The 106,684-nt window shown below is 35.9% G+C and overlaps 10 protein-coding genes, 1 long non-coding RNA gene and 1 pseudogene across 32 annotated transcripts; 7 read left to right on the forward strand and 5 right to left on the reverse strand.

Annotated features, from left to right (window-relative positions):
- The first annotated feature begins 6,877 nt into the window (after positions 1-6,877).
- Positions 6,878-8,193, forward strand: LOC149382824 (uncharacterized). Its single transcript, XM_089628833.1, has 3 exons — positions 6,878-7,501; positions 7,736-7,826; positions 7,871-8,193. The coding sequence occupies exons 1-3, from the start codon at positions 6,878-6,880 to the stop codon at positions 8,191-8,193; spliced, it is 1,038 nt and encodes a 345-aa protein (XP_089484959.1).
- Positions 8,194-15,994: 7,801 nt separating this feature from the next.
- LOC149382825 (serine carboxypeptidase-like 40) lies at positions 15,995-25,055 on the reverse strand. The gene is made up of 5 exons (XM_089628837.1): positions 25,050-25,055; positions 19,386-19,758; positions 18,136-18,243; positions 17,751-18,025; positions 15,995-17,376 (listed from the first exon to the last, which is right to left on the reverse strand). Exons 1-5 carry the CDS (start codon positions 25,053-25,055, stop codon positions 17,350-17,352), a joined length of 789 nt encoding a protein of 262 aa, XP_089484963.1. The 3' UTR covers positions 15,995-17,349.
- A 3,786-nt stretch (positions 25,056-28,841) lies between these two features.
- On the forward strand, positions 28,842-38,922 carry LOC149382826 (putative disease resistance RPP13-like protein 1). 21 transcript variants are annotated; one of them, XM_089628608.1, is made up of 20 exons: positions 28,842-29,039; positions 29,470-29,544; positions 29,669-32,864; positions 32,998-33,084; positions 33,571-33,806; positions 33,918-33,983; positions 34,519-34,670; positions 34,868-35,030; positions 35,136-35,301; positions 35,527-36,089; positions 36,185-36,230; positions 36,719-36,864; positions 36,971-37,052; positions 37,133-37,240; positions 37,433-37,569; positions 37,701-37,786; positions 38,143-38,229; positions 38,326-38,443; positions 38,560-38,612; positions 38,686-38,922. In XM_089628608.1, exon 3 carries the CDS (start codon positions 29,704-29,706, stop codon positions 32,857-32,859), a length of 3,156 nt encoding a protein of 1,051 aa, XP_089484734.1. In that variant the 5' UTR covers positions 28,842-29,039; positions 29,470-29,544; positions 29,669-29,703; the 3' UTR covers positions 32,860-32,864; positions 32,998-33,084; positions 33,571-33,806; positions 33,918-33,983; positions 34,519-34,670; positions 34,868-35,030; positions 35,136-35,301; positions 35,527-36,089; positions 36,185-36,230; positions 36,719-36,864; positions 36,971-37,052; positions 37,133-37,240; positions 37,433-37,569; positions 37,701-37,786; positions 38,143-38,229; positions 38,326-38,443; positions 38,560-38,612; positions 38,686-38,922. The 21 variants fall into 21 exon arrangements, with proteins under 21 accessions (XP_089484734.1, XP_089484736.1, XP_089484732.1 ...); XM_089628610.1 differs by having other exon boundaries at positions 37,149-37,240; XM_089628606.1 differs by having other exon boundaries at positions 37,136-37,240; positions 38,686-38,921.
- Positions 38,923-39,464: 542 nt separating this feature from the next.
- LOC149382827 (uncharacterized) lies at positions 39,465-40,935 on the reverse strand. Its single transcript, XM_089628838.1, has 4 exons — positions 40,760-40,935; positions 40,526-40,667; positions 40,321-40,428; positions 39,465-39,473 (listed from the first exon to the last, which is right to left on the reverse strand). The coding sequence occupies exons 1-4, from the start codon at positions 40,933-40,935 to the stop codon at positions 39,465-39,467; spliced, it is 435 nt and encodes a 144-aa protein (XP_089484964.1).
- Positions 40,936-45,049: 4,114 nt separating this feature from the next.
- Positions 45,050-49,935, forward strand: LOC149382828 (putative disease resistance RPP13-like protein 1). Its single transcript, XM_089628614.1, has 5 exons — positions 45,050-45,345; positions 45,778-45,852; positions 45,976-49,171; positions 49,305-49,391; positions 49,878-49,935. The coding sequence occupies exon 3, from the start codon at positions 46,011-46,013 to the stop codon at positions 49,164-49,166; it is 3,156 nt and encodes a 1,051-aa protein (XP_089484740.1). The 5' UTR covers positions 45,050-45,345; positions 45,778-45,852; positions 45,976-46,010; the 3' UTR covers positions 49,167-49,171; positions 49,305-49,391; positions 49,878-49,935.
- A 21-nt stretch (positions 49,936-49,956) lies between these two features.
- Positions 49,957-52,945, forward strand: LOC149382829 (uncharacterized). 2 transcript variants are annotated; one of them, XM_089628615.1, is made up of 8 exons: positions 49,957-50,132; positions 50,669-50,820; positions 51,018-51,155; positions 51,396-51,526; positions 51,623-51,740; positions 51,827-51,911; positions 51,985-52,076; positions 52,211-52,945. In XM_089628615.1, the coding sequence occupies exons 5-8, from the start codon at positions 51,690-51,692 to the stop codon at positions 52,346-52,348; spliced, it is 366 nt and encodes a 121-aa protein (XP_089484741.1). In that variant the 5' UTR covers positions 49,957-50,132; positions 50,669-50,820; positions 51,018-51,155; positions 51,396-51,526; positions 51,623-51,689; the 3' UTR covers positions 52,349-52,945. The 2 variants fall into 2 exon arrangements, with proteins under 2 accessions (XP_089484741.1, XP_089484742.1); XM_089628616.1 differs by lacking the exons at positions 49,957-50,132; positions 50,669-50,820 and having other exon boundaries at positions 51,060-51,155; positions 52,198-52,934.
- Positions 52,946-55,843: 2,898 nt separating this feature from the next.
- On the forward strand, positions 55,844-58,041 carry LOC149382830 (uncharacterized). The gene is made up of 4 exons (XM_089628839.1): positions 55,844-56,011; positions 56,234-57,349; positions 57,584-57,725; positions 57,776-58,041. The coding sequence occupies exons 1-4, from the start codon at positions 55,844-55,846 to the stop codon at positions 58,039-58,041; spliced, it is 1,692 nt and encodes a 563-aa protein (XP_089484965.1).
- A 13,706-nt stretch (positions 58,042-71,747) lies between these two features.
- On the reverse strand, positions 71,748-75,809 carry SMT1 (sterol methyltransferase 1). The gene is made up of 14 exons (XM_089628812.1): positions 75,672-75,809; positions 75,378-75,491; positions 74,224-74,290; positions 73,946-74,019; positions 73,785-73,869; positions 73,618-73,673; positions 73,477-73,531; positions 73,300-73,347; positions 73,123-73,206; positions 72,919-73,035; positions 72,742-72,825; positions 72,523-72,648; positions 72,180-72,277; positions 71,748-72,081 (listed from the first exon to the last, which is right to left on the reverse strand). The coding sequence occupies exons 2-14, from the start codon at positions 75,458-75,460 to the stop codon at positions 72,030-72,032; spliced, it is 1,029 nt and encodes a 342-aa protein (XP_089484938.1). The 5' UTR covers positions 75,461-75,491; positions 75,672-75,809; the 3' UTR covers positions 71,748-72,029.
- Positions 75,810-79,312: 3,503 nt separating this feature from the next.
- LOC149382832 (secreted RxLR effector protein 161 pseudogene) lies at positions 79,313-80,010 on the reverse strand (annotated as a pseudogene).
- A 3,544-nt stretch (positions 80,011-83,554) lies between these two features.
- On the forward strand, positions 83,555-84,451 carry LOC149382833 (uncharacterized). Its single transcript, XR_016301699.1, has 3 exons — positions 83,555-83,611; positions 83,698-83,754; positions 84,386-84,451. It is a non-coding gene; the product is annotated as an uncharacterized LOC149382833 (long non-coding RNA).
- Positions 84,452-95,994: 11,543 nt separating this feature from the next.
- RLF (reduced lateral root formation) lies at positions 95,995-97,857 on the forward strand. Its single transcript, XM_089628435.1, has 5 exons — positions 95,995-96,188; positions 96,295-96,637; positions 97,100-97,234; positions 97,353-97,403; positions 97,524-97,857. Exons 1-5 carry the CDS (start codon positions 96,156-96,158, stop codon positions 97,607-97,609), a joined length of 648 nt encoding a protein of 215 aa, XP_089484561.1. The 5' UTR covers positions 95,995-96,155; the 3' UTR covers positions 97,610-97,857.
- A 91-nt stretch (positions 97,858-97,948) lies between these two features.
- On the reverse strand, positions 97,949-100,713 carry LOC149382835 (DNA-directed RNA polymerase subunit beta (Protein of unknown function, DUF642)). The gene is made up of 4 exons (XM_089628434.1): positions 100,547-100,713; positions 99,565-99,773; positions 99,186-99,474; positions 97,949-98,781 (listed from the first exon to the last, which is right to left on the reverse strand). The coding sequence occupies exons 1-4, from the start codon at positions 100,665-100,667 to the stop codon at positions 98,258-98,260; spliced, it is 1,143 nt and encodes a 380-aa protein (XP_089484560.1). The 5' UTR covers positions 100,668-100,713; the 3' UTR covers positions 97,949-98,257.
- Positions 100,714-106,684: the final 5,971 nt, after the last annotated feature.

The following is a 106,684-nucleotide window of genomic DNA, read 5'->3' on the forward strand; positions in this document are numbered from 1 at the left end:
TACAATTGTCGACTTTAGACGGATTGGCTACGAGAATGATTCATTTATTTTGGCTTCGCAAGCAAGTCAAGTGTTTTATGTTTCGGATCCAGCAAATCCTGAGTTATCGTTAGTGGTTCATATGAAAGCGAGAAACGGTAACGAAGAAGAAGACGAAGACATGTCTAGCATTCCTCCGTTCACATCAGGATTACCGCCAATTGATCAAGAGGTGGATGATTTTAATGATGACGATGTTTCACATCTACTTCGTAAGGATATAGATCCTATTTTTGTTTGATATTGAACATTTAGATAATGTATTTTCATTTTGGATTTTATGTTATTCTCCTGTGGACAACGTTATTTTTCATTCAAAATTTCTCTATACAATGTCATTTACATTTCTCCAACATCGCCGCGGCTGAGTACAACTCTCGCTGTGGCAGGATAATCTCGCCGCGGCGATATACAAATCCTGCCGCGGCGAGGGACCTTCTACAACGCTTAAACAAGCGTTGTAGAAACCTCGCCGCGGCAACGTATATTCCATGCCGCGGCGAGGTCATTACGCCGCGGCGGGAATATCAACTCGCCGCGGCGAGACAAGTTTTTAAAAAACACAGACTCTCGGTATAAAAAAATCAAACTCTCGTCGCGGCGAAATACAAATCCTGCCGCGGCGAGGACCCTTCTACAACGCTTAAACAAGGGTTGTAGAAACCTCGCCGCGGCGACGTATATTCCATGCCGCGGCGAGGTCATTACGCCGCGACGGGAATATCAACTCGCCGCGGCGAGGTGATGTTCTCAAATATGAAGGCTCTCGGTAAGTTTATCATTCAAATAAAAAAATCCATCACACATTCAGATTTCACAATTTTTAAATATTAATCAAGTCTCAAACACACATTAACTAAAACACGAGTCTTAAACATAAACAAACCATGCGAGTCTTAATTTAAATTTAAAATGAAGCTTAAACAAACCAAACGAGTCTTAAATTTAAAATTTAAAGTTGGTGTTGTTGGTTTAGTCGTCATTCGGTGGTGGTGGTGGTGGTGGTGAGTGCGCCGGATATTGAGGAGGTGTCATATGCGGTGGCCACTGTGGTGGTGGGTACGGATAATCGGAGTATTGAGGATATGGAGGAAATAACACCTGGTTCTCTTGGTTGATGTCCCACCGAGAGTAGAGATCGTTCAGTTGGTTGATGTGAGAGGCGCCATACTCCGCTTGTTGGTGCATGTACTGTTGCGTGTGTTGGAACCCGCCGACGAGATAGTTGGAGCATTGAGCTATGTAGTCGATGGTGGCGGGGTCGACTACCGGAGGTGCTGGTAAGAACAATCGAGGCTCGTTGACTGGTGGTCCCTCTTCCCCTTCCTCCTCCTCTTCCTCCGCTTCCTCCTCTTGTGGTTCCTCCCTAATCTTGTAGCGATCGATGATGTTATTCGTAATAGGCCCCATAGGACCCTTGATCGTATCCATTTTCGAGCGTCCTACCCCCGCATTTGTACAAAGGCCGGTAATGATCGACGGATATGGCAAACCGTGTCGTTCATTAGTATAGTCTAGACTCTTCATCCAATTGTAGATGAATCGATCGACGTTGATAGAATGACCTTTTATGATGCAGAACAACACCTGGATACGACCCTCGTCAAGAGTGGTGAAGTGCTTGATCGGATAGAGGCGAGCGCAAACAAAGTAAATCCAAGCTTTAGCAATCCTGGTGAGTTGGTCACGCTTGAGTACCATTTTCCCTTTTTCAAGGACCCAATCCTCTCCTGGAATGCACAGCAACCTCGCCATCTCCTCGTGGCTGCAATTTCTCAACCATTGCCGATAGCCTTCATTCTCGAAAGGCACATCTGGGGTCCCAAGCAAATCGTTGATCGCTTCGACGCTCACATCGACCTGTCTACCTCGGACCGTCACAACATCTCCATTGTGATCTGGTAAGTTTGCGTAGAATTCGTACACGAAGTTTAAGTTCGTCTCGAACTCGGGAACGGCACAATACTTCACCCAGTCATGACCAAGAATACTGTTGCGGATTGACACTCCTATCTCGGTGTTAGAGCTCACATTGAATCCCCGCTCAGGGATCACACTGCGCGACGAGATTTTGTAGTAACGATCCTCCGCGGCCTTGCTGGTGAAGATACTCGTGTTATAATCTGCTTCAGGGGACGATTGACGAGCTCGCTTACTTTTACTTTTACTAGGACCTTTGGAAGTGCTCGGAGCCGTGGCGCCCGCCGGATTTTTTGTTCGAACCATTTTTCACCTTCACAAAGCATAATCATAAAAAATTCAATCTCGACATCTACAATCAACATAACCATTTTAAATACTAACAATGTCACAACAATCACAAATTCTATATCAATTCCAACTTCATTTAAACATAAATTCTAACTCTAATTCATTCTAACACAAATTCTAACACAAATTCTAACGTCTCAAATTCATTCTAACACAAATTCTAACTCAAATTCATTCTAACACAAATTCTAACTCAAATTCATTCATAATAATATAAAAAACCCTAATTTTGTTGAATCAATAACCACCTTAAATCAATAACCCTAATTTTGTTAAATCAATAACCACAACATGCAACTCGGGGAAATAACATGAAATCCATATTCAAAAACCCGAAATCCATATCAATAACACGAAATTAAATCAATAACCACCTTAAAAACTTAGAAAATCATACCTTTAAAAAGAGAGTGAGAGGCGGTGAGAGAGAGAGATGCGCGAGAGAGTTGGGCGGCGAGGACGTGACGAGCGAGAATGGCGGCGAGGATGTGGCGAGCGAGAATGGCGGCGAGGACAAGGCGACGGCGAGAAATCGGGGCGGCGAGGGAATTTGGAAGAGAAAATGAAGACAGACTCGGCCGAAATAGTTTGTCTCGCGTTTGTATTTTAAGGAGAATGAGAAAAAAAACTGAAAATGGGTTTATATAGTGAAAACCTAAAAACCTCGCCGCGGCGAGAATATGTCTTCGCCGCGGTGAGAAGATCCTACAACGGATATGGTAACCGTTGTAGGATCCTCTCGCCGCGGCGGGAGTCCTTCATCGCCGCGGCGAGGAAGTTTCATAAAAAACTGCTAGGCCACGGTATCCTTCTCGCCGCGGTGGAGTATATTTCCAGCCGCGGCGACATAGTCTCGCCGCGGCGAGAGATGACCATCGCCGCGGCGACTCTATTCTACAACGCTTATAAAGAGCGTTGTAGAATGCTTCGCCGCGGCGAGGTGTAAATCGTGCTGCGGCGAGGTCCATCCTTCTACAACGCTTTGAACTTGCGTTGTAGAAAGTTTTCGCCGCGGCGAAAATCACATGGTGCCGCGGCGACGGTTCTACAACGGATTGTGTTAACGTTGTGAGAAATCTGAAATTTAAGTTCTTCTACAACGCTTTACAAGAGTGTTGTAGAATCACCCAGATTCTACAACGCTTATCCAAAAGCGTTGTAGAAACACCTGGATTCTACAACGCTTAGTCATAAGCGTTGTAGAAACACTAAGTTTCTACAACGCTTATGTTAAGCGTTGTAGAATCCCTAGTTTCTACAACGCTTATGTTAAGCGTTGTAGAAAGTCCGTTGTAGAATCTCATATTTGTAGTAGTGTGGCAAGAATTAAAATCATAATCCATAGATAATATAAATAAAATAACAGAAAATTAGAAAAATAGCTAACTTAAATGTTTGACATTGCTAAATAATCAACGTTTAGTAAATCTTAAGTAGATAGTCGTAAATAATGACGTGACCTAATATATAAAGATAACTATTTATCTAAGATTTATGTATATAAATACATGAAAATGACTATTTACCTAAAATTTATAAAACGTTGACTATTTAGTAATATCAAACGTTTAAGTTGACTATTTTCTTAATGGAACCACGTATAATGATCTTCAATTAATTGGCGTAAATAGCTTTAAAACAAAGTCAATGAACAAAAGTTATGGTTATTATTTAGCCAATTTCAGCCGTACATATATACAAGGTGGACGCACGTGTATTATATATATAAAGATGAAGATTTGGATATCGATTAACTGTAGTCTATACAAATACAATAGACATTTTCCATTATAATTAATGAAATATAATTCTTTTTCTTTATCCTTTAAACGTTATTGTTTATTTTATCATCCTTTAATAAATAATATAACAAATTTAAACGTTACATCAAGAATAACTTTTAAGCGTATACATATATAATACATACGTGTGTAGTATTACTAATATATATCGTATTCATTAAATAAATAAAGGGACATTTCCAATTTCCTACTTTTTCTAAAAATTTACCAAACTAGGACTAGTAAAAAAAATCCTACCCTAAGTCAAATGAGAGATAACAAAATTCTACATATTATACCCTAAAACTAATTACCAATCTATCTCTTCTTTTTCTTTTTCTTTCTCTTTTTCCCCGCTCAGCCCATCTCTCGCCCTAATTTTTTTCGCAGCTCACATCTCGGTGGTTGATCTCTCTCTCAGTCCAGCAAAGCTTCCCTTCTCTCTCGAAATCACATCTCGGTGGTGGATCTCTTTCTCTCGCAGTCCAGCCCAGCTTCCCTTCTCGCTCCGAGTGTTCAATTTTTCTGTCAGTCCAATTAATCATCTATCTTCCTCTCGGAATCATCGTTGTTGTGGATATCTCTCTCTCTCTCTCTCTCTCTCTCTCAGTCCAGCTTCCCTTCTCGATCGGAGTCATCGCTGCCATAACAGCTTCGTCGCTGTATCCTCTGAATCTGCAAACCTCTGTTCCCATGGGTCTCCGGCCGAGAATATGCAAACTTTGAGTCGCGGCTAAGTCCGTCAAGGGCACAGTCCAGTGATCAGGTCTGTAGCAGATTTATGGTGAACGAAACGTATAATTGATTTGTGTGTTTCTTTATTAGTGACATGTTAGGTAATTAGTGGGGAGACTATACATGTTTACGATTTAGTGTGTCGTGGTAGGTGATTAGTGAAATCATAGTATATTAGTGACATGTACATGTAGTTACTTGTTTTAAGTTTATTGACATGTTTCTTGATTAGTGACACTGTCATGTACCAGTAGTTAATTGTTTTAGGTTTAGTGACATGTTTGTTGATTAGTGACATCATTATATATTAGTAACATGTACAAGAATGAATTATTTGAAGATGTAATGACATGTAAGTTTATTAGTGACATGTACAAGAAACTATTTGAAGATGCAGTGACATGTAAGTTGATTAGTGATATATACTTAAGTCAATGATTTGAAGATTTAGGGACATGTTACCTAATTAGTGAAATATGCATGTATTAGTGATATGTAGCGATTACTGACATGTTAAACGGTAGTGACATGTCGTGTCTGAGATTTTTGATGTGCAGTTATGAAAGGAGATATTTTTACGTTCGTCAAGCATAGCGGTGTATGGCTCAGAGACGACTATTACCAAGCCGGTGTTACACATGCATTGCTCATACCGCCGACGATAAACTACGAAGATATTATGAAATTATTGTTTGCGGGTTCGGAGGGGAAGTTGAATCCAGAAATACATAGGTTGAATGTTAAATACGAAACTGAAGGAGCGGTAAAACCTGTAACGATTGACTCTGACATGAGTTTGGCTTGTTATTTGCACATTCGGAAACAGAAATCGGATACAAGGAAATTCTCCCTGGTTTTGGATATTTTACCGTTGGGCGAAGAAAAGACACTGCGTGTGTGGTTCAACTCCGAACACAGTCGAGAGTGGTTGTGCAAAAGCTGAACCTGCAGAAGTCCCAACTCCACAAGACAGAGGTGCAAAAGTCCCACCTCCACAAGAATGAGTTGCAGTCGAACCAACTCGAGAAGACCAACTTCTAGAAGACTCCACTCCAGCCTTACATGAGATGGGTAATGAGCGCGGCAGCGATGAAGGTGATGAATCGGGTTAGAGCATTTACTCTGGTGAATCGGGTGCGTCTTCTGAAGCGCATGGGTTAACAACGAGTATGGATGAAGGATCTGTCGAAGTGGTTGGTATCGATTCCCCAAAAACTGTTTATAAAGGAGGAATGTACGCGAACAAAAAAGCATTGCAAATGCATTTGAGCTTGTTTGCGATTCAAAATCATTTCAGTTACAAGACCAGAAGCTCTACTAGAACGTATATCCATGTGGTTTGTCGCGATCCTACGTGCACTTGGGCTGTTCGGGCAGTTAGGATGAGGAACACGAGAATATTTCAGATTCAGAGGTGATTAATTCTGCCACTTACAAACTTGGTTTTTTTATGATTATTTTTATTTATCTGTATGTATGAAGTATGTAGTCAGTAGGGACAAGTTTAGTTATATGCAAAGTGGTTTAAGAAGTAAGTAGTGACGTATTTATTGATTTAGCCGTTGAAATATGTCATAACATCTGATCTTTTCATATTCGACTCTGTTCATACATGTTCGACGGAGTTCAGAAATGGAACGCACCCTCAGGCCACCTGTACTTTGATAGGGACTTTTATGAAGGACAAATACAGAGATCCCACATTGTCTCCGTATAGGCCGAGAGACATCATTGCTCATATGCAGAAGAATTATGGGGTGGACGTGAAGTATAAAAAAGCTTGGAGAAGCAAAGAAAAGGCGTTGGAGTTGTTATACGGCACCGAGAAAGAATCTTTCGGTAATTTACCTTCTTTGAAGTTTATGATAGAGGAAACTAATCCAGGTTCTTCCCTCGACATTGTGACCACTGTACGAGCCCGGTATTTCAAAAACCTTTTCATGTCTCTTAGCGCATGGAAACGAGGATGGAAGTGGTGTCGTCCTGTCATTATCGTTGATGGTACGTTTTTGAAGAATTATTTTAAATGTACTCTCTTTTCGGCCTGCGCGATGGACGCAAACGAGCAGATCTTCCCCCTAGCATTCGATGTTGGAGATTCGGAGACCACATCTGGGTGGGTTTACTTCTTGACGAAGTTAAGAGAGGCGATCGGGGAGAGGGAACATCAAGTCATCGTGTCCGACAGGAACAAAGGAATAAAACGCGTCGTCGAAAAGGTATTTACTCACTCGGAGCACGGATACTGCATGTTCCATCTACTGCAAAATGTGAGAAATAAGTTTAAAGAATTGACGAAACAAGCGAAGTGGAAATTTTTCGGTGCTGCAAATTCGTACACGGTCGTTGAGTGGGAAAAGTTTATGGTTATGCTCGATGAGGAGAACCCAGCAATCCGAGCCTATCTTCTGGATATCGGTCCGGCCAAGTGGGCGCGCTCTCATTTCAGCGAGAAAAGGTACTATATTATGACATCGAACAATGTCGAGTCTCTTAACGCATTACTTCTTAAAGCTAGGGAGTTCCCAATATCGAAGATCGTCGATTTCTTGAAGGAGAGAATGACAAAATGGTTTTTTGAACGGAGGCAACGTGCCACTGAAACCGCAACGCATCTTTCTGTTAAGGCACACCTCAAATTAGTCGGTTACATCGCGGAAGCTTCTGGAATGCAGGTACTAATTCAGTAAACCACATGTCGTTAGTCTTTGATATAAGTATTTATTTAGTAACATGATCGACTTTAATGACATGTTACCTTTGTAGTGACATGTTACCTTATTAGTAACATGTTAACTTATTAGTGACATGCGACCTTTTTAGTGACATGTTACATTTTGTAGTGACATGCTGCCTACTGCACTAATGACAAGGTTAGTGACAGGTTATCAAATTCGTTGTTTGTACAGGTAGATCCATCCTCTGTATATGAATTCGAGGTCATTGACAAATTTGGAAAAGCATGGGCTGTCAACTTATACCATAAGACATGCACATGTCGTGTGTTTCAAGTTGACAATTTCATATGCCCCATGGGATTGCAGCTTATCGGCATCAAAATTTTGTTGTTGAAGATTATATTTTGACGTACTATACAGCAGAAAACTGGGTATCTGCTTACGTAGCTGTAATTCATCCATACGACAACAAAGAGACATGGCAAATCCTGGAAGAAGTGAAGCGACTCATTGTTGAAGCACCAAGATGTTACAAGCGACATGCTGGCAGACCTAAGAAGACCAGGACGCCATCTGAAGGGGAAGAGGACGTGGCTACTGGAAGAAAATGTAGTCGGTGTCGTGGAGTAGGACACAATCGCGTCACATGTCGAAACCCGATCCCGTTGAAAGTCCGATGTGCATTATAAAACTCAATCCCATATCTTTGAATCAAGACATTGATTATTCATTTTTTTCCTCAGACATATTTATCACCATAATTTGTAAGAAGCAGGTTGATGTCCATAGTGACATGTATGCGTCTGTAGTGACACACATGTCACTATTGTTGTTGGGACTTTTAGTGACTCATTTACGCATTCAATAATATCATTAGTGACATATTACATTGATTTGACTTGTAGTGACATTGTTGGTTGGTAGCGTTAGAACTTTGTAGTGGTTGACGGCATTTAATATTATGGGTAGGTAACTACATCTCTGCATCTATAAGTGACTAGTTATTTGCGGTTTTAGTGACATGAAGATGTCGTTAATGACATGTTATGTTCATAGTGACATCTTGTCGTCGCTAGTGACACCCTTGTCACTAGCTTTGGGATTTTTATTGGCTCATATAGGCGTTGACTTTTATTGGATTTTTTAACTTTTTGGAATTTAACCTCATAATTTAATAAACATTTTGTTGGTTGGTGGCATTTACAACTTTGTAGTGGTTGGCGGCATTTAATATTATGGATAGGTAACTACATGTCTGCGTCTATAAGTGAGTAGTTATGTGTACTTTACTGATATGTTGATGTCTGTAGTGAAATGTTTATGTCCATAGTGACCGATTTACGTCTGTAGTGACATCTTGATGTCCACCAACCAACCTACCAGCCAACCAACCAATTCCGTCAATTAATTTGTTTGGGTAGTAGTGGTGGTTGTATTGTATTTATCACATTAGAGGACATTTAAGTGGTCATAATTTCGGTAGATAGCAATTAATAAATTCCCATAAAACATGTTTAAAAACACGTGCAGGGATTGTGTAAACGTTTTCACACATCAATGGATATCAACAAGGCAAGCGGTTCGAAGGTCGACGACGAGAAACACACCGACGCGGAACTCCCTGAGGCACAACTCACCGACTTTCAAATCAGCGAGGCTGAATACAAATGGTATTTGGATACTTATGATGACAGTGGAACAGGTCCAATTTACTGTGTCGAATCTGTGTTGAAAGAAGTTTATGGGGATGACTGTGAGGACCTCTTGAAGCAAAAGGGAGATTTTATGGAAGTCGTGCCCAATGAGAAAATAGTGTTTATGTTGAAAAGACAGAGAGCGGATATCCTCTACAACAGGAGGATTTACAATAAATGATCTTTTTCTGTTAATGTATGTGTACTACGTACTTTTGTTTTCCTTTCATTTCCTTCCATGCAAGTTGTTATGTATTCATTAGTGATTTGTAAGTTATTTTAGTGACATGTTTCTAGCCATAGTGACGTGTTCGTGACCGTAGTAGTGACATGAAAAACATTTAGTGACAAGTTGTCCCGCTGCCTACATTTAAGTTGGTAGGTGAAATAAATTAAGTGAAATTTAAGTCTATTGTTGGCATTTAATCCAAGTAGTTGGAGTTGGTGGAAGTTAATATCTCGGATTTTGTGGTTGGGTTCAAAATTTAATCCAAGTAGTTGGACTTGGTGAAATTTAATCTAAGAGCTTTAAATTCTAACAACTCATGTTTATGGGGGAATTAAATAGTCACTAAAATTAGTCCATATGTAAATAAATACCAGTAAAAATCAGTAATAATCCACAATACGCATTACCTAAAGATAGAACGTCGAATGGATGCTAATGAAGAGAAAAAAGAAGGGTAACCCCGAAGAGGCTGCTTCTAGCTCGGACCTCCAGACCCCTAGTAATGAACTCTCTCCCCGTTTGATTGTGGAATCCTTCTTGAAAGAGACTTTCGGCGAAAACTGGTACGCGTATTTGAAAGCAAGTAGAGCTATTGTGTCCGACCCTAAGACTGAGGAGAGTGTGATTGTCCCAAAGAAGGAACCATGAAATAACTGGACGTAGTTATTTGTACTGTTCGTTTGTAGCGTTCTTATGTACTATGTCATCAATTAATTATTATCGTATAAATGTCACTATTTCTATAATCAAGTCAATATAGATGCTAAAATGTCTATAGGCATTATGATGTCACTTATATCACAAACATTTCACTGTACACATCTCACCATAGATGTCAACATGCCACTAAATTTACCAACATATCACTACGGGTAACGACTGTCACTAGTGATACAATCATGTCACTAAATGAGCCAATAGCAGTCCCAACACTAGTGACAAAGGTGTCAGTACAGACGAACACATGTTACTATGGATATCAACATGTCACTAGCTACATCAACATGTCACTAGCTACATCAACATGTCACTCCTATCAAGAAGTAACTAATGTTGGAAATAAACACTAATAGTCATGGAACTAATACATGGATTGTGTCACTAATGATAACACCTGATGTCTATAATATTTTTGTAACACCTGATGTCTATAATATTTTCGTGGTGACATATCTTTGTAGTGACATGTTTCTAGTCATAGTGACGTGTTTGTAACACGAGTAGTGACATGAAAAACATTTAGTTACAAGTTGTCATGATGTCTACATTTAAGGTGGTAGGTAGAATAAATTAAGTGAAACTTAAATCTATTGTTGGCATTTAATCCAAGTAGTTGGAGTTGGTGGAATTTAATATCTCGTATTTGGTGGTTGGGTACTAACTTCAAAAATGAAAGAAGAAGAATAAGAAAACCAAAGAAAACAAAACAAACAAACAAAATATCTTACTCCAAAAATGGAACCTAAAGAAAAAGCTCTCATTCCACCATTAACTTCCCCCAAAAATCCCGACCACAATAACGAAGGCTTAACAGATTTAGTGGTTAACCGTTCGAGTGAGAGGCCAATTTTAATTGGGAAATCGTGCTTCGAGAATTGCTAGGCCATAACTGGGAGACTAATTTGAAAGCCACCGGAGCTCTTCTGAAAGTACCAACTACGGGAGAGATAAATTTTGTTCAAAACTCTGCCATTTCGCGAGAATTGTTTGGCGATAAGCCCAATATTCTCAATATCTCATGAATACGTACGTAACTGTTTTTCACTACCTATCTGTAATGAATGTTTTTTTTTATAATCTGTATTTATGTGTAATTAGTGACATATTGATGTCACTACGTCTCTGTCTAATTAGTGTCATGTTCAAGTTGAATCTGTCATTAGTGACATGTTAATGTCACCACTTCCCTGTAATTAGTGACATGTTAGACTCAATTCAGATGTATCTAGTGACTAGTTATAATCAACTCCGATGTAACTAGTGACATGTTATAATCAATCCTGTTGTAAGTAGTGACATATTAGAATCAATCCAGATGTAACTACTGACGTTTTCTGGTAACTACTAATAACAACATGTTCTAAAAAATGATAGAAGAAAACCAATACAACTCCATATGAAAGAAGAAAACCAAAATGAAAGAAAAAAAACAATTCCAACTCCATCTTACTAGTCACCGGTACTCATTCATCGACCTCGGACTCGCAATTGTAACTAAATAAATACAACTTATCACTGAAATTTCAACTTCTTAAACCATTTAACTACTTACATAAATGTAACTAAACTAGGGATGTGATATAACTACAACTAGTCACTACAACTTGTCACTACAATTTCTGAAACCGAAGCAATTCTTTTTTTTTTCTTTCCAACTTCTTAAAACAACTTATCCAGAATCGAGAAATTCCACTAAACCAGGGTGTGATATAAATACAACTTCTCACTGAAATTCTTAAACCATGTAACTACTGACATAAATGTAACTAAACCAGGGAAGTGATATAACTACACTTTGTCACTACAACTATAAAATGTAACTACACTCATAAATAAAGCCTGTGATCAAACAACAGATCAAAAACAAAGAAACTGAAGCCATTCTTTTTTTTTTCTTTCCAACTTCTTCAAACAACTTATCCACAATCCAGAAATTCCACTAACCAGGGTGTGATATATATACAACTTCTCACTGAAATTCTTAAACCATGTAACTACTGACATAAATGTAACTAAACCAGGGAAGTGATATAACTACAACTTCTCACTACAACTGTAAAATGTAACTACACTAAAGCCTATAAAGCATGTGATCAAACAACAGATCAAAAACAAAGAAACTGTAGCAATTCTTTTTTTTCCTTTTTCTCTCCAACTTCTTCAAACAACTTATCCAGAATCCAGAAAATCAACTAAACCAAGGTGTGATATAAATACAACTTCTCACTGAAATTTCGACTACTTAAACCATGTAAATACTGACATAAATGTAACTAAATCAGGGATGTGATATAACTACAACTTCTCACTACAACTGTAAAATGTAACTACACTAAAGCCTGTTACCAAATAACAGCTTTCACACATAAAAACTTAATTGAAGCAGTAATTTATTTTCAACTTCTTAAACAATGTAACTACAGACATAAGTGTCACTAAACAAGGGTGTGATTTGACTACAACTTGTCACTAAATTCGTCACTGTAACTACACGTCTCACTAAAGCCTGTAAAATGTAACTAACCAAACCATTCTATCCAGATTTAGTTACATCTTCGTCACTACTACTTTGGTAACTAACTAATACTTGACAATAAATATTAAACATGCAACTACAATCTGAAATCTTTCGACATTTAGTTACACCTTTGTAACTAAATCTCTGTCATGTAATGCAAACTTCTGCTTACCATTTCAACTGCATCTTCATCGATTTTCTCACTTTGCTTCAGCCGTTTGGCAGGTGATTTCTTTGGCGATGGAGCAGATTTCCGCTTCTTTGACAGTGACAATTTCGCTGACACACTCCCACCCTTCTTTGGTAAAGGTGGTGTCTTGTTGGGGGACGATCGACTTGAACGACGGAGTGATGAATTTGGGTTCATGGTATCGGTCTTCCCCGACGAAGACATTTTGGAAAAGTGGGTTGCGATGAAAAATGGGTTTTTGGGTATGGGTTCTGGGTAGCGGTTTAGGCAAATGGGTTTTTGGGTATCGCCCTTAGCACGGTTGGGTTCTGGGTAGCGATTTAGGAGGAGGGGCGTGGGATGGTTACTATTGTTGGAGGGGCGTGGGGGGGCGGTTTAGGTTGTTTGAGGGAAAGAAGAGGGAATGTGGGACGGTTAGGGTGGACGTGGGAGAGAAAGAGGGAACGGAGAGAGAGAGACCTGAAATTAAAAAAAAACTATGGGAGGGAGAGTAAGAGGGAACGGCCGAGAGAAGTGAAATGAAAAAAAAAATACACAAACAGGGAATGGACGAGAGAGGGAGAGGGAGACCTTAAATGAAAAAAAAAGAAGTTAATATATGGATTATATAAAAAGGGGTATAATAGTATTAGCACATTTAGGGAATCATAGAGGACTCCTAGTTTGGTAAATTTTTGAAAAAAGTAGGAAATTGGAAATGGCCCTTAATTTTGTCCTACTCTAGGCAAATCTTCTAAACCTTAGTCTTTAGTCCTTAAACAAACCTAACAACAAATGAAGAGTCAAATACAGATTTGCATGAACAAACTCTTCATGGTTTGCTTAAAACAACATATTCACAATCTAAGGATCAAATGGCTATTGATCTTAGTATGATTGTTAGGAAAACCTATGATGTCTATTATGAGACATAGAGAGTTGGAGACTCTATAGTTCTTCCTAGGTATCTTCTGAAGATACTGAATTGACCAGTGCACTTCTAGAGACAGTATAAGAACAAACCATTTAACCTATTTTGTCTCAAAGTCACTATGTATAAATTGCATCATGCTTACCTCAATCCTGAAATGACACATGTCATTTCATAGCTTACGTACTCTCATTTGAGAAAGTCAGAGTTCTAGATTCACTATGTGATATAGACAAGACCTATTGATGAAGTACTAAGTTATGAAAATGTCATGAACAACTTTGTGAAGATCTCATAGATATGAAATTCATGTACAAGATTGCTGAAATGCAATGTATATCACCTCATGCTTTGTTCTTTGGTATGTGAATAAATGAACTGGCCAGTGTCCAAATTGAGTCATGACTTTTTTGGATGAATCAATGTGACTTGTTAGCTCCTCGTTAATACATTGTTTCTAACTTATTCACAAGTGACAAATGAGTTGAGGAAATAACAACTAGAAGGGTAAAATGGTAATTTTATAAATCTCATCTAGTTGATGATATTCATGAAGGGTAAACATAGATAATATTCAATATATCCACTCATCACAATTAAGTAGAATTTTTTAGTAGAAAATATATTCATTTGAACCGAGAAATTTTCATTGTCAACTCTTTAGTGGAGTCAGTTGACATTAAGCTAGAACTTGGAAAATGTTTGTGAACTTTTGTGTCCAAGCATGCTAGCTCAAGCTTTGTTCATTTGGATTCATGAGGTCACTACCACAAGTCATTAGAGTAGGATTTGTTAAACTAGTAGCTAAAAGTCAAAACAAGTTCAAGTGTTGGACTAGACGAATTTTACGAAAATTGTCTAAAGGGTAATTTTGTCCATAAGAACATAAGATGGTATAATTGTCAAAATAAGATTTTGGACATTGTTATATGATGACAATGTGATTGATCCACACGGCCAACATTGAGAATTGAGCCTTGAGGATTGAATTTCATTTTATGGAATTTTATGTGAAAATTCTACAAGGGCTTTTCTTGTATTGTCATGAACAAAAAAAAGAAACATCTAGAAGCTTGTTCTAGATGCTCAAAACCATGGCCATCATCAAAGAATATAGGAAATTATTTTGTGCATTGATGTATGAAGATACTTGCCAAAAGGAAAAAAAAGGAAACAAATTTATAGCACCATGCTATTGTGTTGGACGACCAAGCGTTGAAAAAAGGGAAATAAATTTCCAACCAATTGTAGATATATATATATATATATATATATATATATATATATATATATATATATGTCTACAGTTATTGTAATTGTAGACATATAGGTCTACAACTTCAGTTGTTTTAGACATATAACTCTACAACTTCAGTTGTTGTAGACGTATTAGTCTACAAGAGCTGAAGGTGTAGACCTATATGTCTACAATTACAATCATTGTAGACATATATATATATATCTACAATTGGTATAATTGTAGATATACATATTTACAAATATTCTCATTGTAGACATTTAATTTTTTCATACAAGATAATAACAAAATCAGATATGTGTTTTGCCTATGCAGGAATGTCATAAATATATATATTTTTGAAGCACCGTGGTACATGGATCGGACCCACTGTATACGTCGAGGAGGAAATTCGGGTATTATGGTGCCATCTTCGGTGAACTACCCTAGTCTGATGCAGATGTTGTTCGCGGAGCTTGGCTTTTCCCCATCAACTCACAGAATCGTTTTGAAGTACTTGATTGATGGTGCATGTAAACCTGTTGAGATTAAAGATAACGGTCAATTGAAAGCTTATTTGTATTTGAGGAAAACGATTCCTGACGTTGGAAGATTTCATATGATTTTGAAAATATCTGAAGAGCCGCGGGAAGGGCATGAGGCAGCAATGGAGAGCCTAGCTTCTCCAGAATTTAGATAAACTCCTAACACGGTTGAGCCAACACAAGGACTGGATGACATGAATACTTTCTACGAGCCAACGCAAGAACGTAGAGAGTTTCATCCTCCATGTGGAGAGTCCCCTCCTCAACCACATAGACAGACTCCTCCTACTCCGCCTCCTCCACGTAGAGAGTCCCCTCATTCCGCTCTTCCTCCTCGTCTACTTTCCCATTCCGCTCCTCCTCTTCCTCATCCAAGTAGCGATGAGCAAGTGCTGGATATCAATTCCCATGTGACACTCCAGCTTCATAGATTATACGCTAGCAAATTGGTCTTGCAAAAACAATTGTAATTGAATTATACTCATGAGTTTGCATGCCATAAACAAACATTGTACGTTTCGGACAAAGTATTCGTCTAAAGAATGTCTCCATGTAGTTTGTCCGGGAGAGCATTGTAAATGGAGTGTTCGAGCAATTAGAATTTTTTAGGATTAAAAGGTAATTATTAGTTTTTCATAATACAATAATTGTTAGTTTACATGTCTACAAACTACAACAACTGTAGACATGCAAGTCTACAGTTGACATAAATTATAGACTTGCAAGTCTATAATTGACAACAATTATAGATATTATAAGTACACAGTTACTCCAACTGTAGACGTCTATATCTATAATTGATGTTAATTGTAGACTTATAAATCTACAGTTTATGACAGTTTTTATTACAATTATACATATAAATCGAAAGTAATTCTCAATTCTGAATTTTCTTATTCAGGTTTGAGAGTGAACATATTTTTCCTATAAATGAAAGACAAGGATATCATCCTCAAACCACATCCGAAGTAGTGAGAGAGGTTGTGAAGCACAAGTGCATAGATCCTTCAATCTTGACTCCAAGACATGAGCATTAGTTTTCCACCGCCGCATAAGTGGTAGGGTGATTTCTGAGACTTTTTGACAAAGCTTCAGACTAGTCAGCAAAGGTAGGCACTCATAGGCCCATACTTGAAGCGGGTAGACAAAACCCGAGAAGTTGATTTTCTGCTTTGACTCGACCTTGGAGGCCATCTTCAGAACATACTTCCGCGCATGTCCGTGGAAGACATTCCAAGCCACGATCCCCAATTGATGGTTGTTGAATTGATCCAAGTCCTCCACAAGCACTGCCCAAGACATGTTTTGGATCGGGGTGTGAGCTGGAGCGGTGAGGAGAATGTTTGTGAGAAAGTGAAGCAGTAACAACTTCACTCGCTTTGAGTGTTCTCCCAAGACTTGCTTTTATTGAGCATCGACGTCAACATCCTGCGATTCTTCACAACGCCTCCAAGGAAGATTTCCTTGTACAAACTACCGTCCACATCGGTTGAATAATCACAGTGATTGTAATCATCAATGTAGCGAAGACCAGTAATCTCAACGAACTGCTTTGCTGTAAAAGCTCTTGGTTCCCTACCAATCACTATGTAGAGCGCGTCATCTGAATCGACCCCATCAAAATCACCCACCCTCATCATTAGGCGATTAATAATCTTAGATGATTTGGTGATTTTTGGATGATCAAGGAATTGGCCGAAACATGACGCGCTAAACAGCTCCTTCTCCTCAGGAGACATGGCCATGGTCTCCTCAAACTTGTCCAATGCGCCGAAGAAGCTGAAATTATGGTCCACAATCTCTTATTCGGGGACAAATCTCACAAATCCCTGCATATGTCAAGAAAAAAACATGAAACTCTACACAAACAATCCTCATATCACCAGAATTATATTTATACAAATAGTCCTCATACAAAAAACAGTCTACAATTTCTGGAATTGTAGACATTTATGTCTACAATTCTTGTGACTGTAGCCATTTATGTCTACAGTTCATATAAATGGTTACATTCACAAGAATTGTAGACATAAAAGTAGACATATAAATCCAAGTAGAGACTTATGAGTTTGTACTTACCTAAGAAAATTCATAACTACCTCACATGGGAATGGGATACTAACTAGCTAGCTAGCCCCACTGAAACGTGACAATTTTTTTTTATCATTTTTTATTATATAAAATAAAAATATACAATACTTACTAGAATTCCTTTGAGGTTGACTATTGTCTTGTTGGCTCTCTTGTTGTGGTGGAGAATCGTGTGTGCAAGTTGAGGCACATAATGGCCTGCATAGCTCTCACCGGATATGTAGAAATCCCTATTTTTATACTCTGGAAATCTCTCCAACCATTTCACAATAAATATGTAATTATCCTCAGCTGTTCTTCCATCGCCACTGGTTTTATAATCTGATGAAGTGTTTGAGTATGAAAATCCAACCCCAGCTGGGGACTCCAAGAACAACACATTTGCAGCTATAACAAAAAATATAAAAAAAAAAAAAATTAATTTAATTTAATTAATTAAAGTAGGAAATAAAAATTATAGGTTAAAATTTAGTCATTTATAATTAAATAATAATTACCGAAATTCCACGAGTATTTGTTCGTATAGAGCGATTTTCCGTCGCTGTGGACGCGGAACGGACCCAATTCTTGCATTGCTCCGTAGGCCAGAGATGAACAACCAGGTCCTGATAAAAAAAAAACATATCATCATAAAATAATAATAATAATAATGGAATTTTTATGTAACAAAATAATGTGAAGTCACGCATACAAATGTGGGTGAGCTAAAGCTGGAATATTGTTGGGGATGTCTAACCTTATGGGCGTGTATAATAAACTACATGTTTTTTTATGTCTATCATTTATCTTTTCAATTTTTTTAAATTATTTCGCGTTCTCTGGTTTTTTTTTATTTATGTTACTGGTAAATTGGTAATAAACAAAGATAATATAATAATAATAATAATGCAGCAGTTACAAAGTGCACGCCAAAAAAATCCTCAAAGGGAGAGAAATTTGGGATTTGAATCCGCAAAAGTTGTTGGTACTTTATGATGCATGTTTATTTTATAATGGTAATTAGCAATGAGATCGCTCTATATACTAATCAATGACCTACAAATTATCCGTAGTTTGAAAAAAGTATATATTTTATTTATAATGAAAAAGTACTGTACTATACTAATATAGTTGACGCGGTAGATTAATGATGTATCATGAAATTCATACAATGTTGTGAAAGAAAAGCAAACTAAATCAAATCCAAATTCCATTTGTTTTAGTACCCCACTGAAAGCAGAAGAAAATTATATATTTAATAATTAAATTGCATGCCATCACCATCCATTGGCCACCGTCATATAAATGTGTATATATATTGAATTTCTTCCTAACTTTACAAAACTATATATTAAATAAATACATACATAAAATACATCTCGCGAACACAACACAAGAAAATGACTACGGGGTGTGTGAGTGAAGGGGAAAAAAAAGACGAAGATAACAATCTAGCTAATATTTTCAAGAATTTATTCTTTGAAACAATAATGTATTTTATATTACTACATTTTTATTACTTTTTTTTTTACAAAAATTACATTCTCTCGTCTCATATATAAACAAATTGTCCCCACATTCTCTCTAACTACGCAACAAAAAACAAATGCCAACAAAATACACCACACAGAAATACAAAAAATAATTGAAAAATTATTATAATTTGAAATGAGATTCATCATAATCGCAATACTGACTAGAAACATGTGTATTTCAAAACATATTATAAATAAATAAATAAAATGAATGAAAAATAAATAAATAGTACCTCCATTAAGCCAAAGAAGAAGAGGCAAAGACTGAGGATTATACTGAGCCTCGGTGAAATAATAATACATCGAACGACCTGCCGTTTTGTCGACAGTGACGTAACCGCCGTATTGAGAGAACCTCACCAAAGGCTGACCTGGCAATCTCCCAATCCTGTCGCTCTCCTTCGTACCGTCGTTTATCTCTTTCCCCGCGAGAATCGAGTCAACGTCGCCGTTGACCCGGTCGGATTTCGAGGCGTCGAAGAGGGTCGTATCGACTCCGGCGACGCGCTTAGAGTTTGCCTTCGTGAGGTGGAAAAGAGAGTTCTCTTGTTGCCTCTTGCCATGGATTTGACTGGTCAAAAGAGAGAGAACAGTGACGAGGAGAAACTAGGTGGAAGAGAGCGTTCTCTTTACAGTGCTATTACTTTGCTACGACGTAACATTTTTTTTTTTTTTGCAGAAGAATGAAATGAAGAGAAGAAGAGAAATGGGTTTGGTTTTTGATTGGTTGTAAGTTTTTGTTTATTTGGTAGAGGGTTGGTTTGGTTATATATGCGTGAGATTTTTTTTTTTTTTTTTTTTTGTAGAATTAATATTTTAAGTGAAAGTAGTTTTTTTTTATAAAATAATAATAATTTGTTGGGTATTGAGGTAGTTTTTGTTTATTTTCTACAACTTAGTTGTCACCAATCATGTTATGCCATGCCATGTGATGTGAGTTTGCTTTTAGGATAAGTATTTATAAATAAATAAATAAATAAAAGGAGTTCATGTATATATATGGTACTAAACCATGGTAAAATTACTATCAAAAGTAAAATATTATTTTGGAAATATCAAAATTAGTCCGATTACCGTGCAGGTCAAATCTGTACAACCCCGTGGAGTTTGGAAGTTTGTTATAAAGCGAAAATAGTTCTTAATTAATATAGACGGATCTACAACTTAATTAATTCAGTTATTTCATTCTTATCGAGTATAGATTGAAAAAGAATCCCACTTGCTTAAGTTGGAAAGTTCTATCCTTTCTAAAATTTCAACAGGTTGTTCTTCATTTTGTTATTTTTAAAATTTTTAATTCAGTTATATTTTTAAATAGGTATGGTCAATTAACTTAAGACAATTTTAAAAAAATGAATATTAACATTAATTACTGAAGTGAGTTGGTATTTTTTTTCTTTCTTTTTTACATGGGGTGAGTTGGTATTGAATTAGTTGTGACGTGCCTAATTGGAGAGAGAGAGAGAGAGAGAGAGAGAGAGAGAGAGAGAGAGAGAGAGAGAGGTGAAATCAGTTTGGGTGAAATTGATGAGAATTTTGTAAATTTAGAAATGGATATCTGAATTATTAGAAAAGAATCAACGACAAGAAAGTAACATGCTAACGTATTTGCTAAAGTTACGTACTTGATTTGGATGGAAATCAGATTTTGGAAATCGATTAGTTATTTGTTATCTTTTTCCTACTTTGAAGGAATTGTTACCAAAGTGAATTTATTTAAAGAATATTGTGTAGTCATAACTCATAATTGATTCACCTATAGTTTACGCACAAAAAAAAATACGATTCACCTATATATTTCCCTTGATACCCATACATGTCATCACATAAAAAGAATATCCATTTTATTTTATATATGGACTTTTCACATAAATATACTTATATGCAATAAATTGAGGTTAATGAAAAAAGGTAAAATTTCATAACTAACTTAAAACATGGGTCATTTTTCATATTTCACTCATATTTTCAAAACATTTCACTAGTAATCGTTTCTTTTTTTCGGACAAAAATACTCTTATGTTTCATTCAAATAATATGTAACGCTACATATTGTCGATTACGTCTAGCTAGGACACCTTTTGATCCGTGCCCAAAGAAAATAATCATATCTTAGGTCTATGATGTAAATCCAAATAATGAAATAAAAAATCACACTTATCCAACATTCGGTCGTATAGAAGTCAGATCTCATATATTATTAAAACATAAAAACAAGAGAAAAATAAATAAAATAAAAATAAAATACACATATCCATTGTCAATCAACAGTGAAGACAATGGTGGCGATGACTACGACTATGAACAGCAAAGAACAATCACGAAGAGAACAATCACAAAGAGTCTAGAAGCTCATGTTGATGACAAACTCAACAATATCCGATGAAGACACGAAGAAACAAAAAACATTTTCTACATTTAAAAAAATATGAATTTTTTTGAATTTCATCGTAAATTATCTAATTCATTTAATTAATTGTAATACATCGTAATTCATTGAATTCAAATTATAAAAACAAAAATTAATTAAGGAGAAACACAACACTAAAAGGCGTTGGTGTTACCCTTAAATGTATTCATCTCATGACATCCGAATAAATCATGAAATTTAATATGTTCTCCAATAAAATTAAGGATGTATAAAATAATCCAAAAATATGAAGGAATAGAAACATATGAGTACGAAATATGAATGTAGTTATTAAATGTTTTAAGTGGAAATGAGCATAAGATGTGAGAAATTTAGATAGGTAAAATATATTGAGAATAAAAAAAGAGTTGCAAACTCATATATATAGAGATTTGCAACTAATTAGGTCACTTTAAATATGTGATTTTAGATCTAGCCTACGTTTGACAATTTTTAGGCATATAGCCAAATGGCTTATGTGACAATAATTGAGGTCTGATTTGCCCTTATTTATTAACAAATTAGTCACTTTCTCTCTCCTATTTTTTTCAAATAATTTTTTTGCATTAAAACTTCAAAAATTTGTATCTCTCTCATACAAACTCGAAATCGAGTGATTTCAGATCCTACGAATTCGTGGCGTTGAAATCTTCAAAAATAGACCCATTGTGTTTGATGAAAATTTACGTTTAATGCATCATATTTACGTTTCCATTTATTTTTTTTATAATTTCAAAAAATTTCAGTTATTTCCATATTTAAGGTAGTAACGTGATTTTTCTACATCTATGGTATTAAACATGATTTTTCATCAAACACAATGGATGTATTTTTGAAGATCTCAGCGTCACGTATCCGTAAGATTTGGAATCACTCAATTTCGAGTTCATATGAGATAGATATGATTTTTTTGAAGTTTTTATGTAAAAAAAAAAGTGTAGGAAAAAAGTAGGAGAGAGAAAATTACGAATTTGTTAATAAATAAAGGCAAATCAGAATTTATTATTGCCACATAAACCTGTTGATTATTTCTCTAAAAATTGTGAAACGTATGCTAAAAACAAATTTCATAGTTTCATTTTGGCTATTTTGCTACACTGCCATATATAAAATAAAATAAAAAATTCACAAGTGCGATGGAAAAATGGCCTCAACTAGTAGCAATTTTGACCAAAATACTAGTAATTATGTTTTTGGACATTTTTACTAGTAACTATAGACTTATATATCTACAATTGTTGTTAATTGTAGACTTGTAAGTTTACACTTTATTACAACTATATATTTTTATGTTTACAGTTACTAGTATAAGTGTCCTAAAATATAGTTGTTACCATTTTTGTCTAAATTATCAAAATTATTATAGTTGAGACCATTTTCCTAGTGTGACGGTGTGAATTCTATTGATGGACGGCGCTGCAAATAATAGTTGGAGTGATATATTATATTCTCTGAATAATAGTTCCACATTTTAAAGATAATGAATAAATAATTAAATAATAATTATAATGTGTAACAAAGTTAAGGCGAATATATATTAATTATAGATAGCAGAGTGGTCCTCCCTAACACATAAAAGAGTCATTTTTACCTTTATTTTTTAATATCACATAGAATCAAGGGGAATCAACTTAGAAAGCATAATACAAGCATTTACAGTCTCTCTCTCTCTCTCTCTCTCTCTCTCTCTCTCTCTCACTGTTGTGGAATGTCATTTTATACTTCACAATTTGAGCACATCAATTTCACCCACGAAATAGTTGCTTTGCTATTTTGCTGTAAACCATTTTTTTTATATTGGATGTTACTTTCGATCAAGAAAACCACTACTTTGATCATTGAAAAGGTGAGAATGACTTTAGTGAACTTTGGCAACAACAACAAAAAAAAAAAAAAGTTAAAATATAGGGGGGGACCTAATTGGGAAAAAAAATGCAGAGCTTTTTGGACTTGATTTGGGAATTGTGGTGACATTAGGCTGTAACAATGGGTTTCTTTGTCTGATTCAGTTAGATAGTGGTTATATGGAATATATAATTAACTTTTTATATGACTCATTGCATTCAAATATGCATGTTTCTCTTATTTATGATGAGGTGGCTGTCTTCTGATAATGAGTCTGATAACAATATAGTGGTATAATTGGAATATTGGAATGTTGGAATGTTGTCATGATAAATTGGCTATTTTTTTGGTATGGATGATATTATTTTAGCTTATTTTCGTGTATTTGTTGTACATCCTTGTCATTATTTTGTATTTATCGTTGTTGTCTGTGTATTATTATCATCTTCTTAATAATTTTTTTTTGGGTAAAAAATATATGATGTTTATTTATTTGTTTTTCATATTCAATATTTATGCTTTACAATCTTCGTGTTCTCATTATGAAATATTATGCATTTGATAAAGTTGAAAGAGATAAGTTTGGTAAAGAAAATAAACTAAAATTTACAAAAATAAAGTTAGTAGTTTATAAATTAACAAAAATTAACACACATTAACTATGAACTGTTTCCATTCTACCGAACTAAAAATTCAAAAAAACTTAAGAAAAATTCAAAAAATACATCAACAGATATAGAACATAATCATCTCAAAAACCCAGGAAAAAAAATGCAATATGAGATTAAAAAATTTTGGTTTATTGTAAAAAAAATTAGACTAATAATTGTTTTCCACTTTTACATGTCTGATTCTATGTTTATTGATATAATCAATTTTTATTTTATTTTCTATATTATATTTGCAGATTACGTTTCATTACTGCATTCCAAATATTTCAAATTTCAATCTCAAGCACCTATTATAGATTTCTTAATTCACGAAGTTGACTTTTTTAAATGGGTTGGTTGAAACGTTGGCTAGTGTTTAGTTTTTCTTATTTAAACCACATAAGGGTATATTCGATATTTCATAGTCGTAAATTTCAGTAAATGGCTAGATTACAAAATTTACCAAACGTGGGCTAGATCTTAAAAACCACGTTTCAAAATGGCTACGTTGCTAGTTTGCCCAAAATTAAATTCTTTAAAATAAATTGAACAATGAGGTTGGTTAATCTTTTCAAATAATATATACCGCTAAATATTGTCGATTACATCTAGGAGACCTTTTGATCCGTGCCCAAAGAAAATAATCATATCTTAGATCTATGATGTAAATCCAAATAATGAAATTAAAAATCACACTTATCAAAGATTCGGTCGTATAGAAGTCAGATATCATATATTATTAAAATATAAAAACAAGAGAAAATAAATAAAATAAAAATAAAATTACACATATCCATTGTCAATCAATCAACAGTGAAGACAATGGTGGCGATGACTACGACTATGAACACCAAAGAACAATCACGAAGAGTCCAGAAGCTCATGTTGATGACAAACTCGACAATATCCGATGAAGGCATGAAGAAATAAAATAAGTATTCATTTAAAAAATATTAATTTCATAAGAGAATGGAGTTATAAAAACAGCACACATCCATTTTGCATACCTGAACTCGACAACATGGCCTGCGATCTCCGCAAGTTCAAAGCATTTAGTCTTGTTGCTTTTTTTTTTTAAGAGCGATGCGGCTATTTTGTCATTTTAAAGTTTGGATTTGAAAGAATAGCCCAACTTTATAAAATTGAGGAAAAATAACCCAAAATTTTAAAACCTCCAAAATTACCCTCACATCGCTAAGCACTCCAAAGAAAATCGCACTTGCCTTCCTCCCAGAGAAGACTTTGCAAACGAATACGATTTCGCTTTCGATGCTTCAGTTCGCCGCCGAGGTCAAGCTCTCCGACGCCAAAATTCTAGACGGAGTTACAAAAGGAGGCGATGATTGTTTGGAGTTTCGGTCGGACTGTGGTGGCTTTTGACAGATCGGAAGAGGTTTTTGCCAACGGAGGGTTTCACCTTCGTGGCGTCAATGCGAAGCTTATGATTTGTTGCTGCCGTCGACATCGATCTCTGTCGTCGATCTCCGATGTGGTAGCCACAATTTGGGAATTGAGGTCGGAGAGAGGGATTTCTAGGGTTAGACGGTCTCTAGATCACCATCGGAGATTGAAAGTCGGCATCACCACTGCCATCAGTATCTTCTTCTTCTTCTTCTTTTTTTCTTTTTTCTGGTTCATCGAAAAATGGATTAAATTTTTTGAAAGCATGAGGCGCGCTTAAATTTTTTGAATTTAATTGGTATACAGAAAGTGGAGTGGATTGAAATTTTGGACTCTTAAATTAATTATTTTCAAAATAATTAAGGGTATATTAATATGTTTACATTATAAGTGGTTAAAACGCACTAATTTATGAAATTTTGACTATTTTGCTAAACACTTAATTTGAATGGGATACTTTGTACCAAAAAAAAAAAAATCTTTTTTTAAATTATCTAAGGACGTCTTAACATAGTTATCATCATACGTTGACTTTGATATATAAAATTAGATAACTATGAATGAAAAAAAAAATGATATTATTTGAAAATATGTATTATATATATGGAACCTCGTAACGCTGGCTTTCAGTTTCGTATGAGTGAATTAGTAGGTTAGTAAACAAATTTATACATCTTTGAAGCAATCTTTGGTGTTCAAAATCAGAGAAAGGTACATGAAAATCGTGTAAAAAGGCCACTTTGGAATCTTATTAGTTACTCTATGAATACTGTCATATCATACTTTGATTCTACATCTTTTGTGAAATAGAGAAACCTTGATCTGTGTAAGTGATAGAAATGGTTGAGTTGGTTGGAGGAGCGTTGCTTTATTCTTTTCTACAAGTTTGGAATCTCATCTTTCATTCAACTCTCGTGTTACAACTTTGCTCACTATTTACAACTGTCGTGTTTTTTTTTTGTTTTTTTTTTTTATTTTGTTACAGAATTCAAGAAATCATCTTCTGTGGAACAACGTAGTCTCCTTGTGAGTTTGTTTGTTTTTTTTTGTTTTTTTTTTTTTTCTATATATTGTATATAGTTCTATAATTCTTTTATTTTTATTTTTATTGTTATGGTAGTTTGCTAATTAAAGGCAACTTTGGACTAAAATTAATCAGTCTATAATTACGAACTTACCTTTTTTTTTAGGAAAGTATTGTCTTATTTTGATTCTATACCTTTTGTAATATAGTGAAATCTTGATATGTGGAAGTGATAGAAATGGCTTGGTTGGAGGAGCGTTGCTTTCTTCTTTTCTACAAGTATTGTTTGGAATCTCTGTTTACAACTTTTATTTAAAATAAGGATAAATTAGGTGAAAATTAGAAAATGAGATATATATGAAAGGTAAAGGTATTCATGGAATTATCATCATCATCTAACGGTGTATTTGCGTAACTATTTCTATAATATTTATAATCAAACCACTACTACAAATTAACATATTGCGTACAGAAGGGTATTAGGTGCGACATGTCGCACCTAATAGTTATTGTATTTTTAACCATGTGTATATCTATCTATTCTATAAAGAACCCTTTGTCTTCGTGCATCTTTTTTGCTTTCACACTGGGCTCATACAATAACCAACCTACGCTTTTCCACCGTGGAATTTTTTTTTTTTTTTTTAATTCCATATGTGAATGAAGATAATTAGAACCTCGTCTTTGGCAAGGTTCGACTTCCCGGGGGTTCAGACCGTGTTCCGGTCGGGATCCCGTGAACCGGAGGGGACCGGGACGGGACTTGTAGAAACTGGTCCCGTGAACCAAACCCGGTCGAATCCCGGTCCAACCGGACCGGAATCCCCGGACCGGGTGCCGTTTTTTTTTAAATAATTTGTTAACCCTCATCTCCTGAAGAAGAAATCAGTGCATCCCGTCCATATCGGATCCCGTTTTGTCTCTTCATCATTTGCTCAAATCCCGGCCAGATCCCGCGAATTCCTTCATATCTGGTCTGCGTCCCGCCGGATCCCGCCCAGCCGAAACCATTTTTGTCCAGATCCCGGGGAACCCGAGAGGTATCATCCGAGTTTTTCATTTTTTAGGATTTTTTTTCAATTTTTACTTATAAATTGATGATTATTGTGATGAAATTGTTAAATTTTAATTAATTTCGAGATTAGTTGATTGTCATGATGAAGTTGAATTAAAATGTTGATTACAATTAATTTGATGATTATTGTGGTGGTTATGTTGATTTTTGTCATATGAATTGATGATTATTGTGATGATATTGTAGAATTTTAATTAATTTCGAGATTATTTGATTATTGTCATGATGATGGTCTTGAAATGTTGAATTAATCTTCATTAGATTATGAATTGATGATTATTGTCATGATTAAGTTGAATTACTTGAAATGTTGATTAAAATGAATTTGATAATTATTGTGATGGTTATATTGAATTGAAATTAATTTGATGATTGTTATGGTGATTTGTGAATATGTGGAATTGAAATGATTATGATTATGATTATGATTATGAAGTATGGCGTCCGACCCGGCATACAAGTATTGCGAGCCCGTCGAAGGATGACCGAATGCAAGCAAATGCAAATTTTGCGGGTACATCATTAGCGGTGGTGGAATCACTCGTGTGAAAAATCACTTGGCAAACATAGAGAAGACAAAAAGTGTGAAGATGTGCGACAAGGTTCCTCATGAAGTACAGGAGGAAATGCAAGAGTTACTCTACGTACGCTCTCAAAAGAAGAAGGAACGTGAGAGTTTGTGTGAGTCTATGCCAGCTGACCTTCAAAAAAGTCTAGGGGACTCTGACGAAGAAATAGACGAAGGTCCCGGTGAATCTTCGGGGTCCTCTGATCCAAGAAGATCGCACTCCGGGATCAAGAGGTTGGCCAAAGCCGTCGACCGATCTTCATTCACGAGTGACGAGACATTCAAGGCACTCCACGTATAATTAATTACTAAATAGTTTGCTTTATATTTTGTCGTACGTGTTGTAATCAAGGTTTGACTTTATGGTACTTTATGTTGAATTTTATCTTGGTTTGAACTTTGTGTTTTATATTTTGTCGTACGTGTTGTAATCAAAGTAATTTAGTTTTGCAGAATATGAAAACTTTGAAAACTATTTTTATTATTTTAAAATATTGGTCTGAATATCTCTCGGGTTCCTACATTTTTATCGGGTTCCTCTCCGGTAAACGGTTTCCTACCGGTACCGGTTTCCTTTTTTTGTCTGAATCCCCCTCGGGTTCCTCTCCGGTAAGCGGTATCCCCTAAAATTGAGGTCCCGGTACGGTAACGGTACGGCGATCCTTGATCTTTGATCTTTGGATCTCTACATATGACAGTGACAGCACACCCCAATGAATTATAGTTTCCGCGTGAAAGGGAAAAAAGACAAAAAAGCAAAGAAAAATCAACGCTCATAATTTCCAATAGCCTGCTGTTATTGACTACATCAACTGCGATACTTTGCTCACAATTTCACTACTCTAATATTTTTGTGTGCGTTTGGAGAATTCAACAAATCATCTTCTGCAGAACAAGAACAACGTCATCTTCTTGTAAGTTTTTTGTTTTTGTTTTTTTATAGTTCTATAAATTTGTATTTATTGCTATGCTAGGTCGTTAAAAGTGCAACTTTGGAATCAAATTAGTTACTTTGATTCAGAGACTAAACTAAAAACCGAGTTGAGGAGGCTAAAATAAAGTTTTTTTTTAGATGATGTGCAGTAATAGAGTAATAATTTTTTGCTTTCCCAGTGCCCACTAGCTATATGATAAGACGCCCATGAACATTTGTTTCCTTGTGATAGGAAAAGTAAAAAAAAAAAAAAAAAGAGCCAACGCTTCTAATATTGATAATCAAACCCCCATGCAACGCTATACTTTGATTCTTTACATATTGCTATAGAAACTTGTTAAGAAGACAACTTTGGATTCAAAGTAATTACTGAATGCATACTGTCTTACTTTAATTCTATATTTGGTTAGGTGTCAAATAGAGCAACCCTTTATCTTTTGGCGAGATCAAGAAATCATCTTCTACAGAGGAACGTTGTTTTCCTGGTTAGTTTTTTTTTTATTATTTTTATTTTTTAATTGGCTACGATAAATTGTGGGGAAGCAACAGTATAACTGGATTAATTACTTTTCGAATGGTCTTACTCTAACTCTATATCATTTTTGGTAGATAAGAGAGGATCTTAACCTGTGTAAGTGATAGAGATGGCTGATCTGCTGGTTGGAGGAGCTTTTCTCTCTGCTTTTCTTCAAGTTTTGTTCGACAGGTTGGCTCCGAAAGAGATCCCCAAATTGTTCCATGGAAAGAAACCGGTTGTTGATGTCTTAGGTGATCTGAGGAACGTCTTGAGGTCAGTGACAAAGCTGGTCGACGATGCAGAGGAGAAGTTGATCACAGACAAGAATATCGGGGAGTGGTTGGATGAGCTCAAAGACATGGTCTATCGCGCTGATGACTTGGTTGCTACCATCGCCAGCGAAGCACAGAGGCTTGAGCTGGAACCTCATCAACCTTCAAGTTCCAGTATCCTAACTGATTTGTTCGGTACTACTGGATTTGATGATATGGTCAAGAAAGAAGCTATCGAGATCCGTGATAGTATCAAGTATCTTTTAGACCAAAAGGATGGTCTTGGTCTGCGAGAAGGTTTTGGCGAAATACCTCCCTCTCAAAGGCCACCCATTCTGTTGGCTGAAGAATCTAGCATTTACGGAAGGAAAGGTGACAAAGAGGCTATCATTGACTTGTTGCTCTCCAGCGATGATAGTGAGGAAAAATTATCTATCATTCCGATTGTCGGGATGGGTGGTATCGGCAAAACTACCATTGCCCAGCTCGTTTATAACAATAATAAGGTCAAGGATCATTTTGATCTTAGAGCGTGGGTGACAATATCAGATGATTTTGGCGTCTCTAAGATTACAAAGCTAATCTTGGAAAAGGTCACGTCACAAAATTGTCAATCTGATGAGCCGTTTGAGATTCAACAGAAGTTGAAAGATTCCTTGAGAGGGAAGAAATTTCTCCTGGTTCTCGATGACGTTTGGAATGAGGATTATCTTCTCTGGGACGGTTTGAGGAGCTCTTTCGAATCTGGAGCGGAAGGAAGTAAGATCATTGTGACAACACGAAGCAAAAAAGTTGCCTCTCTTATGGCAATTGGAAAAACTACTATGTATCAGTTAGCTGATTTGTCGGCCGAAGAGTCTTGGCTGTTGTTTTCACGGCATGCTTTTATAAACAACGAAGACGCTCATGCACATCAAGATTTGCAAGCGATTGGAAGAGAGATCGTGAAGAAGTGCAAAGGTCTTCCCTTAGCTATAAAATCTCTTGGCGGTCTATTACGATCCGAACGAAATCCAAGGAAATGGGAAAACATACTCAAAAGTGATGCGTGGAATAAGTTGTATAGTGAAGAAAAGAACATCCTTCCCGCTTTATGGTTGAGTTATCGCCGCATGCCAACACATCTAAAACGCTGTTTCTCTTATTGCGCCATGTTTCCGAAAGACTACGAGTTTGAGAGAGGCACAATAATCTTGTTGTGGATGGCTGAAGGATTTTTGGAGAGTGATGAGAAAGCTATGACGATGGAGGAAGTTGGAGAAGACTACTTTGAAGATCTTGTATCGAGGTCGTTGTTTCAGAAGTCAAGTAGTCAAGATAACTCGATTTTCCTCATGCACGACCTTGTTCACGATTTGGCCATGTTTGTATCCCGTGGATTTTGTTTCAGGCTGGATGAGAGCGATGACTTGCATAGCATTCCAAGGCATACTCGTCATTTATCATATAGCAAGAAGTTTAAAGATTTTGAGCGTATATGTGATACCAAGTCTTGGCGCACATTTATTATATCAGAAAAATTATTTCACGGTTTATACTCGCCTCCCGAATCCTCCATTTGGACATCAGGAAGATGCTTAAGAGTTCTTGGTTTACGTGGTTCAGAAATCAGATCAATCTCTTGTTCAATCAATGATTTGATACATTTGAGGTACTTGGACTTGTCCTACTCTAATATTACAGAATTACCTGCTTCAATATGTAGTTTGTACAACTTGCAAACCTTACTACTGTCGAAGTGTAGTAATCTTACAGCGTTGCCCAAAAACATGGAAAGGCTTGTCAATTTGCGGCATCTGGATATTTTTGGAACATCTATAGAAGAAATGAACTTCCAAGTAAAAAATATGAAGTCTTTGCTGACGTTGAGTAAAATAGTTGTTGGCGATGGAGAAGATACAGGGGTTAATATGAAAGAAGTGAAACAACTTCAACCTTTCGTGGGAAGACTTGAAATTTTGGGTATTGAAAATGTGGGTGATGCAAATGAGGCTTTGGAGCCTGATTTGAAGAATAAGAAGCGCATTACGGATCTGACTTTGGGATGGAGTGAAGAATCTGCCGACGATGCAAATAGTTCGCAGAGAGAGAGACAAATATTGGAATCACTTCGGCCTCATACAAACGTGAGTATTCTCATAATCGAGTATTACAGAGGCACGACATTTCCAGATTGGGTGGGACACGATTCATTTTCCAACATCATAGAGATCAAGCTACAGAGTTGTAAAAGCTGTTTCATTTTGCCTCCGCTGGGACAATTGCCATGCCTCAAAGAGCTTGAAATATCTGGGTTTGATAGCGTGGTGAGTGTGGGTGATGAGTTGTACGGTGGCAGCAGTACTAGTGGCACCTCTTTCAGATCCTTAGAGACATTAATAATACGGTATATGCCACAGTGGAAGGAGTGGTCATTTGGTGGAGATGGCACACTAGTTTTCCCCAGGCTGACGAAACTAGTGTTATGGGGATGTCCAGAGTTGAAGATGAGCTTACCAAACACGTCGGATGCTTGTCATGTACACCCCGACTCTCTCTCTAAACTAGAACTTCTTTACATAGGGTATTGCGAAAAGCTTTTGGAGTGTGATCTACGCAGACTCCCATCATTGAAAGACTTGTTCATCAGTGGTTGGGAAGGGGATTCGTTTCCTGGTGATGGAATATTGCTCCCCATCACTCTGGTTATGATTCAGATCGGGAGTAGTGGGAATCTGTTGGCCCTAAACGGCGAGGCCTTTCAACAACTCACAAACCTTAAGGAGTTGACCATTAAGGGGTGCCCTCTGCTTCAGTGTTTGCCCGAACAAGGCTTGCCCGCTTCTCTCTCTGTTTTAAGAATCGTGGGATGCCCTCAGCCTCAGTGTTTGCCCGAACAAGGCTTGCCCGCTTCTCTCTCTGTTTTAAGAATCGATGGATGCCATCCATTGTTGAAGCAACGGTGTGAGAAAGATAAAGGCCAAGATTGGCATAAGATTGCCCACATCCCTGGAGTCTTTATTGATACATAAAAAAGGTAAACTATTCTTTTATTATTATTTTTTGAATTTTTCTGATAAATTATGTGCATGCTACTCTTACTACTACTGACGCTCCCTTACCATTTCAATTTTTATTAAACTCAAGTGTTGGTTATGATTCGTACACAGACTTCGTTGTCCCTTTGCATAGTGTTATGGTTCTTGAGGTCAACCTTCGAGCACGTGATGTCGACGATCCTCATCATTAACGATAAGGTTTGTGCAATTGATTTTGAACTCTTATTATTAAATTTGACGTGCTTGGTCTGGGAATTGAAGGATGGGAATGGTAAAATGTTAGATTTGCGAGCATAAGAACTGTGTTTATAAATTGGGTATCTTTCTGTATATAGTGATTATTTTAATTGGACTCGTCAATTGACGTTTTTGGAATCAAGTATGGGTTGGTTTTACAGTTTACTTGAGTATTTTTTTTTATTGAATTGATTGATTTGGGTTTTGAAGTGAAGGATTGACATTAAAGAAACATTTGTGTAAGACCATTTTGAACATAGATATTTATTTTACAAGGAAATTTTCGAATTAATTTGTAAGTATAGTGAACTATTAGGCGTGGACAGAAGAAAAGAAACTTATGGTTTTGTATGGTGTTTTCTCTTAGTTAGAAATCGTTGAAGGGAAGTAAATATATCTACATATCGTAATGAAAGTGCTGATGTTGTTTTCTTTGTGAACAAGCAGTTTCGCGAGAATGGGTATGCAAAAAAAAAAAAAAAGCTTTTTAACTATCTGGGTCATTTTTAATCATCCCCGATTCGATCGCGCTTCAGAAAGACCGCAAGGTGTTCGACGATATGCCGCGCAGGAAAACCGACTCTTTTGCCACTCCCATCCGAGCCGTGTCTGAGTCAGACATTTCGATGAAGGTTACAATTTCGAGTTGGGCCTCTTTTTTCGAATTGGCCTGGCCGAGCTGGGTAAACTATTCTTGTATTATTATTTTTTTTTAATTTTTATGATAAATTATGTGCATGCTACTTACTATTAATACTGACGCCTCCCTTACCATTTAAATTTTGTTCGTAAAGAGGTCAACCAGTACTTGGAGAACGTTCGAGCACGTGGTGTCGATGATTCTCATGATTAACGATAAGGTTTGTGGAATCGATTTTGAATTATTATTATTAAATTTGACATGCTTGGTCTGGGAATTGAAGGACGGGAATGGTAAAATGCTAGGTTTGAGAACTTAAGAACTGGATTTACTATTACGACTACTCTGATTTTATTATTTATTGGGTACTTCTGTATACAGTGATTTTTAGAATTGGACTCGTCAATTGACGTTTTTGGAATCAAGTATGGGTTGGGGTTTTACTTCAGTGTTTCTTTTGTGGAATTGCTTGATTTTGGTTTTGAAGTTCAGGCTCCATATAAAGCTGAGAAACTAAATGAGTGTGGAATTGATTTGAATTGTGATTCTCGAATTTGAAGTGCTTGATCTAGGAATTGAAGGACTGGGATCGTAAAACGTTAGGTTTGAGAGCTTAAGAATTGGGTCTATTGTTATGACCATTGTGCTTTTACTTGGGTTTCTTTTGTTAAGACTTATTTTTGAATTGGACTTGGCAATTGACATTTTTGAAATTGTTTGTCTTGCGGAATTGATTGATTTTGGTTTTTTTGAAGCTTTGCGTCTTAAGATGTGGCTCAGTCTTCAATCGTTGGGTCTGTGGAAATCAAGTCAATCGAGGACGGTGTTTGCAAAACAAAGCTCTTTTGATACCATTGAAGCAACGGTGTGAGAAAGATAAATGGCAAGCTAAATCATTTAGTGACAGGTAAAAGTATTCCTTTTTCTTTTTGCATTCTCTGATAAGATTTGTACATGGTATTATTACCACATTCATCATGTATATGTACTGGCGCATCCTTTTTTCCATTTTCTATATATTTTACTGCTAATTTTTTTATAATAATTTATTTTAAGTAGATGTTTTACAAAAAAATGTGTGCTTGATTGGTTGGCTATTTGTAGATACTCAGTGCATGGCCTCAGACTCACCAACTATTAATTTTAATATCTGCCTCAGCAAGAAATTATTAGTCAAGGAGGCCGTAATTCAAGTCAAGGAATTAATGTTGAATATATCATTTGATCATTTGGAGCAAGAATGGTGTAATTTGACTACTATTCATAGGTGAGGACAAGCATTCAAATATCTCAACAATTTAATGACTTGGTATCTAAATGGAAAATATATTTTCTATTCTATTGTTCACTGTTTGTCTATGGTGATAATCAGGTAGTTGGATCCAATACTTGTTGATTGAAGAAAGCTATCAAGATTGAAACTTTTGTGCAGATATTGAAACAAGATAATTAATTGTGTACGGATTGTAATCATAATGTCTCAAGCTTCACGGAATGCCATGTCCGCGTGGACGTGATCCTATACCGAGCTCTATTAGGTACGTGAACTTCTAATATGTTAGCTCAGAAAATTACTAAAAAAAGCTCTTAAAATTGATAAGAGTTTAATCCTTCAAATATGCTTGAATTAGTGAAGTTTTTGAGAAATCTAATGGAAGAGTTTTTTAAGGTAGTTTTCTCATTTTGAATTATTAGATGGTAATAATTTCTTTAGTGTGTGTGTGTGTGTGTGTGTATAATGAATGAATTTATACTGTTTCTAGACATGAAAAAGGGAAACTCTTTGCGCAACTGGTTGACTTGCTGCAATTTTATGAAGGTTTCGAAATCAACGATCATGCTGGGACACAGTTGACTGATGATGAGGTGTTACAGTCTCATTATGATCACATGCAATCTTTCCAATTACTTGCTTTTAAGAATCCGTAAGAATGCAATTTCCAGTTGAAGTTATGGTATCATTTTTTGAGAAGCAACAATCTCAAAAAGAATCCGTAAATGCACTTCCACTCTATCCAAATGAACTAATTATGTGGGACGAAAGCGTTGTACCTAGCATCAATTACTCCGGAGAAGGTTGTCTAGCGCTTCCAAAACTCAACTTACAGTTCTTAACTCTTCATGATTATCTTCTCAGAAATTTCAACCTATTTCGTCTTGAATCGACGTACGAGATTCGGGAAGATATTCAAGAAGCCGTTCCTCATCTTCTTGCCTGTATCAACAACGAGGGAGACCATTGTTGAAGCAACGGTGTGAGAAAGATAAAGGCCAAGATTGGCATAAGATTGCACATCCCTGAAATCAAAGTTCAATCTGATTAAAGGTAAATTATTAAATGCCTTAACATCTGATTAAATGCCTTAACATTTAATTTTTTTTTTTATTAAACACTAATGACTAACGATAAGATATTCGCAGTATATGGAGAGCCCTCGTGCCCATGATTCTCTTGACTAAATATAAGGTTTGTGGAATCGATTTGAATTGTGATTCTCGAATTTGGAGTGTTTGCTCTAGGAATTGAAGGACTGCGATAGTAAAACGTTAGGTTTAAGAGCTTAGAAACTGGGTTTACTGTTACGACCATTGTACTTTTACCTAGGTTTCTTTTGTAAAGACTGATTTTTGAATTGGACTCGGCAATTGAAATTTTCGAAATTGTTTCTCTTGCGGAATTCATTGATTTTGGTTTTCTGAAGTTCAGGTTCTGTAGTTGCTGAGAAACTAGCATAATGTTTTAGGTTGTGAAGTGGCGGATCAAAATTTGAAAATCATTTGAGTGTACGACCATTTAGATCATAGATCTTTATTTTACAAGGAACTTTTTTGAATTGTGAGTAAAGTGAATTATTAAGACAGAAGAAAAGAAACTTATGGTGTTTTGTATGGTTTTCTATGAGTTAGAAATCATTAGAGGGAAGTGCTGATTTTGTTTTCTTTGTGAACAAGCAGTTTTGTGAGAATGGGTATGCTTTCCCACCATTGTTGCAAAAAATAAGGTCTTTTGTATCGTAATATCTGGCTCATCTTCAACATGTGCTTAGTTTCTCCGACCCGATTGCGATCGCTTTTCTGACAGGTTTAAGTACTAATCAAAGGTGAGGAAAATCATTCAAATATCTCATCTTGAATGATGTGTTCTAAATGGAAAATATATTTTCTCCTTTTTAATTCCATTGTCCACTCTTTATCTTTGGCGATCAGGTAGTTGGATCCAAAACTTGTTGATTGAAGAAAGCTGTTGAGAGTGAAACTTTTCATCCGAATATTGCAAGAAAATAATTGTGTACGTGGACTACCCTCGTGGATTTGTAATTAATCATAATGTCTAGTGCTTCAGAGAATGCCATCAACTTAATTCTGAAGCAGGTCATTTACCCAGCTCTATGCTGACGCGGCAATAATGGAATCATAGTTCTAATCATTCTCTCGGGCCCGGAAATATATTGCTTCAACCGTCATTATTCTTTGAAGGTGAAATGACATTTTATTTTGCTTTTTGTTTTTCTGATAAAAATATGTACATGGTATTATTACTACATTGATTTTACATTAATGCTGTGGTCCTTGACTCACCGTGTCCTTTTTATTCATTGCTGCGATCTCTTCTCAAATTACTGTCTTATTTTTAAAGAATTGTCTTCTTTGATGGTTAGCTATTTGTAGGAACAGACATGGTAATGATTGTGTACGGCTTCATTATGGTCAGAGACTGTCATCAAGTTGACGCTCAGCACTGTCGTTTTATATGGTCTATTCTATGAACATTTACATACCATAGCCTTTGCTCTTTTGGATCACAGGTAAAGTACATTGGCTTATTTAAAACAAGTTGTAACTCGAGACTCTGAGCATACTAAAGGAGGGAAAAACAGTTAAACGGTTAAGCCTGTTAACCGCGAGTTTTTAATTTTTATTTTTATTTTTTATAAAGCATCACGGTTAACTCAGAAGAACTAGAAGAAAGAAAGCTGTCGAGTTTCATGCCCGGCGTTGCTGCAATGGCACCAAGATGATTGTGTATGCCTTCTTCTTCTTTTTTTTAATTTTTGTTTTCATGGCCGATGAACATATATACATGACTCTGAACACATAGTGTATTAAACTTATTTGTATTGTTACTTGCCTCAAGAATCCCTGCTCACATCAAGAACGAACTTAAGAATGTTTTTTCTTATATTGATATACAGAAATATTTTTATTTCAAGGAAACTCAAATTCAGCTGAGATTTTCATATGTGTGTGGTATTTGAACTCTTTATCTTTCTCTTGGATGAAATATGAGCTTGAATTTGTACAACTTACATATCTTGTTATTGTCCTTGTGTTAAAATTTCTCTTTTGGGCTTCTAATCATTCTGTATTTTATGCAAAAGATCTCTCCAAAGGAGGCAGTTCAATGACTCTTCATCCATCTGTGCTTCACACTCCTCTCACTGGCTCACAAAATCCACTCTCCAAAGGTGCAAATATATCAATTTAAGTAACTCATTCGTATCACATCTGGCATGTCCTAGAGATCTTCATTTCGGCTTTGTGTTTAAACGGGTAATTTGCAGAGGATTTGTAAGATTTGCCAACTAATCAGAAGTGGTTGAGAGGTTTTGGACACAAGAGAATGAAGATATGTGCCGATTGAAGTTTGGACAAATGGTAATGAGGTTCAACATTGTGAAGGTACTGTGTGTTAAATGTCTTAAATGGTAATAAACAGATCTAGTTGATATTTCAGCTTCAACTAAAGAAACAATATTTTTTTGGATGCTGATTGTGTACGGCTTAATCCTGTCAAGATTGCCACGTGGATGTTGTCATCAGTGGTTACGATATGACAGAGCTCTATGGGGTATGTAGGCTTTGTGTATTCTTGCTGATTTAGATAATTCCATTCACTCTTACATATCTCTGGTCATGATCAGTAACGTCACTCAGTTGGAGCCAGAAGCGGATCGGAACGGAACTGATGGAAGAAAGCTGTCGAGATTCAAACTTCCGGATCTCTTGCATAATAGGAGAGTACAACCCACGCAAGAAGCAAATTAACAGGGAAGAGCAAATTAAGAGGAAGAGCAAGAGAGAGTCGTTGTGTTGTTGTTTATTTTTCATACGATTGTCGTTTTGTTACCCATTTATGTATCATCACCGTTCATATCCAAATTAACAGCCTCTGGTAGTGACGGAAAGACAAATATTTGACATTAGGTATTTTTACCGCAACTTTTAAACTTTAGGTATATATCCACAAAAACCCGTAAACATATGGTATTTATGCCGCCATTTACTCTAAAAAGAATATCCATTTTATTTTATATATGGACTTTTCACATAAATATACTTATATGCAATAAATTTAGGTTAATGAAAGAATGAAAATTTTCATAACTAACTTAAAACATGCGTCATTTTTCATATTTCACTCATATTTTCAAAATATTTCATTAGTAATCGTTTCTCTTTTTTCGGACAAAAATACTCTCATGTTTCAGAAATTTAATCAACAATTATTGAAATCTGATCACCAATTATTGAAATCTGATCAACAATTATTGAAATTTAGTTAACTATTATTGAATTTGGTTAACTGTTATTAAAATCTTGTCAATAGTTATTAAAATATGGTCAACAACTATTAAAATATGATTAATTGGTATTAAAATCTGGTCAACTACTATTGAAATCTGGTTAACTGTTATTAAAATCAGGTTAACTGTAATTGAAAACGGTTATTCGTGAAAATTAGAGAGTTCATTGGCTAATTTTGAAAAAAATTACGAAAAACGGTTACTTTCAACTATTTCCACATGAGAAAATTAAATTCTTTAAAATAAATTGAACAATGAGGTTGGTTAATGTTTTCAAATAATATATACCGCTAAATATTGTCGATTACATCTAGGAGACCTTTTGATCCGTGCCCAAAGAAAATAATCATATCTTAGATCTATGATGTAAATCCAAATAATGAAATTAAAAATCACACTTATCAAAGATTCGGTCGTATAGAAGTCAGATATCATATATTATTAAAATATAAAAACAAGAGAAAATAAATAAAATAAAAATAAAATTACACATATCCATTGTCAATCAATCAACAGTGAAGACAATGGTGGCGATGACTACGACTATGAACACCAAAGAACAATCACGAAGAGTCCAGAAGCTCATGTTGATGACAAACTCGACAATATCCGATGAAGGCATGAAGAAATAAAATAAGTATTCATTTAAAAAATATTAATTTTTTTGAATTTCATCGTAAGTTATCTAATTCATTCAATTAATTGTAATACATCGTAATTCATTGAATTCAAATTATATAAAAAAAAAAATTAATTAAGGAGAAACGCAACACTAAAAGGCGTTGGTGTTACCCTTAAATGTATTCATCTCATGATATCCGAATAATTCTGATGAAATTTAGTATGTTCTCCAATAAAATTAAGGATGTATAAAATAATCCAAATATATGAGATGACAAAGATTGGTATCACATAGCAAGTGATGCAACAAAGCAACATGTATGAATAAGCAACTAGAATGTGTATACACACGTTCTGGATAACACGACAACCATACATTTGAAGGCTTAGGGTCAGAACATGCCCAGTGAGTTGCTCAGCCAGTTCTCTTGTTTGCGATGCAGTTCCATGCTCAAAAAACTAAGTCAATGTAACTTGTCAGTATCTAAGATAAGTCGATATCAGATAGTTTGCATTGTTCCACGTGCCTTTTTGTGCTAGAGATAAATAAAAGTACCTTCTGAATCACATAATTACCAAAAACATGAGTCATTAGCGACAGGCCCTGAGGCATAATTTCATTAAAGACCATGTTCTTCTCCTCAAGAGTGGCGGTTTCAAGTTTCTGCTGAATAAAGCGACTCCCGTACTGATCCGCACTGTATCATAACATTGATTTTAGAACCGGAAAACATGTCAAATAACATAAGAGAATGGAGTTATAGAAACAGCACACATCCATTTTGCATACCTGAACTCGACAACATGGCCTGCGATCTCCGCAAGTTCAAAGCATTTAGTCTTGTTGCTTTTGAACTCGTCAAGTAAAGAGGACGGAAAGATTTCGTCCAACTTTCCACCAGCTTCCGAGTGCCAGCCTCCCATCAGACCCGATATGTTCCGATTCATGCTGCTAGACTTGCCCATGTACGGAGACCCGATAAGCTTTTTGGAGCCCGTACATGTAAGCGTTTCCCATTCCTTCACGCTCCATCATCGGCGTACTCGTTCGTCCTCAAGTACTGAAGATATAACGGGTCCATCAGAGGGACCTGATTTCCGAGCCTGCCCGCGTTTTGCAGTTCGGCCGCCACTGCCAGCATGCTCATTTGGTGCTCATCTGGCTTAATCCTGTCAAGATTGCCACGTGGATTTTGTCATCAGTGGTTACGATATGACAGAGCTCTATGGAACCTCGTAACACTGGCTTTCAGTTTCGTATGAGTGAATTAGTAGGTTAGTAAACAAATTTATACATCTTTGAAGCAATCTTTGGTGTTCAAAATCAGAGAAAGGTACATGAAAATCGTGTAAAAAGGCCACTTTGGAATCTTATTAGTTACTCTATGAATACTGTCATATCATACTTTGATTCTACATCTTTTGTGAAATAGAGAAACCTTGATCTGTGTAAGTGATAGAAATGGTTGAGTTGGTTGGAGGAGCGTTGCTTTATTCTTTTCTACAAGTTTGGAATCTCATCTTTCATTCAACTCTCGTGTTACAACTTTGCTCACTATTTACAACTGTCGTGTTTTTTTTTTTTGTTTTTTTTTTCTTTTGTTACAGAATTCAAGAAATCATCTTCTGTGGAACAACGTAGTCTCCTTGTGAGTTTGTTTGTTTGTTTGTTTTTTTTTTTTTTTTTTCTATATATTGTATATAGTTCTATAATTCTTTTATTTTTATTTTTATTGTTATGGTAGTTTGCTAATTAAAGGCAACTTTGGACTAAAATTAATCAGTCTATAATTACGAACTTACCTTTTTTTTTTAGGAAAGTATTGTCTTATTTTGATTCTATACCTTTTGTAATATAGTGAAATCTTGATATGTGGAAGTGATAGAAATGGCTTGGTTGGAGGAGCGTTGCTTTCTTCTTTTCTACAAGTCTTGTTTGGAATCTCTGTTTACAACTTTTATTTAAAATAAGGATAAATTAGGTGAAAATTAGAAAATGAGATATATATGAAAGGTAAGGTATTCATGGAATTATCATCATCATCTAACGGTGTATTTGCGTAACTATTTCTATAATATTTATAATCAAACCACTACTACAAATTAACATATTGGGTACAGAATGGTATTAGGTGCGACATGTCGCACCTAATAGTTATTGTATTTTTAACCATGTGTATATCTATCTATTCTATAAAGAACCCTTTGTCTTCGTGCATCTTTTTTGCTTTCACACTGGGCTCATACAATAACCAACCTACGCTTTTCCACCGTGGAATTTTTTTTTTAATTCCATATGTGAATGAAGATAATTGGAACCTCGTCTTTGGCAAGGTTCGACTTCCCGGGGGTTCCGGCCGTGTTCCGGTCGGGATCCCGTGAACCGGAGGGGACCGGGACGGGACTTGTAGAAACCGGTCCCGTGAACCAAACCCGGTCGAACCGGACTGGAATCCCCGGACCGGGTGCCGTTTTTTTTTTTTTAAATAATTTGTTAACCCTCATCTCCCGAAGAAGAAATCAGTGCATCCCGTCCCGATCGGATCCTGTTTTGTCTCTTCATCATTTGCTCAAATCCCGACCAGATCCCGCGAATTCTTTCATATCTGGTCTGCGTCCCGCCGGATCCCGCCCAGCCGAAGCCATTTTTGTCCAGATCCCGGGGAACCCGAGAGGTATCATCCGAGTTTTTCATTTTTTAGGATTTTTTTTCAATTTTTTCTTATAAATTGATGATTATTGTGATGATATTGTTGAATTTTAATTAATTTCGAGATTAGTTGATTGTCATGATGAAGTTGAATTAAAATGTTGATTACAATTAATTTGATGATTATTGTGGTGGTTATGTTGATTTTTGTCATATGAATTGATGATTATTGTGATGATATTGTAGAATTTTAATTAATTTCGAGATTATTTGATTATTGTCATGATGATGGTCTTGAAATGTTGAATCAATCTTCATTAGATTATGAATTGATGATTATTGTCATGATTAAGTTGAATTACTTGAAATGTTGATTAAAATGAATTTGATAATTATTGTGATGGTTATATTGAATTGAAATTAATTTGATGATTGTTATGGTGATTTGTGAATATGTGGAATTGAAATGATTATGATTATGAAGTATGGCGTCCGACCCGGCATACAAGTATTGCGAGCCCGTCGAAGGATGACCGAATGCAAGCAAATGCAAATTTTGCGGGTACATCATTAGCGGTGTGGAATCACTCGTGTGAAAAATCACTTGGCGAACATAGAGAAGACAAAAAGTGTGAAGATGTGCGACAAGGTTTCTCATGAAGTACAGGAGGAAATGCAAGAGTTACTCTACGTACGCTCTCAAAAGAAGAAGGAACGTGAGAGTTTGTGTGAGTCTATGCGAGCTGACCTTCAAAAAAGTCCAGGGGACTCTGACGAAGAAATAGACGAAGGTCCCGGTGGATCTTCGGGGTCCTCTGATCCAAGAAGATCGCACTCCGGGATCAAGAGGTTGGCCAAAGCCGTCGACCGATTCTTCATTCACGAGTGACGAGACATTCAAGGCACTCCACGTATAATTAATTACTAATTAGTTTGCTTTATATTTTGTCGTACGTGTTGTAATCAAGGTTTGACTTTATGGTACTTTATGTTGAATTTTATCTTGGTTTGAACTTTGTGTTTTATATTTTGTCGTACGTGTTGTAATCAAAGTAATTTAGTTTTGCAAAATATGAAAACTTTGAAAACTATTTTTATTATTTTAAAATATTGGTCTGAATATCCCTCGGGTTCCTACATTTAGACCACACGAACATGAAGGAGGAGGTCGTCGACGCTCGGTACCACCTCCTATATTTCCTGAAACGCGCGGCTTCCGACGTGTTGACGAACTGCAATCACTCGACTCCATCGTGATTGTATCAACTGTTATTTAATTCTGAAAGAATAGAATAAAAAACATCAACAACATGGTAAAATTCTTATTTCCAGTTCGTGACACTAGTGTCACGAAGTGAATCCAGTTCGTGACACCCTGGAAAAATGGGAAGTGTCATGAACTGGATTCACTTCGTGACACCCTGGGGTTGAGGGTAATTGGGGAAAAAATATTTTCTCTCATCTACCATAAGTACTACTTTTGTCAAATTTTTCATTTTGGGCTATATTTGATAAGGGACATTGCAATGGTATTATTTGTGTCAATTCCCCAATTTTCTATAGCCTTTTGTTGACCTCATCACTTACCATACTTTGCTCACAATTCACTACTCTTGTATTTTATTTTATTGTGTGTTTTGGACTTCGGAGAACTCAACGAAAACGTCGACCTGTAAGTTTATTTTATATATTTGAGGTCTCTTTATATTTTATATAGTTCTATAATTTTTATATATTTATTGCTGTGCTAGTTTGTTAAATAAAGGCAACTCTGGAACTAGTTACTCTATAAATACTGTCATACTTTGACAATAGAGAAACCTTGATCTATTATCGGTTAGACATGGCTGAGTTGGTTGGAGAAGCGTTGCTTTCTTCTTTTCTACAAGTCTTGTTTGGAATCTCTGTTTACAACTTTTATTTAAAATAAGGATAAATTAGCTGAAAATTAGAAAATGAGATATATATGAAAGGTAAGGTATTCATGGAATTATCATCATCTAACGGTGTATTTGTGTAACTATTTCTATAATATTTATAATCAAACCTCTCATGTGAAACCGTGTATGTCTGCAATCATGCTTTCTTTAATAAATAAACAAATAAAAAGAGAATGAAAATAATTGGTATCTCATAAATCTTTCTCTCACAGTCCCGCTAATTGGTAGAAGGAAAAGAAAAGAAAATAAAAAATAGCAAATAGGAATCAACGGTCGTTCAAACTACGACATTCTTTAGTCTTTGTTAACCTTGCAAATAGCAAATATTGACGTCCGCACATTGTTTAATACTCACTTTGACTTGCCAGTATTTTTAACCATTGTGTATATCTATCTATTCTATACACAACCTTTGTCTTCGTGCATCTTTTTTGCTTTCACACTGGCTCATACAATAACCAACCTACGCTTTTCCACCGTGGAATTTTTTTTTTTTTTTTAATTCCATATGTGAATGAAGATAATTGGAAGGAACCTCATCTTTGAATCCCTACATATGACAGTGACAGCACACCCCAATGAATTATAGTTTCCGCGTGAAAGGGAAAAAAGACAAAAAAGCAAAGAAAAATCAACGCTCATAACTCTTCCAAACCAATAGCCTGTTGTTATTGACTACATCAACTGCGATACTTTGCTCACAATTTCACTACTCTAATATTTTTGTGTGCGTTTGGAGAATTCAACAAATCATCTTCTGCAGAACAAGAACAACGTCATCTTCTTGTAAGTTTTTTGTTTTTGTTTTTTTATAGTTCTATAAATTTGTATTTATTGCTATGCTAGGTTGTTAAAAGTGCAACTTTGGAATCAAATTAGATACTTTGATTCAGAGACTAAACTAAAAACCGAGTTGAGGAGGCTAAAATAAAGTTTTTTTTAGATGATGTGCAGTAATAGAGTAATAATTTTTTGCTTTCCCAGTGCCCACTAGCTATATGATAAGACGCCCATGAACATTTGTTTCCTTGTGATAGGAAAAGTAAAAAAAAAAAAAAAAAAGAGAGTCAACGCTTCTAATATTGATAATCAAACCCCCATGCAACGCTATACTTTGATTCTTTACATATTGCTATAGAAACTTGTTAAGAAGACAACTTTGGAATCAAAGTAATTACTGAATGCATACTGTCTTACTTTAATTCTATATTTGGTTAGGTGTAAAATAGAGCAACCCTTTATCTTTTGGCGAGATCAAGAAATCATCTTCTACAGAGGAACGTTGTTTTCCTGGTTAGTTTTTTTTTATTATTTTTATTTTTTAATTGGCTACGATAAATTGTGGGGAAGCAACAGTATAACTGGATTAATTACTTTTCGAATGGTCTTACTCTAACTATATATCATTTTTGGTAGATAAGAGAGGATCTTAACCTGTGTAAGTGATAGAGATGGCTGATCTGCTGGTTGGAGGAGCTTTTCTCTCTGCTTTTCTTCAAGTTTTGTTCGACAGGTTGGCTCCGAAAGAGATCCCCAAATTGTTCCATGGAAAGAAACCGGTTGTTGATGTCTTAGGTGATTTGAGGAACGTCTTGAGGTCAGTGACAAAGCTGGTCGACGATGCAGAGGAGAAGTTGATCACAGACAAGAATATCGGGGAGTGGTTGGATGAGCTCAAAGACATGGTCTATCGCGCTGATGACTTGGTTGCTACCATCGCCAGCGAAGCACAGAGGCTTGAGCTGGAACCTCATCAACCTTCAAGTTCCAGTATCCTAACTGATTTGTTCGGTACTACTGGATTTGATGATATGGTCAAGAAAGAAGCTATCGAGATCCGTGATAGTATCAAGTATCTTTTAGACCAAAAGGATGGTCTTGGTCTGCGAGAAGGTTTTGGCGAAATACCTCCCTCTCAAAGGCCACCCATTCTGTTGGCTGAAGAATCTAGCATTTACGGAAGGAAAGGTGACAAAGAGGCTATCATTGACTTGTTGCTCTCCAGCGATGATAGTGAGGAAAAATTATCTATCATTCCGATTGTCGGGATGGGTGGTATCGGCAAAACTACCATTGCCCAGCTCGTTTATAACAATAATAAGGTCAAGGATCATTTTGATCTTAGAGCGTGGGTGACAATATCAGATGATTTTGGCGTCTCTAAGATTACAAAGCTAATCTTGGAAAAGGTCACGTCACAAAATTGTCAATCTGAAGAGCCGTTTGAGATTCAACAGAAGTTGAAAGATTCCTTGAGAGGGAAGAAATTTCTCCTGGTTCTCGATGACGTTTGGAATGAGGATTATCTTCTCTGGGACGGTTTGAGGAGCTCTTTCGAATCTGGAGCGGAAGGAAGTAAGATCATTGTGACAACACGAAGCAAAAAAGTTGCCTCTCTTATGGCAATTGGAAAAACTACTATGTATCAGTTAGCTGATTTGTCGGCCGAAGAGTCTTGGCTGTTGTTTTCACGGCATGCTTTTATAAACAACGAAGACGCTCATGCACATCAAGATTTGCAAGCGATTGGAAGAGAGATCGTGAAGAAGTGCAAAGGTCTTCCCTTAGCTATAAAATCTCTTGGCGGTCTATTACGATCCGAACGAAATCCAAGGAAATGGGAAAACATACTCAAAAGTGATGCGTGGAATAAGTTGTATAGTGAAGAAAAGAACATCCTTCCCGCTTTATGGTTGAGTTATCGCCGCATGCCAACACATCTAAAACGCTGTTTCTCTTATTGCGCCATGTTTCCGAAAGACTACGAGTTTGAGAGAGGCACAATAATCTTGTTGTGGATGGCTGAAGGATTTTTGGAGAGTGATGAGAAAGCTATGACGATGGAGGAAGTTGGAGAAGACTACTTTGAAGATCTTGTATCGAGGTCATTGTTTCAGAAGTCAAGTAGTCAAGATAACTCGATTTTCCTCATGCACGACCTTGTTCACGATTTGGCCATGTTTGTATCCCGTGGATTTTGTTTCAGGCTGGACGAGAGCAATGACTTGCATAGCATTCCAAGGCACACTCGTCATTTATCATATAGCGAGAAGTGTGAAGATTTAAAGAGTATATGTGAAACCAAGTATTGGCGCACATTTATTAGATCAGAAAATATATTTTACGGTTCTTGCTCGCCTCCCGGATCCTCCTTTTGGACATCAGGAAGATGCTTAAGAGTTCTTGGTTTACATGGTTCAAAAATCAGATCAATCTCTTGTTCAATTAATGATTTGATACATTTGAGGTACTTGGACTTATCCTACTCTAATATTACAGAATTACCTGCTTCAATATGTAGTTTGTACAACTTGCAAACCTTATTGTTGTCGGAGTGTCATAATCTTACAGCGTTGCCCAAAAACATGGAAAGGCTTGTCAATTTGCGGCACCTGGATATTTTTGGAACACCTGTAAGAGAAATGAACTTCCAAGTAAAAAATATGAAGTCTTTGCTGACGTTGAGTAAAATAGTTGTTGGCGATGGAGAAGATACAGGGGTTAATATGAAAGAAGTGAAACAACTTCAACCTTTCGTGGGAAGACTTGAAATTTTGGGTATTGAAAATGTGGGTGATGCAAATGAGGCTTTGGAGCCTGATTTGAAGAATAAGAAGCGCATTACGGATCTGACTTTGGGATGGAGTGAAGAATCTGCCGACGATGCAAATAGTTCGCAGAGAGAGAGACAAATATTGGAATCACTTCGGCCTCATACAAACGTGAGTATTCTCATAATCGAGTATTACAGAGGCACGACATTTCCAGATTGGGTGGGACACGATTCATTTTCCAACATCATAGAGATCAAGCTACAGAGTTGTAAAAGCTGTTTCATTTTGCCTCCGCTGGGACAATTGCCATGCCTCAAAGAGCTTGAAATATCTGGGTTTGATAGCGTGGTGAGTGTGGGTGATGAGTTGTACGGTGGCAGCAGTACTAGTGGCACCTCTTTCAGATCCTTAGAGACATTAATAATACGGTATATGCCACAGTGGAAGGAGTGGTCATTTGGTGGAGATGGCACACTAGTTTTCCCCAGGCTGACGAAACTAGTGTTATGGGGATGTCCAGAGTTGAAGATGAGCTTACCAAACACGTCGGATGCTTGTCATGTACACCCCGACTCTCTCTCTAAACTAGAACTTCTTTACATAGGGTATTGCGAAAAGCTTTTGGAGTGTGATCTACGCAGACTCCCATCATTGAAAGACTTGTTCATCAGTGGTTGGGAAGGGGATTCGTTTCCTGGTGATGGAATATTGCTCCCCATCACTCTGGTTATGATTCAGATCGGGAGTAGTGGGAATCTGTTGGCCCTAAACGGCGAGGCCTTTCAACAACTCACAAACCTTAAGGAGTTGACCATTAAGGGGTGCCCTCTGCTTCAGTGTTTGCCCGAACAAGGCTTGCCCGCTTCTCTCTCTGTTTTAAGAATCGTGGGATGCCCTCAGCCTCAGTGTTTGCCCGAACAAGGCTTGCCCGCTTCTCTCTCTGTTTTAAGAATCGATGGATGCCATCCATTGTTGAAGCAACGGTGTGAGAAAGATAAAGGCCAAGATTGGCATAAGATTGCCCACATCCCTGGAGTCTTTATTGATACATAAAAAAGGTAAACTATTCTTTTATTATTATTTTTTGAATTTTTCTGATAAATTATGTGCATGCTACTCTTACTACTACTGACGCTCCCTTACCATTTCAATTTTTATTAAACTCAAGTGTTGGTTATGATTCGTACACAGACTTCGTTGTCCCTTTGCATAGTGTTATGGTTCTTGAGGTCAACCTTCGAGCACGTGATGTCGACGATCCTCATCATTAACGATAAGGTTTGTGCAATTGATTTTGAACTCTTATTATTAAATTTGACGTGCTTGGTCTGGGAATTGAAGGATGGGAATGGTAAAATGTTAGATTTGCGAGCATAAGAACTGGGTTTATTAATTGGGTATCTTTCTGTATATAGTGATTATTTTAATTGGACTCGTCAATTGACGTTTTTGGAATCAAGTATGGGTTGGTTTTACAGTTTACTTGAGTATTTTTTTTTATTGAATTGATTGATTTGGGTTTTGAAGTGAAGGATTGACATTAAAGAAACATTTGTGTAAGACCATTTTGAACATAGATATTTATTTTACAAGGAAATTTTCGAATTAATTTGTAAGTATAGTGAACTATTAGGCGTGGACAGAAGAAAAGAAACTTATGGTTTTGTATGGTGTTTTCTCTTAGTTAGAAATCGTTGAAGGGAAGTAAATATATCTACATATCGTAATGAAAGTGCTGATGTTGTTTTCTTTGTGAACAAGCAGTTTCGCGAGAATGGGTATGCAAAAAAAAAAAAAAAAAGAAGCTTTTTAACTATCTGGGTCATCTTTAATCATCCCTGATTCGATCGCGCTTCAGAAAGACCGCAAGGTGTTCGACGATATGCCGTGCAGGAAAACCGACTCTTTTGCCACTCCCATCCGAGCCGTGTCTGAGTCAGACATTTCGTAAAGAGGTCAACCAGTACTTGAAGAACGTTCGAGCACGTGGTGTCGATGATTCTCATGATTAACGATAAGGTTTGTGGAATCGATTTTGAATTGTTATTATTAAATTTGACATGCTTGGTCTGGGAATTGAAGGACGGGAATGGTAAAATGCTAGGTTTGAGAACTTAAGAACTGGATTTACTATTACGACTACTCTGATTTTATTATTTATTGGGTATCTTCTGTATACAGTGATTTTTAGAATTGGACTCGTCAATTGACGTTTTTGGAATCAAGTATGGGTTGGGGTTTTACTTCAGTGTTTCTTTTGTGGAATTGCTTGATTTTGGTTTTGAAGTTCAGGCTCCATATAAAGCTGAGAAACTAAATGAGTGTGGAATTGATTTGAATTGTGATTCTCGAATTTGAAGTGCTTGATCTAGGAATTGAAGGACTGGGATCGTAAAACGTTAGGTTTGAGAGCTTAAGAATTGGGTTTATTGTTATGACCATTGTGCTTTTACTTGGGTTTCTTTTGTTAAGACTTATTTTTGAATTGGACTTGGCAATTGACATTTTTGAAATTGTTTGTCTTGCGGAATTGATTGATTTTGGTTTTTTTGAAGCTTTGCGTCTTAAGATGTGGCTCAGTCTTCAATCGTTGGGTCTGTGGAAATCAAGTCAATCGAGGACGGTGTTTGCAAAACAAAGCTCTTTTGATACCATTGAAGCAACGGTGTGAGAAAGATAAATGGCAAGCTAAATCATTTAGTGACAGGTAAAAGTATTCCTTTTTCTTTTTACATTCTCTGATAAGATATGTACATGGTATTATTACCACATTCATCATGTATATGTACTGGCGCATCCTTTTTTCCATTTTCTATATATTTTACTGCTAATTTTTTTATAATAATTTATTTTAAGTAGATGTTTTTCAAAAAAATGTGTTCTTGATTGGTTGGCTATTTGTAGATACTGTTTCTATGCCATGCAGATACTGGATTGTGAGGTTTAAACGGATATGGATCTGTAAACACTAATGACTAACGATAAGATATTCGCAGTATATGGAGAGCCCTCGTGCCCATGATTCTCTTGACTAAATATAAGGTTTGTGGAATCGATTTAAATTGTGATTCTCGAATTTGGAGTTTTTGCTCTAGGAATTGAAGGACTGCGATAGTAAAACGTTAGGTTTAAGAGCTTAGAAATTGGGTTTACTGTTACGACCATTGTACTTTTACCTAGGTTTCTTTTGTAAAGACTGATTTTTGAATTGGACTCGGCAATTGAAATTTTCGAAATTGTTTCTCTTGCGGAATTAATTGATTTTAGTTTTCTGAAGTTCAGGTTCTGTAGTTGCTGAGAAACTAGCATAATGTTTTATGCAAAAGATCTCTCCATAGGAGGCAATTCAATGACTCTTCATCCATCTGTGCTTCACACTTCTCTCATTGGCTCACAAAATCCACTCTCCAAAGGTGCAAATATATCAATTTAAGTAACTCATTCGTATCACATCTGGCATGTCCTAGAGATCTTCATTTCGGCTTTGTGTTTAAACGGGTAATTTGCAGAGGATTTGTAAGATTTGCCAACTAATCAGAAGTGGTTGAGAGGTTTTGGACACAAGAGAATGAAGATATGTGCCGATTGTGGTTTGGACAAATGGTAATGAGGTTCAACATTGTGAAGGTACTGTGTGTTAAATGTCTTAAATGGTAATAAACAGATCTAGTTGATATTTCAGCTTCAACTGTAAAGAAACAATTTTTTTTTAGATGCTGATTGTGTACGGCTTAATCCTGTCAAGATTGCCACGTGGATGTTGTCATCAGTGGTTACGATATGACAGAGCTCTATCGGGTATGTAGGCTTTGTGTATTCTTGCTGATATAGTTAATTCCATTCACTCTTACATATCTCTGGTCATGATCAGTAACGTCACTCAGTTGGAGCCAGAAGCGGATCGGAACGGAACTGATGGAAGAAAGCTGTCGAGATTCAAACTTCCGGATCTCTTGGATAATGGTGAGTGTTTGTGCATTCTTGCTGATATAGTTTATTAGAATACATTATAATCTCACATTAAACTTGCATTTTCTGCTCCTTTTAATCCCATGCACTCTTATGTATCTTTGGTCATGATCAGCAACATCATTCAGTTGGAGCCAAAAGTGGATGGGAACGGAACCGATGAATACGTTCTCTGTCAAATCTATGGCCGCAGATCTTTCCAAATCTTCAGCTCGGATGCCCTGATTCTGTCGATGCGCTGTTATTACAGACTCATATTCATCTGAGTTTTCACGGCAAGGTTTGGAGTATGAGCGGGATGGTCGATAATATCAATCATTGTGTTGCTTTATGGTTATTGTTATTTTTGTTGCTTTATGGTTTAGAGTACTTTGTAATCCCTTTTTACCAGTGTGAGGGTGTTTTTGGCTGTCGATTGTTTGGTTTGGGGTTTTGGGGTGGCGTGTCCATTTAGCGTTTGCTCCGTTCCCTTTTTGCCTACCTCGCAGTCTGGTTTCTTAATTCTTTACTTGCCTCGAGAATTATTTCACATCAAGAGATACTTGAGAATGTTTTTTTTAAGGATATCTTTTATAAAAAAAAAAAAAAAAAATCTCAAGCTCAGCTGAAATTTTGATATATCTGAGGTAGTTGAATTGGTTATCATACTCTTTAGAAGGTTTTTGTGGTTGCAATTGTGGACGACTTGTTCGAAAAATGCCCTCTCTCTTCATCCCACTTTCGAGCTTCTGATTTTATTTGTCTGCAAAGCTGATATAAAACTGAATTTGTTGAGCAAGATTGATATACCATAATGTGTGGATTTAATGGGTTACAAAAGTGACTGTTTTTTTGTAATTCTGAGATAGAGGCAAATAGAGCAGAGGACAAAATCAGCAATACGCATTGACTCTATTATCATTATAAAGGAAAATTGTCTCATTTTAATATCTGGCTCATCTCCAATTATTGGTGATTGCTCTCGATGCATTCATACTAACGATGCAGGCAGATATTTAAGTCAAACTGATTTGTTTTCTATTCATTTTTCTGATAAAAATATGTACAGGGTATAATTATGTATGTTACATTAATTTCTCTCCTTGTTTCATTGTGTCATTTTTTTTGTGTACACAATACTGAATAGACATAGAAGATGATAGCGATGCTGATCCAACAACTTCATGGTATCACAGTTCTGATTTCTCAGGAAAATAACATAGAAACCCGGAGATGCTTCTGTATTTGCGAATAATCTCACATTCAGCCTACATATTCTCTCCTCTTTCATTCCACTCTTATATATCAGTAACATCATTTGGTTGGAGCCAAAAAAAGTGCATAAGAACGGAATCGATGAAAAAACGCTGTCGATATTCAAACTTCCACGCCGATTTCGCGACAATATTATTGTGTGCGCGAAATCATTGTATAAAGGTGGGCGAGAAGAAATTGGAGACCGGCGAGAAGGCTTTCATTCACATATTCTATGAACAAAGTAGATAGTCGTAAATAATGACGTGACCTAATATATAAAGATAACTATTTATCTAAGATTTATGTATATAAATACATGAAAATGACTATTTACCTAAAATTTATAAAACGTTGACTATTTAGTAATATCAAACGTTTAAGTTGACTATTTTCTTAATGGAGCCACGTATAATGATCTTCAATTAATTGGCGTAAATAGCTTTAAAACAAAGTCAATGAACAAAAGTTATGGTTATTATTTAGCCAATTTCAGCCGTACATATATACAAGGTGGACGCACGTGTATTATATATATAAAGATGAAGATTTGGATATCGATTAACTGTAGTCTATACAAATACAATAGACATTTTCCATTATAATTAATGAAATATAATTCTTTTTCTTTATCCTTTAAACGTTATTGTTTATTTTATCATCCTTTAATAAATAATATAACAAATTTAAACGTTACATCAAGAATAACTTTTAAGCGTATACATATATAATACATACGTGTGTAGTATTACTAATATATATCGTATTCATTAAATAAATAAAGGGACATTTCCTTATCTAAGACTAAATTAAGGGACATTTCCAATTTCCTACTTTTTCTAAAAATTTACCAAACTAGGACTAGTAAAAAAAATCCTACCCTAAGTCAAATGAGAGATAACAAAATTCTACATATTATACCCTAAAACTAATTACCAATCTATCTCTTCTTTTTCTTTTTCTTTCTCTTTTTCCCCGCTCAGCCCATCTCTCGCCCTAATTTTTTTCGCAGCTCACATCTCGGTGGTTGATCTCTCTCTCAGTCCAGCAAAGCTTCCCTTCTCTCTCGGAATCACATCTCGATGGTGGATCTCTTTCTCTCGCAGTCTAGCCCAGCTTCCCTTCTCGCTCCGAGTGTTCGATTTTTCTGTCAGTCCAAGTAATCATCTATCTTCCTCTCGGAATCATCGTTGTTGTGGATATCTCTCTCTCTCTTTCTCTCTCTCTCTCAGTCCAGTTTCCCTTCTCGATCGGAGTCATCGCTGCCATAACAGCTTCGTCGCTGTATCCTCTGAATCTGCAAACCTCTGTTCCCATGGGTCTCCGGCCGAGAATATGCAAACTTTGAGTCGTCGGCTAAGTCCGTCAAGGGCACAGTCCAGTGATCAGGTCTGTAGCAGATTTATGGTGAACGAAACGTATAATTGATTTGTGTGTTTCTTTATTAGTGACATGTTAGGTAATTAGTGGGGAGACTATACATGTTTACGATTTAGTGTGTCGTGGTAGGTGATTAGTGAAATCATAGTATATTAGTGACATGTACATGTAGTTACTTGTTTTAAGTTTATTGACATGTTTCTTGATTAGTGACATTGTCATGTACCAGTAGTTAATTGTTTTAGGTTTAGTGACATGTTTGTTGATTAGTGACATCATTATATATTAGTAACATGTACAAGAATGAATTATTTGAAGATGTAATGACATGTAAGTTTATTAGTGACATGTACAAGAAACTATTTGAAGATGCAGTGACATGTAAGTTGATTAGTGATATATACTTAAGTCAATGATTTGAAGATTTAGGGACATGTTACCTAATTAGTGAAATATGCACGTATTAGTGATATGTAGCGATTACTGACATGTTAAACGGTAGTGACATGTCGTGTCTGAGATTTTTGATGTGAAGTTTTGAAAGGAGATATTTTTACGTTCGTCAAGCATAGCGGTGTATGGCTCAGAGACGACTATTACCAAGCCGGTGTTACACATGCATTGCTCATACCGCCGACGATAAACTACGAAGATATTATGAAATTATTGTTTGCGGGTTCAGAGGGGAAGTTGAATCCAGAAATACATAGGTTGAATGTTAAATACGAAACTGAAGGAGCGGTAAAACCTGTAACGATTGACTCTGACATGAGTTTGGCTTGTTATTTGCACATTCGGAAACAGAAATCGGATACAAGGAAATTCTCCCTGGTTTTGGATATTTTACCGTTGGGCGAAGAAAATGACACTGCGTGTGTGGTTCAACTCCGAACACAGTCGAGAGTGGTTGTGCAAAAGCTGAACCTGCAGAAGTCCCAACTCCACAAGACAGAGGTGCAGAAGTCCCACCTCCACAAGAACGAGTTGCAGTCGAACCAACTCGAGAAGACCAACTTCTAGAAGACTCCACTCCAGCCTTACATGAGATGGGTAATGAGCGCGGCAGCGATGAAGGTGATGAATCGGGTTAGAGCATTTATTCTGGTGAATCGGGTGCGTCTTCTGAAGCGCATGGGTTAACAACGAGTATGGATGAAGGATCCGTCGAAGTGGTTGGTATCGATTCCCCAAAAACTGTTTATAAAGGAGGAATGTACGCGAACAAAAAAGCATTGCAAATGCATTTGAACTTGTTTGCGATTCAAAATCATTTCAGTTACAAGACCAGAAGCTCTACTAGAATGTATATCCATGTGGTTTGTCGCGATCCTACGTGCACTTGGGCTGTTCGGGAAGTTAGGATGAGGAACACGAGAATATTTCAGATTCAGAGGTGATTAATTCTGCCACTTACAAACTTGGTTTTTTTATGATTATTTTTATTTATCTGTATGTATGAAGTATGTAGTCAGTAGGGACAAGTTTAGTTATATGCAAAGTGGTTTAAGAAGTAAGTAGTGACGTATTTATTGATTTAGCCGTTGAAATATGTCATAACATCTGATCTTTTCATATTCGACTCTGTTCATACATGTTCGACGGAGTTCAGAAATGGAACGCACCCTCATGCCACCTGTACTTTGATAGGGACTTTTATGAAGGACAAATATAGAGATCCCACATTGTCTCCGTATAGGCCGAGAGACATCATGGCTCATATGCAGAAGAATTATGGGGTGGACGTGAAGTATAAAAAAGCTTGGAGAAGCAAAGAAAAGGCGTTGGAGTTGTTATACGGCACCGAGAAAGAATCTTTCGGTAATTTACCTTCTTTGAAGTTTATGATAGAGGAAACTAATCCAGGTTCTTCCATCGACATTGTGACCACTGTACGAGCCCGGTATTTCAAAAACCTTTTCATGTCTCTTAGCGCATGGAAACGAGGATGGAAGTGGTGTCGTCCTGTCATTATCGTTGACGGTACGTTTTTGAAGAATTATTTTAAAGGTACTCTCTTTTCGGCCTGCGCGATGGACGCAAACGAGCAGATCTTCCCCCTAGCATTCGATGTTGGAGATTCGGAGACCACATCTGGGTGGGTTTACTTCTTGACGAAGTTAAGAGAGGCGATCGGGGAGAGGGAACATCAAGTCATCGTGTCCGACAGGAACAAAGGAATAAAACGCGTCATCGAAAAGGTATTTACTCACTTGGAGCACGGATACTGCATGTTCCATCTACTGCAAAATGTGAGAAATAAGTTTAAAGAATTGACGAAACAAGCGAAGTGGAAATTTTTCGGTGCTGCAAATTCGTACACGGTCGTTGAGTGGAAAAAGTTTATGGTTATGCTCGATGAGGAGAACCCAGCAATCCGAGCCTATCTTCTGGATGTCGGTCCGGCCAAGTGGGTGCGCTCTCATTTCAGTGAGAAAAGGTACTATATTATGACATCGAACAATGTCGAGTCTCTTAACGCATTACTTCTTAAAGCTAGGGAGTTCCCAATATCGAAGATCGTCGATTTCTTGAGGGAGAGAATGATAAAATGGTTTTTTGAACGGAGGCAACGTGCCACTGAAACCGTAACGCATCTTTCTGTTAAGGCACACCTCAAATTAGTCGGTTACATCGCGGAAGCTTCTGGAATGCAGGTACTAATTCAGTAAACCACATGTCGTTAGTCTTTGATATAAGTATTTATTTAGTAACATGATCGACTTTAATGACATGTTACCTTTGTAGTGACATGTTACCTTATTAGTAACATGTTAACTTATTAGTGACATGCGACCTTTTTAGTGACATGTTACATTTTGTAGTGACATGCTGCCTACTGCACTAATGACAAGGTTAGTGACAGGTTATCAAATTCGTTGTTTGTACAGGTAAATCCATCCTCTGTATATGAATTCGAGGTCATTGAAAAATTTGGAAAAGCATGGGCTGTCAACTTATACCACAAGACATGCACATGTCGGGTGTTTCAAGTTGACAATTTCATATGCCCCATGGGATTGCAGCTTATCGGTATCAAAATTTTGTTGTTGAAGATTATATTTCGACGTACTATACAACAGAAAACTGGGTATCTGCTTACGTAGCTGTAATTCATCCATACGACAACAAAGAGACATGGCAAATCCTGGAAGAAGTGAAGCGAATCATTGTTGAAGCACCAAGATGTTACAAGCGATATGCTGGCAGACCTAAGAAGACCAGGATGCCATCTGAAGGGGAAGGGGACGTGGCTACTGGAAGAAAATGTAGTCGGTGTCGTGGAGTAGGACACAATCGTGTCACATGTCGAAACCCGATCCCGTTGAAAGTCCGATGTGCATTATAAAACTCAATCCCATATCTTTGAATCAAGACATTGATTATTCATTTTTTTCCTCAGACATATTTATCACCATAATTTGTAAGAAGCAGGTTGATGTCCATAGTGACATGTATGCGTCTGTAGTGACACACATGTCACTATTGTTGTTGGTGTTGTCAATGATGCCCACAAGAAGAGTTGTAGTCTTTATTTTGTACATTTGATGTAATAGAGTCTCATGAAGACTCTTGCTTGTAATTGTCTATCTATTCATTAATAAAGTTGAAACGTTCATTCTTTCTTTCTTTGTTTGAAGCTTTATGATAAAACCTTAGTCTTTTAGTCCATAAACAAACTTAACAACTTACGAAGAGACAAATGTAGATTTGCATGAACAAACTCTTCGTAGTTTGCTTAAAACGATATATTCGCAATCTTAGGGTCAAAGGACTATTGACCTCAGTATGATTGTTAGAAGAATCTATGATGTCTGGTTATGAGGCATTGAGAGTTGGGGACTCTATAGTTCTTCTAGGTATCTTCCGAAGGTACTGAATTGACCAGTGCACTTCTAGAGACAAGATAAGAACAAACCATTTAATCTCTTATGTCTCGAAGTCACTATGTATGAATTGCATCATGCTTACCTTAATCCTGAAATGAGACATGCCATTTCACACCTTAGTATTCTCATTTGAGAAAGTCAAAGTTCGGACTCACTATGTGATTCCGAACAAGGCCTATTGGTGAAGTACTAAGTTGTGAGTATGTCATGAGTAACTTTGTGAAGTTCTCATAGATATGGAATTCATGTACAAGATTGCTGAAATGCAATGTATGTCACCTCATGCTTTGTTCCTTGGAGTGTGAATAAATGAACTGGCCAGTGTCCAAATTGAGTCCTGACTCTTTTGGATGAAACAATGTGACTTGTTAGCTCCTCGTCAATACATTGTTTCTAACTTATTCACAAGCGATAAAGGAGTTGAGGAAATAACAGCTAGAAGGGTAAAATGATAATTTAGTAAATCCCGACTAGCTGATGACATTCATGAAGGGTAAACATAGATAATATTCAGTGGATCCGCTCATTACAATTAGGTGAATTCTTGAGTAGAAAATAAATTCATTTGAACCGAGAGATTTTCAGTGTCAGCTCTTTAGTGGAGTCAGTTGGCATTAAGCTAAACTTGGAAAAGGTTTGTGAACTTTTGAGTCCAAGTGTTTAGCTCAAGCTTTGTTCATTTGGGTCCATGAGGTCACTGTCACGAATCACATCGATAGGAATAGTTAAACTGGAAGCTAAGTCAAAACAAGAACGAAAATAGTCAAAAAGGTATTTTTGTCTTTTGAGACAAAGGATGAAATGAATGTCAACAAATTTTTTGACAAGTTCATTTGATGACTTAATGTCACTCGGCCATAACTTGATTATTGGGCCTTGTGAATTAATTTCATTTCGTAAGAATTTTATTGAAAATTCTTAATGGGCTTTTCTCATGTTGTCATGAACAAATGAAGAAGCTTCTAGAAGCTCCTTCTAGATGAGAGATGGGCGCCCAAAATACCCAAGAGAAAGAGAATATTTTGTGCATAAATGTATCAAGATACTTGCCAAAAGAAAAAGAGGAAACAAATTTGCATATGGATGCACATGGGAATCGGCCAAGCAAGGAATGGAACAAAAAGGGAAACAAATCCAAGGGCTTCTAGAAGCCTATTTGGCCGAGTGACTCTAAGGGAAGGAGAGCAATATTTGCTCATGAATATGTGATATTTAATGAAAGAGGAAACTACCTTATTGAAGGTAAAACCTCCCCTATAAATAGAGGCCTCATTCCCTTCATTCCACTCATTCAACATAAGTTAGAGATTGAGAGACTCTCTCTCTAGACATTGTTGGCCGAACTCCTCTCTCTCTCTCTCTTTCTAGTTTATTTTCGATTTTTCTTGTTTTGGCACCTAGGTCATCACTCGACCTAGTGTTTAGCTCTGCGACTTCGAGACTCGTTCTTAAGTCGTAGTGTTTAAAAGTGCCCACTCACTGATTCCTTCTTTTCGAGTGATTTAGTGATAGAAACTTTCGTGGTTGCTCGAGGTGCCGAGGAAAGGAAGAGAGACGTGCTGCGAGGGGAGACGAGCGTTGCAAACTTTCCACAAGCTTCTTCAAAGTTCAAGCTTCAAGAAAGGTTAGTAAACTTCTAGCTCATATTGGTTTTTAATTACATGTACTTGCACTTATCTATGTTAGTAAAAACTGTTTTACTTGTAAAAGAAAATTTTTAAAATTCCGCCGCTTACCGAAGCGTTAATTATTTTCTCAAACCCTAGATCGATTCCAACAGTTGGGACTTTTAGTGACTCATTTACGCATTCAATAATATCATTAGTGACATATTACATTGATTTGACTTGTAGTGACATTGTTGGTTGGTAGCGTTAGAACTTTATAGTGGTTGACGGCATTTAATATTATGGGTAGATAACTATATCTCTGCATCTATAAGTGACTAGTTATTTGCGGTTTTAGTGACATGAAGATGTCGTTAATGACATGTTTATGTTCATAGTGACATCTTGTCGTCGCTAGTGACACCTTTGTCACTAGCTTTGGGATTTTTATTGGCTCATATAGGCGTTGACTTTTATTGGCTTTTTTAAATTTTTGGAATTTAACCTCATAATTTAATAAACATTTTGTTGGTTGGTGGCATTTACAACTTTGTAGTGGTTGGCGGCATTTAATATTATGGATAGGTAACTACATGTCTGCGTCTATAAGTGAGTAGTTATGTGTACTTTACTGATATGTTGATGTCTGTAGTGAAACGTTTATGTCCATAGTGACCGATTTACGTCTGTAGTGATATCTTGATGTCCACCAACCAACCTACCAGCCAACCAACCAATTCCGTCAATTAATTTGTTTGGGTAGTAGTGGTGGTTGTATTGTATTTATCACATTAGAGGACATTTAAGTGGTCATAATTTCGGTAGATAGCAATTAATAAATTCTCATAAAACATGTTTAAAAACACGTGCAGGGATTGTGTAAACGTTTTCACACATCAATGGATATCAACAAGGCAAGCGGTTCGAAGGTCGACGACGAGAAACACACCGACGCGGAACTCCCTGAGGCACAACTCACCGACTTTCAAATCAGCGAGGCTGAATACAAATGGTATTTGGATACTTATGATGACAGTGGAACAGGTCCAATTTACTGTGTCGAAATTTGTGTTGAAAGAAGTTTATGGAGATGATTGTGAGGACCTCTTGAAGCAAAAGGGAGATTTTATGGAAGTCGTGCCCAATGAGAAAATAGTGTTTATGTTGAAAAGACAGAGAGCGGATATCCTCTACAACAGGAGGATTTACAATAAATGATCTTTTTCTGTTAATGTATGTGTACTACGTACTTTTGTTTTCCTTTCATTTCCTTCCATGCAAGTTGTTATGTATTCATTAGTGATTTGTAAGTTATTGTAGTGACATGTTTCTAGCCATAGTGACGTGTTCGTGACAGTAGTAGTGACATGAAAAACATTTAGTGACAAGTTGTCCCGCTACCTACATTTAAGTTGGTAGGTGAAATAAATTAAGTGAAATTTAAGTCTATTGTTGGCATTTAATCCAAGTAGTTGGAGTTGGTGGAAGTTAATATCTCGGATTTTGTGGTTGGGTTCAAAATTTAATCCAAGTAGTTGGAGTTGGTGAAATTTAATCTAAGAGTTTTAAATTCTAACAACTCATGTTTATGGGGGAATTAAATAGTCACTAAAATTAGTACATATGTAAATAAATACCAGTAAAAATCAGTAATAATCCACAATACGCATTACCTAAAGATATAACGTCGAATGGATGCTAATGAAGAGAAAAAAGAAGGGTAACCCCGAAGAGGCTGCTTCTAGCTCGGACCTCCAGTCCCCTAGTAATGAATTTTCTCCCCGTTTGATTGTGGAATCCTTCTTGAAAGAGACTTTCGGCGAAAACTGGTACGCGTATTTGAAAGCAAGTAGAGCTATTGTGTCCGACCCTAAGACTGAGGAGAGTGTGATTGTCCCAAAGAAGGAACCATGAAATAACTGGACGTAGTTATTTGTACTGTTCGTTTGTAGCGTTCTTATGTACTATGTAATCAATTAATTATTATCGTATAAATGTCACTATTTCTATAATCAAGTCAATATAGATGCTAAAATGTCTATAGGCGTTATGATGTCACTTATATCACAAACATTTCACTGTACACATCTCACCATAGATGTCAACATGCCACTAAATTTACCAACATATCACTACGGGTAACGACTGTCACTAGTGATACAATCATGTCACTAAATGAGCCAATAGCAGTCCCAACACTAGTGACAAAGGTGTCAGTACAGACGAACACATGTTACTATGGATATCAACATGTCACTAGCTACATCAACATGTCACTCCTATCAAGAAGTAACTAATGTTGGAAATAAACACTAATAGTCATGGAACTAATACATGGATTGTGTCACTAATGATAACACCTGATGTCTATAATATTTTTGTTACACCTGATGTCTATAATATTTTCGTGGTGACATATCTTTGTAGTGACATGTTTCTAGTCATAGTGACGTGTTTGTAACACGAGTAGTGACATGAAAAACATTTAGTTACAAGTTGTCCTGATGTCTACATTTAAGGTGGTAGGTAGAATAAATTAAGTGAAACTTAAATCTATTGTTGGCATTTAATCCAAGTAGTTGGAGTTGGTGGAATTTAATATCTCGTATTTGGTGGTTGGGTACTAACTTCAAAAATGAAAGAAGAAGAATAAGAAAACCAAAGAAAACAAAACAAACAAACAAAATATCTTACTCCAAAAATGGAACCTAAAGAAAAAGCTCTCATTCCACCATTAACTTCCCCCAAAAATCCCGACCACAATAACGAAGGCTTAACAGATTTAGTGGTCAACCGTTCGAGTGAGAGGCCAATTTTAATTGGGAAATCGTGCTTCGAGAATTGCTAGGCCATAACTGGGAGACTAATTTGAAAGCCACCGGAGCTCTTCTGAAAGTACCAACTACGGGAGAGATAAATTTTGTTCAAAACTCTGCCATTTCGCGAGAATTGTTTGGCGATAAGCCCAATATTCTCAATATCTCATGAATACGTACGTAACTGTTTTTCACTACCTATCTGTAATGAATGTTTTTTTTTATAATCTGTATTTATGTGTAATTAGTGACATATTGATGTCACTACGTCTCTGTCTAATTAGTGTCATGTTCAAGTTGAATCTGTCATTAGTGACATGTTAATGTCACCACTTCCCTGTAATTAGTGACATGTTAGACTCAATTCAGATGTATCTAGTGACTAGTTATAATCAACTCCGATGTAACTAGAGACATGTTATAATCAATCATGTTGTAACTAGTGACATATTAGATCAATCCAGATGTAACTACTGACGTTTTCTGGTAAGTACTAATAACAACATGTTCTAAAAAATGATAGAAGAAAACCAATACAACTCCATATGAAAGAAGAAAACCAAAATGAAAGAAGAAAAACGATTCCAACTCCATCTTACTAGTTACCGGTACTCATTCATCGACCTCGGACTCGCAATTGTAACTAAATAAATACAACTTATCACTGAAATTTCAACTTCTTAAACCATTTAACTACTTACATAAATGTAACTAAACCAGGGATGTGATATAACTACAACTAGTCACTACAACTTGTCACTACAATTTCTGAAACCGAAGCAATTCTTTTTTTTTTCTTTCCAACTTCTTAAAACAACTTATCCAGAATCGAGAAATTCCACTAAACCAGGGTGTGATATAAATACAACTTCTCACTGAAATTCTTAAACCATGTAACTATTGACATAAATGTAACTAAACCAGGGAAGTGATATAACTACACTTTGTCACTACAACTATAAAATGTAACTACACTCATAAATAAAGCCTGTGATCAAACAACAGATCAAAAATAAAGAAACTGAAGCCATTCTTTTTTTTTCTTTCCAACTTCTTCAAACAACTTATCCAGAATCCAGAAAATCAACTAAACCAAGGTGTGATATAAATACAACTTCTCACTGAAATTTCGACTACTTAAACCATGTAAATACTGACATAAATGTAACTAAATCAGGGATGTGATATAACTACAACTTCTCACTACAACTGTAAAATGTAACTACACTAAATCCTGTTACCAAATAACAGCTTTCACACATAAAAACTTAACTGAAGCAGTAATTTATTTTCAACTTCTTAAACAATGTAACTACAGACATAAGTGTCACTAAACAAGGGTGTGATTTGACTACAACTTGTCACTAAATTCGTCACTGTAACTACACGTCTCACTAAAGCCTGTAAAATGTAACTACACCAAACCATTCTATCCAGATTTAGTTACATCTTCGTCACTACTACTTTGGTAACTAACTAATACTTGACAATAAATATTAAACATGCAACTACAATCTGAAATCTTTCGACATTTAGTTACACCTTTGTAACTAAATCTCTGTCATGTAATGCAAACTTCTGTTTACCATTTCAACTGCATCTTCATCGATTTTCTCACTTTGCTTCAGCCGTTTGGCAGGTGATTTCTTTGGCGATGGAGCAGATTTCCGCTTCTTTGACAGTGACAATTTCACTGACACATTCCCACCCTTCTTTGGTAAAAGTGGTGTCTTGTTGGGGGACGATCGACTTGAACGACGGAGTGATGAATTTGGGTTCATGGTATCGGTCTTCCCCGACGAAGAGATTTTGGAAAAGTGGGTTGCGATGAAAAAGGGGTTTTTGGGTATGGGTTCTGGGTAGCGGTTTAGGCAAATGGGTTTTTGGGTATCGCCCTTAGCACGGTTGGGTTCTGGGTAGCGATTTAGGAGGAGGGGCGTGGGACGATTACTATTGTTGGAGGGGCGTGGGGGGCGGTTTAGGTTATTGGAGGGAAAGAACAGGGAATGTGGGACAGTTAGGGTGGACGTGGGAGAGAAAGAGGGAACGGAGAGAGAGATACCTGAAATTAAAAAAAAAACTGTGGGAGGGAGAGTAAGAGGGAACGGCCGAGAGAAGTGAAATGAAAAAAAAAATACACAAACAGGGAATGGACGAGAGAGGGAGAGGGAGACCTTAAATGAAAAAAAAGAAGAAGAAGTTAATATATGGATTATATAAAAAGGGGTATAATAGTATTAGCACATTTAGGGAATCATAGAGGACTCCTAGTTTGGTAAATTTTTGAAAAAAGTAGGAAATTGAAAATGGCCCTTAATTTTGTCCTACTCTAGGCAAATCTTCTAAACCTTAGTCTTTAGTCCTTAAACAAACCTAACAACAAATGAAGAGTCAAATACAGATTTGCATGAACAAACTCTTCATGGTTTGCTTAAAACAACATATTCACAATCTAAGGATCAAATGGCTATTGATCTTAGTATGATTGTTAGGAAAACCTATGATGTCTATTATGAGACATAGAGAGTTGGAGACTCTATAGTTATTCCTAGGTATCTTCTGAAGATACTGAATTGACCAGTGCACTTCTAGAGACAGTATAAGAACAAACCATTTAACCTATTTTGTCTCAAAGTCAGTATGTATAAATTGCATCATGCTTATCTCAATCCTGAAATGACACATGTCATTTCATAGCTTACATACTCTCATTTGAGAAAGTCAGAGTTCTAGATTCACTATGAGATATAGACAAGACCTATTGATGAAGTACTAAGTTATGAAAATGTCATGAACAACTTTGTGAAGATCTCATAGATACGAAATTCATGTACAAGATTGCTGAAATGCAATGTATATCACCTCATGCTTTGTTCTTTGGTATGTGAATAAATGAACTGGCCAGTGTCCAAATTGAGTCATGACTTTTTTGGATGAATCAGTGTGACTTGTTAGCTCCTCGTTAATACATTGTTTCTAACTTATTCACAAGTGACAAATGAGTTGAGGAAATAACAACTAGAAGGGTAAAATGGTAATTTTATAAATCTCATCTAGTTGATGATATTCATGAAGGGTAAACATAGATAATATTTAATATATCCACTCATCACAATTAAGTATAATTTTTTAGTAGAAAATATATTCATTTGAACCGAGAAATTTTCATTGTCAATTGTTTAGTGGAGTCAGTTGACATTAAGCTAGAACTTGGAAAATGTTTGTGAACTTTTGTGTCCAAGCATGCTAGCTCAAGCTTTGTTCATTTGGATTCATGAGGTCACTACCACAAGTCATTAGAGTAGGATTTGTTAAACTAGTAGCTAAAAGTCAAAACAAGTTCAAGTGTTGGACTAAACGAATTTTACGAAAATTGTCTAAAGGGTAATTTTGTCCATAAGAACATAAGATGGTATAATTGTCAAAATAAGATTTTGGACATTGTTATATGATGACAATGTGATTGATCCACACGGCCAACATTGAGAATTGAGCCTTGAGGATTGAATTTCATTTTATGGAATTTTATGTGAAAATTCTACAAGGGCTTTTCTTGTATTGTCATGAACAAAAAAAGAAACATCTAGAAGCTTGTTCTAGATGCTCAAAACCATGGCCATCATCAAAGAATAGAGGAAATTATTTTGTGCATTGATGTATGAAGATACTTGCCAAAAGGAAAAAAAAAAAGGAAACAAATTTATAGCACCATGCTATTGTGTTGGACGACCAAGAGTTGAAAAAAGGGAAATAAATTTCCAACCAATTGTAGATATATATATATGTCTACAGTTATTGTAATTGTAGACATATAGGTCTACAACTTCAGTTGTTCTAGACATATAACTCTACAACTTCAGTTGTTGTAGACGTATTAGTCTACAACAGCTGAAGGTGTAGACCTATATGTCTACAATTACAATCATTGTAGACATATATATATATATATATATATATATATATATATATATATATATATATATCTACAATTGGTATAATTGTAGATATACATATTTACAAATATTCTTATTGTAGACATTTAATTTTTATTCATACAAGATAATAACAAAATCAGATATGTGTTTTGCCTATGCAGGAATGTCATAAATATATATATTTCTGAAGCACCGTGGTACATGGATCGGACCCACAGTATACGTCGAGGAGGAAATTTGGGTATTATGGTGTCGTCTTCGGTGAACTACCCTAGTCTGATGCAGATGTTGTTCGCGGAGCTTGGCTTTTCCCCATCAACTCACAGAATCGTTTTGAAGTACTTGATTGATGGTGCATGTAAACCTGTTGAGATTAAAGATAACGGTCAATTGAAAGCTTATTTGTATTTGAGGAAAATGATTCCTGACGTTGGAAGATTTCATATGATTTTGAAAATATCTGAAGAGCCGCGGGAAGGGCATGAGGCAGCAATGGAGAGCCTAGCTTCTCCAGAATTTAGATAAACTCCTAACACGATTGAGCCAACACAAGGACTGGATGACATGAATACTTTCTACGAGCCAACGCAAGAACATAGAGAGTTTCATCCTCCATGTGGAGAGTCCTCTCCTCAACCACATAGATAGACTCCTCCTACTCCGCCTCCTCCACGTAGAGAGTCCCCTCATTCCGCTCTTCCTCCTCCTCTACTTTCCCATTCCGCTCCTCCTCTTCCTCATCCAAGTAGCGATGAGCAAGTGCTGGATATCAATTCCCATGTGACACTCCAGCTTCATAGATTATACGCTAGCAAATTGGTCTTGCAAAAACAATTGTAATTGAATTATACTCATGAGTTTGCATGCCATAAACAAACATTGTACGTTTCGGACAAAGTATTCGTCTAAAGAATATCTCCATGTAGTTTGTCCGGGAGAGCATTGTAAATGGAGTGTTCGAGCAATTAGAATTTTTTAGGATTAAAAGATAATTATTAGTTTTTCATAATACAATAATTGTTAGTTTACATGTCTACAAACTACAACAACTGTAGACATGCAAGTCTACAGTTGACATAAATTATAGACTTGCAAGTCTATAATTGACAACAATTATAGATATTATAAGTACACAGTTACTCCAACTGTAGACGTCTATATCTATAATTGATGTTAATTGTAGACTTATAAATCTACAGTTTATGACAGTTTTTATTACAATTATACATATAAATCGAAAGTAATTCTCAATTCTGAATTTTCTTATTCAGGTTTGAGAGTGAACATATTTTTCCTATAAATGAAAGACAAGGATATCATCCTCAAACCACATCCGAAGTAGTGGGAGAGGTTGTGAAGCACAAGTGCATAGATCCTTCAATGTTGACTCCAAGACATGAGCATTAGTTTTCCACCGCCGCATAAGTGGTAGGGTGATTTCTGAGACTTTTTGACAAAGCTTCAGACTAGTCAGCAAAGGTAGGCACTCATAGGCCCATACTTGAAGCGGGTAGACAAAACCCGAGAAGTTGATTTTCTGCTTTGACTCGACCTTGGAGGCCATCTTCAGAACATACTTCCGCGCATGTCCGTGGAAGACATTCCAAGCCACGATCCCCAATTGATGGTTGTTGAATTGATCCAAGTCCTCCACAAGCACTGCCCAAGACATGTTTTGGATCGGGGTGTGAGCTGGAGCGGTGAGGAGAATGTTTGTGAGAAAGTGAAGCAGTAACAACTTCACTCGCTTTTGAGTGTTCTCCCAAGACTTGCTTTTATTGAGCATCGATGTCAACATCCTGCGATTCTTCACAACGCCTCCAAGGAAGATTTCCTTGTACAAACTACCGTCCACATCGGTTGAATAATCACAGTGATTGTAATCATCAATGTAGCGAAGACCAGCAATCTCAACGAACTGCTTTGCTGTAAAAGCTCTTGGTTCCCTACCAATCACTATGTAGAGCGCGTCATCTGAATCGACCCCATCAAAATCACCCACCCTCATCATTAGGCGATTAATAATCTTAGATGATTTGGTGATTTTTGGATGATCAAGGAATTGGCCGAAACATGACGCGCTAAACAGCTCCTTCTCCTCAGGAGACATGGCCATGGTCTCCTCAAACTTGTCCAATGCGCCGAAGAAGCTGAAATTATGGTCCACAATCTCTTCTTCGGGGACAAATCTCACAAATCCCTGCATATGTCAAGAAAAAAACATGAAACTCTACACAAACAATCCTCATATCACCAGAATTATATTTATACAAATAGTCCTCATACAAAAAACAGTCTACAATTTCTGGAATTGTAGACTTTTATGTCTACAATTCTTGTGACTGTAGCCATTTATGTCTACAGTTCATATAAATGGTTACATTCACAAGAATTGTAGACATAAAAGTCTACAATTCCAGAAATTGTAGATGTCGAAAAAAAGTCTAAACAACAAAATGGTGTGAAATTGTAGACATAAACATCTACAATTCTAGTGACTATAGCTATAAATGTCTACAATTACAGAAATTATAAGCTATTAAGTCTTCAAAACACAGAAAATGTAGATCAAAGAATTCTACAATCACATAAATAATAACCCAAACTCAGCTTTGCATGCCATCAAAAAGTTACCCAAAATGCTCAAAGTGAAAAAATGTACCTCATTTACAGTTGCTTTTCATTTTCGGAGTTCAAATGGCGATATCTTATCTGAAATTTGACGCCGGCGATTCAATGACTGGTTTTGGTTTCTTCACTCGACGAGACATTGTTGGCTTCTTGGCGAGAGACTTCTTCGCTGGAGAAAGGCTTTTCTTCAGCGGCGTCGGACCTTTCTTCGTCGTCATCGGACTCTTCCGAACTGGCGCGCGTTTTTTTACCGTCATTTTCTGCGATTTAGGGTTTATAAAAAGGTGATTTGTAGAGACTTGAATGAATAATGAAGATTAGCAACGAACCTGAGATATTTAGGAGAGATTAGCAACAAACCTAGCGATTTCAGCGACGTGGGTGAGGGTTTCCGGCGATTTCGGCGACGTGGGTGAGGGTTTTAGAGAGAGGAGAGAGAGCGAACCAAGGAGATGAAAATGGGTTTCATTTAGGTTTTGAAATATTAACTGACACTATTCTTTAATGGGGGTGTTTTAAACAAAAAAGTCAATGGAAAATATGTACTTGCTCACTTAAGCAACCACTAAAAGTGTCCAAAACAATAAACTCTATATTTTGATCCAAATCATTGAAATGAGTAGTAGATCCGACCATTTCCCAATAAAAAAAAGAGTCATAGTGCGATGGAAAATGGCCTCAACTAGTAGCAATTTTAATAATTTTGACCAAAATATTAGTAATTATGTTTTTGGACACTTTTACTGGTAACTGTAGACTTATATATCTACAATTGTTGTTAATTGTAGACTTGTAAGTCTACAATTTAAGTCTATAATTTTTTACAATTGTATACTTTTATGTTTACAGTCACCAATAATGTCCAATAATATAATTGATATTATTTTGATCCAAATTATGAAAATTGCTATTAGTTGAGGTCGTTTCCCTAGTGCGACGGTGCGAATTCTATTGAAGGACGGCGCTGTAAATAATAGTTGGAGTGATATATTATATTCTCTGAATAATAGTTCCAAATTTTAAAGATAATGAACAAATAATTAAATAATTATTATAATGTGTAACAAAGTTAATGATTCGAATAAATCTTAAATATAGATAGCAGAGTGGTCCTCCTAACACATAAATAGTCATTTTTACCTTTATTTTTAAATATCACATAGAATCAACTTAGAAAGAATAATACAAGCATTTACAGTCTCTCCCTCTCACTGTTGTGGAATGTCATTTTATATTCCACAATTTGAGCACATCAATTTCACCCACGAAATAGTTGCTTTGCTATTTTGCTGTAAACCATTTTTTTTTTTTTGTATTGGATGTTACTTTCAATCAAGAAAACTACTACTTTGATAATTGAAAAGGTGAGAATGACTTTAGTGAACTTTGGCAACAAAAAAATAGTTAAAATATAGGGGGGGACCTAATTGGGAAAAAAAACGCAGAGCTTTTTGGACTTGATTTGGGAATTGTGGTGACATTAGGCTGCAACAATGGGTTTCTTTGTCTGATTCAGTTAGATAATGGTTATATGGAATATATAATTAACCTTTTATATGACTCATTGTCAAATTGTCAAATATGCATGTTTCTCTTATTTATGATGAGGTGGCTGTCTTCTGATAATGAGCCTGATAACAATATAAAAGGTTATCAGACAAAACTTTTTTTAATTTTCAGACAAAAGTAATGAAACTATTATAAACAGTAAAAAAAAACGTGAAATAAAATTAACAAGAGCAAGAAAAAATCCCGTAAAAATGAAATGTTTGTGATATTTAAAAAATCAACATCTTCAAATGATATACTAAGAAGAGTCCATTAAATATATATAATCACGTTTACACTTCGAAATTACTATTTAGCCAACGTTTAGTAAATATTCGGTAAATAACCATATCCACGTATTTACACATTTAAATTTATGTAAATATCTCATCATTTTATTGCAACGAAAAGGCAAATTAGCAATGTCACGTCATGGCTATTTACCAAACGTTAACTATTTAGTAATCTCAGACATCTGAACTGACTAGTTACCTAGATTTTTGTATTAAGAATGATGTATTAATGTAATTTGCTCTTTATTTATTTTTATTTTTTTTACACAATTGACAAAGTTGAACGGTAAGCAAACTTACTCTGCTGAACCCAAAGCAACTTGGGGTTGTGCGTATGACCCAAAAAAGGACACGTCTCTATTAGAAGATGAAAATTGGCAAATGCTTGATACATTGACGACCAATGTTGTTTTGTGAAGCATAAGGTTGAACATTGTTTGGCAAGCAGATATCAAAACTAAATAAACACTCATCAATAGATAAAGCTTTCAACAAAGACCGAGACTAGTAAAACCTATTATTACATTAAACACCCTTAAACCAGACTCGTTTTCTTCGAAACATAATCCTAAGCGCACACACACACACTCGTCCACCAACGGTCGAATCTCAACTCTCTAAAGTGGCTTCCGGGCCAAGAAGAAGTACATCGGCGTGAAGATCTCTTTCCTGAAAGCAATAAAAACAGTTCGAAGCAAAAACGTAAGGATGATTGTTTATGCGTTGGTTTGTTCGTATGAGGTTCAACATGGAAGATGACCACTTACTTTCCACCTTCTACGAGCCCTTCCGCGGCTTGCTCTAAAAAGTTTTGAACTCTCTGGCTTCCCTTTGGAGCTAGCCCGATTGTTTCGAGGACTTTCACCTTTAAAAACCAAAAAAGGAAATGTAATGATTTATTTTTATTTTTAACAGATTTTATTAAAATTCAATTCAATTGCCCAAAATTAGCAGGAAAAAAAAAATTAAAAGCCCTTTTAATAGGTATAAAAACTTGATGAAAATTTCGGATAATGGTTATAACATATATTAACCGAAATTTTTAACCTTTATCTAGAGCTAATCCAGTGCATACTAGGTAAGAAGAGTGAATTTTGAGACGGAACGTACCATGTTTTTGGTGATGAAACGACCAACGGCAGTTAGACGGAAGCTAGTGAGAGAGAAGTGGCTTTTGTCCAAAGGTAGGTACCAAGGAACAGGCGAGTCTGCTGCGAGATCTTTCTCCCAAATCACCTTTACACACGAAGCTCAAAAGAAAATTATCAGAGAGATCAAAGAGATGAGAGGAGATAATATTCAGCCTCGAATATGATGTTCGTTATTTACCTCAAACCCTGCTTGCTTTAGAGCTTCGAGGCATTTCCCTGTCAACCTGATGTCTGGGAGGCCATCTCCGATCTCAACCTCTGCCTATACACATCGAATCCAATTCTTAAATAAATTAGATAAATTGAGAAAGAAAAGGAAAAAAAAGATGAACAATGAGCATCGAACGATTCTTACTTTGATCTTTTGATGTTCTTGGTTATTGGGGTCGAACGCGTCAGTCATGCACCACTCATATGCAGCGAAATACTGACCGGGCTTCAAAACTCTGAAGATCTCTTTGTAGCATCCGTACTGACCACGTGAAGAAACAAAAGTAAATAAACTCATAAAAAAATTGAATAGAAAGCATTGTTAAGAGAAAGAGAACAAGAAAAATACTGCATCGGGTGCGTGGCAAGTAGCTTCGATGGCATACACTGCGTCGAACGAATTCTCGGGAAACGGCATTTTCATGAAGTCGGCCTGCAAAATTGAGCATATCCCTTTTAGTCTTAAAAAAAATCTCAAAGACGTCTTCACAGAATATATTGAAATCGAAAAGCGAATATCACCAACCTTGACAAAGCCACAGGTCTTGTCCACCCCTGCAACTTTGTTCAATTCCTGCGAGAGAAAATTGACGCTTGTAAATCGAACCACTTTTGAAACTTATAAACTGAGCACATTGATAATCATATTTCTAGAAAAAAAAAAAAAAAAAAGTAATAGTCTACATTGAAAAACAGAACACACCTTTCCTCTTGATATCTGATACTCATTGTTGTTCAACCCCGTAACTGAAGCTGAGCTGCAAAAAACGAAAGAACACGTATAACTTCAGGAGCTTGAACTTAAACTGAAATAACTAAAATAAATAGAAGATAATGTGTTCACCTGAATCGGGCGATTTCTCTTAGCGGACCCCCAATTCCACACCCCACATCTAACACCTAACAAACGCGCAAAAGGTTAATTTACGAGAACCACAACACAAGGTAAACCTTTCTTCTTATTCTTCTTCTTCTTCAATATTTGAGCGTTCTGTGCCAAAGGGAACAAACCTTCTGTCCAGGCTTCAGTGCTAGTTGTAAGGCGAGAAAATGTTCGTGCCGCTTAATGCTCTCTTTCAGAGTCTCTCCTTTCCATCTGCACAAAGAAATCGTTACAGCTTATATTTAATGTATGGCTGAATAAAAAAAAATTAAAAAAAAAAAATCAATACCTGTGGGCAAAATGGAAGGACTCTCCCCAGCCAAATTCATAGAAGCTGGTAACAAGATCATAGTATTTGTTGACCTGGAAATTAAACGGGAATTAGCAACGTTACTACTATGCATACCCTTTACCTCGATCCAAGTATTATTACTCATCATAGGAGCGTGATAATTTGAGATCTGTATCAGTTAATTAACCCATCTTCTTTTGAATGCTTGACGGAGCTAGTCAATCTATCGGTCCTTTTTACTTCTTTTTTACTTGTTGCGAAAGCTAATGGCTTACCATGTCTGTGTAATTGGCTTTTCGCTCCTCCTCTTCACCTCCGTAACAGACATGATACTTCTCATATCTGACCCAACATAAAAAAATGTCAGGTAGCTTATAACAACCATGAGTCAGTTTATGGTAGTAAGAAATTACTTACTTAGGAAATAAAAAATCAAAATAAGATGTGGTCAAATCCCATTTAAAATTCTGATCAAGCTCCAATCTTTTTCAATACATCACACAAAATTGACCACCCCATACAAACATATTAATGATGCTTATTTAATTAAATACCATGCTTCGCCTAATTCTGCATAAAAGAGCCGGCAAAGCTACTCTACATAGGCACATAATTTTCAACTCTTAGCATTATTAATGTTGCCAAGATACAACCAACCTAATACTACTTTAGGAAATATTAATAATAATAATAAAGAACTTGGATCTATAATTAACCCATGAAGAAAATTGTAAGGCCTGGAAAAATTCAGGCCAGATCTGGATCCTGGAAGTAAAAAAGTCATAGCTTTTACAACTTTGCATGTACAGCTTTTGAGGGATGGCCAACTAGTTGAAAACTCTGACAAGGGACCAAATTCTCACTCTTTATTTATTTCTCTGTATATTTTGTGGTCTCAAAGAAAAAAAGTCTTGTTTTATTTGTCTTTAATTCTCAGACTGTACAATAAGATCCACATCACACAGTGTAGAAGCATTCATTGTTTATATACAAGACACATAATAAAACATATATATATATAATATATAATATATACACATACAATCCAACATCAAATGCCGTGACACCACATATCAGATTCCTCTAAACATTACAAATTTCCTCCAAAAATTGACAAGAGTGTTAATGACTGATTACTGTTGATTTTGAATCTTCATGCATGATTAGAAGAGCCAAACTCGGTAACTCTATTAGCTTCACTGACTTAACTATTACTGATTAAACCACACAAATTAAGAGGCTGAGATAGAAACGAAACTTGATTAGTGAAATTAGTTTGACTTAGGCCTTGATTTTCGTAATTAACCCCAATATCTGGCTTTGTTGGTGTGAACAAGCAATCGCAACTTCAAAAACTGGCAATGACTCGGAATTTCGCAGATTGTGAAATAGGAATCGCAAGAAGAAAGGTTTCAGAGAGAGGATTTACTGTTCAACGGCGGAGAGAACTTCGGTCTTCTCGATCTTTCCGCCGAGGCCTGACGCGAGATCCATTGCTCCGGCTTTCGACATTTCTCTCTCTCTCTCTCTCTCAAATGAAGATCTGTAAATCAACAAAACAAACAGATATTTGAATTTTAGCCTTAAACAATTATGAAGAGATGGGAGTAGAATATAAAAAAAAAAATTAACAAAAGCCACTTTTGCATGCGATCGTTGTCTGTGTATATGTAATATGTATGTATACATTCACGTATATACGCATGAAAGAGAGGGTATTTACATTCAAGTGTAGGATCTGAGAGAAGTTTCAGATGAGAAAGCCGTGAAAAGAAAACAGAGATTTTTTTTTATGAATACAAGTTGTTTATATATATACGAGTGGGAGGCAAATGAGGGAAAGGAAAAGTCTTAATTTATTATGATTTTTCTTTGAAACTTTTGTTTTGGGGCTGTTTACTTAAATTAAGTATTTTCCAACCCATTTAGTTTGGATTATTTCGTTTTTGTTTATTATTAAAAATTGAATTGTTTGTTGCTTATTTTCTTCCAACTCCTCGCGGTCAGTGGCCAGCGGCGGAGATAAAATTCATAATTAGGGAGCAATTTTATATAATAAAAAAAATATTCTAATTTTATAAGTAGTGTGTAAAGAAAAAGATAAGAGAGGGCATATTTAAAAAAAATCATATAATTTTTAACCACTTTAAATATATACAATGATTTATTTGAGCTTGAGAATGTAGTTTTTAGAGTTTGAAAATGATATATCGTAGTTTCAAACATAATTTGAGCAACTCATATAAAAATATGAAATATATATAATCAGATAAATTCTAAAGTTTTATTCCTTAAATACTGAAAAAATGTAAATAAAGATTCATTTCCATTACTTTCAGAGCTTCTCTAATTAAAAATAGTTGTTGCTAAAGTTTTGTGGACTGGAAGGCTTTTAGAATGTTCTAAGTATGTGTCGTTCTAATATAAAAATAAAAAATAAATAAATTTAAAAAAAAAACATTTACAATCATAGTCGTTGCTTTTTTTTAATAAATTTTTAACTTACTAAGTCATCCTAAATATCACGTTTTGAAATATAGTTAACCTTTGAAAACTTATTAAAAAATAGTCAAACAGATGAGTGACACTTGAATAAATCGACCAAATTTTCCATAGTCTTTTCAGCTTTTTTTTGTGCTACAGTGATTCGTCACTTTCTCATACAGTTTTTTTTTCCTTATCAAAACATCAAAAATCCATATCTTCCTCATACGAACTCGAAATTGAGTGATTCCAAATCTTACGAATTCGTAGCGAGGAGAGCTTCAAAAATAGACCCATTATGTTGGATGAATTATCTTATCTACTACTGTAGAATTGCACCAGAGTTCACCATTGATACATTAATTATCATTAATTGTCGATTTTTTGAATTATTTAATTTTTTTTGTTAATTATTTCATGTTTAATATAAGGATATTTAAGTCAAATATAATTGTCATTGGCTATTTTCCTAAACGTTTGCAAATGTTGGCTATATCTCAATTTTATAATTTAATTTTGGTTACAAATCTACAATGCTCATTTTTTTAACACATATTATGTTTTATGCTATGGGCCCAACGGATGGCTCTCGATATGGGATATGTATTCTTTCTTCTCTGTTTATTTACCGCTTATGTCGAATTCGTCGTTTGCTATATGTTCTTTACACTTTGTAGTGTTCGATTGAAGATCAAAGTTGACGTCATTTTCACCACTCCGATATCATATCCGTCGTGCGAATCATAGTCAATTGAACCCGTTTTAAACAAAGGATTTATATTTAATTGTTTTTTTTAATGTTTTTCTTGTTTTTTATTTTTCAATAATTCAAAGTTAGACCTGATTTTCGTATATTCGCATCTTTGATCATAGTGGTTTTACTTACATTATCTATATTTGAATCTCATGCTTGTTTTTTTTTCTTTGTGTTGATATCGAAATATGTAAAATAGAAAATAAGGAGTTTTTTTTTTCATGTTGTAGTTGTAATTGTGTTTAAGATCCACTCTTCAACTTTTATAAGGAGATTTGAATATACATTGAGCTTAAGCATTTTTTGTTCTTAACATAATTGTTGATGTGTGTAGAGTTTTAGAGAGGTTTGTGTCATTTTAAGTGCTACAATCAAATTTTTTATAAAATTTTGCTAATGAACTAAGTTATTACATATAACGAAAGCAGAAAAAATAATAAAAATAAAATGATTACACAAAACAAAAAAAATGTATTCAACAATAATGTAGGAGCTATGGAGATTGAGGGCATACTTTTGAAGAATGTACATGAGACGACGATGTCTTTAACCGTATGATAATAAATTGATTTGTCTTAATATGTGTAATTTATTCTAAAAGAATCACATAATTATGGACATTTAAGAAATTTGTTTCTTATATGAATTTTTTTAATTTTTTTATAATATGTGTTAATTTTTAAGTAAAAACAATTTTCTTTATTTATTTAAAAAAAATGATTTTAGTATAACGGTTTTAGAAACAAGCTAGCTATATATGCTAGTTAAAAATTAGTCAATTTTGTCAGTCAAACTCAGACCAAATAAACAAAAATAAATATTTACAATAGGGTAAATTTACACTAAAAAATCATAGCTACAATAATTAAAAAAAAAATTAAATAGACGATACTCCTATTTTTATTTATTTTTTAATAATTGATCATTAGACGAATATTTGTGAAATGCTAACAGACAAGATGTATATCACATCAAATCAAAAACGTCAAAACCTTTTGAGAAATTTTCCATAAACAAATAATAAAACATTGTCCAGAACTCCAGAAGATTAGGCAGATGGGCAGATGTTAAAATCTTAATAAAGCAAAATAATAATAAACAAATCAATTCAAAAGAGAATCCAACAGAGACAGCGAATATGATAGCATTCGTGATGGCTGTCGCCACGTCAACTCTCCACACACGTGGGGGGTCCTTTATCCACGTGGCTGTCTACTTTTTCTACTTTGTTAATATCCCTTTTATTTTTCTTTTTTGTATTTGTTAATTGTATTTGTATCCCCGACCCAAACTCATAAGAAGAGAAGAGAGAATATTCGATTTTATATTCAATTACTTTAGGCTCCTCATCTCCTCTCATGCACATGCATGATTCATTAACAAATATTTTTTTGGTGAGTAATAATAATATATAGTTCCCATTGGAACCTCACGTGAAGCGTGATACTTTTTCGGTCTTTACCATTGTTGTAATTTTGTCCTAATTTCTATGCAATCAAACGCGATATTTGGCTTTAACAAAGATCAGACACAAGACAAACACAAAAGAAATTGCAGAAAGTAAAAGACACAACCAATTTTCCCTTGCTTCGATCAGAAAGATCTACGTGCACGTTGAGCTCCGTGGGAGGCGCTCAGTCTGTACTATCTTGTCGTCGATTACACCCTCAGCCTCACAAATCTCGTTCTCACAGTACAATACACTCTCTCACTAAAGATTCTTTTACCAGCTTCTCACAAGGAAACACGATCAAGAAGATCGCTCAGAATACAAACACTCAGAGAGAAAAGAGAAGAAGAGAAAACCCTAGGCAACACAAAATGAATGTAATGAATCGTACAAGGGTTTTCTGAGCTCTTTATATAGCACAAAAGCTGAGATCCGGTGAGACCGTAGGATGAAGCCTGATCGTGTGGTTCCGAGTGCGTGATACTTCAATGTCGTATAGTTCAAACGACAGAGCACCAACTTCACCCGACGTCCAACTCGATCTGCTTGTTGGGCCTACCAATTGGGCTTCGGCGAACAAAGATTGCTGGGCTTCCAAATCCAACAAACTCCACCTGAAGCACAGCAAGCTTCAACTCATCGAGACCTTCAGTACAGACTGGCATCTTCTACCACTTCATAGCTCAGTACCTGCATAACAAATTACTCAACAAACAATAAGTCTAAGCAGTGCTTAAACTTAGTGTTAGTAACAATCTTAGTACCCATGTCAGAAGGATTATCTTCAATATTGATCTTCAACAATTTCACAACACCATTTGATATTAAGTCCCTGATGAAATGGAACTTAACATCTATATGCTTAGTTCTTTCATGGTACACTGGGTTCTTGCTCAAATGAATCGCACTTTGGCTATCTGAATACACCACAGCATTCTCACCAATAAGCTTGGCTTCTTTCAATAAGCCTTGTAACCACACAGCCTCTTTAAAGGCATCACAGATAGCAATATATTCAGATTCTGTAGTAGATAAAGCAACAATAGATTGTAGGTTAGACTTCCAAGAAACACAATTCCTGCCTAACGTAAAACAGAAAGCAGTAGTTGATTTTCTACAATCTCTGTCACCACCATAATCAGCATCTACAAAACCAGCTAAGTCAAAACCAGGAGATCTTTTAGCATAGCACAAACCAACATCAATAGTACTGCTAACATAAGCAATCACCCATTTCAAAGCATTCCAATGATCAATACCAGGATTAGACATAAATCTACTAAGCAGAGATATAGCAAAACATAAGTCAGGCCTAGTACTAATCATAGCATACATAAGAGAACCAATGGCATTTGCATAAGGTACATCTTGCATTTTCACAATCTCATACCTAGAAACAGGACACTGGGACTTACTAAGAAGAAAATGAGGTGCAAGAGGCATACAAACAGGTTTACATTGCAAGCTACCAAACTTTGAAACAAGTTTTTCAAGATAAGGTTTTTGATGCAATTTCAGAAAACATTTATCTCTATTTCTAGCAATAATCATTCCTAGAATTTTTCTAGCATGGCCAAGATCTTTCATGTCAAACACAGAGTTTAAATCACATTTTAGCTTATCAATCTTGGCAACAGACTTGCTAATCAAGAGCATATCATCAACATACAACAGAATATAAACAGGATTATCATCAAGAGAAGTAAAGTAAAAACAGCTGTCAAACTCACTTCTAATGAAACCAACACTACTACATAAAGCACATTAGAAGACATGGAATTTAAGACGTTCTCTAAAATGCACGACTTTAATAATCTAAATTTCTGTTTGGATTTTCAAGTCATTTAAAAAACGTCTCAAATAAACTTTTGAAGTCAATAAAATAATGTCTTCAAAAGATATATAAAAAATATTTTGAGTCATTTAAAAAATGACTTGAAATGCGTATATATTTTAAAGAGGTTTAAAGAATGACTTAATAATTTATTTGAAGTTATTTATTAAATGACTTAATAAATTAAATCATATCATTTAAGTCATTCAATAAACGTCTTGTAATATATATAGAAATAATTTTAAAATTATTTTTATATATTATTTTTTAATTTATTTGTACTTTCCACGTAGACAAATAAATCTCATGTGGCAATGAAAAATAATTCCACATGATATCAGTAAGCTGTTACATATAAACACAAGGTCAAAATTAGTAAAAGCAAAGCTTTGATTCATAGCAATTGTATCCATTCTAAAAGCTGTTTCGTAATATATGTAGCTTTACTTTTAAAAACGACAGTTTTTCTTAAACACACATCATATCATGTCGTTGTAACAAAAAAAACAATTCTCCTCCAATCTCTCACTCATCACGATGAACGCCGATGAATCCCCATCACCACGAACGTCAATTTCTCGCTCCAATCGAGAACAAGACGAAGCCGAGGATTTTATTGTCCACCACCAATTCGCCCTTCATGACCCTCACGCCCTTGAAAAGAAAGAAGAATAAGAAAGAAAGAAAGATTTGACCTAATCCCCCCCCAAAAAAACCCAAATTTGAGGCTAGGAGATGGAATTGGAGATGTAGCTGAAGCTGGTGACGAAAGCGCCGTCGGAGAGAGAGCACATGTTCGACAAGGTGGTGACGCAAGCGATGTGGGGAAGCTGAACAGGCTGGTGATACCGAAGCAGTACGCGGAGAAGCACTTCCCTTTGGACTCGCTTCCGCTACTCCTACTGGAACAGCTCCCAGAGATACGTCTTGACCAAAGGCTGGTCCCGCTTCGTCAAGGACAAGAAGCTCGACGCCGGCGACGTCGTCTCCTTCCAACGCTCCCTCCCTGACAACCACCTCTTCATCGACTGCCGCCGCCGTCCCCCCCCCCCCCCCCCCCCCTCCCCCTCTTCCCCTTCTCCGGCAGGTGGGGCCCCCTTCTCCGGCAGGTAGGGCCCCCCTCCTCCGCCCCCCTCCCCCACCATACTCGCTACCGCCTTCTCCCTACCACCACCACCCCTACAGGCACGCCTACGCCCCCCCGACTCCTCACCCGGGCCACGTCTTTTACCTTCCCCCCCTAGGCCGTCGTCTTCGATTCCGTGCCCGTGCCGCCGCAGCACCATCTTCCCAAGGCCACTGCCAAGCGGCTGAGGCTCTTTGGGGTCAATATGTCTTGACTGCGGCGGAACCAGGGGCCCTCGGTGCAGACTCTGCTATTTCTTCTATGTATGCCCTGTGTGATCTGTATTACTTGTTTTTTTTTTTTGTGCAGCAAATTAATGACCATCCGATGGTGATCCAGGCGAGGCAATTTCCTGTCAGGATTGGGCGGTCGGGATGGTGATCCGATGGAATCCTCTAGGTGCTCGACAAAATGTCTAAGACAAAAAACAGCGTTTCTTATAGACTAAGAGGTTTGTTTCCTAAAAAACAGAATTGTATTTTTATCCCCTGCCAATTTGACACTTTTTTTTTATTCAATCATACCCTTATGTCTTCAACAAAAATATTCACAGACCTGCAAATCCATTTTCCAATCTCTGTTTAAGAAACCAGGGCAGGAGTAACTAGGTTTGATTGAGCAAACGTAATAGAAGAGTAAAGAGGTAAACTTATTCTTCTGATGCATTTGAAGTTGATCACCTTTTATTTTATTTACTCTGATGAAAACGATTTAAATAGAAGATTACAATTCGGACGTGTTATTAATATACCTACGTAAGTCAGTTTCCTTTTTTTATTTAAAAAAAAAAAAAAAAAAAAAAGTCAGTTTCCTTTTTTTTCTCTGAAGATGGTTTTGTAGGACGTTCCATTTTTTTTATTAACGTAATTAGTTTCCTTTAGATCTCATATATATATTCAATTTTTTTTATTATTAGTCTTTCAGAAAATAGAGAAAAAATGGGAAACCTAATTTTTTTTGTTCTGAAACAGTTTTCCACGTTCTCTGCCTTCACTATGCCCCCGTCCTTCACGATTTTTTTCAGTCCTTCCCATTGTTCGTCGAGTACGTGCATACACTATTTCTCTTTGGCCGACATTTGCTGATTCTAGCGGTTAGTATATATCTATACTTTACGGTTCCTGGCTGGTTTTTTTTTTTTAATCTTCTGTATTTGACTCTGTGATGAATCAGTCTTTGTTTCTGGCTTTTTCTTTTATCTTATGTGGTCGTATATGTGTGCCCACTAATTTCAGACTTGGTGCCAAATTGTTTAATGTGGACTGATTAAAGTTCTTTCGCATATAGTTGACTCATTTGAGTATCGCTTTTATTATTTTGTCCATGTTCCTCTTTTATTATTTTGTTCTTTAACCCTCTGCGTAGGGGACAGTTTTCTTTTGGAGATTGTCGGGTCTGTAATGTTCTTTCTTCGGCTAAGACGATTTTCTCAATAAAAGACCCGAGTTTCTTTTAAAAGAACAAGTGGGTTAGGACTCTGTTTGTCTCCGAAAGCTCCTTCTCCAACCGAGGTTTCAGATGGGTCATCAGCAGATGTACAACCTGGTTTATTTGGAACCATTACAAAGAGAATAGTTGACTCTTCGAAGAGTACAGTGAAGGCTGTTTCTCAGAACAAAAGACGGTATATCAGGTATGGCTATAGTTACATTTTTTTTCTTGCTATTAGCCACTTTACTGGTTTGTATCTTGAATACATTAATGATTCACATATAGAAAAAAGTCTATTGACTATCTAGCTATATATATTTCCAATTAGTGTTGCATGATCGTGAATTACTTATCAAAGCACTATTATTTTGTATAAAAACTAAATACAAATCAATGATGGTGATGTCAAGTCTGTCTCCTTTTCCATTTTATTATATATCCTCAGTAGTTGCACATTTGTAAAAAAAAATTACCAACTTCGTATGTATGTATATACATGTAATATATTATATGCGACTTTTGAAATTATTGCTATGGGCTTCCCTGCTGGGAATATGAGTTCTGGGTTTTTTGGATATGTTGAGGTTAGCATGAAAAGATCCTTCTTCTCCTTTTGTATGTTTAGTTTTTTACCCTTTTGTAATATATAAAATTGAAATGTGCTGTGCAGGGGTTTTACAGAAATCACATGGAAGAAGTCATTAAATTTTTTGAAACTCATCACAAGGTAATAGCTCCTTTTTGTTGTTATCATATTAATGAAAAACATATGTCTTTCAAGATCCCTGTGAAATGGAAGAAGTCGTTAAATTTTTTTAAACTCATCATATGGTAATAGTTCCTTTTTGTTGATATCATATTAATGGAAAACATATGACTTTCAAGATGCCTGTGAAATGGGGTGTGCTTTTTATATCTTACTAATCAGTCTTTTTTGTTCAAAGGTTTCTTGTGATTATTGCTGATGATATATTTCATGTTTAGTCTTTCAATCATAATCACCCTTTTCTTTTTCCCATCATAATTTATTTATTTATGGTCTATGAGCCCCCATACACCAGCCTTGCTTAAGAATTAATTCATCACAGATGATATGTTGCCTATAGTTTTGCACATGTCATCTCTGTGTCCGAATGTCTAAGGAAATACTGAACTGTCAAACTTCTCTTGTACTTGCTTAGTGAATTAGCTGGTTCAATCTACTAGAAAATTTTAGAGAATGTGAAATCGGATCACAAAATTCCATTGTTTATCATTTGTGTCAACATGGTTAACTTAAATAATATTTTTTGTGCCAAATCTGTAAAGAATTTGTTCTGTACATTGCTGCATCCTTAACTTGCTTTTGACACGTACAGGGGAAGTATAAAGTGTACAATCTTTGCTCGGAGAGGCTGTACGATGCATCATTGTTTGACGGAAAGGTGAGTTGGCTGATGATAGGCTTTTAAGTTAGGATTTCTCAACTTAAGTCCGGCTTTATTGTTAAGCTCCAGTAGCTATTGAAATGACTTGAGGGATAACAATTTAAAAGGCTGATTCTGTTTGGAATGTCCATGAGAAAGTCATAATGATGAATCTGATACATATTATACATTAGTATTGCAATATGCTATTGAAATATACCTCTAGCTTTACGGAAAAAATAGCAACAGTTCAATCGTAAGCCTTTATTTAGTCACGTTAAAGGCTGAATCTTTATGAAAGTTAGAGCTTAATGCAGTATATCACACAGCTAATTATATAACTGTTTTTCTTTACTTTAGAAAATGTCATGACAAGAATTGCTATCTGGAAAACCTCTTATAATATATATATTACTAGGTGTTAGTGAAAAGTCATAATGAGCATTACACTTACCATTATATGTAGTTTTCCACTTCATATTACAAACGATAATGCTTTTTTAACCACCAAATCTATCATACTTGATGACACACCTGTTCATAAATGCCACATGTCAGCATCAACTTCCTTCATTACAAATTAACTTTCTCCCACTCTTGTAATATGTTTGCAAGTTTTTTAACATATTTTTTGCTTTCATTTTAGTGTCCAAGACAACCGTCGACTTTGAATGTGGCTTTTATGTACTGAGATTCATGCATGACCTTATAACTGGACGTGACTTTTACACTGTTGTTGATTCACATGTAAGTGTATATGTGTGTATATATATATATTAAGCTGCACTTAGGCACATATTCTGCACTTCAGTGCACTACCAGGTATATTTGAGTGCTAGTCTATCTCATAGGTACCGTTAAAAAATGTGATTTCTTTCATACAGGTTTCTACCATAAAATAAAAATGAAATTAGCTAGTTTCTACCAGGTTTCTAATAGTTATACAATAAGATTGCCAATAATCTTCCCTTTTTCAGTTATATATTTGGTTTGTATGTATTATTATTGATATAATCTTTCCTGACCTCTTGTTGTTATTTTGAAAATGTAGTTTGATAAAAGATCATTATATACGGCTGCTGAAATCAACGAAGTTCGAGCTATTTGGGCGGAATGTGTAATTGAAGGATTACAACTTAAAGTCTAACTAGAAGTTATGCAAGAAAAATGAATGCAGCTTCTTCCCAAGGCATGCTCTTTTTTACACTATTTCCATTTGAATCCAATACTATAGTTGTTTTTGTTGTCACTACATTTATGCTGTATTGCATTATTGCACTTTGGATTAATATATTGGCATTTTGGATTGTTGATGCCCATTTGAGACTATAAATGAATTTTTTTTTTTTTTTGTTATGCTATTTGTAATTATAGGTAAGGTATTGAAAATATTATGAAAATATGATCAGGTATTAAATATATTATGAAAATATTTAAATTTCTCAAAATTAATAAATTGGCGCATCCACGTCAGCATCCCAAAGTGACTAATAAAAACGTCTTCTAAATTGCACCCATTTAAAAATAACGACTTCTTTATTAAAAAAAAAATAATAATAACGTCTTCTTAATATAATTCCACGTCAGCGATATGCAATTAAGACATAAAAAAAATGTCTTGAAAATGAGTACATGTCAGCAACATTGATTATGTCAGCGTTTATTACATCGTTTTTTTAAAGAATTATAAAGACCCTTATAAAACGTCTTCATAACTTGTCCACGTCATCTTTTATTGATGACGTTGAACCATTTCAAGTCGTTTTATAAAGAGATTTAAGTCATTTTTTAAAATTCTACAAAGACATATAAAAAATGTCTTTAAAGACCCCTCCACGTCAGCATTTCTTTGTCTACGTGGACACTTTTCTAAGTCATTCTATTCAAATATTAAGTCATTTTTTTAGATGATTTGAAGACATTTGAAAAACGTCTAAAAAACTATAGACTTTTTAAGTCACTCACCTAGAGGTCGTTTTCTGGTACGACTCGGAATGTATTTTAAGTCACCATTTTGATGTCTTAAAATGTGCTTTATGTAGTAGTGCAATACTTATCACAAAAGCATCAAACCTTTTATACCATTGTCGAGGGCTCTGTTTTAAACCGTACAGGGATTTCTTCAATAGACAGACATGTTGTGGAAGGGTTTTGTCAACAAACCCTTCTGGCTGTCTCATGTAGATTTTTTCTTCCAGTTCACCATGTAAGAAAGCAGTTTTCACGTCTAGTTGTTCAAGTTCAAGATTCTGATAAGCTACAAGGGCTAGCATTATCCGAATGGTTTTGAACTTAACAACTGGTGAAAAAATCTCAGTGAAATCTATACCCTCACGTTGGGTATAGCCTTTTGCCACAAGTCTGGCCTTGTACCTTGGAGGATCAGTATCAGACAATCCTTCTTTGATCTTGAACAACCACTTGCATTCCACCAGTTTATGTTTTTCTGGTTTTTCAACCAGTTCCCAGGTTGCATTTATTTTCAGAGATAGCATTTCATCAACCATGGCAGCATGCCATTTTTCAGAGTCTTTGGACTCCATAGCATCAATGTATGAAACTGATTCAGAACTTTGGACCTCATAGGCAGCAACAAGAGCAGTAAACACTAGGTCTGCATAGGAGTATCTAGTAGGTGGTCTAATGTCTCTCCTAACTCTATCTCTAGTCAGCTGATAATCTACTAGAGCCTCTTGAGTTGACCTTTCAGGGTGTTCATCAAGATCAGAGTGCTCAGGTTGTAAATCTGGCTCCTGATCATGTTGATCATCCATCTGGTCATTCTCAAGGGGCTGGTTATCAGTAGGGACAGGTTCAGGGTCAACAGTCTCCACCTGGATTAAGGTGTGGTCTTGTTCAGGAGGTTCATTTCTGGCTGTTTGGTCAACTGAGTTTTCAGGTTGGCTTTTGCAAGGGAAGGTTGTTTCATCAAAGATCACATCTCTACTTATGATAATTTTCACTCCCCTAGAGGTTCTATCCCATAGTCTGTACCCCTTTGTACCAGACTGGTGTTGGTATCCTAAGAAAACACACTTAAGGGATCTAGGGTCTAGTTTTCCCTCCCTATTGTGGGCATAGGCAGCACAACCAAAAATTCTAAAGTGGCTTAGGTCAGGGGTTCTATCACTCCACACTTGCATGGGACACTTAGAGTCTAGGGATCTGTTTGGGCTCCTATTAACTAGGTAGGTGGCTGTGCTCAGTGCTTCTCCCCATAAGGCCTTGGGAAGGCCAGAGGTGATCAGAAGTCCCCTAACCTTCTCAAGCAAAGTTCTGTTCATACGTTCTGCAACTCCATTTTGTTGTGGAGTTTTTCTGACAGTTTTGTGTCTTTGGATCCCATGATCCTTGCAATAATTGTCAAACTCCATGTTGCAGAATTCGAGGCCATTGTCAGTTCTGAGAGTCTTAAGGGACTTACTCAACTTATTTTCCTCAAGAGTTTTCCACTCTTTGAACTTACCAAAGGCTTCATCCTTTGTTTTGAGTAAGAAGGTCCAAACTCTTCTGGAAAAATCATCAACAATACATAGGAAATATTTGTTGCCACCGTGGGTCTCATGACCCTCAGGGCCCCACAAGTCAGCATGAACATATTCTAAATTTGCTTTGGACAAGTGAGTACATGAATCAAACTTCAGCCTGTGTTGTTTGGCCATTACACAGGGCTCACAGAATGACAGTTCAGCGATGATGTCCTTACCAAACATTCCCTGCTTGCTTAGAGAATTCAGACCATTTTGACTTATGTGGCCAAGCCTTAAGTGCCACTTCTGGGTATCTGAAAGGTTAGTGGTAACAACAGAAACAGTAGAGGTAATAGCATTGCAGCAATAACCATTCAAGATATACAAACCAGATACCTTAGTCCCAGATAGAACTTGTCTACCATTCTTGCGCACAACCATCTTACCATTCTCAGCACCATAACTGTAACCAAGATCATCTAACACACCCAAAGATACAAGATTCCTTTTGAGACCAGGGATGTATCTCACCTTGGTCAAGGTAACGGTTTTCCCTTTATCAAGCCTTAGGTTCACAGATCCAACACCAAGAACCGCACAGGTGTTGTCATTTCCCATAAGAACAGTCTCATTTGAAACAGGTAAAAGATTATCAAACCAAGTCTTGTTAGGGCTCATATGGAAAGAACAACCAGAATCCAGAATCCAGCAATCGCTACAGGATTTTGTAGTAACATTCAAAACTTCAGAGACTTCAACATTTTTAGAAGATGAAGCTATGTTGGTTTCTGGATTTGACTGTTTGTTCTTTTCAAGCCACTTATAACAATTCTTTCTAAGGTGACCAGTTTTATTACAGTGATAACATTTTCTTGTTTCAGTATTGTTATCTTTTGCCTTATTCTTGTTCTTTTTGTTCTTATCATTTCCAGAACCAGATTTGCTGTTCTTTACAAACAGGTTAGCACCAGACTTGTTCTTTTGGTTCTTTAACTCTAACTCCCTAGTTCTCAAAGCAGAACAGAACAGATCATAAGAGGGTACAGTGCCGGTATACTGAAAGGCATCTTTCACAACCTGATAATTCTCAGGTATAGAGTTCATCAATATCATAACCACGCTGGAATCGTCTAACGCATGATCTGTTCCTTGAAGCATAAGAGTGAGCTTAAGGAACTCATCAAGGTTTTCATCGACATATTTTGTGGGGTCCATTTTGAAAGCGAAAAGAGAAGCTTTCAAATAAGAAAGATTGGGTGCAGATTGATTCGAGAAAAGAGTTTCGAGTTTACCCCATACCTTCAACGGGGTAGAGCACCCATACACCTTCCTGATCACACCGTCGGAGAGGTTCAATATGAGGAGATTGTAAGCCTCCTCATCGATCTCGCCTTTTCTCTTCTTTTGGTCCTCAGACCACTTCTCTTCTTTTGGTTCCAGAGCAATAGCCACCTTGTGATGAGATAGCAGTGCACGAATCTTGGTACTCCACACTGAGAAGTTAGTTTTCCCATCATAGGCTGCGACTTCTATGCGTCCTGCTCCCATCTTCCTGAAACACGCAGGGAGACAAAGAAACAATCTCAAAGTAAGAGTTTCTTAAAGATAATGAACAGAGAAAGCCAGTAAATCAAAGATTGCAGAAAACCCTAAAGACTGAAAAGAAATTAGGGTTAGGGCAAGGATCTTTAAGAAAGCAAGGCTCTGATACCACTGTTGTAATTTTACCCTAATTTCTATGCAACCAAACGCGATATTTGGCTTTAACAAAGATCAGACACAAGACAAACACAAAAGAAATTGCAGAAAGTAAAAGACACAACCAATTTTTCCGTGCTTCGATCAGAAAGATCTACGTGCACGTTGAGCTCCGTGGGAGGCGCTCAGTCTGTACTATCTTGTCGTCGATTACACCCTCAGCCTCACAAATCTCGTTCTCACAGTACAATACACTCTCTCACTAAAGATTCTTTTACCAGCTTCTCACAAGGAAACACGATCAAGAAGATCGCTCAGAATACAAACACTCAGAGAGAAAAGAGAAGAAGAGAAAACCCTAGGCAACACAAAATGAATGTAATGAATCGTACAAGGGTTTTCTGAGCTCTTTATATAGCACAAAAGCTGAGATCCGGTGAGACCGTAGGATGAAGCCTGATCGTGTGGTTCCGAGTGCGTGATACTTCAATGTCGTCTAGTTCAAACGACAGAGCACCAACTTCACCCGACGTCCAACTCGATCTGCTTGTTGGGCCTACCAATTGGGCTTCGGCGAACAAAGATTGCTGGGCTTCCAAATCCAACAGCCATCAAATTATACATAGTAAGGTAGATATATTGTTGTAATTATTATTATTGTATTTATAGCATGGTTTTGCGATTAACTTAAGAGGACCACGGAGGTTTTTCTCTTAAAAAATAAATAAAACTAATAGATGCATATATATTTAGCTGGAATTGAAACACATCGTATGTCATTATGTGAACTCCATTCTCTCGTTACATCGTAGACTTTAAAAAAATGCTATTAAATTAAAGATTCAAATACTGTTGTTACAGGTTCGAAACTCAAATTTTATTGATATTCATTGGTAAGCCAAAAAAATACTATAAAATACGGAAAAATAATAAATTGTGTCGTTGAAGATACTATTATTGAGGAGGAACACCATCAAATACCGTATTTATCGAGAATAATTTAGCGAACAAATATTTTTTTAAGTCGTACATAAAATAGGATAAAAAAAATCTATAATATCTTCATTACATTACAAACCAAATAACGTACTTCAACAAAAATGACTAGCAATCAAATGAATACTCAGTAGAAATCCATCGGGTAACAGTCATACAATTATCATACCAACTCGAGAGATGAGCATATGAAATGAAGTACATGTTCAAATGATAGTCGTACTCTCATTGAGTTCACCAACAGAGAAAGAATACTGGGGATAACTTGGTTGCAGCTGGACTCTGGAGACGATGCTGATAGTACTTGTCGTTGTAAGCGGAAGATCCTTCGTAATACGTAAATGAAGAGTACACCGAACCTTGAGGAGCAACTCCTACCGATCCAAGTTGGTGGACAACTCATAAACATCATTGCAACCCATAACTTGAATAAACAAAAAGGCAGGGTGAAGACGGTCATCGTCATAATCCGAGGTTGGTATGTATCCAACCCAGCCTCGACCACCTCTGCCACTATAGTAACCTCCACCACTATAGGATGTAGGATTTCATAACATATATTGGATATCTAATATATTAAGCAACGTATCTTGGATATCTAATATATAAAGCAAATAAATGTTATGACAAATCTCATATTTATGGTCCATTAAATCCCATAATCTCAGCCACGAATTAATGCCGGTAATAGCTCTCAATTCCGTTTCTCTTTGATGGAAAGAGAATGGTTATAAATTGAGAGAGTGAGTTTCGGTCCATATGCCTATAGTCTCATACATAAAATATACAACATCTAGTTCGAGATTATCAAGGTTTAGAAGAGCAAGATTCCGTTCGTGTGTTCATTGGGACGTCACTGCCGTCGTTCCGAGTCGCCGTTAAAGCTCCGACGATATTCCAATAACAATGGTCGGAGGTAAACGCTTGATCCTTTTTGCTTCCGCTTTTGGGTTCATGTTTCTAATCATAAATGTTCGGATTAGAGACTATCAAATCTTACATCGGAATCTTAACCTCCACCACCACCATAGGAACCACGATCACCACCTTCACTCCCTCATCCATCGTCAGATCCGCCTGATCCACTTCCACCTCCACCTATGTCGAACCAGTGCCGGGACCTGATTGCATCTAAACCTCCCATTTTGTCCGAGCAGTTTCTTGTCGTGACCTCTTCCTCACTGCTCGTAGTTGAGCATCGTAATCAACCTCATCGTCCGAGTCGTCAATGAAAACAGTTTTATTTATCATCTTGTAGTAAAGCTCGCACATCCTCCCTTCGTTTCTTCTTTTCGACGATACCAGGCAGTAAAGCTCCCATCTTTTCTTTCAATTCAAGTGGGACTTTATCACGAAATTTCACACTCTTCGTCATGATTACATTTGCCAGGTGGTTTTTCACTCTGATGATGCCGCCGCCTCTAAGATTATGATCACAAAAATGACAACGGTGCACATTGAGTTTTACAGCAACGGGCGTACAATACTTCCTAGCTGGATCAGGGGCGTCCGTCTTTAAACCTACAAATTAAGAAATTAACGTAACAATTAACATAATTACATGAAATTAATTATATATGAACATTCGTTTGAACTTAATCATTTAAACCTAACAAGAAATAAATAAAAAAACACTCAATTTCATAAAATCTAACTTTATTTTCGGATATAACAAAAATTACACTGGTGCACATTGAGTTTTACAGCAACTGACGTAAAGTACTTCTAGCTGGATCGGGGGCGTCATTCTTTAAACCTACAAATTAAGAAATTAACGTAACAATTAACGTAATTACATGAAATTAATTATACATAAACATTCGTTTGAACTTAATCATTAAAACCTAACAATAAATAAAATAAAATAAAACACTCAATTTCATCAAATCTAACTTTATTTTCGGATCTAACAAAAAAATTGATTTTTTTTTACACATACTCAGAATAAACACAATAATGAAATTAGAAAATACGAATTGAACTTAACTATCAAAACCTAACAATAAATTTCCAAAAAAAAACACTAAATTTCATCAAATCTACCCTTAGTTTCGGATCCAACCAAAAAATTGAAAACAATTCAACACAAACTCAATAATAAAGTTAGAAACGAATAATTTGAAGCTAATCATCAAAAATCAACAAGAAGTTTCATGGAAAACAATCAAAATCATTAGATTTTAGTAACTGACGAGCGCCTTGCGGATCGGAGTGAGCTTTTGCCTAACGAGCGCCTAAAAAAAGATGCGTAAAGATGCGCCTCGAGAGATGAGCATATGAAATGAAGTACGTGTTCAAATGATATTCGTACTCCCATTGAGTTCACCAACAGAGAAACAATACTGGGGATAACCTGGATGCGACTGGACTCTGGAGACAATGCTGATAGTACTTGTTGTCGTAAGCGGAAGATATTTCGTAATACGTAAATGAAGAGTACACCGGACCTTGAGGAGCAAGTCTCCCTGATCCAAAGTTTGTGGACAACTCATCAACGTCATTGCTAGATATAAATAAAATGGCATCATTCATAGCTCCGTAGTGATCGCGCCTGTAACTTGAATAAAAAAAGGCAGGGTGAAGACGGTCATAGTCATAATCCGAGGTTGGTATGTATCCAACTCGCCTCAACCACCTCTACCACTATAGTAATCTCCACCACCACCATAGGAACCACGATCACCACCTTCACTCCTTCATCCATCGTCGGACCCGCCTGATCCACTTCCACCTCCCCCTATGCCGAACCAATGTCGCGACCCGATTGCATCTAAACCTCCCATTTTGTTCGAGCCGTTTCTTGTCGTGACTTCTTCCTCACTGCTCGTAGTTGGGTATCATAATCAACCTCATCATCCGAGTCGTCAATGGAAACAATTTTATTTATCATCTTTCAGTAAAGCTCACACATCTTCCCTTCGTTTCTTCTTTTCGACGATACCAAGCAGTAAAGCTCGCATCTCCTCTTTTAATTCAAGTGGGACTTTATCACAAAATTTCACACTCTTCGTTGTGTCCATATTTGCCAGGTGGTTTTTCACACTGGTGATGCCGCCGCCTCCAATAATATGATCACAAAAATTACAACGGTGCACATTGAGTTTTACGGCAACATGCGTACAATACTTCCTAGCTGGATCGGGGGCTTCATTCTTTAAACCTACAAATTAAGAAATTAACGAAACAATTAACATAATTACATGACACTAATTATACATAAACATTCGTTTGAACTTAATCATTAAAACCTAACAAGAAATAAAAAAAAATAAAAAAAAAACACTCAATTTCATCAAATCTAACTTTATTTTCGGATCTAAAAAAAATGAAATTTGTTTGAAACATACTCATATTAAACACAATAATGAAGTTAGAAACTACGAATTTGAACTTAATCATCAAAACCTAACAAGAAATTTCCAAAAAAAAAAACACTAAATTTCATTAAATCTACCCTTATTTTCAGATCCAACCAAAAAACTGGAAACAATTCGACACAAACTCAGATTAAACACAATAATAAAGTTAGAAACGAATAATTTGAAAATTATCATAAAAAATAACAAGAAATTTTATGAAAAACAATCAAAATCATTAGATTTTAGTAAATCGACGAGATTTGACCAAATACCTAAAACCACGCAAAGTTTCCGGCGAATTGGAGTGAGCTTTTGTATGACGAGCGCCTGAAAAAATACGCGTGAAGATGCAACGTCTGAGCCGCATGATTTTTAGGGTTTTTTTACGTCAATTCTAAAATTTTGAGCGAGGATTCCTGGTTTTATACCCCAATCCGATTTTTCAAATAATAAAAAAAAAACAACTGAACCATACCAGAATTCTCAAACCGTGTTCCGGGTTGGTTCCCGTCCGGGCTCTTTCGAAATCCAAGACAAACTCCGATTTTGTGAGTTCCGGTGCCAAGACTCTAAAAAAATGAATTCCGGTTTGATTTCCATCCGGAATTCTCGGAATTTCAAACCATGTGTTAAATATGATTTTTTTTATATAATTTCTTCAGTTTATATTCATTTCCATTTTGTACTACTAATTATTTATTTGAATTTTTCTCTTTAACTTCGATCCTAAAATAGACGTGCTTTAAATAAACCGAAAATGTATTAAAAGTTTTAAAAGAAGTTGACCATAAATTAATTCAAATGTAAAAGAGTAATAGTAAAAACAATTATATTATGAGACTGTTTGATATGAAGCATAATATATATATAAACTAGACAAAAAAGAATAATTTGTGCAACATAATATATATAAAAAAAAAAGCAAATTTGTGCTAAATAATTTGACCAGAATAAAATTATAATAAAATTTAAAACAAAAGTATCACATGATCCGCCAATATTTAATGTTTCGACATTATCATCTTTTTCATAAACCTGGTGATTGATGAAGCGGGATTCGCTTCACTTGTCAAGAGGTCGAAATTGTAATTTCTATTCTATTTAGATTTAATGGTAGAAAAAAATAACGGGTCTCGAATCTCGTCAATGGATTCAAGTTCACATAATTGAGAGATAGAATAAGTGAACAAAAGTAATGCTCGGAGCTTTATTGATAACGTGAAAAGAATACAACAAGTGTATATGAAAAGACAAGGGGGGCGTGAAAGGAACTATTGAGAGTTTGTTCAATAAAAAAAATATATCTAAAAATGCTTGAGGGATCGATCGTGTCTATGATTTTTGGAGATTGCTGATTTATTTATAATCGTTCTTGCATCCTACGTTCTCCGTGTTCTTTGGTGGCCACGTCTTTACATATTTGTGATATATGTCGTATCTCATGTTGGTTTTCTCAAGCATTATGTATCCGATGTCAATTTTAAAACTACATGTCGTTTACATATTTGTGCTATATGTCGTATCTCATGTTGTTTTTCTCAAGCATTATATACCCAGTGTCGTTTTATAACAACGTCATTTTCATAACTACATATCGTTTTTATAATTACCTGTCGTTTACATATTTATATGTCGTATCCTATTTTGATCCTTTTCGGACAAAGCAAAAAAAAAAAAAAAAAAAAAAAAGAGCTTATTGATTTGTTGTTGACCAATCAACAAGTTCATCGATTCGCAGAGCTAATTCAGTTGCGTAATTGTTGAATAAGCTTTTCCAAGATTAATGAGGATTAGAAGCAAAATGGAATTTTACTTGTGAAGTAATTCATTTTCCGAGTAATCACAAAGGGAAAAGAAGCAAAAAAAAAAAAAAAAAAAAAAAAATTGAGTATTTAACTTCGGGATTCTCCGATCACGCCATTTCCGTCGAAAATTCTCTGCCTTAAAGCTCAAGGTCCGATTCCTCCAATTTTCGACTCTGATTCATTGATTTGACTCTCTTTGCTTTACATAGTCGCCATTTAAGATATTAGGTCATGTTGTTTCTTTTCTTTGATATGGAATCGAGTATTGAGCGTCTGATATTTTGTCCGTGTGAATCACTTATGATATGTTCCTTCCTTTTTTTTTTCTCTGATATGAAAAATAGGAACAGAAATCCTCTCTGATATATTACAATCTGTGAGCTGTCATTCTGCGATGGACAACGACGACGATTTCACATTTTGCAAGGCAATTTTTTTTTCTTTTTCGCATTCGTCCATGAATATAAATTGAGTTTTTTTTTTTTTTTTTTTAATCGAATATCGCTGTTCCTGATATACGGTCGCTTGTTCAGGTCGATCCCGAGGCAAATAAGCTGACGGAAGATATGGACGGAATAAACATCAAGAGCAAAGAAGAAGAAGAAGAAGAAGAAGGTTCTAGTAGTAGCAATCAGAGCGGTGGTTTTCTTTGGAAAGGGAATTCGGTGACGGCGAAGAAGAACACGGTCGGGTCTTTATCGTTCAACGTTATCGACACGTCTTCGGTCGAACAGAAACCGAGTCAGAGCCTGAAAGTTTCCGGCGATGTCGGGCCGGTCAAGAAGCCCGCTCCGGCTCGGGCCAAGGTTCCTTTCGAGAAAGGCTATAGCCAAGTTGACTGGCTAAAGCTTACTCGAACCCATCCCGATCTTGCAGGTACAAATGATATATGTATATATATACACAATGGAAATTTGATTGTTTGTTATTGCTGTCATATCTCTTTGTTGTGGAATTAGTTTCTTTGTGACACGCTCAAACAAGTTTGCTAGGACAATTGTTTATGAGAAACTATGTATACCTGGGATATTAGCGGTAATAGAATATAATTAGTAGAAAAGTTTGGGGTCGATGTAAGGGAGATTAAGAGGAAAATGGTATGAAAACAGTCGGAAAAAGTATTTTGTAAGGAAGAAATTCCGATCTGGAGAGCACAGGCCTCTCGAATGTCCGATATCATTTCCTTTCGTTTATATTCAAATTTATACGATTATCTCGTGGTGTATCAATACACCTATACCAGTGGCTGGAATATGTTTATATAAACATCTAATTTAAAGTCGTAAGTCTTATGAGAAGTAGTAATGGTTGAGCTTTACGTGGTGTTTTTGATTCCAGATTTGAAGGGAGAGTCGAATAAGAGACTTATTCCGATGAGCGAAGTCAAACAGCACAACAAAGAAGGTTCGGTGTGGACTGTTTTGAAAGGCCGGGTCTACAATTTGACTCCGTATATGAGATTCCACCCCGGAGGTATGTGAAAACGATGAATCAAATTATATCCTTGCCGTCGTTTATACCTACAGAACCGAGGTTTTTTTTTTTTTTTTGTTCCTATCTTTCTAGTGATGTTAAAGCTGTGTTGATTCAGGTGTGGATATACTTAAGAAGGCTGTGGGAAGAGACTGTACAGCTCTATTCAGTATCCTTCTCCGGATATTTAGTTGATTTTTTTTTTATCCTCTCTAGTAAATTATATGGTACTTGAAGGATCTTTCCAGATTATAGTTTGAATTATTTTGTGATCCTGAGGTGATTTCAGATAAATACCATGCTTGGGTAAATGCTGAATTTTTGCTGGAGAAGTGCCTTGTTGGACTCTTAGACGATAGTCAAGCGAAGAAGTAATCCGATGCAATGCTTGTTAGAAGCTGATTTCTGCTTAGCAAGAGTATTTTTCATCCCTTCTATTTTTAACAATTCTATAAGGAAAATTACATTTTATATGATATATAGTACTCTGTAACTTGCTTCCATTTAAAATAAAATAAATCACCTTGTAAGTTTAGCAGATTTTAGACATTGAAAAAAAATGATTATAGAACAATTTGTTGCACACAAGACCACAAAGAGTTTGTTTTGTGATTGTGTACCCATATATTACAGTCTTTTGAGCAATTTTATTGACAAACCTTGTTGGACATGTCACAATTCCGAACATGCAAGTTTGGGCAAGAAAAAAGAAACTTATGATGAAAAGAAAAAACAAATATCATTCAATCATTCCCAATAACAGATCATATTAATACTGACATAATATTCCCACTAAATTTTTTCCAGGGGAAGCAAAGCAAAGCTCCTAAGTAACAAAAGAAGCTCAAAAGGCCGAACCAAACTCTTCACTCTCAGGAAACTATAGATAACATAAAACTAGTACATTATAGTCTTGTTCTCATTCTCACCAAAGGTAAATAAAAATATACACCTCATTTTTTTGGACTTGGGGCTTAAAAAAAAGTTCCAAACTTTTCTACAACTCAAACGTTAATGTAAATCTCAGGCGGCCACCGGAGCGACCTTAACCTCATCGAGGACGGGCCCGCAGAGAGACCCGTAATCGTTGAGCTTGGTGTGATAGTAAGAGCTGTAGAAAGTGAGTCGGGTCCGAATCCCCTCGGCTTCGAACCTCAACACCGCGGCTTTAAACTCTCCTTTCCCTTTGGACTCGTGAGGGACTTTCAGGGTTTTTCCGGCGGCGAAAGCCTCGACCATCATCGCTCCGTGGCAGCCGTTTTTGGCGTCTCCGATGGTGAAAGAGAGGTCGTAGAGCTTTCCCTTCTCGGTCCTGATGACCTGAGCGATCGCGCTCTCACGACCCGCCACGAGCTCCACCGCGGATTGCCCGTGTGGCACGTTGAAGTGCTTCGCGTCGATGTACTTCACGGCCTTCAGAGACTCGATGATCCAACCCGGCAAAGGAGACACCTTGTCCTCTTGCTTAGGTGGCAACAAGATTCCGTTCGAGGTGTTCGATAGGTGGTACGGGCCCACCTCAAACCCCGGATTCCTCACCAAATTCGCTGCACAAACACACACGCAAAGAACATCAGGTTTCATCTCGAAATCATTCATTGGTTCATTCGATGATTATTATTACGCCTCTCTCATCTTCCGAAGTGAGATCTTAACATATTGCTCGATATAGGGTCGAAACTCGTTTCTCTTTAGGCCTGAATGCTCGTTTGGGCTTTACCGAGTGATACAAAATAATCATCAAACCATTAATTTTGGAGCATTAGTTAAAATAAAAAAATTGCTTAGAACAATTTTTTGCACTAATAAAACTACTAATTCAACTTTTAAAATCATAAATAAGTTAGCTGAAGCATGTTAATACGTTTTCAACTAAGTTAGGTGTTCATGGACTAAAATTCTACAGATTATAAAACTCAAAAACAGAGAACACTAAGAATTCAAGTTGTACCTCTAGTGGGAAGAACGGGGACGAACTCCTTGATCGCCACGGCATCGATAAGCGGGCCACAAGCCGGATCTTCCTGAACTCCCGGGTTGTGGAACGTGACGTACACGATCTCGGTCTCGGCTCTCATTCCGTAACCGTACACGTCAGCGCCGCCAATATCGTACAGAGTCTGAAGCGGAAGATCTCCGTGGTCCGACCCCACTTGGACCCTCAACACCTCGTCCTGAGCGCAAGTCCTCGAAGCCGCGAAAGTCAGGGCGTAGAACGAGCCCTTTTTCAGCCTCACCGCCTGAGACAGAGATAAAAGCGGAGATTTTGGTTTAGCCAAAATTTAACCGAATCTGATTCATGTATTTTAAGCGAATGTTGATCTCTTTACCTGAGAGATTGAGGCATTGTTGCCGAGCCTGACAGCGTGGACGCCGTGGGCCACCGGAAAGTACATTCCTCCGGGCTGAGGCCCGCCGGAGATGTATTCCACAAAGCCGGAGATTGTCCATTTCGGTAGTGCTGTTTTGCCTTTAAGGACTGTTTTCTTTATGTCTTTCGGGCTCGGTTGTTGCTCGAAGTTTCCATTGTTCAGTAGCCCTGAAAATTAATAAAAAGGAGGGTATTTTTGCTTGAGATTTGAAAAAGAAAACACTTTTTTTCTCTTGTTATCACTTGAAAGAACCTAAGGATGTTTCTTTTTATATATATATAGTATTATGTTGCTAAACTATTGATCAAGAGTATTTGGCACTAAACAAACAAAAAACAAAATCAGCTGAGCAGATCTTATTCTCTTATTAACTTAAAAGCGAGAATAAAACTATGCAGTGTACAATATATATCACTTTGAAGATAAAGATGGGCAAGAAATAGAAATCCTAAGAAAGATTTTTATATTAGTATAGTGTTGTTAGACTATTGATAAAGAGTATTTAGTACTAAAATGGTAACAAAAAAAAAAAAGAGAAAAAAGAATGAAGACTAAGCAGATCTGGGTGAGTTATTAGATTATAGTTTACAGGTTAACTCTTCTAGGATAAAACCCATTCACAACTAAAAATCTCAACTTTACACGTTTAGTACAAAATAAAAATCCAAACTTTCTAATGTAAGAACTCAGGGTGAAAAAAGTCATTTAGGGTTTATAGCAGTAATATAGATCAGTGAAGACTAAACATCCCAAATCTTGAAGAGCATTCATCAAGAGGAACACCAAGTAAAGATCCAAACTTTAAACGTCGTAGTGCACATAAAAATCCAAACTTTATATGTAAATGTAGTAAATACTGATGGGAAACTTTATAAAAATCAGAAACCAATTTAGGGTTCGTTGTAGTAAAGTAATGATGAGTGAAAAAAAGACACATTACCTTCAAAGTGCACAGCAGGTTTAGAGAGAGGCTTCCTTGCTGCCAATGAAGTTGAGAACATCACTGAAAATGCCAAAATAGCTATCAATGTAATGGAACCCATTTTCATCTTCATTTTCATTACAGAGAGAGAGAGAGAGAGAGAGAGTTGATATAGAAATAAAAGTGTATAGATGTTTGGGTGTATTTATAGTGAGAGAGTAGCTAAGTAAGAAGTTAGAGAAACGGAGATAGGGCTTAAATCACGGTGGGAAATTGAATTGAAAGAGAAAGCCACGTTTCAGCCAAAATAGAAAAACAAAAAAGAAAAAAAAATAGAGAAAGCCACGTGGCTATAGATTAGTGACAGTGACAGAGACTCAGAGAGAGAGAGAGATTATGAAAACAAAACAACCCACGACGGGTCTCTGTTTCTTCTTCAGTCTGTAGTCTCGGTTCTCGAGAACCGTCTTAGTCAACTCAATAATTATTAATCAATATTATATTAGTTCTTTATTATTTTTACTTCACATTTCTTATTAATCTTCAGCTACTATAAGAGAGAAAAACAAGGGATTTATAATGTAATTTGTTTAGACAAAGATTGTGTTTATGACTTATGAGTTAGTTAAAAAGAAAAAAAAAAAGGCTGTATACTACTATTTGTTGTAGGGTTATATGATGATTTGATAGTGATAAACATAATCTAAATATTATCCTTCCTTTTTACTTTAATTTCCACATCTTGTTAGGTAAATTAGTAGATTTTGAGCGTGTTTTATTTATTAAAGCAGGTCAATATTGTTTTTATGTTTTTCGCCGCGGCTTAGGTATATAGATTAGAGATGTAGGAAGTTATGAGATACCCATTTATTTGTATTCATAAATGGCTCTGAATATCAACTACACGAGTGGTAACACTAAAATATGTAAATTAGACAAAAACAAATAAATTATTTTTTTTTTTTTTTTTGAGGTCAAATAAATCAAAATTAAAAAGGACGTTTTTCTTAGAACTTTCAAGTTTGAATAATAGAGGCAATAATTTAGCATAAATCACGCTGAAAATTGTTGTTTAAATTATTAAACAAAGTGAATAAATGTGAGTGCAAGCTATGGTTTTCTTCTCCTGAAATATCTGATCTAATTGGTCAGTGCTGGACTAAGATATGTCAGATTCTGTTTATTTTTATGATTAATATTTAACTGAATTATTAGTGTCCATATAAGGCTTGGAATCCTCAATATCTAACGTGTTTCCTCGTGCGTGTCTGTTAATTTGTGTTTAATTTAACAAATAATTGTCATGAGAGTACTTTCTTAGAAGCATGCAAATGCAGATCATGAGTACTCTTCTTTAATAAATAGATCAAAAAATACACACGGAAAAATGTAACATTTGTCTTTTGGAAAAATATCACATTTATATCCTGTGTTTTAGTGAAATGTCGAGTTTAACCCTCGATTTTCAAAAATGTCGAGTTCACACCCTCTGTTTAACTAAAATGACGAAATTATACCCTGAAATGAATAACAGCGTCACAAATCTCTCTTTCATTGATATTAACTCTTATATAAGAAAAACCAAATCAAATCTAAATCAGTGCCCTAACTTCCAAATTCTCAATTTTGAAATAAAAATAGCATTAAATTGAAATTAAATAATAAAACTCATACCTCCTAAGAAATGACTTCATTCCGTGTTCGAATTGTAACTCTAAATACTGGATTCTCTGTTCGAATATGCGATTTTGATGACTATCAACTATCGATGTTTACCCATTTGTCTATTTCTGTGTTCTTCACGATTAAGAGACTGTTGTTTATTTTTTAGTTTTTAAATAAATTACATATATAGCGCGAATGAATAAAGATAATTGGTGTTTATATATACATATTATAGTCAACATCAATGAAAAGTCAATAAAAAGAATATTCGTGACACTGTTGTCTATTTCAGGGTATAATTTCATCATTTTAGTTAAACATGGGGTATAATTTCGTCATTTTAGTTAAACAGAAGGTATGAACTCGACATTTTTTAAAACCGAGGGTTAAACTCGACATTTCACTAAAACACAGGGTATAAATGTGTTATTTTCCCTTGTCTTTTTTCCCTTGGCAACACAGATTACTTTTGCATTACAAAAAGATAGTTAAAGTTAAACTTAAAAAAAAAATTCAAAATATAATTTGAAGAATAGTTGTGTTTACTTTAAATTTAAAAACACCTAACTGCTTCAAAAAAGAAGAGAAAAATAAATTAAAAAGCTTATAATACATTAAATTATAAAGATACCTTATGAACAGATTCTCAAAAATCTCAAGTTTCAACACACGCTTTGCTTTTTTGTCTCAATAATAACACATCGTATAATAAAGCTTTTAAATTACTTATAAGTCCAACCACACCATGTGCAACTTGATATCCAACATTTAAAGAATAATATAAAAAAATAAAATAAAAAACCATCTTTATCTGATAATTTAATATAACTCGTTATTTTAGCTACTCTCATATCTCATTTACTTCTGGGAAATTTCCATAACCAGCCAACCAGATATTCTGATATGAAAAAATGGATGATATGATTTTGCATGTAAGCCATTCATTTTTATATGACATTTTTCTTCTTCTTCAGACGTTACAATGACGAATGAGTTCGGTTACAATTACAATAATTTAAAGTTTGAAAAATAATAATATAATACGTACATCCCACGAGCTTTTGTCGGTCATCTGATACATTTTGGATCCTTTATTCTCGGGCAAATTAGTTATGAAAATATTTGTATCCAATTTCTAATGCATACACTAATAATTAAATGTCAACAATATTTAACGTAGTTAGAAGATACAATATTTTTTTTAGAGAGGGCTTTATAAATAACCAATGATACAAGATCGGATATTTATAAATATGGGTGCGGACAAATATAAGTATCTATTGATTTGATACACAGTATTGATTTGATATTTCAATGTATTGTCATTATTCCTGGCAAACAAGAGACATATTCTCTTTATAGACCATTAGCTGTTTTTTTTTTTTGTTAAGTTAGGGTCATAGACTCATACACAATGTTTTATGATCACAAATTCACAATAAAATAATAAAGCTAAATAATGAAGTCAAAGATTAAATAGAGCAAACGTTAGAAGGAAAAAAAAAATAGATTAAGAAATACTTGACGTACATTACAGCTATCTGATTGATTTTGTGAACGTAAAAATTTAGACCAAAAATTGAAGTTTCAATAAAAAAAAATTCAAAATCGGAAACCATCAAGCTTCGTATCAAGCTGAATTATGATTAATTAAATAAGACAATTCGGTTTAATGAAAGATGATTAGAGGAACCAAAACTTAATAGAAAGATGATTTCCATACTTGTTCAACGAACTTCGACTCCCTCTCACAACATATGCATGAATCATTGTTAAGTAGTTAATTAAAATTCCTTATTCAAAATCAATAAAAGAGAAACCCAATTTTAAAAAAAATAATCAAGTTCAAAAAATTGGAGTTTTAATTTTTCAACATGTCACCAAACTTATAATCGATTTTATTACATTTTTATGCGAGCCTAATTTCAACTAATTAGACATATTAAACACAGTTCTCTTATCAATTTAGCAAAGTGTGAAGGTTCTTTTTCTGGATTTAAGTATTACTATAATCGGAGAAACATAAGGACACGTAAAATATGGGCAAATGGTTGCTATAAATGTAATTAAATATGTCTCCACTCTTTTTTGTCTACGTATTTTCGGTGTTTGTGTATAAGGGAAGGTTTGAAGGAAAAAAAAATCTAACACAAAACCAAACCCCACAAACAAATCTAAATCTAAAACCTTTTTTGCATTGATGAAGAATTTTGCATTTCTAATCGCTATATATTTAAGTCTCCAGACATATAAAAAAAATGGTTTAGAAAACCTTTTTGCATTTCTAATTTGTTGAATCTTGTTAAAATTTTTCAGAAACCCGAATCATGGAGACTTGCTTGCCAAACTATTGTAGGAAACAAAGAAAACTCCGGAAAGGTAATTCCTTTTAAATAATGGAATTCGGTAACTCATCAATAAATTTTAAAGATAATAATTCTATCGCTGTCGTTTTTTTGGTCTGTTACTTGCAGGTGAAGGTTCAGACGTTACCCCAGTGGAAGAAGTAAACTGCGAATCCATCGCTTTATACCCGAAACAAAAAAAACAATGCTTAGGCCATCTCCAACCGATCACTCTATTTCTCACTCTATTTCTCACTCTATTTTTCTGTAAACAGTGATTTCTCTCCAACCGAACTCTATTTTCCACTCTATTTTTCACTCTATTTTTTCCCCCTTTATTTCCTATTTATACTTATACCCCTATATTTTTTATTATTATTACTAATTAGATAACTTAGAAGAATTATGATAATGAGTAAAATATTAGTCTATAAATTAATTAAAATTATAAATATAAATACACATTAAATAAAAAAAAAATTATTTAATAAAAATCACAACACAAAAAATAAAATACAACACAATACAATTAAAATAAAAAAATTACAACACAACTCAATTAAAATAAAGTAAAACAAACTACAACACAACAAATAAAAGTAACTTTAACACAAACAATTATGACTCGGAATTAGAATACTCTTCCCACAAGTGCTCAATCAATGCATTCCGAAGTGCGATGTGTGCATCTTTATCTCTTATTTGTCTATAACGATTAACGAATTGCTCAAATCTTGTGTCATCATCCCCCACCATTTCAACATTCGCTGGTGGTGTTTCTCCCGCAACTCTTATTGGAGCACTAAGATCTCGTTCATCTTCAATTATCATGTTATGCATAATTATGCATGCAGTCATTATATCTTGTAAGACGTCTTTTCTCCAAAATCGTGTCGGTCCGGCAACAATTTCAAATCGTTGTTGGAGAACCCCGAATGCACGTTCTACGTCTTTTCTGCACGCTTCTTGCTTCATTGCAAAATACTTTTTTTTTTTGCCACGTGGCTCTCGGATAGTTTGCACGATGGTTGACCATTTTGGATATATACTATCAGCCAAATAGTAACCCATATTATACTCTATTCCTTGTATGACATAATGGGCAGGAGGAGCGATACCTTGAGTGAGATTGGAAAATAAATGGGAAGAATCTAGCACATTGATATCATTATTGCTCCCTGGCATACCAAAATAAGCATGCCATATCCAAAGATCATAATCTGCTACAGCTTCAAGTATAATAGTAGGCTTTCCACCGCGACCCGTGTATTGGCCGGCCCATCCAGTGGGACAATTTTTCCATTTCCAGTGCATACAATCTAAACTTCCTAACATTCCTGGAAAACCACGTTGTTGACCAACATGCAGAAGTCTAGCAATATCATTGGTTGTTGGTGATCTTAAATATTGCTCAGAAAATACCTCAACGATTGCCCGGCAAAACTTCTTCATGCTTTCAATCGCCGTTGACTCTCCTATTTTGACGTACTCGTCTGTGGCATCTGCCGGAACACCGTATGCCAGCATCCGAAATGCAGCTGTTATCTTTTGAAGGGGTGACAAACCTAGTTTGCCGGCGCGATCCACCCGTTGCTCGAAGTAGTTGTCATGACCTTGAACAGCATCCTTTATGCGGAGGAATAATGAGCGAGACATCCGATATCTCCGACGGAACATGGCTTCATCATACATCGGGGTTTCTGAAAAGTAATCATTGAATAGTCGATGGTCTGCACTCACTCGATCACGGTTGATGAAAGCACGTCCTGGCACTGAGCCTCCCGCTCTCATGTCTACTTGGCTTGAATGTTGACGGATAAGCTCTGTAATCAAGATATTGTTGTTGATGATAGCACGAGTTATGGCCTCCTCCTCTTCATCCAAACTAGTAATGAAATCGTCATCCGAGCTTGAAGACGACGAGGACCAATTAGTATTCATTTTGGGAGATAAAATGAGAGAATGTGTATTATATTCAGAATAGAATGAGTGTGTGTATTAAAACTCATGATAGAATTGGTATTTTATAGAGAAAAAAGTTAATGATAAAGCTGAGAAACGAGTTGAGAAACGTGAGAATCTTGTAAGTGAGTAGTCAAATCGCGTCAGAATGAGTTGAGAAACGTGAGAATCTTGTAAGTGAGTA

The sequence above is a fragment of the Urtica dioica genome, chromosome 10 (assembly GCF_054948205.1).
Source record: "Urtica dioica subsp. dioica isolate 48M chromosome 10, U.dioica_male_clone48M_v1_H2, whole genome shotgun sequence".
Lineage (NCBI taxonomy): Eukaryota > Viridiplantae > Streptophyta > Magnoliopsida > Rosales > Urticaceae > Urtica > Urtica dioica.

Coding starts and splice junctions, on each gene's coding strand:
- LOC149382825 (XM_089628837.1), bottom strand. Junction 18,244..19,385: donor TCTTCTTTGGCTTAATGGAG/GTACTATTTATT, acceptor TTTTTTTATCAG/GACCTGGTTGTTCATCTCTG. Junction 18,026..18,135: donor CAAATACTCGTGGAATTTCG/GTAATTATTATT, acceptor TTTTTGTTATAG/CTGCAAATGTGTTGTTCTTG.
- LOC149382827 (XM_089628838.1), bottom strand. CDS start 40,935: ATGGGCAAGTCTAGCAGCATGAATCGGAACATATCGGGTCTGATGGGA. Junction 40,668..40,759: donor GGCCATGTTGTCGAGTTCAG/GTATGCAAAATG, acceptor GTTATGATACAG/TGCGGATCAGTACGGGAGTC. Junction 40,429..40,525: donor GTAATTATGTGATTCAGAAG/GTACTTTTATTT, acceptor ACATTGACTTAG/TTTTTTGAGCATGGAACTGC.
- LOC149382835 (XM_089628434.1), bottom strand. CDS start 100,667: ATGAAAATGAAGATGAAAATGGGTTCCATTACATTGATAGCTATTTTG. Junction 99,475..99,564: donor ACAATGCCTCAATCTCTCAG/GTAAAGAGATCA, acceptor TCTCTGTCTCAG/GCGGTGAGGCTGAAAAAGGG. Junction 98,782..99,185: donor CCCCGTTCTTCCCACTAGAG/GTACAACTTGAA, acceptor GTGTTTGTGCAG/CGAATTTGGTGAGGAATCCG.
- LOC149382829 (XM_089628615.1), top strand. CDS start 51,690: ATGTGCCGATTGTGGTTTGGACAAATGGTAATGAGGTTCAACATTGTG. Junction 51,912..51,984: donor ATATGACAGAGCTCTATCGG/GTATGTAGGCTT, acceptor GGTCATGATCAG/TAACGTCACTCAGTTGGAGC. Junction 52,077..52,210: donor TCCGGATCTCTTGGATAATG/GTGAGTGTTTGT, acceptor AACATCATTCAG/TTGGAGCCAAAAGTGGATGG.
- LOC149382824 (XM_089628833.1), top strand. CDS start 6,878: ATGGACGCAAACGAGCAGATCTTCCCCCTAGCATTCGATGTTGGAGAT. Junction 7,502..7,735: donor CGGAAGCTTCTGGAATGCAG/GTACTAATTCAG, acceptor TTGTTTGTACAG/GTAGATCCATCCTCTGTATA. Junction 7,827..7,870: donor CCATAAGACATGCACATGTC/GTGTGTTTCAAG, acceptor ATGGGATTGCAG/CTTATCGGCATCAAAATTTT.
- LOC149382826 (XM_089628607.1), top strand. CDS start 29,704: ATGGCTGATCTGCTGGTTGGAGGAGCTTTTCTCTCTGCTTTTCTTCAA.
- LOC149382830 (XM_089628839.1), top strand. CDS start 55,844: ATGGATGAAGGATCCGTCGAAGTGGTTGGTATCGATTCCCCAAAAACT. Junction 56,012..56,233: donor CTAGAATGTATATCCATGTG/GTTTGTCGCGAT, acceptor TTATTGATTTAG/CCGTTGAAATATGTCATAAC. Junction 57,726..57,775: donor CATGGGATTGCAGCTTATCG/GTATCAAAATTT, acceptor ACTATACAACAG/AAAACTGGGTATCTGCTTAC.
- LOC149382828 (XM_089628614.1), top strand. CDS start 46,011: ATGGCTGATCTGCTGGTTGGAGGAGCTTTTCTCTCTGCTTTTCTTCAA.
- SMT1 (XM_089628812.1), bottom strand. CDS start 75,460: ATGTCGAAAGCCGGAGCAATGGATCTCGCGTCAGGCCTCGGCGGAAAG. Junction 73,532..73,617: donor AGAGAAATCGCCCGATTCAG/GTGAACACATTA, acceptor CGTTTTTTGCAG/CTCAGCTTCAGTTACGGGGT. Junction 72,278..72,522: donor GTTTCATCACCAAAAACATG/GTACGTTCCGTC, acceptor TGGTTTTTAAAG/GTGAAAGTCCTCGAAACAAT.
- RLF (XM_089628435.1), top strand. CDS start 96,156: ATGGACAACGACGACGATTTCACATTTTGCAAG. Junction 96,189..96,294: donor ACGATTTCACATTTTGCAAG/GCAATTTTTTTT, acceptor TCGCTTGTTCAG/GTCGATCCCGAGGCAAATAA. Junction 97,404..97,523: donor AGACTGTACAGCTCTATTCA/GTATCCTTCTCC, acceptor AGGTGATTTCAG/ATAAATACCATGCTTGGGTA.